Source organism: Monodelphis domestica, chromosome X (genome assembly GCF_027887165.1).
Source record: "Monodelphis domestica isolate mMonDom1 chromosome X, mMonDom1.pri, whole genome shotgun sequence".
Lineage (NCBI taxonomy): Eukaryota > Metazoa > Chordata > Mammalia > Didelphimorphia > Didelphidae > Monodelphis > Monodelphis domestica.
The window spans coordinates 48,182,807-48,326,473 of NC_077235.1; the positions used below are offsets into that span (position 1 = coordinate 48,182,807).

At 40.3% G+C, this 143,667-nt stretch overlaps 1 protein-coding gene and 1 pseudogene across 9 annotated transcripts; one reads left to right on the forward strand and one right to left on the reverse strand.

Annotated features, from left to right (window-relative positions):
- Nucleotides 1-6,550: 6,550 nt before the first annotated feature.
- Nucleotides 6,551-11,186, forward strand: LOC100024386 (zyxin-like; annotated as a pseudogene).
- A 22,797-nt stretch (nucleotides 11,187-33,983) lies between these two features.
- On the reverse strand, nucleotides 33,984-118,943 carry LOC103106770 (calphotin-like). Of its 9 annotated transcripts, none has more exons than XM_007507226.3 (5): nucleotides 118,505-118,943; nucleotides 53,062-53,183; nucleotides 44,060-44,219; nucleotides 43,302-43,382; nucleotides 33,984-35,121 (listed from the first exon to the last, which is right to left on the reverse strand). In XM_007507226.3, exon 5 carries the CDS (start codon nucleotides 34,996-34,998, stop codon nucleotides 34,273-34,275), a length of 726 nt encoding a protein of 241 aa, XP_007507288.1. In that variant the 5' UTR covers nucleotides 34,999-35,121; nucleotides 43,302-43,382; nucleotides 44,060-44,219; nucleotides 53,062-53,183; nucleotides 118,505-118,943; the 3' UTR covers nucleotides 33,984-34,272. The 9 variants fall into 9 exon arrangements, with proteins under 9 accessions (XP_007507288.1, XP_007507287.1, XP_056665683.1 ...); XM_007507225.3 differs by lacking the exon at nucleotides 118,505-118,943 and adding an exon at nucleotides 94,796-94,929; XM_056809705.1 differs by lacking the exon at nucleotides 118,505-118,943 and adding an exon at nucleotides 85,129-85,728 and having other exon boundaries at nucleotides 44,060-44,216.
- Between the last annotated feature and the right edge of the window lie 24,724 nt (nucleotides 118,944-143,667).

The window sequence follows — 143,667 nt, forward strand, 5'->3', positions numbered from 1 at the left end:
ATCTCCAAGGAGGGAGACTTCCACCACATCCCAAGGCAATCTATTCCACTTTTAAACATTTTCTTCACAGGAAGCCTAAATTTGCTGATAGATTATAAACTCAAGACCCTTCACCATCCTGATTGCCCTCTTCTGGACACTCCCAAGCTTATCAATGTTCATGGGAGTTTTCTCTGATGTAAGGTAAGTCTAGAAGAAGATGAACAGAAAAAATGTAGGAAAATAGAAATCAGGAATGAGTAATAAGAGAAGTCAGACTTGTAGAAACCCCAGAAGCCTACAGCCAATCCATGATGAATGCTTTCCCTCTGAATACATCCATATTTCAAAAACAAGCTCAGAGGGGGCAGCTGGGTATCTCAATGGATTGAGAGTCAGGCCTAGAGATGGGAGGTCCTAGGTTCAAATCCGACCTCTGACACTTCCCAGCTGTGTGACCGTGGGCAAGTCACTTGACCCCCATTGCCTAGCCCTTACCACTCTTCTGCCTTGGAGCCAATACACAGTATTGACTCCAGGACAGAAGGTAAGGGTTTAAAAAAAAAAAAGCTCAGAATAGAAACAGGATATAAACTAGGCCATTTTTTATAACTAAAGAGAACTTATGAATTAGGAAAGTCCCTCTATCAATGCGAGTTCACACCTTCTCTGCAACTTAAATCACTGGAAAGTTGTCCTGGAGCACTAAGGGGTTCAATGACTTACCCAGGGTCAGTCCCAGGCAATATGTGTCCGAACTAGGACTCTGAAGGCAAGATCTTCCTAACTTTAAGGCCAAGTACCTATCCATTATATCAATCCATCTCTGAGAGAAAAAGAAGAATAAAAACGGGGAAAATATAAGGCATGGAATTAAAATAACCCCATCCTGACCTTTTAGATGTGGCACTTGTGGTAACCTCCTCACATGTGGGAATCTCAGAATAGCTGTGCCACATTTAGGTATTCTATGGATCCACACAGGCTCAAAATGCTAGCTTATGAGCCCCCACTGATGGGTTTATTTTTTCTCATCAATTAGATAACACAATTGGTTCAAGTGAAAGGAATATAATTAAATAGAATAGTGAAATAAGATTGCAATAAAACATGCTTCCAATAGTATATATGCATACACTCGGTGCAAAGAATGATCATGCATAGGGATCACGTAAGAATGACCTACACATGGAAAATACTTATGGAGATGCACATCATACTGCAGACAGCTCAAGACTCTCGATGTTTTCTGGTGAAGTCATTGCACTGTTCTCCACGGGTCCAGAATCCTTGCTGGCCATGGTATCACTACTGGGCCTGCTCCTTACTGGGCAAAGCATCTTAGCAAATCCTGCCAATAAAAGCCAGACAAAGTGTTGCCAGGCTAAGGTTAGGTCTCTGCTTTTCATTTTCTTTGTATAGGCAGAGAGCAAGTATTTCTGTTAAAGATAACTATCTGGGGGCAGCTAAGTAGCACAGTAAATAGAGTGCCAGGAGTCAGGAGGACCTGGGTTCAAATCTGATCTGACACTTCCTAGCTATGTGATCCTGGACAAGTCACTTAACTCCATCTGCTTAGCCCTTGACCTTCTGTCTTAAGAGTTGTTACTAAGACAGGAAGTAAGGATTTTTTAAAAATGATAATTATCTGAATTACGGGTTCAGACACTCTGACACCTTCCACCAAGATTTTCTCTGGCTCATTTGCAGATGAATTTGAGTCAGAACTGAAGTAGGCTAAATAGAATTCCTATCTTTATTATGCATATGACAGCAGCAAAGCCTGAATACCCTGACCTGTGAAAACCTTAGTCTTCCTACATTCTCCCCCTAATAAAGAATTTTCAATTCCTACAAATTACCAGGGTACACATCTATTAGTCAATCAACCAGCACATACATCATCAACAAAAGTTGAAAAGATAACTGTATACAGCTAGCATCAGTGCCTATGGGCGAATAGAATGCATAGCATATAATCAATAGCATATCTTACAACAGTCACAGTATATATTAAACTAGGGACACAAATCTCAAATTGGAATAAGCAATGCAGTATGACATCACAGAGTTGCCTCTAACGACTATCTACATGGATCACATGCAGAAAATACAATATAACTCATAGTAATAATGACGTATAACATTTCACAAAAGTACACATAATAATCTTTAACATAGGGCAGAAAAAAGATGGAGGAGACAGTGCCAAATTACCCTCCAAAAACTAATGATAAAACCTAAAAACCCATTCTGGAACAGCATAAAGAAAAGGTGAACTAATTTCTCAACACAAAATAACTTAGAAGGCTGACACAAGGGATGGAGTGCATCAGGGTAGAGATGGAGCATAACGTGCCAGAGTAGGCCAGACTGAGGCCATAGGCTTTGGACAGGCTGAAGCAGCAGACAAGGTTTCTGGAGCTCTCAGCCACATATGGTAAGGCAGAGTTGGACAACTGCCATAAGATTACAGGGTTCCCTTTGCTAGCTCTGGGTACAAGAATTTTGTCCCATTGCCCATACACAGAACCAGGGGGGTAAAGAAGATCACCAGCATATCCCAGCACTTGAAGCCACAGAGGAGCAGGGGACCCTAGTCACAGTTTCAAGGGATAAAAGAATGTTTGGGGTTACTCAAAGATCAGAGCATGGGTCAGGAGAGTATTAAGCACATCTCTTCTTACCTCATACCACTTTGGAAGAAATAAAAGCAGACAGATGCCCAGAGCTAACTCTGAAGGCAGCTGCACAAAGAAACTGAACCTTGGGACATTGCTTCCTTCACCAGAGAGCCCAACTTTAACAGTTTTTTAAACTAAAAGAAAAGAAAAAGGCAGGAAAATAAGCAAACAAAAAAAAAAACTCAACATAGTGTTATTTTGGTGACTGAAAACACTCAAAATCAGAAGACAACAAAATCAATACTGCTACATCCAAATCCTCCAAGAAAAATATTAATTGCTCTCAATCCCCCCAAAAATGAATGAAGGAACACAAAAACAATAATAAGAGAGGCAGAAGAAAAATCAGGAAAAGAAATGAGTGATACAGGAAAATCATGAAAAAACAGTCAACAGCTTGGTAAAGGAGGCACAAGAAATACTGAAGAAATTCATTCCTTAAAAAAACAGAATAGGCCAATTGGTAAAAGAGACACAAAAATCCAAAGAGGAGAACTTCTAAAAAAGCAGAATTAGCCAAATGGAAAAGAACGTACAAAAGCTCACTCAAGAAAATCACACTTTGCCCTTTGATTCTGTAATACCACTACTAGGTCTGTATCCCAAAGAGATCATAAAAAAGGCAGAAAGGACCTACTTGTACAAAAATATTTAGATCAGCTCTTTATATAGTGGCAAAGAATTGGAAATTGAAGGGATGTTCATCAATTTGGAAATGGCTGAACAAATTGTGATACATGTTGGTGATGGAATATATTGTGCTATATGAAATGATTATAGTTCCAGGATATTTGATCTATCTTACCCTACAAAAAAGTAGGAGTAGAAAGGGATAAGAGAAGTGGGATGAGGCTAATGGAAAAGAAGGTAAATTGAAGGAGGTTGCTGGTCAGAAGCTAACCTGAGAGGTAAATAAGATGGAGATTTACACATAGTAATCATAATGGTACAAAAATTTTTTTACAAGTCTCTCTAATAAATGCCTCATTTCTCAAATTCATAGAGAAATAAGTTGAATATATAAAAATACAAATCATTCCAGGGCAGCTAGGTGGCTCAGTAGATTGAGAGTCAGGTCTAAAGACAGGAGGTCCTGGGTCCAAATCTGGCGTCAGACACTTCCTAGCTGTGTGACCCTGGGCAAGTCACTTGACCCCCATGGCCTAGCCCTTATCACTCTTCTACCTTGGAACCAATACACAGTATTGATTCCAAGATGGAAAGTAAGGGTTTAAAAAAATGGTCAAAGGATATGAACAGGCACATTGCAGACAAAATGATTAAAGCTCTCTATTATCATACAAAAATAATCAAACTCATTATTATTTAGATAAATACAAATTAAAACAACACTGAGGTACCACCAAACACCTATCAGACTATTATGATAGAAAAGAAAAATGACAAAACTTGGAGGAGATATGGGAAAGCTGTTGCATGAATGCATTGTTGGGAGAGTTGTGAACTGATTCATTTATTCAAGAGTGCAGTTTGAACCTATGCCCAAAGGACTATAAAACTACATATCAGGACATTAATTCATTGCTGGTGGAGTTGTGAACTGATCCAACCATTCTGGAGGGCAATTTGGAACTATGCCCAAAGGGCACTAAAAGACTGTTTGCCCTTTGATCCAGACATAGCACTGCTGGGTTTGTACCCCAAAGAGATAATAAGGAAAAAGACTTGTACAAGAATATTCATAGCTGTGCTCTTTGTGGTGGCCAAAAATTGGAAAATGAGGGGATGCCCTTCAATTGGGAAATGGCTGAACAAATTGTAGCATCTGTTGGTGATGGAATACTATTGTACTCTAAGGAATAATGAACTGGAGGGATTCCATGTGAACTGGAACAACCTCCAGGAATTGATGCAGTGAAAGGAGCAGAACCAGGAGAACATTCTATACAGAGACTGATACACTGTGGTACAATCAAATGTAATGGACTTCTCTACTAGCAGCAATGCAATGACCCAGGACAATTCTGAGAGACTTATGAGAAAGATGCTCTCCACACCCAGAGAAAGAACTGTGGGAGCAGAAACACATAAGAAAAGCAACTGCTTGATCACAAGGGTTGATGGGGATAAGATTGGGGATGTAGACTCTAAATAACCCTAGTGCAAATGTTAATGATATGTAAATAGGTCTTGATCAAGAACACATATAAAACCCAGTGGAGTTGCTCTTTGGCTATGGGAGGGGGAGGAAGGAGGGGAGGGAAAGAACATGAATCATGTAACTATGGAAAATTTTTCTTAACTAATAAATTAAATAAAATTTTAAAAATTTAAATTAAAAAAAAATAAGTTCTCCCATTTTGTCAAAGTCCTTTCTCAGTTAGCCCAGCCCTTGTCTGGATGTTTTCCTTTTGTGTCCATTGTAAAGCATCAGCCTCTCCCATATAATCCTGTCTAGAACTCCTCATTTCTTCATAGCTATTGTAAAGTCAATCAACCATACTCCCCCGGTCCCCAGTTCCCCAAGAGGTATATAAGTTCCCCAATTTTTATGGTTCCTTGGAGCCATCATCTTGCTCGGTGATTTCTCCCAGGGATGCTGTTTGCCAGAGTAGCTAGAGCCTTCCGCTATGTGTGGTTTTGGGCCTGTGACTCTGTGCGGAGGCTTAAATATTTTAATACTATCCCTCTCCTGATTAAAGACTTGGTTTTTCTGACTATTTAATAATTCTGTGTTTTTTCCAAGTTAACACCATCTACTTCCAGAGGAAAAGAACTGAGTCTGAATCCAGACCAAAGCAAACTTTTTTCACTTTCTTAATTTTTTTTTCTATTTTGGTTTCCCTTCCACAAAAGGATTAATAGGGAGAAAACGTTTTACATGATTGCATGTGTAAACTCTATATGAGACTGCTTACCACATCAGGGCGGTGGAGGGTTGAGTGGAGGGAGGGAGAGAATTCAAGACTCAATATTCTTTGAAAGATATTGGAGGGGGCAGCTGGGTAGCTCAGTGGATTGAGAGCCAGGCCTAGAGATGGGAGGTCCTGGGTTCAAATTTGGCCTCAGACACTTCCCAGCTGTGTGACCCTGGGCAAGTCCCTTAACCCACATGGTCTAACCCTTGCTACTCTTATGCCTTGGAACCAATACACAGTATTGATTCCAAGATGAAAGGTAAGGAGTTTTTTTTAAAAAAAGAAAGGTGTTGGAAACTGTTTTTACATGTAATTTGGGGGAAAATAAAATAAAATTTAAAAGTTAATCTTTAACACAGCAATGTTTAGCAAACACGCATCATGTGAGCCAGATATGATATAGTATATCTTCCAAATACACTCAAACTCCATATAACCTGACATAAAACACAAGAGGCCATTCCGCTGCGGGGGTAACCATTACTTCTACTTCTCCTAAAGGATCATATGCATTTGGTCACTGACCATAAAGGTCTGGCACTTCCCTTCCCAAGAATGTGGATGGTTCAGGCAGCCTATGAGTACCCCCAGACTGCCTAGCTTGAAGCTCCAGTCTGAGTCTGTAGCTGGCATGGGATAGCACTGTTGCCAGGTTCTAGATTCCCTCTGTTTGTTCCCTATACACCTCTCCAACTTGAAAAGAATACGAGAGGCTGCCTTTGGGTTTAGCCCTTCTTCTCTGTTTGAGAAAGGATCTCCTGTGGCTCTGCCAGATCCTTTGAGCTGGCAGTTCTCTGGGCCCAGGATTTGGTTTCTCATCTCCTTGGCTTGTCCCCTAAGCCTATCCTGCACTCCTTCTTCACCCAAACCTGCCAACTTCCTTCAAGATTCAGCTCAAGACTCTGGCTTTCTTTACGAAATCTCTTCCGATTCCTTCCCTACCTGAAATGCTTCCTAAGTCCTTGGTATTTCCCTTGTATTTCTTTTGACTTCATGTGCCATATACGTATGTACATGCAGACCGAGAATCCCCACCCTGACTGGATGGAAGCTCAGGATCCCGTCCACTTTTGGTTTTGCGCCCCCGATGCCTACCGAGCACAGTGCCTGGGATATAGTTGCCCTTTAATAAATACTTAGTGATGCACTGTGGCTTGGCGAGAAGTGCAGAATGCTTCTTAGGGGCAAAATCGGAGCACCTCGGTTTCTAACCCTAGCTCTACTGCTTAAATCAGCTACAAGACTTTAGGCAGATTATTCACTTTTCTTAGACTTCAGTTTGCTCATCTATAAAATGAAAGGGTTGGCTAGATGGTCCCTAAGGTGTCTTCGATTGTAAATTAATGATCTTATGATCCATTTGGCTGACTCTCCAGCATCCATTTTGTCCCGCTCGTTAGGAAGTCCAATCGAGTCTCTAATATGTAATACTTGGTTGTAAGCTGCCAAACTGCCTAGTCTTTCAGTGACTTGGCATAGAATGGCTCTCCATTGGTCTGGTATTTGCGGCAAAATTCCTTCCTAAATCTATCACTTAGTTAAAAATCTTGACTCTCATTTTGATCTTCACACTCGTTTCGATAGAGAAAGCTTTTCAGAGCGGACAGATGTGGCTGCTCCCTGAGAGATACACTGCTTGGGTGTCTCTATGACTTTTCCAACTTCTAAGACTGCAAATTCAATAGTCAAGAGTGGCTCGCTCCAAAACATCAGTAGGATGGACGTAAAATACTTGGCATCGTGCTAGTTGCATCGCACACTTGCATTACGAAGGTCCTATGGTATATTTTAATTCCCGACATTGGCTCCATAAGTAAAACGCCTTCCGGGCCTTGGACGGTCCCTCGTTTCATGGCTTGCGTTACTTCTTGTAGCCCTTCATCTTGCAGTCGCTTTTGCTGCCAGTCATCAAAGGATCACCACACCAAGGGGGACTGATTTAATACTACAAAGTCAACAAGCAATGATAGGATACCCCCTGGCGAGAGTCAAACTCTGATGAACTGGTCCAGCTCCCTGGGATCCCAGCTCGAAAACATATTGGCTGTGTCAACCTGAGCAAGTCATTTAGCACTCTAGGTAACTCTCTAAGACTATAAACTGTAGGAAAAGCACCAACCCACATTGGGAGAGCGTTTCCTTACCAGGGAGCTTTTTATATGTCAAATTACAGAGCCAGTCTCTGGATATCATATATGGGCTTTATCCTTTCTAGGGGTATAACCAGATCATCAGACTTGTACAGACAGAGCATCTTCCCACGGGCAACTGGGTGGCTTGGAAGATTGAGAGCCAGGCCTAGAGATGAGAAGTCCTGGGTTCAAATCTACCCTCAGACACTTCCTAACTGTGTGACCCTGGGCAAGTCCCTTAATCCCCATTGCCTAGCCCTTACCACTCTTCTGCCTTGGAATCAGTACATAGTATTCCAAGGAGGAAGGTAAGGGCTTAAAAAAAATTGTCTTCCCTGCCTGATAATACATATTGAACTCATAATTAGCTAATGATGCTGTAGTGAATAACATCCAACTTGATACTGGTCAAAATAAAGGTCAATTAATTTTTTTGTCTGTTCATACTTTAAATTTGGCTTCAAATACACTCTTTCAGCTTCTCAAAGAAAGTCTGCTTAAAAGCCAAGAAATCTAATTTGTATATAGCAGTGATGGCGAACCTTTTAGAGATGGAGTGCTGGGCCCCATCCCCATCCCACCCCTCCACACGGACTGTGACACCCTGCACCCCGAGAGACCAAGTGCTGTGCCCCCAACCTCCCCACCCCCTTCACCCCACAGACCCCTATCTAGGGAGGAATGTCCTCAGACTCATGGAGAGGGGGGAGGGGAACAGCTCTGTTCCAAGTCCCTCTGGCTTTCTAGTAATTAACTCTGGCAGGTAACTATCGGTGTGTCTACAGCGAGGGTTCTGCTAGTCCTTTTGTGCACACATGCCATAGGTTCATCATCACATAGAGGACAACAAGCTTTACTGGCATAATTAAGTCCTAAAGGAACTGTTCGGACACTTTTAAATAAATGCCTTTGCTAAGAGTTAATTGGGTCCACTTACTGATTCCTAATGGAAAGTATACTGGTGAGGGCTCTTGAGCTAAAGAATTAGGTAGGTAGCCCTGCAGGCTACCCCCTGAAACGTGAAATGTGAGAATAGTCATCCATCTGGGCACCAAACCTGCAAACGGTAGAGTGCTAAACTGGTGAGGTAGCTCAGAAGGGTTGCTCTATTAACAAAATAGAAAATGAGAGGATTAATAAAATAGGTAGACAATTTTTAAAACTAAAAATAATCAATAAGGAAATAAACAGAATAAATAGAAAATGTGAAATCTTGAAAACTAAATAAGATGGAGAATAAAAAAACAATAAAAATAATAAAACTGGTTCTTTAAAACTTTTAAGCTTTTATTAAATTTAGCCCCAAAACGAGAAAGACGAATTAAATTATCCAAGTGAAAAAATAAGCAAAGTAAATTCATAGCAAAGAGAGAAGGAAAAAATTTTTTTTCAGAGACTACAATGTATAATAATGCACTCACAAAACTAAGAATTGAAAGGAAATGCAGGCAAATCTGGCCTCAGACACTTCCTAGCTGTGTGATCCTAGGCACATCATTTAATTCCAACTGTCTAGCCTTTGCCACTCTTCTGTCTCAGAAAAGGAAGGAACGAAGGAAGGAAGGAAAGAAGGAAGGAAAGGGGGAGGGAGAGAGAGAAGGAAAGAAAGGAAGAAAGAAAGAAAGAAAGAAAGGAAGGAAGAAAGAAAGGAAGGAAGAAAGAAAGAAAGAAAGAAAGAAAGAAAGAAAGAAAGAAAGAAAGAAAGAAAGAAAGAAAGAAAGAAAGAAAGAAAGAAAGAAAGAAAGAAAGAAAAGAAAGAAAGAAAGAAAGAAAAGAAAGAGAGAAAGAAAGAAAGAGAGAAAGAAAGAAAGAAGAAGAAAGAAAGAAAGAGAGAAAGAAAGAAAGAGAGAAAGAAAGAAAGAGAGAAAGAAAGAAAGAAAGAAAGAAAGAGAGAAAGAAAGAAAGAGAGAAAGAAAGAAAGAAAGAAAGAAAGAAAGAAAGAAAGAAAGAAAGAAAGAAAGAAAGAAAGAAAGAAAGAAAGAAAGGAAGGAAGGAAGGAAGGAAGGAAGGAAGGAAGGAAGGAAGGAAGGAAGGAAGGAAGGAAGGAAGGAAGGAAGGAAGGAAGGAAGGAAGGAAGGAAGGAAGGAAGGAAGGAAGGAAGGAAGGAAGGAAGGAAGGAAGGAAGGAGTCAAAGAGGAAAGGTGAGCAGCATTGATCTGGAGATGGGCTCTCTGTCCTTCCTATTGGATGCCATGATCTGTAATGCTTCCTTCAAGCTCAGGGTTTCATCTGGATCTCTGCCTCCCCCAGCTGCACCCCCAAGTTCCCTCCCGAGCCAAGCACCCCACCTGTAGCTTCAAGTCAAGCACCTCTTCCTCCTTGCTTGACTCCTACTAGCCCTACTCAGTCCCATTCTGTATCTGTGGCTGACTTTGATCACACAGCCTTGAGGTCCTCCAGCTCTGGATTCAGCCCCAGCTGCAGCACCATCTGTGGTTCTACCCCCAGCTTCAAGGCAATCCCCTCCCTGAACCCCCAAGTTTAACACTGTGGCCTCCAAATTTACATCTGGAGCCCTCCAACACCTGGGGGTCTCCCTCATCAGAAAGGAGCTCTTTCACCTCCCACCAGGACAAGATCCCTTCAACAGCCTCCCAGCTTCACCTATGCTCAATGGAGGGAGAAGCCCCATGTTCAGATGAAGCAACATCTAGTGCCGCCTCCTGCTCAGGACCAGGTGCACCCTCCTGGGGCCCCGGGGCCTCTAACTCTCAGGAAGGTAGAAGACCTAGAAGAGTTGACACAGCAGCTAATAAAAGACATGGAGCAGTCGGCCAGTAACAAGCCTCCTACCTTCCCCCCAAAGAGTGGCATGGTTGATGCCACCAGGCCCTAGTATTTTCCCAGACTGCAGTCCAGGCACTTGGGCATCTGGGCCACATCACATGCCACCCTTGTGAGCAGCAGCTGCAAGGGCAATCTATAGCCTCAAGGGGGCATCTTGCTGTAAGAACACCCTAAAAAAGTATAGTACATGTGGAGAGTCCATCACTGAGAGGATGCTGAGAGCCACAGGCTGGGCCTTACGTACCCAGTGCTTCACCTGCGTGGTCTGTACCTGCTCCCTGGAAGATACCTCCTTCATTGTGGGCCAGCCAACCGGCCCTGCTATATCACTGGCTATAACTGGCAGTATGCCCCACTCTGCTAGCTGTTTGTACGGAACCCATCATGCCTGAAACTGGCCAAGATAAGACTGTGCAGAAGGTAGCTTTTGACAAAACTTCCCCATGAAATTTTACAAGTGTGAGGACTACAAGAAGCCCTTGTCCACGGAGGCCGATGAGAACGGTTGTCTTCCTCTGGATGGACACGTACTGTGTCACCTTTTGACACAACCCAGGTCCAGATTTGAAGGCGAACTCGCTTTCACGAATCTCAAAGACACAGGATCCATGCCAGGCCAGAAAAATACCTATTTTAAGATCAAGTCTTCCTTCACTCTCTTCCTCCTCATTCCCCACCCCAAGCCACAAGAAGTTACAGCTAGTCTTAATGCTAGTCCTTTCTAAGTTCTAGGGAGCAGGGAAATGATGAACAATCGAACCCGAGACCAATTCCTTAATTTTCAATATCCCTTTCCCCACCACCTGTCACATTCCCCAGGCTTCACGGTATCTTCCAGTCCTCTCCTTTCTATCTTTTCCTTTTGGGGAGCTTGACAGTATAGGCAGTATTATTGCTTTTGCTTCTACACTGAATCTATTTGCTGACTCCCACCAAGCAACCTTTGTACTCTGCTGACGGGCTTGAGGAGAGACTGAGCCCCGGCTCTATACCAAAAGCTGAGCTGGTAACAGATTCTTTGGACCACATAATGTGGGATTCTGGCCACAAAAAAGTATTCACTCCCACAATTAAAAAAAAGACTTGCTTTGCTATTTGTCTAAGAAAAGAGAAGTTTAATTAAAGAAGCAATTTGAATATAAGCAAAGTTCAATTTGGAAAAAAATGTTTTGTGGTATGTTACTTCTATTAATAATAAAATAGAATGTAATTGTTTGGGTAAATAAGAAGAAAGTTACCAAAAAGTATTTGAATAAGGTATGTGCTTGTAAATTCTTTATTACCACAAAGTAAACAATATTGGAATTAACTTGGGACATGTAGAAAAATACATTTATGCCAAATTACAAATGATAAATTCAGGAGAATGAAGATGGGTTTTATAGATAGTCCAGGATATGAAAAACAGAAAGATGAGAATGAGACAGCGAAAGACAGATCTTATTTTAACACGGAGAGGGGGAGGAGGAGGAAGAAGAAAGAGAAGGAGAAGGTGAAGGAGGAGACAAAGGAGAAGGAGGAGGATAAGGAGAAGAACAAGAAGAAGAAGAATGAGAAGAATGAAGGGGGCAGCTGGGTGGCTCAGTAGATTGAGAGCCAGGCCTAGAGATGGGAGGTCCTAGGTTCGAATCTGATCTCAGATACTTCCCAGCTGTGTGACCCTGGGCAAGTCACTTGTGACCCCCATTGCCTAGCTCTTACCACTCTTCTGTATTGATTCCAAGACTGAAAGTAAGGGTTAAAAAAAAGGAGGAGAAGAATGAGGAGAACAAGAAGAAGAAAAGGAGAATGAGAAGAACAAGAAGAAGGAGAAGCAGAAGTAGGTGGAGGATAAGGAGGAGGAGGAGGAGAAGAATAATGAGAAGAAGGAAGAGAATAATGAGGGGAAGGAGAATAATGAAAAGAAAGAGAAGAACAGATGAAGAGAAGAAGAAGGAAAAAAACTAGAAGAATGAGGAGGAGAAAGAGGAAAGGAACAGTGAAAAGAAGAACAAAAAGAACAATAAGACTGAGAAGAAGGAAAAGAAAAACACATGGAAGAATGAGAAGAATGAGGAGAAAAAGTGGAGGAGAAGAATGAGGAGGAGAAGAACAATAAGAATGAGAATGAAAAGAATGACATGGAGAAGAAAAGGAGAAGGAGGAGAAGAACAACAAAAAAGAAGAATGAGAAAAGGAGGAAAAGAACTAGGAGAAGAAGTAAAAGAATAAGAATGAGAAGCAGGAGATTGAGTAGAATGAGAACAAGAAGATGGAGAAGAAGGAGAAGGAAAAGGAGGAGAATGGGAAAGAAGAAAAAGAATGAGGAGGAGAAAATGAGAAGAAAAAGTAGAACAAGAAGAATGAGAAGGACAAGAATGAGGAGAAAGAGAAAAACAAGAATGAGAAGAAAAGAATGAGATGGAGAAGAACTAGAAGAAGGAGGAGGAGAAAACCAAGAAGAATGAAAAGAAAGAAAAGAAGGAGAATAATGAGGAGGAGGAGAGTGAGAAGGAGAACGAAGAAAAGGAGAAGAAAAAGGAGGAGAATAAGCAGGAGGAAAACGGGAAGAAGGGAGACTGAGAAAACGGAAAAGAAGAAGGAGAACAAGAAGAACAAGAGAGAAGAAGGCTGAGAAGAATAAGAAGAATGAGAAAAAGAACAAGCAGAAGAAGAAAGAGGAGCAGGAGGAGGAGAAGGAGGAGGAGGAATAAAAGAAGGAGAATAAGGAAAAAGAAAAGAAAGAGAAGGAGGAAAAGAACAAGAAGAATGACAAGGAGAAGAAGGAAAAGAAGAACGAGTAGAACAAAAATGAGTAGAACAATCATAATAAGAAAATAAGGAGAAGAATGAGAAAGAGAAGTATAAAAATAAGACAGAGAACCAGAAGAATGAAAAAAATGAGAACAAAAAGAATGAAATGGAGGAGGAGAAAGAAAAAAAGGAGAAGGAGGAGGAAAAAGAGAAGAAGGAAGATGAGGAGGATGAAGAGGAGCAGGAGGAGGTGGAGGAGGAGACAGAAGAGAAGGAGAAGAAGGAAGAGAATAATGAGAGGAAGGAGAAGAATGAAAAAAGGAGAAGGCTGGGTTTGTACCCCCAAAGAGATAATAAGGAAAAAGACTTGTTCAAGAATATTCATAGCTGCGCTTTGTGGTGGCCAAAAATTGGAAAATGAGGGGATGCCCTTCAATTGGGGAATGGCTGAACAAATTGTGGTATATGTTGGTGATGGAATAGTATTGTGCTCAAAGGAATAATAAAGTGGAGGAATTCCATGGAGACTGGAACAACCTCCAGGAAGTGATGCAGAGCGAAAGGAGCAGAACCAGGAAAACATTGTACACAGAGACTGATACACTGTGGTACAATTGAAGGTAATGGACTTCTCCATTGGTGTCAATGCAATGTCCCTGAACAATCTGCAGGGATCTAAAAAACACTATCCACAAGCAGAGGATAAACTGTGGGAGTAAAAACACTGATGAAAAGCAACTGCTTGACTGCAGGGGTGGAAGGATTATGACTGAGGAGAGACTCTAAATGAACACTCTAATGCAGATACCAACAACATGGAAATGGGTTCGAATCAAGAACACATGTGATACCCAGTGAAATCACGCATCGGCTATGGGAGAGGTGGTGGGAGGGGAGGAGGGAAGAAAAAATGATCTTTGTTTCCAATGAATAATGTTTGGAAATGACCAAATAAAATAATGTTAAAAAAGTTTTTTTTTAATTAAAATGTTTTTATATAATTGGGAATGTCTAATAAAATAAGTAAAAAAATTTAATTTATAAAAAAATTAACAAGGAAAATGAAAGATAAAAAATAAAGCAACTGAACTTTCAAAAAAAGAAAAAAGCAGAACGAGAAGAACGAGAAAAAGGAGAATGAGAACAGAAAAAGAAAAGAACGAGAAGGAAAAGAATGAGAAGAACAAGGAGAAAGAGGAAAGAAAGAATGAGAAGTAGAACAAGAAGAATGAGAAGAATGAAAAGAAGGAGATGGAACAAAATGAGAAGGAGGAGAAAAAGGAGGAGAAGAATGAGGAGTAGAAGGAGAAGAAGAAGGGAAAGAAAAAGGAGAAGGAGAAGAAGGTGTAGAATGAGAAGAAGGTGTCGAATGAAAAGGAGAAAAAGGAGAAGAACGAGAAGAAGGAGTAGAATGAGAAAGAGAAGAATGAGAACAAAAATGAGAAGAATGAGAAAAGTGAGTAGAATGAGAAGGAGAAAAAGAAAGGAAAGATGAATAAGAAGAAGGAGTAGAATGAGAAGGTGTACCATGAAAAGAAGGAGATGAAGGAGGAGAAAAAAGAGAAGGAGAAAAGAAGTAGAAGATTGAGAAGGAGGAGAAGGAGAAGAAGGAGAAGAAAGAAGGAGAAAAAGAAGGAGTAGAATAAAGAGAACAAGGAGAACAAGAAAAATGAGAAGAATGAGAAAAGTGAGTAGAATGAGAAGGAGAAAAAGAAAGGAAAGATGAATAAGAAGAAGGAGTAGAATGAGAAGGTGTAGCATGAAAAGAAGGAGATGAAGGAGGAGAACAAAAAGGAATGAGATAGAGAAGGAGGAGGAGTAGAACTAGGAGAATAAAAAAAAAGAACAACAAAAAGAAGGAGATGGAGGAGGAAAAGAATGAGGAGAAGGGAAGGAAGAAGAAGGAGAAGGAGAAGAAAGAAAAGAAGGAGATAGAGCAGAAGGAGAAGGAGGAGGAGGAGGAGAAAAATGAGAAAGCACAGGGAAAAGAATGAAAAGAAGAAGAATGAGAAGAAGGAGGCAAAGAATAAGAAGAATGAAAAGGAGAAGAAAGAGGAGTAAAATGAGAAGAATGAGAACAAGGAGAAGAATGATTAGAAAGAGGAGAAGTAGAAGAATGAGGAGGAAAAGAAGGAGAAGAAGGGAAAGAAGAAGGAGAAGGAGTAGAACAAGAAGTTGTAGAACAAAAAGAAGGAAATGGAGGAGAAGAAAGAGAAGGATAAAAAGGAGAGTAGAAGAATGAGGAGAAGAAAGAAGAAGAAAAAGGAGTAGAAAAATGAGAACAACAAAAAATGAGAACAAAAAGAATGAGATGGACAAGAAGGAGAAGTAGTAGAGGAGAAGAACTAGAATAATGAAAAAAGGAAAAGAATGAGGAGAATGAGGAGAATGAAAAGAAGGAGAAGGGAAAGGAGAAAAGGAGAAAAAGAATGACAAGGAGGAGAAAACAAGAAGAATGAGAAGAAGATGGAGAACAAGAAGAATGAGAAGAATGAGAAGAAAGAAAAAGAATGAGATAGAGGAGAAGAAAGAAGTGGATGGAGAATGAGAAAAACAAGAAGTAGAAGAAGAATGATAAGAAAAAGAAGAAAGAACAGGGAAAAGAATGAGAAGGAGGAGAAGGGAAAGAAGAAGGAGGAGGAGAAGGAGTAGAATGAGAAGTTGTACAATGAAAAGAAGGAAATTAAGGAGGAGAAGAGAAGGATAAAAAGGAGAAGGAGAACAAGAAAATGAGAACAAAAAGAATGAGATGGACAAGAAGGAGGAGGAGAAGTAGTAGAGGAGAAGAATGAGAAGAATAAAAAAAGAGAAGAATGAGGAGGAAAAGAATGAGGAGAAGGAGGAGAATAATGAGTAGAATGAGAAGAACAAAAAGGAGGAGAAAAGGAGGAAAATAAGAAGAAGGAGGAGAAAAACAAGAAGGGGGAGATGATTAAGATGGGGAACAAGAAGAACAAGAAGAACGAGAAGAATGAGAAGAAAGAAAAGAATGAGATAGAGGAGAAGAAAGAAGAAGTGGATGGAGAATGAGAAAAAGAAGAAGTAGAAGAATAATAATGATAAGAAAAAGAAGAAAGAAAAGGGGAAAGAATGAGAAGAAGAAGTGGGGGGGGGAAGCTGAGTAGTCCTAGGTTCAAATTTGACCTCAGCCACTTCCTAGATGTGTGACCCTGGGCAAGTCACTTGACCCAATTGCCTAGCCCTTACCACTCTTCTGCCTTGGAGCCAATACACAGCATTGACTCCAGGACAGAAGGTAAGGGTTTAAAAAAAAAGAATGAGAAGTAGAACGGAAAGAAGAAAGAGGAATAGAACGAGAAGAAGGTGTAGAACAAAAAGAAGGAGATGGAGGAGAAGGAGAAGAAAGAGGAGTAGAATAAGAAGAAAGAGAAGAATGAGAATAACAAGAAGGAAGAGAATGAAGAGAAGAATGAGTAGAAGAAGAAGGAGAAGAACAAAAAGAATGAGATGGAGAAAAAGAATGAAAAGAAAGGAAAAATCAAATAGAGAAGAACAAGAAGAAGAAGGAGAAGAACAAGAAGCAGAAGAATGATAAGAAAAAGGAGAAAGAACAGGGAAAAGGAGAAGGAGAAGAAGGGAAAGAAGAAAGGAGTAGAATGAGAAGGAGAAGAAAGGAGTAGAAGAGAAGAAATAGAAGAATGAGAACAACAAAGAGAAGAATGAGAAGAATGGGTAGAACGAGGAGGAGAAGAAAGAGGAGAGAAACAAGAAGAAAGGGGAGTAAAAGGAGAACGAGAAAAAGGAGAATGAGAAGAAGGGAAATAAGAATGAGGAGTAGAACAAGAAGGAGGTGTAGAATGAATGGAAGGAGAGGGAGAAGAAAGAGAAGAAACAGGAGAAAAGGAGGAGGAGAAGAATGAGAAGGAGAAGAAAAAGAAAAGAATGAGAAGAGAAAAAAGGAGTAAAATAATGAGAACAAGAAAAATGAAAAGAATGAGAAGAACAAAAAGAATGAGATAGAGAAGGAGGAGTAGGAGAACGAGAATGAAAAGGAGAATAACAAAAAGGAGGAGGAAAATAAAGAGGAAAAGGAAAGGAAGAAGAATGAGGAGAAGAATGAGTATAACAAGGAGAAGAACAAGAAGAAAAAGGAGGAAAAGAAGATGAAGAATGGGAAGAATGAGAAGGAGGTGAAGAAGGAGAATAAGGGAAAGAAGAATAAGAATGAGGAGTAGAATGAGAAGGTGTGGAATGAAAAGAAGAAGATGAAGGAGAAGAAAGAGAAGGAAAAGGAGAAGTAGAAGAATGAAAAAAAGAGAAGAAATAAAAGGAGGAGAAGAGAGAAAAGAATGAGGAGAAAAAGAATGAGGAGAAGGAGTAGAATGAGAGGAAGTTGTAGAATGAAAAGAAGGAGATGGAGGTAGAAGGAGAAGATGAGAAAAAATAGAAGGAGAAGGAGAAGGAGGTGAAGAATGAGAAGGAGTAGAATGAGAAGAAGGTGTGGAACGAAAAGAAGGAAATGAAGGAGAAGAAAGAGAAGAATGAGAAAAAGGAGAAGAAAAGAATGAGGAGAAAAGGAGTAGAAAAATGAGAACAAGAAAAATGAGAAGAACAAAAAGAATGAGATTAACAAGAAGGAGAAGTACTAGAGGAGAAGAACAAAAAGGAAGGAAAATAATGGGGAGGAAAAGAACGGGAAGAAGGAAAAGAAGAAGAATGAGAAGTTGAAAATGAGTAGAATGAGAAGAAGGGAAAGGAGAAGGAGAAAAGGAGAAATAGAATGAGAAAGAGTAGAAAAATAAGGAGGAGAAGAATGAGGAGAACAAGGAGAAGGGAAAGGAGAAGGGAAAAGAACGAGATCGAGAAGAAGGAGAAGAAGAAAGAAGAAGGAGAATAAAGAACAGGAAGAAGAATGATAAGAAAAAGGAACAGGGGGAAGAATGAGGAGGAGAAGGAGAAGGAAAAAAAGGAGGAGAATGAGAACAAGTTGTAAAAGAAAACGGAGATAGAGGAGAAGAAAGAGGAAGAGAATAAGAAGAAAGAGAAGAATGAGAACAACGAGGAGAATGAGAAGAATGAGTAGAACGAGGAGAAAGAGAAGGATAAGAATGAGAAGAAAAAGGAGGAAAAGAAGGGAAAGAAATTGAGAAGGAGTAGGACAAGAAGAAGGTGGAGAACGAAAAGGAGATGAAGGAGGAGAAGAAAGAGAAGAAGGAGAAAAGGAGAAGTAGAAGAAGGAGAAGGAGAAGAAAGAAAAGAACGAGAAGAAAGAGAAAAAGGAGTAAAATAATGAGGTGAACAAAAAATGATGAGAATGAGAAGACCAAAAAGAATGAGATAGAGAAGGAGAAGGAGTAGAAGGAGAACAACAAGGAGAACAACAAAAAGGAGGAGGAAAAGAATGAGAATGAAAAGAAGAAAAGAATGATATGAAGAAGAAGACGTAGAAGAAGACATAGAAGAACAAGAACAAGAGGAAAGAAGGAGGAGATGAACAAAAAGGAGGAGGAGAATGATAAGAAAAAGAAAGAACTGGGGAAAAAATGAGGAGATGGAGGAGAAGGAGAAGAAAGAAGGAGGAGTAGAATTAAAAGAAGGTGTAGAACAAAAAGAAGGAGATGAAGGAGAAGAAGGAGAAGAAGGAGAACAAGAAGAAGAATGAATAGAATGAGAAGGAGAAGAACACGAAGAAGGAGAAGAACAAGAAGAAAAAGGAGGAAAAAGAGGAGAAGAAAAATGGAAAGAATGAGGAGTAGGACAAGAAGATGTAGAAAGAATAGGAGATGAAGGAGAAAGAAGAGAAAAGGTGAAGGAGAAGAATAAGAAGGAGAAGAAAAAGAAAAGAATGAGAAGAACCAGACAAAGAAGGAGTAGAATAATGAGAAGGAAAAGAAGAAAAATGAAAAGAATCAGAAGAACAAAAAGTATGAGATGGAGAAGGAGAAGAAAAAAAACAAGGAGAATGAAAAGAAGAAAAACAAAAGAATGAGAAAAAGAAGGAAAAGAATGGGGAGAGAAAGAATAAGAAGGAGACGAATGAGTAGAACAAGGAGAAGGAGTAAAGGAGAAGAACGAGAAGAATGACAAAAAGAAAAAGAATGAGAAGAAAGAGGAAAAGAACAAGGAGAAGAAAAAGAAATGAGTGAGAAGTTGAAGAATGAGTAGAACGAGGAGAAGAACGAAAAGAAGGAGAAGAAGAAAAAGGAGAAGTAGGAGAACAAAAAGGAGATGGCAAAGAAGGAGTAGAGGAAAAGAACGAAAGAGAAGAATGACAAAAAGAAAGAGAAGAAGGAGGAGGAAAAGAATGAAGAGAAGAGAAAGAAGAATTAGAAGTTGAAGGATGAGTAGAATGAGGAGAACAAAAAGAAGGAAAAGGAGAAGAAAAGGAAAAAAGAATGAGAAAGGAGAAAAGCAAGAATGAGAAGGACAAGAATGAGGAGAAGAATAAGAAGAACGAGAACAATGAGAAGAAAAGAATGAGATAGAGAAGAAAAAGAAGAAGGAAAATGAGAACAGGAAGAATGATAAGAAAAAGGAGAAAAACAGGGAAAGAAGGAGAAGAAGGGGAAGAAGGAGTAGAATGAGAAGTTGTAGAACAAAAAGGAGATGGAGGAAAATGAGAAGGAGAAGAAAGAGGAGAAGGGGAAGAATGAGAACAACAAAAAGAAGGAGGAAAAAAGAAGAAGAAGAAGAAGAAAAAGGAGGAGGAGGAGGAGGAGGAGGAGGAGAAGGAGAAGGAGAAGGAGGAGGAGAAGGAGAAGGAGGAGGAGAAGGAGAAGGAGGAGGAGGAGGAGAAGAATGATAAGAAAAGGAGAAAGAACTGGGAAAAGAATGAGAAGAAGGAGGAGAAGAATGAGATGGAGGAGAAGAAGGAGGAGTAGAATGAAACGAAGTTGTAGAACGAAAAGAAGGAGATGAAGGAGAAGAACGAAAAGAAGGAGAACGAGAAGAAGAATGAATAGAACAAGAAAGAGAAGCAGAAGAATGAGGAGAACAAGAAGAAAAAGGAGGAAAAGAAGAAGAAAAATGGAAAGAATGAGGAGGAGTAGGACAAGAAGGTGTAGAATGAATAGGAGATGAAGGAGAAAGAGAAAAAAGAGAAAAGGAGAAGTAGAAGAATAAGAAGGAGAAGAAAAAGAACAGAATGAGAAGAACAAGACAAAGGAGTAGAATAATAAGAAGGAAAAGAAGAAAAATGAAAAGAATGAGAAGACCAAAAAGAATGAGATGGAGAAGAAGAACAATAAGAAAAAGGAGGAAAATAAGGAGAAGAAAAATGGAAAGAATGAGGAGGAGTAGAACAAGAAGATGTAGAAAGAATAGGAGATGAAGGAGAAAGAAGAGAAAAGGTGAAGGAGAAGAATAAGAAGGAGAAGAAAAAGAAAAGAATGAGAAGAACCAGACAAAGAAGGAGTAATATAATGAGAAGGAAAAGAAGAAAAATGAAAAGAATCAGAAGAACAAAAAGTATGAGATAGAGAAGGAGAAGAAAAAAACAAGGAGAATGAAAAGAAGAAAAACAAAAGAAGAATGAGAAAAAGAAGGAAAAGAATGGGGAGAGGGAGAAGAATAAGAAGGAGAAGAATGAGTAGAACAAGGAGAAGAAGGAGTAAAGGAGAATGAGAAGAATGACAAAAAGAAAGAGAAGGATGAGGCAAAAGGAAAAGAACAAGGAGAAGAAAAAGAAATGAATGAGAAGTTGAAGAATGAGGAGAATGAGGAGAAGAACGAAAAGAAGAAGGAAAAGGAGAAAAAACAGACGGAGGAGAGCAAAAAGGAGATGGCAAAGAAGGAGTAGAGAAAAAGAACGAAAAAGAGAAGAAGGACAAAAAGAAAGAAGGAGGAAAGGAATGAGGAGAAGAAAAAGAAGAATGAGAAGTTGAAGGATGAGTAGAAGAAAAAGGAGAAAAAGAATGAGAAAGAGGAGAAAAACAGGAATTAGAAGGACAAGAACGAGAAGAATAAGAAGAATGAGAAGAAAGAAAAGAATGAGATAGAGAAGAAGAAGAAAGGAGAAGAAAACAGGAAAAAGAATGATAAGAAAAAGGAGAAAGAACAGGGAAAAGAAGGGGAAGGAGTAGAATGAGAAGTTGTAGAATGTAAAGGAGATAGAGGAGAAGAAGGAGAAGGAGAAGAAAGAGGAGGGGAAGGAGGAGAAGAATGAGCACAAGAAGGAAAAGAATGAGAAGGAGAATGGGTAGAAGGGGAAAGAGAAGAACAAGAATGAGAAGGAAAAGGAGAATGATAAGAATAAGGAGAAGAAGGGAAAGAAGAAGGAGAAGGAGTAGAATGAGAAGTATAGAATGAAAAGGAGGAGATGAAGGAGAAGGAGAATAAAGAGAAGGATAAAAAGGAGAAGTAAAAGATTGAGAAGGAGAAGATAAAAAGAACGAGGAGAAAAAGGAGAAGAATAATGAGAACAAGAAAAATGAGAAGAATGAGAAGAACAAAAAGAATGAGATTGAGAAGGTGAAAGAGTAGAAGAACGAGAAGAATGAAAAAAGAAGGACAAAAAGGAGAAGAATGAGGAGGAAAAGGATGAGAAGAGGAAGCAAAAGAAGGAGAAGAATGAGTAGAAAGAGGAGAGGAACGAAAAGAACAAAAAGAACAAGAAGGAAAAGTAGATGAAGGAGAAGGATAAGGAGAAAAAGAGAAAAAGAATGAGAAGGAGGAGAAAGAGAACAAGAACAAGAAGAAAGAGAAGAACGATAAGAAAGAAAAGAATGGAATAGAGAAGGAGAAGGAGAAAGAAGAAGGCGAAGGAGAATGAGAAGAATGATAAGAAAAAGGAGAAAGAACAGGGAAAGGAGATGAAGGGAAATAAGGAGGAGAAAAAGGAGTAGAATAATGAGAAGAACAAAAAGAATTAGATGGAGGAAAAGAAAAAGTAGGAGAACGAAAAGGAGAACGACAAAAAGAAGAATGAAAAGAAGGAAAAGAATGAGAAGAGGAAGCAAAAGAAGGAGAAGAATGAGTAGAAAAAGAAGAACTAAAAGGAGGAGAAGGGAACAGTGAGGAATGCAAAGAAGTAGGAGAAAAGGAGAAAAATAATGAGGAGAAGGAGAAAAAAGAGGTGGAGAAGGACAAGAGAACAAGAACAAGAAGAATGAGAAGAAAGGAAAGAAGGAGATAAGAAGGAGAATGAGAAGAACAAGAAGAAGAATAAGAAAAAAGGAGTAAGAATAGGGAAAAATGAGAAGAGAGAGAAGAAGGGAAAGAAGGAGTAGAACAAGAAGAAGGTGTAGAATTAAAAGGAGATGAAGGAGAAAGAGAAGAAAGTGAAGGAGAAAGTGAAAAGGAGAAGTAGAAGATTGAGAAGGAAAAGAAGAAAGAAAAGAATGAGAAGAAATGGAAAAAGGAGAATAAGGAGAAGAAGAAGAAGTATGAGGAGGAGGGAAAGAATGAGAAGGAAAAGAAGAAAAATGAAAAGCAGAACAGGTAGAAAGAGGAGAACGAGAAGAAGGAGATGAAAAAGATGAGGAAGGAGAAAAGGAGGAAAAGAATGAGGAGAACAAGAAGGAAGAAAAGAACAAGAAGAGAGAGAAGGAGAAGAATGAGAAGGAGAACAAGAAGAACAAGAAGAATGAGAAGAAAAGAATGAGATAGAGAAGAACAAGAAGAAGAGAGGAGAACAAGAAGTAGGAGAATGATAAAAAAGGAGAGAGAAAGGAGAAAAGAACGAGAAGAAGGAAGAGAAGAATGAGACAGAGAAGAAAGAGAAGGGAAAGAATGAAGAGAAGGAGTAGAATGAAAAGAAGGTGTATTAGGAAGAGAAGGAAATGAAGGAGAACAAAAAGAAAAAGAAGAATGAGAAAAACAAGAACGAGAAGAAGAAAGAGTAGAAAGAGGAGTAGAAGGAGAACGAGAAGAAAAAAGGAAGAAAAGTAGGAGAAGAATAAGGAAGAGAAAATAAGAAATAGAAAAATGAGAAGAAAAAAGAAGAAAAATGAGAAAACAAGAAAAATGAGAATAATGAAGAAAAAGAATGTGATGGAGAATAAGAAGGAGAAGGAGGAGTAGAAAGAGAAGAACGAGGAGAATGAAGAGAACAATCAAAAGGAGAAGAATGAGAAGGAAAAAGAAGAATGAGAAGAACAAGTAGAATGAGAAGAAGAAAGAAAAGATAGAGGAGAAAGAAAAGAAAGAAAAAGGAGATAGAGGATAAGAAAAAGAAGAAAGGAGAACAAGAAGAAGGAGAAAAATAATAAGAAAATGAGAAAGAACAGGGAAAAGAAGGAGGAGAAGAATGAGAAGAACAAGAAGAGGAGTAGAATGAGAAGAATGAGAACAACAAGGAGAAGAATAAGAATAATGAGAGGAAGGAGAAGAAGAATGAGAAGAAAAAGGAGGAAAAGAAGAAGAATGAAAAGAATGAGGAGAAAGAGAAGAAAGGTAAGACGGAGAAGAAAGAAAAGGAGGAGAAAAGAAGTAGAAAATGAGAGGGAAAACAAGAAAAATTTGAAGAACGAGGACAAAAAGAATGAGATGGAGAAGGAGAAGAATGAAAAGAAGCAGAACAAGAAAGACAAAAGAAGGGGAATGAGAAGGAAAGAATGAGATAAAGAAGAATGAGAAGAAGAAAGAAAGAGAATGAGAAGTAGAAGTATGATAAGAAAAAGGAGAAAGAACAGATAAAAGAACGAGGAGAAGAACAAGTGAAAGAAGGAGGAGTAGAATGAGAAGAAGGTATAGAATGAAAAGGAGATAAAGGAGAAAAAAGAGAAGTAGGAGAAGGAGAAAAGGAGAAGTAAAAGACTGAGAAGGAAGAGAAGAAAAGAACAAGAATGAGAAGAATGAGAAAAAGGAATAGAATAATGAGAGGAACAAGAAAAATGAGAAGAAAAAGAATGAAATGGAGAAGGAAAAGAAGTAGAAGAATGAAAAGGAGAATGACAAGAAGGAAAAGGACGAGGAGAAGGAGAAGGAGAAGAATGAAAAGGAGAACAAAAAGGTGACGAAAGAGGAGAAAAAGAGAAAAGAATGAAGAGGAGAAAACGAGGAGAAGAACAAGAACGAGAAGAAAGAAAAGAATCAGATATTGAAGGAGAAGAAAAAAGGAGAATGAGAAGATCAAGAAGAAGTAGAAGAAGAATGAAAAGAAGGAGAAAGAACAGGGGAAAGGAGGAGAAGGAGAAGAAGAAGGGAAAGAAGGAGAAGGTGTAGAATGAGAAGGTGTAGAATGAAAAGGAGATGGGGAGAAGATGGAGAATAAAGAGGAGTAGAATGAGAAAAAAGAGAAGACTGAGAACAGCAAGAAGGAAATTAATGAGAAGAAAAATGACTAGAACAAGAAGGAGAAGAATGAGAATAACTAGAAGAAAAAGGAGGAAAAGGAGGAAAACAAGGGAAAGAAGAATGAGAAGTAGAACGAGAAGGTGTAGAATGAAAAGATGAAAGAGGAGAAGAAAGAGAAGGAGAAGGAGTAGAATGAGGGGAACAAAAAATGAGAAGAATGAGAACAAAAAGAATGAGACAGAGAAGAAGGAGAAGGAGGAATAGAATGAGAAAAACAAGAATGAAAAGGAGAACGACAAAAAGGAGAAGAATGAGCAGAAAGAAAAGGAGAAGAATGAAAAGGAGGAGAAAAGGAGAAAAAGAATGAGAAGGAAGAGAAAAATAAGAAGAGAAGAACAAGGAGGAGGAGAACAAGGCTGAGAAGGAGGAGAACAAGAATAAAGAGAAGAATCAGATAGAGAAGAAGAAAAAGATGAAGTAGAAGAATGTAAGAAAAAGGAGAAAGAACAGGGAAAAGAAGGAGATGGAAAGAAGACAGAGAAGTAGTAGAATGAGAAGGGAAAGACGAAAGAGGAGAAGTAGGATGAGAAGATATAGAATGAAAAGATGGAGAAGGAGAAGAACGAGAAGAAAGAGGAGTAGAGTGAGAAAAAAAGAGGAGAATGAGGTCATCAAGAATGAGAAGAATGAAAAGGAGAAGAAGGAGAAGGAGAAGAAAAAGGAGGAAAACGAGAAGGGAAAGAAGGATGAGAAGAAGTAGTAGAATGAGAAGAAGGTATAGAACAAAAGGAAGGAGATGAAGGAAAAGAAGAGAAGGAGAAAGAGAAAAAGAGAAATAGAAGATTGATTTAAAAGGAGACGAAAGAAAAGAAAGAGAAGAACGAGGTGAAAAAGAAGTAGATTAATGAGAAGGAGAACAAGAAAATGAGAAGAAGGAGAACAAAAAGAATGAGATGGAAAAGAACGAGTAGAAGAAGAATGAAAAGGAGAACAACAAAAAGAAGCAGAAAACGATGAGGAGAAGGAAAAGAAGAAGAAAGAGTAGAAAGAGAAGAATGAAAGGAAGGAGAAGGAAAAAGTGAGGAAGGAGAAGAGAAGGAGAAAAGGAGAAAAAGAAGGAGAAGGAGAAGAATGAGAAAAATGAAGAAGAGAAGAACAAGAAGAATGAGAAGAAAAGAATGAGAAAGAAGAAAGAGAAGAAGAAACAAGGAGGAGAATGAGAAGAACAAGAAGAAGGAGAAGGAGAATGATAAGAAAAAGGAGAAAGAAGAGGGAAAAGAACAAAAATAAGGAGGAGGAAAAGAATGAGAAGAGAAGAAGAAAAGAAAGAAGAATGAGGAAAAGGAGTAAAATGAGAAGAAGCTGTAGAAAGAAGAAGAAGAAGAAGAAGAAGAAGAAGAAGAAGAAGAAGAAGAAGAAGAAGAAGAAGAAGAAGAAGAAGAAGAAGAAGAAGAAGAAGAAGGAGAAGGAGAAGGAGAAGGGGAAAGAGAAGGAGGAGGAGGAGGAGGAGAAGAAGGAGGAGGAGGAGGAGGAAGAGGAGGAGGAGGAGAAAAAGTAAAGGAGGAAAAGAACAAGAAGATGAAGAAAGAGGAGGAAAAGGAGGAGGAGAAAGAGGAGGAAGAGAACTAGAAGAACGAGAACAAGAAGAAGGAGAAGAAGGAGATGGAAAAGAATGAGAAAAAGCAGAAGGAAGAGAAAAAGGAGGAGAATAACGAGAAGGAAGAAAAGAATGAGAAGAATGACACACAGAAGAAGGAAAAGAAAGAGTAGAACAAAAAGGAGTAAAATGATGAGAAGAAAAAGGAGAAGACAGAGAACCAGAAGAATGAAAAGAAATGAGGAGAAAAAAAGAATGATAGAGAACAAGAAGAAGGAGAAGGATGAGAAAAATGAGAAAGAAAAGGAGAAGAAAAAGGAGAAGTGGGAGAAGAATAAGGAGAAAGAGAAGAAGGGAGATGAGAAGGATGAGGAGGACGAGGAGGAGAGGGAGAAAGAAAAGAAGGAGAAGGAAGAGAATAAAGAGAGGGCGGAGAAAAATGAAAAGGAGTAGAAGAATGAGGAGAAAAGGATAAAAAGAAGAAACAAAAAGAAAAGAATGAGAAATAAACAAGAACAAGAATGAGGAGAAAGAGGAAAGGAAGATTGAGAACAAGAAGAATGAGAAGAATGAAATGGAGGAGAAAAAGGAGGAGGAGAAGAATCAAAAGAAGGAAGAAAAAACAAGGAGAATGAAAAGGAGTAGAAAACTGAGAACAAGAATGAGTAGAACGAAAAGAATGAGTTGAAGGAAAAGAAGGAAAAGAAGGAAGAAAAAACAAGGAGAATGAAAAGGAGTAGAAAACTGAGAACAAGAATGAGTAGAACGAAAAGAATGAGTTGAATGAAAAGAATGAGATGGAGGAGAAAAAGGAGAAAGAGATGTAGGAGGAGAAGGAGAAGAACAAGAAGAAAGAGAAGAACTAGAAGGAGGAGTAGAAGAAAGAGAACAAGAAAAATGAGAAGAAAAACAAAAATGAGATAGAGAAGAAGGAGAAAAAGGAGGAGAAAAAAGAGAAGAATGAGAACAACAAGAAAGAGAAGAACAAGTAGAACAAGAAGAAGGAGGAGGAGGAGAATGAGAGGAATGAGAGAGTAGAACGAAAAGGAGATGGAGGAGAATGAGAAGAAAAAGGAGAATTAGAAGAATGAGAAAGGAGGAGGAGAAAAAGAAGGAGTAGAATAATGAGGAGAACAAAAAGAATAAGAACAAAAATAGACATGGAGAAGAGGGAGAAGTAGAAGGAGTAGAAGGAGAACAAGAATGAAAAGAATCACAAAAAGGAAAATTAGAAGAAGTAGGAAAAGAACGAAGGAAAAGAATGAGAAGAATGAGTAGAATAAAAAGGAGAAAAATGACAAGGAGAAAAAGGAGGAGAAAATGAGAAAAAGAATGAGGAGAAAACAAGAACAAAGAGAAGAACGAGAAGGAGAAGGAGGAGAAGAATGAAAAGGAGAACAAGAAGAATGAGAAGAAAGAAAATGAGATGGAGAAGAACGAGAAGGTGAGGAAGATGAAAAAAGAAGTAGAATGAGAAGAACAAGAAGAAAAAGGAGAAGAGGGAAAAGAATGAGAAGGAGAAGGAGAAGAATGAAAAATAGTAGAATGAGAAGAACAAGTAGAAGGAGAAAAAGAAGAACAAGAAATAGAAGAAGAATGAGGAGAAGCAAGAGAAGAATGAGAAGAGAAGAACAAGTAGAACAAGAAAGAGAAAATCGAGAAAAAGGAAAAGGAGTAGAAAAAGAAGTAGAACGAGAAGGAGAAGAAAAGAAAAATGAGGAAAATAAGATGGAGAAAGAAGGAAAAGGAGAACAAAAAAGAGAATGAAAAGAATGAGATAGAGAAGAATGAGAAGAAAAGAAAAGGAAGGAGAATGACAAAAAATGAGAAGAATTAGAAGAGAAAAACGAGAAGAGAAGAAGAAGGAAAAGAACGAGATGGCGAAGGAGTAGAAGAATGAGGAGAACAAGAAGAACAAGAAGAATGAGAACAAGAAGAACAAGAAGAATGAGAAAGAAAAGAATGAGCTGAAGAAAAAAGGAGAAAAAGAAGAATGAGGAGAATGAGAAGAACGAGAAGTAGGAGAATGAGAAGAAATAGGAGAAGAACAAGGAGAAGAACGAAGAGGAGAAGTAAAAGGAGAAGGAGAGGAAGAAAAAGGTAAAGAAGGAGAAGATTGAGGAGAAGAGTAGAAGGAGAAAAAGGAGAAGAACGAGAGGAAGGAGGAAAAGAAGAATGATGAGGATAAGAATGAGAAGAAAAGGAAGAACAAACAGAAGAAAAACAAGAAGGAGAAGGAGAACAAGAACAAGAACAAGAAGGAGAACACGAAGGAAGAGAAAAACAGAAAAGGAGTAGAAAAACGAGAAAAAGGAGAAAAGAAAAAGAATTAGAGAAATGAGGAAAAGAATGAGAAGAAAAAGAAAAATGAGAACAAGAAGAATGAGTATGAGAAAGGAAAACAAGAAGTAAGAGAAAAAAGAAGGAAAAGAATGAGATGGAGAACAAGAAAGAGAAGAAAGAGGAGAAGAATGAGTAAAACGAGAAACAAAAAGGAGAAGAACGAGGAGGTCGAGGAGAAGAAGGATTAAAGGAGAAGAATGAGAAGAGAAGGAGTAGAAGAAGGAGAACAAGAAGAACAAGAAGAATGAGAAGAAAAGAGTGAGACGGAGAAGGAGAATGAGAAGAACAAGAAGAAATAGAAGTAGAAGAAAGAGGAGAAAGAAAGAGAAGGAGAAGAAAGAGAAAAAGGATAATAAGGAAAAGGGTAAAGAAGGAAAATGAGTAGAAGGAGGAGTAAAGGAAAGAGAGGAAGAATGAGAAGGAGGAAAAGTTGAAGAATGAGGAGGATAAGAATGAGAAGAAAGGGAAGAATGAGAAGAATGAAGAGGAGTAGAAGAATGAGAACAGAAAAATGAGAACAAGAAAAAGGAGAAGAGGAGGAGGAGGAGGAGGAGGAGGAGGAGGAGGAGGAGGAGGAGGAGGAGGAGGAGGAGGAGGAGGAGAAGGAGGAGGAGGAGGAGGAGGAGGAGGAGGAGGAGGAGGAGGAGGAGGAGGAGGAGGAGGAGGAGGAGAAGAAGAAGAAGAAGAAGAAGAAGAAGAAGAAGAAGAAGAAGAAGAAGAAGAAGAAGAAGAAGAAGAAGAAGAAGAAGAAGAAGAAGAAGAAGAAGAAGAAGAAGAAGAAGAAGAAGAAGAAGAAGAAGAAGAAGAAGAAGAAGAAGAAGAAGAAGAAGAAGAGGAGGAGGAGGAGGAAGAGGAGGAGGAGGAGGAGGAGGAGGAGGAGGAGGAGATCTCATGACAGGGATAAAATTACCATAAAGAGAAGTTTTCACAGCTTGCTAATACTTGTACCAAGTTGGTAGCATCACACTTTGAACACGTCTTGCACAAAACACACTTCTCAGAGATTTCTGGTGCCAACTTGGAACAGTGGAATCTGTGGTGTGCCACTCATATTCTCTCTTGACTTCTGTATGATTCTAAATCTTTTTTAAATTTTTTAAACCCTTACCTTCCATCTTTGAATCAATGCTGTTTATTGTTTCCAAGGCAGAAGAGTGGTAAGGACTAGGCAATGGGGGGTTAAGTGACTTGACCAGGGTCACCCAGCTGGGAAGTATCTGAGACCCAATTTGAACCCAGGACCTCCCATCTCTAGGTCTAGTTCTCAATCTACTGAGCCATCCAGCTGCCCTTGTACGAAGTCATCATATATTGCTTGCTTTCCTGACAACAGAATGCAATACCCGGGAAAGTACCAAGACTGTGCTTCACATCCCATCCAACTGTCTACCCAAGAAGTCTTGCCATCAGGCCTGAGGCTACCTTCCCTATGCCACGGGACACTAGACCTTCCAGGACTAGGCCTCCAAAGACCATAACTCCCCACCCCACTCTCAACACTCAAGAGAGATGATCAATTTGGCTTTAGAACTTTGTCCAGTGGCTGTGCTGTCATGAAGACTGAGTACAAACGTAGCCCAGCTCACCATGCCTAATCTAGCAGGCCCCAAGTGATACTTTATATCTTATTCAGCCATCCACCCCTGGAATCTTGCCATCTTCCCTGCCACCTTGGGTATGACACTCAGCCTCCCCTTCCTCTGGGAACAGTAATCTAACTCTGGGCACCGTAGAAGGTAGACCCACCCAGGTCCCACACACATAGTCTAGCAAAATACTGACGTTTCTATAGGATCAAATAATGATCAAACAGTCCAATGAGGAACATAATAAATGGTATCACCTGTTCCAAGACTGCATAAAATCAGCCAACAATCCATGGGACACAGGAAAGGATCTTGCCTTATGAACCTCCAGCTAAGTCCACATTGGTACCTCCCAGCACGGGGTACCTCACTGAACTGGATACTTTTGGCCTACACAGCTATGTGTCTGGAGGCAGCACAAGCAGGAGGACCTCAGAGTGGTCAGAAATCACCAGAATGGGGGCCTTGGGAAGTACCAGTGGACTGACAATAGCATAGGGCACAAAGGTCGTGCTCTAAGAACTCAAAGTGAGATAGGCCCAGGGTCTCTGAAATCCCTAACACGGTCTTCTAGAGCACCAAAGAGAACTCTGAAGAACCTCAAAGATCCAGAGGAGGGTTGAACCCTGGGAGGTACAAGTCAGCCCAAAAAATCAGTGTAGAACTAAGCAAAGCTGACTACCCTACTCAAAAGGGTAAGAGGAGGCAGAACTTGGCCCCAGTTGAAGGCCTAAAGCTGGTGAGGAATACAATCTAGAAACCATCGCATCTTGTATTGAGAATTATTGCAAGGACTCATGATGAAAAATGCTAACCACCTTCAGAAAAAGAACTGATGTGTGAGTGTAGAACAAAGCATACTGTTTTTCACTTAATTATTGGTGGTATAAAATTGGGATGAAATACTTCTTTAAGAAATGGCAAGGGGGCAGCTGGGTGGCCCAGTGGATTGAGAGCCAGGCCTAGAGATGGGAGGTCCTGGGTTCCAACCTGGCCTCAGACACTTCCCAGCTGTGTCACCCTGGGCAAGTCGCTTAACCCCCATTGCTTAGCCCTTACTACTCTTCTGCCTTGGAGTCAATATTGACTCCAAGACGGAAGGTGAGGGGTTAAAAAAAAGAAAGGGCAAGCAAGTTTTTAGAAAAATCGAGAAAGACTTACTGAACCAATGCAAAGTGAAGTGAGCAGAACCAAAAAACCATTGTACACCATAATAGCAATAATTTTTGATGAACAACTGCAAATGACCTAGTTGTTCTTAGCAATGCAATGATGCAAGACGTTCCCAGAGACTCGTGATGAAAAATGCCATCTGCCTCCAAGAAAGAACTGTTGTAATCTGAATGCAGATTGAAACATACCATATTTCACTTTCTACTTTTTTGTTATCTCTTCCACAAAATGACTAACATGGGAAAATGTTTTACATGATTACACGTGTAAAATTTATATCAGATTTCTTACTCTCTCAGGTAGGGGGAGGAAGGGAGGTGGGAAGGAGAAAGTGAATTTGGAACTCAAATCTTTAAAAAAAATGAATGTTATAAAATTGTTTTCATATGTAATTGGGGAAAATATTTTTTGAAAAGATAAAAGGGAGGAGGGAGTATAACTTAGAACTTCTAAGAATCAAAGAGAATAGATAAACATGGTAGGAGGGTGAAAGGAGAGAATAGATATCAGCTGAACCTCACTTATTTGAAATGGCAAAGGAGAGTTGAACACACACGCATACACAGGGAACTGAGCGTAAATAGACATCAAACTGATCAGAGACAGCCAGGGGAAAAGGAGAATTATGAGGGAAGATGATAAAGAAAAGAGTCACAAAATCAATTTCTTTATCCTGAAGGGAGGATTAAAAAGAGAGGCAGAAGAAAGCAAAACAAAGAATTTAAGGAAAGTGGGATATTGTTATTATACTGGAAAAAGTAACAAGAGACAAGTTCTGAGAATCCTGAGAAGTCTGAATCAATGCAGAATGAAGTGAACAAAACCAAGAGAACCAAGTCTATACAAAGACAGCAATGCTCTCAAGAAAAGCAGCTTTGGAAGGCTAAAGAATGCGGATCCATGCAATGGCCAGGACCACAACTCCAGAGGACCTGGGAGGAAGCAAGCTATCTTATCTACCTTAGGACAGAGAAAGGGGGTGGATACAAGGGGCATTAGGAAATAGACATTTCTGGACACAGCCACTGAATGGATTTGTTTTACATCAAGAAGGGAAGGGTGGTAACAATGATACAGAGAGAAACAAAGACAGGAGAGACAAGAGAGAAAAGAGGGAACAAAGTGGGCAAAGGAGACAGAGAAGGTGGGAGGGAAGGAGATCACTATTCTAATTTTTTTTTTCATGCACAGAGAACAAGAACACAAAGTACAGGCAAGCAGCAGGAAAGTTGTGGGGGGTTTTAAACCTCATTCCTACTGTCTTAGAATCAATGCTGTGATTTGGTTCCAAGGTAGAAGAGCAATAAAGGCTAAGGGGGGTTGTTACTTCTCCAGGGTCATTCACCTAGGAAGTGTCTGAGGCCAAATTTGAACCAGGACCTTCTGCTTCTAGGCCTGGCTCTCTATTTACTGAGTCACCTAGCAACTACATAGCCCCACTGACCCCCAACTATGTACTTTTAAAAAAACAAGTTGTCTAAATTAGAGAAACTCACAAATTCATATAGAATCCTCCTTTTGTATTCAGTTGTGTATATGAAGATTCTTTTTCTAGTGTTTAAGGACAGAATTTTAAATTTAAAACGGCACAAAAGTTGCCTGGGCCATAGTGTCACTCACCTCAAAACTACAGTGACACCTAGACTAATACTCCCTTGCTGGGTCAGTTCCCCCCCCCAACTGGTGGCATTCCTCTGGACTTTCCCAGCATGCCCCAGGAATCTCTTCCTCCTGGATAAGATCAGTGCTGGTACTCACCTGTCATCTGTCCCTGGGGTCCCTCTGACTGGAGGATTTGATTGGCACACAGAGCTCCTTCCAAACCCTTCATTTAAGGTGGGTACAGGAGCCAGACACATTTCTTTTCCCACCCAGCTACATTTCTCTGGATTCCTCCATCATGCTCCTACTGGGTGCCCTTCCCCTCCTCCTTTCCTTTTTGTGTGTTGTCTTTTCTCATTAAATTCATTGTAAATTAGGGTAACTTCTGTATGGTATCCCCAGCAATCTGATACAGTGCCTGGCACAGGGCATACTTAAATTATCTATTGACTATTTCCCTGTATATTATCTCTACATATTTAAGTGTAAGCTTCCTGAAGGCAAAGACTTGAGTACCTCCATTTTTTTTATCTCCTGCACACAGCCCCAGATCTGGTATGCAGTAGGTGCTTAATGCTTTGGGGTTCATTCCTTTCATGAGGCACATTCATTCAGTGTCCTCATCTCCTAGATCATGAGGTGTACCTTGAGCTATCAGTCCTCCCCACACTTTTGCCTGCACGTTCTAGAGAATTAACTCCTAATGTGTTCATTGTAGCTTAAATCAGTCACTTTTACCTGGTAGCACAGCAGATAAGCATACTTAAATCATGCCACTGTATTATAACTATTGGAAAGCAATTGCAGTGGTACAGCAATGGCAAACCTTTTAGATGCTCAGTGCCCAAACTGTAACCCTCACACTGCATGTGAGCCCCCTGCCTTACCCCAGACAGGGAAGGAAGTGCTCCCATGGGGCTGGTGGGCAGAAGGGCAGTTGATGTGAGAAATGTCTTCAGGTGCATGTGGAGAGGCGGAAGGGAGCAGCCCCCTCTGGCATGCATGCCATAGGTTTGCCAACATGGGCCTAGTGTATTAAAAAGACAAGGAACCAAACAATTCATAACAAATTATTAACCCTCAAATACTAAGATACCTCAAATGACAATACTGGGCAGAGACCTGTACCAGAGCATCTGGGAGGTCACCAGCTTCCATTCAGGTCTCTCCTCTTCCAAAAGAAGCTCCTGTGGATTTAAGATTCTTTATGGGAGTGCAGCCACTCAAAAATGGTACCCATCAAGCCTTCACTGATATTTTTATCTTAATTAATAATGAGACAAAACACACAGTGTGAAGAAAAGGCATTTAATGGAATAAAATTTATTAAATGTAGTAACATCAGAACATTTGCCCCCATAAACCTGAGGTACGCTCTCTTGGAAAGACATATATACTCAATGTGAAGTGAGTGTACCTAAAAAACAGGGGTCATCCAAAAATGGAACCTACATCGCTAGAATACACATGTGAAGAAACTCTCAAAAAAGAAAAAAATAAGAATAAATCATATACACAAAGGGGAACCTGTAATCGTGTTAAGGCAATATGCTTGCAGGTACTCTTTCTTACTTATAGGTCTTACTTGCGGGAGGCAACATATGAAACTGGGTTCCGAGAGACAAGCCCTTGTGGAGTAACACTAGGGCCAGGCACCACATGGAGTGGAACACAAATACCCAAAGCATCCTGTGAGGGCTCCTGGGTAGCAATAGCTGTGGAGGGCCTCTCTCCTAGAAGTGCTTGTGGAGCAGCTTCTGGGGGCACAGGCAGCACTAATGGAGGTGCAACTGCCTGAGCAGGCAGCACATAAGGTACTGCAATGGGAGCCGAAATAACCTGTGGGATGACACCCACCTGGGCAGGTAGAACATATGACTGGGCTCCCACATAGAAGTAATCATACAAGGGCACATAGGTAGCCACGTTGCCTATAGGAAGGGGCTCCTGTGCCGCAGCAATCACGGAGGGAAGCCCCCGGGGGCGGGCAGCAGCAGGAGCAGGGCCCCTGCGCCGCAGAGGAGCGGCCCCTTGGCTCAGGATCTCCAGGGTGGAAAGGGCAGTGGCACGAGGTGCACCTTGCCCAGCAACACGAGGATTGTGGCACATACAGGAAAAGCTTCTAGGCCGCAGAGCGCGCATTTGGAAGCGCTCAGTCAGAAGCCAACGGGGAGGGTGAATGGGGGTCACACAGCATACAGGGGGAGGTGCCAAGACAGGCAGCACAGGAGGTGCGGCAGCCACGGGGACCTGCACCACAGGGATATAAGGGGGAGGGAGAGAGCCGTCGGGCACTTGGAAAGCCATCGCTGCAGCACACAGGTGGGCAGCACCCCGCAAGGCTCAGTGTTCGCTGTCTGCTCCTCGCGGGTCTCCAAAGGCAAGATTACTTGGCTGAGCTCGGCGCGGCGCTGCTAGCACGGGGTTCTGCTGGGTACGAAGGAGGGCACAGAGTTTCTCTCTGCTCCCAGTTTACAGGCCTCAGCCGGCCCCGAAGCTGAGGATTTCCCTCACCCCCAGAAGGGGCTTCCCGCAAGGTCTTCCACACCCAGACACCAGACTAAGAAGACCGCCTTCAGGGCTTTCCCTCCATCAGGAAAGAAAGCTGTCACTTCCCGTCTTTGCCTGCAGGGGTCAACCTCTCTAAGAGCCCAGGCCAAGCGCAGGCATTGTGGCTGTCCGTCCCAAGCACCTGAGACAGCGTTGGGAGCTCCCTTTCCACTTTTCACCTCAGTTCTGGATTGGCATCGGAAAGCCCCATCCCCCACCCCACCCCGCCCCCCAAAGAGGCTTTGCCTGCAGGCCCAGCATGTCTTTGTGAGCAAGGCCAGGAGCCAGCCGAAGATCCAGCAGGCATTTCATCTGCTTCTTACTAGCAACAAGGCCTCTGGCTAGAGCCGCTACCTTATTAGATACATGAAATCCCCCTAACCTCGGGGAATCCCCGATCATTGTCCCGAGCACCCCCAAACAGCCCAAGGTCTGCTTTTCAACCACCCCCAGATCCAGCTCTCAGGAAGTGACTTTTACACTTCCTCCCCACCCCCCCACCGAGATCCACTGGTCGTCCAAGCAAAAGAAAGGAAGGGAAAAAAAGATTTGCTACTTTTTAAAATCCAGGTGGATAAGAAGGAAAAGATCACCCTTTCTTGCCATTCTTTGTTCCAAATGTCTGACTTTTTTTAAGGAATCCATGTTCAGAGGCACACAAAAGAGAAAGAAAAAGCCATCCCGCGTGTTCCCTTCATCAAGAGTGCAAGAGGCTCTGAATCCCCCAAATATACCATTAAACAAGGGGGAAAGGAAGGAAGAGTTAAGTTTCTAAGATGCCTTCTAGTTATGTCTTTCTATAAATCTAAATACCAGACAGCACAAACAGGCCTATACATATACACACTCAAAAGTAAATGTAGGGAGAGAGAGAGAGAAAACGAATTGGCCAAAGGCAAGACCTCTGTACTGCCTGACCAAAAACCACCCTGAGAAGAAAATCTTTCTGTCTCACCACCCATTACCTTAGCATTCAAGAGAAAGCCAAAAAGCTTGTGGAGAAAAGATGGAAGCAGCCCAACTTCTCTTTAATTATGGCCCCTCATTTCACAATTAATGAAACTGAGGCCTTAAGATAGAAAATAATCTACCTGTGTTCACACCACCAGTTAAACGACTGAACTGGTATAAGAATCCACATTTGGCCCAAGTCCTGGGCTCTCCCACTCTGTCCACCTAGGATGCTCCCCCTCAGAATTCTCAGTTTTCTTCAAGGTTCAATTTGAGTATCACCTCCTACATACACAAAGGGATTTTCTGCTCTTGCCTCACTTTGTCATTTGACATTTACTTCAATTGACCCCTATGCCCATTCCCCCAGAAGAGAAATGGGAAGTCATGGCTAAAATCAGAGTACATCAGAAAAGAATTAGCCACCTGTGGCTCCAGACATTGAGAGGCAGGTATAAGCTAATGTATATTACTCTGAAGATTGGATTTGGCCATCTCCTTTTATCGCTTCCTTAGTATATTCCCTCTATTGGAAAAATAAACTACCATAAATTCCATTTACTTTAGTAATTCATTTTGGGATTCAGAAATTAAATCCCTGGTGACCACCATATTAATATATTAAGTCCAACCAAATAAAAATTTAACATTACTAAAATTGAACTTTGCAGGAAACGGGGTATGAAAAGTACCACAGAAATCACCAGTTACAGGATGGATAATAGCTCGTGGGTCCCCCCCCAACCATGTACAATGTCAGATGATATAGAGTTTCCCAGCACTTTGTAGCAGGTACAAAACCTAAACAAGAGTTACACGGGATTAAGAGACAAGAATGGGTTGCAATTTTCACCACTAATAGAAGTGCTCACATTCCTGTGATCAGAGGATTTTGATGCCAGAGGCAGCAGTGATCTTCAAAAGCCATCCTCTCCTAACTCCATCATTCATGGACAAGAAGTGAATCAGGTGGCAGTGCCAGAATTCAAATACATAGGTTTTCTGACTCCCAAATGAGCACTCTTCCCATATTATAGAAGAAATAATCTATTTTTCTATCTAGTAAACACTGAAGATTATCATCCCTCCTCCCTCCTCAACAGACCTTTTGTTTTATTTTGATGAAAAACTTAACACTGACACTGAACAGCAGTACAGTCAAGTAAACCTGTTTAGTATTTTAGTGAATGTCAGTGCACAAAGTGGCATCACCACTCCCTCTTGAGATCCCAGCAGGATTCTTTTTCACATTTACAAACCAATCTTCTATTGCATTTACACTGTGCTCACAGGCCATTTTGAATTGCTTTAATTTATTTTATACTCTTCGTGTCTAGTCCTGTTTTGTTTACTTGATTCACAGTAGTTCATTCAAGTCTTATCATGTTCCTCTGATTTTCTAGTATTTTTTCTTATGTTGTAATAACACCATAAGATAACAATAAAATACGTTCCTTTATATACCATGCACAGTTTAACCATTCTCTAGTAAATAGATGCCTAGTCGGTTTCCAGTTTATTACCACAAAACAGTAAAGCTAAGAGTATTTATTTTGGCATGTAGGGGACCTTTCTTCCTCTCTTTAATTTCCTCAAGGGTACATGTTGAATAATGGGGTTGCAGGGTCAAAGGGTAGGAAACCATTTATAATTTTTTCTCGTAGAACTTTAAACTGTTTTCAGAAGGCCAGCCCAAATAAGTTTCAACCATGGTATAATATCCTGTACCACACAGCTATAAAGTGAGACCCTCTAACTTCAGAGTGATTCTAACATCTATCTTTTATCCTCTTTGCCAATTTGTTGCATGAGGTACACCCTCATGTTTCTGTTGGATTTGAATAGCATTTCTCTTAGTAGCAAGTTGGAACAATCTTCCTTATGGTCACTCAGATTTGCATTTCTTCTTCTAAAACCTATTCATATTCTTTCCCGATTTATCAATGAAGGAATGGTTCTCAGTCTTGCACAATTGGGTCAACTCCCTACACATCTTGGACATCGGACTTACCAAGCTATATTTGATACAAAGGGTCTTTTCCCCCACTCTAAGTTCTCTTCTTATTCTAACTGTATTGAGTTCATTCATGCTCAATAGTTTTTAATTCAAATAATCCATCTTCCCCAAGCCAAGGGTTCCTTGGTGATAAACCTGATGAAATTCCTTCCCTAATCCTTTCCCAGTTCCATTCTCAGTGTTTGTCCCTACCCCAAGATGAGGACACTTGTGAGCTATCATAGCTTGGAGATATTATTCTTGGTCTTATTGTGAGGGGCTTGACAGATTACACCAGTATATTTCCCTTGGTATCCCTAACTCCAGATCCCTTGAGTATCTCCATTTTAACCAGGTGGTATTACCTCAAAACAGACGAAATACAAGGCCCTATGGCTTTTAGCACTGACTAGTCAACTTTTTCTGCAAAACGTTTTAATCTCTGCAGAAGAATCTGCTAGCTGATAATCCCACTGCTGGGAATATACCCTAAAAGTAGATCCAAAAGGACAAAAGAACTATCTGGAGTTCTTCCTGGCAGCATTACTTGCCCTTATAAAAATGTAGGAAGTAATTCAGATGTTCAACAACAGGGGAAAGGTTAAATGAATTTGGGAACATTCACTTAATTGAATTAAAATTGAGCATAATAGTAAAAAAATTTGTATAGACTTTTATGAAATAATATGAAGTGAAAAAAGAAGACAAAGCCAGAGTACTCACTATGACCAAAGGATGAAAGGTGAATGAGAATTCATGGGGAAAGAACCCCTGGGAAATAACTAAAACATTATGACCCATTTCTGTGTTAAAATGACTGCCACAGGAAGTTTACTTTGATGTGCTATGATTCAATCTTAAATTCACAGCACTTTTATATTGTTTCATTTTTATATTCAACTTTGAAAATAAATGTTAAAAACAACCCACTAAAGGGAATTCACAATGATCCATCATCTGCATTATCAGTAGTTCGTAATACTTCTTTTCAAATGTTAATTGGCATCATCTATTCTACTAGACATTCTATTTTTGACATAAATAGGTTGGTCAGAGTTCAGAAGCATCTTGAAGGCTGCAGATTCAAAGGATTAGCTATGGAGTTCTTAACCTGCAGTCTATGAACTTTTTCAAAAAATATTTTTATCTCTTTATTTTAATATTATTGGTTTCCTTGGTAATTCTCTCAATTTGATTTCATGCATTTACAGCATGATTCTGAGAAGGGGCCTATCCATTGGCATCACCAGACCGATGGTTTCCAAAAGGTGATGTACCCCTTGTTCAGAGCTTCAGAGCTTCAGCTAAGCAAAAGCCCTTGTGGTATACAGGGTATAAAGAATAGAAAGAAGACAGGATTTCTGTGGAATATGGCATAGTCCAGTCTATTCATAAAAATCTCTTCTAGAACACTTGAAACAAATGGGCCCTATTGAGTGAGCAAATGGGTCATATTGAGCCTCTCCTTGAAAATCTTCAGTGATGTGGCATTCACCTGATGAAGCCTTATCCGAATTAGGTTTTTCAATTCACAAAATATATAAAAAGTTAGAAAGGAAAACAATTATATTGAAATCAAATCATAAAAATAAAATTTTTAGCACTTCACAGACCTAATGTTAAAGGACTCTTATAAGACAATAGGGACAGAACCATAATTTCACTGATCTAAGGAACTCCTTTTTGAAGAAAATTATTACCAATATAGGTCCATTGTTCCTGAGAGCAGCAAAGAGCAGGCCTTGAAGCCAAATGACTCAATCCATGTCCCTCAGGTTACACGTACCGGCTGTGCCATCCCAGGCAAGGCACCTAAACTAACCTCAGATCTGCTGGAATAATTCCACCAGGCACCAAACAGAAATTTCAAGACAAAGCAAATATCAAGATCATAAACCATCAAAATGGTCAATTTGAATGTGTGATATTCACATGCATATACGTAGTAAGTATATACATATGCATACGTGTGTGTAGATGTAGCTCTGTAAACGCACGTCTACCTGCTGGCATACATGTCTATACATACACTCAGCACAGTAAGGGGCGATGGTCTAAAATCTATTCTTCTGCAAATTGATTAAGTTCAAAAAGGCAAACTTAGCCCATCTATAGTGGTCATTTCCAAGATTCACGGCCAGAGTAATCGGAAGGTGGCAGCTTTGGCTCTGGAAACTCAACCTGGGCCACTGGACAGGCATTAGCCTTTTTAGGCCAGGACATCATTTTCATCTACCAGCAAGATTACCTGGAGGAAGACTGCTGTGGACTAATAATGTGGACTAATAACTTCACCAGGCTTACGAAGCCATAGAGGATTCATAGGACCTTTTTTACATACCCTAGCAATGACAGCTCAAATCAGTAACACTGGACATAACCCAAGGTCAAATGACAGGGGCTAAGACAACCGTGATCTTACTGGATTTCATGGGCATCGTACGCCCCCAAAACATGCCCCTGGACCCAGGTCACTGATTTTTCCCCTTCATGTTACGGAGTGTCAACTCTCTGCCCAGATAAACAAGAAAGTGTGTAGGAAGAAAAGTGAATATCCAGCCTACCTCACTGGACTGTTGTGAGAAAAGGGCTTTAGTATGCCTGAAAGGTGCCCCACAAGTAAGTTATTGATGGGGTCTTGTTTTTTTTTTAAAGCTTCAACAAGTAAAATCCCCTCTGAAAAGGACAAGATAATGTCCTTGGATGCAAGGCCTTCGGAGGGGAGATCATCCTGAAGCGTACTGTGAAAACTTTGGTTCTTCACCCTAAAACCCACTTATCTTGAAACCACGAAATGTACGATTCCAAGCCTACAGACAGTTCTTCTCTACAGGACCCCCTGCTCTTTATTAAGCCCCAAGGGATGGAAGAGGAAAGTGGGGAGACTGAGATCATGAGACCCTGACCCATAGCTCAATGGCACTAGGTGAGCCCGAACACCTTTATTTCCTTCACAAAAACATCAGGAGTATAGTGGTCCACATTTTTTCATTATTTCCTTTGATATTCTTGATCTTTTGTTCTTCCAAATGAACTTTGTTATAGTTTTTTCTAATTTAGTAAAAAATTCTTGGTAGTTTGATGGGTATGGCACTAAACAAGTAAATTAGTTTGGGTAGGATTGTCGTTTTTATTATGTTAGCTCTTCCTACCCATGTGAAGGAAGGTGGACTAGCAGTACTAGATCTTAAACTGTACTAAAAATCAGTGGATTGGCTAAGAGACAGAAGGATGGAGCAATGGAATAGACCAGGGGAAAATGACCTCAACGAGATAGTCTATGATAAATCCAAAGATCCCAGCTTTGGGGACAAAAATCCACTATTTGACAAAAACTGTTGGGAGAGATTAGGTTTATATCAGTATCTCACACCCTACACCAAGATAAACTCAGAATGGGTGAGACTTGAATATAAAAAGAAGGAAACTATAAGTAAATTAGGTGAACACAGAATACTATACTTGTCAAATCTTCAGGAAAGGAAAATTTCTAAACCAAGCAAGAGTTAGAAAAAATTACAAAATGTAAAAACAAATAATTTTGATTACATTAAATTAAAAAGATTTTGTACAAACAAAACCAATGCAACCAAAATTAGAATGGAAGCAATAAATTGGAGGGAAACAATCTTCAGAACAAAACCCTCTGACAAAGGTCTAATTACTCAAATTTATGAAGAGCTAAATCAATTGTACAAAAAAATCAAGCCATTCCCCAATTGATAAATGGGCAAGGGATATGAATAGGCAGTTTTCAGATAATGAAATCAAAACTATTATTAAACACATGAAAAAGTGTTCTGAATCTCTTATAGTCAGAGAAATGCAAATCAAAACAACTCTGAGGTATCATCACACACCTAGCAGATTAGCTAACATGACAGCAAAGGAAAGTAATAAATGTTAGAGGGGATGTGGCAAAATACAGACATTAACGCACTGCTGGTGGAGTTGTGAATTGATCCAACCATTCTGGAAAACAATTTGGAACTATGTCCAAAGGGCGTTAAAAGACTACCTGCCCTTTGATCCAGTCATACCACTGCTAGGTTTATACCCCAAAGAGATAATAAGCAAAAAGACTTGTACAAAAATATTTATAGCCAATGCTCTTTGTGTTGGCAAAAAAAAAAAGGAAAATGAAGGGATGTCTTTCCCTTGAGGAATGGCTGAACAAACTGTGGTACCTGTTGGTGATGAAATATTATTGTGCTAAAAGGAACAATTAATGAACTAGAGGAATTCCATGTGAACTAGAACAAAGTGCAGGAATGGATGCAGAGTGAAAGGAGCAGAACCAGGAGAACAATGAAAACAGAGACTGATACACTATGGTACAATTAAATATAATGGACTTCTCTACTAGCGGCAATGCAATGATCAAGGACAATTCTGAGGGACTTTTGAGAAAGAATGCTATCTACAGGAAGAACTGTGGAAACACAGAAGAAAAATAACTGCTCGGGATGGATGGGGATATAGACTAAATGATCACCCAGGTGAAAATATCAATGGTATGGAAATGGGACTTGATCAATGACACATGTAAAACCCAGAGGAATTGCCTTCTGCTACGGGAGGAAAGTTGGGGGAGAACAGGGAAAGAACATGAATCTTGTAACCATGAAAATAATATTCTAAATTAATTAATTAAATAATTTTTTAAAAAAGGAGTAGAGTGGCACAGACGCTTTATCTCCCCATCCCACCTTTACTGAATAAGAAAATGAAGAAGTTCAGAGAAAAGCAAGAAAGACAGAGAGAAGGAAAGAGCAGAGATTTGCTGGAATTCAGTGGTCTTGGCTATACCTGATGCTTATTTACTTGGGCTTGCTGGGCCTCCGTTTCATCCTCTGTCACACAAGGGGAAATGCTCTATCTGATCTCTAAGCACCTACTCATTTCTGAAGGTTGGGATTTATTACAGGGCAGGGTATTCCTTTACTATTATCCTGGGAAGTGCCCCTCTCGGGGTCACACAAGTACGAAGGGAGGGAGGCAGAAACAGAAGAGTCCCACACTGCCAAGCTATTCAGGGCCCTCTGGGCCTTCAGAGCAAGGCAAACTCTAAAGTCCACCCAACTGACCCCACAGAAAAGGTAGAAAGGCTTACAGTGCCGGTGAGACGCTGGGGGTTGTGGTGGTTGAGGTGGCGGCGGCTGCTGATGCTCCTTCTGAAGGGAACTGCCACCAGCTGTACAAGAGACAACAGGAGAACAGGGCGGTTGAGAAGAGGAATAAAGAACACAGAGGTAACCAGCAAACAGAATCATCTGTAGTTATGGAAAGCCGGAACCGGAAGTGACGGTGCAGGAACAGGAAGTGACCGTGCCGGAACAGGAAGTGATTATGTAAGTTGGGGAAACCAAAGCGCCCCCTATGGCTGTCCTGGCCCGAACCAGTTGCGCAGATCTCCCGCCAAGCTCCTTTGGACACCTGCTGTGCAAAAGCGCATTCTCCTTTCAGTTCTATTGCTCTTATCCCCTGCATTTCCTGCCTCCCTCCCACTTACGCCATATCCCCCACAAGTGCATGATCCCCCTTCTTTCCGCCATGAAAGTCTTCCTAAGCACTTGAACTCTCTCCTGCTGATGCTACTTCCCAGACTTTCCTCACCTTCCATTTTGTTCCTTTGCCCGTTGTAAGCACGCAGCTGCCCCTCTCCTCCCAGTACCCCCTTTTTAGCCTTCCCCTCCTTCACTAGGATTGTATCTCTAAGCACCTACTTCCTTGCTCTTCCCATTCCTTGCCTTCTTGAGCCTTCCATTGCTGGGAGAGGGGCAGAGACTAACTGTGAGGAAAAGGAGAAAGAAAGGAAAAAGAGGGGGGAGGCCCCCCACAGGCGACCATATCTCCCAAGGGGTTGCTCACCAGTCAGGTGGTCGGCTTCTCACCAGTCAGCTGGTCAACTTCGTGGGCTCCAGGTCCCCACCTCCTCCTGGAGGCTTGTGCTAACTGCTAACTGCTACCCTCTCGTGAGGCACTGTGCCCCTCCGGCACCACACCTCACGAGTTAACTGCAACGGATCTGCTGCAAAAATCAAATGGGTAGGCAGCCCACCGGCAGTAGTAAGGGCACCAAATGGCACTCTATACACCCACAGGACCCGTTTGGGCCTGGGTCTAGTTTTAGCCACCTGCCCACCGATCCCCACTCATCCCCACCTACCCACTCAGGACCATGCCATCGGAGCCACCCACCGAAGAGTTCTGCTCCCATTTGTAATCACCCAGGGTTCCCTCCCCCACCTCCCAGCTCATCTACCCACCAAGCCACCAGAGAGCTTCCCCTCACCCATCAACCCTTCCCTTCACTTTACCCACTACCCACCCCAGAACTTGACCCTCTACATGCTCCATCTGCCCACCCAGACCCATCTATCCCGAGACCCTGCAGCTCCTCTTTCCCCTACCAACTCCAGCGAGTCACAATGGCGAATGAAGAGCGGAAGTGAGAAGGAGGTTTTTAAAGGGTTGGGTATTGCCTCACCCCCACAGTGGGGGGGAGCACTTTGCACATGCTCAGAGCATTTGAGACCCCTCCCCTTCCGGTCCTGACTCACGTGACTTCTATCCACTAGGGGGTGGGGGTAGGGGTGAAGGTGGGGGATTGCTGCTTCATTGTACCACTTGTGCTCCTTCAAGGGAAAACCCCCTAGCTAGTAGTCTAGTCCAACCCCACCCTTTATGGACTGGGAAACTGAAGCCTAGCCGATGTCCCTGATTCATCTCGCTTTTCAGAAGCTGCCCTTTTATGATGTTGGTGGGGGTAGAAGGTGCGGATAAGGTGGATCTTAAAGAATTCACATCAGGGAAAGACTTGCAGAAGGAACTGGGAATGTTTAGTCTAGTGAATAGAAGCCTCAGAGGGGGCAAGGGAGCTATCTTCAAGTATCTGTTTATAAATATCTTGTATAGGCCCATCATCATTGAGCTGTGTACTTGCACCTCCCTCTCCAGTAAGTAAAGGCTTGGCTTACTTTCATACCCCTGGCATGTGGCACAGTGCTAGGCACTGAAAAAATATGTTGATGGAAAAGAGATTGTTATGCAGTCATTTTCAGCAGTGTCTAACTCTTCATGACCCCTTTTGGAGTTTTCTTGGCAAAGATCCTAGTGGTTTGTCCTTTCCTTCTCTAGCTCATTTCACAGAAGAGGAAACTAAGGCAAACAGAGTGAAGTGACTTGCCCAGGGTCACACAGCTAGGATGTGTCTGATGACAGATTTGAATTCAGGTCTTCCTGACTCCAAGCCCAGTGCCACCTAGCACCTGGAAAAAGAATTGAACTTGTTCCATTTTGGCCATAGAGGCAAGAACCAGGAAAAATGGGTGGATGTTTTAGAGAGGCAGGTTTCTATGCAAGATTCCTAATTTTTAAAGGCAAATCAAAGGGAAATCCTGCTCTAGATGGAAGTGGACTTCACTCTGGAGCCTTTCCAGCAGAGCAGGAGGACCAGCTTTAGATGTAGTGTAGTATAGAGTCTGGAAAATTGCCCATTGAGGTGCCGTCTCTGAAATACTGTGGTTCAGTGACTATGTTACTGGGCTTTTCTGGGGACAGATAGGGGTACGTATGGAATGCAGTGCTTTCCCTTCTAAGAAACTGTCTCACACATGCCCTGAACGTAAACAGTTCACTATAGTGTCCAAAGTGGATGGGAGCATCCCATTTGACCAAATGATAAGAGTGGAAAGTCAAGTCTGTTAACTTCCCACTCCCCCAACCTACCCCTCTCCACAAACAGAGGGAATAATAATAATAATAATAATAATAATAATAATAATAATAGCAGCTAACATGTATATAGCACTTACTATATACCAGTAAACAGAATCAAGGTATTTGTCTCTGCCCAGTGAACAACATTATTTTCGCTGACCCTCTAGATCAGCGATGATGAACCTATGGCACCAGTGCCAAAGATGGCATGCAGAGAGCTCTCTATGGGCATGTGGTCATCTCTCCCTCCACCACTCCCACCAGAGTTTGTTAATATAAAGACAGAGGGTCTGAGGTGGAACTGTTCCCCTCTCCCTCCCTACACTTGCTGAGGACAATCCTCATTTCACCCACCCCTCTACCTAGCAGCCCAATGGGAGCTCTTTCTCTCTCCTGAGTGGGGTAAGAGGTGAGGGCACACCCAGCACTCTGGAGGAGAGGGGCACAGCACATGGTCTGGGGGAGGGGGGGGGGAAATTGGCATGGCACTAGGTCTGGAGGGTGGGGCCCACCACTCCCTCTCTAAAAGGTTTATCACTGCTCCAGATAAAGGGTTTTTATATGAAACTCTTTTGAGACTTTTGGAAGGTTCAGCAAAATAAAATTAAAAAAAAATTTTAGAGAACTAACAGTATTTTTAAATTAATTTATTTAGTCAATTTAGAACCTTATTCCTTGGTTACAGGAATCATATTATTTCCCTCCCTCCCCTCCCCCCATCCTTCCTGTACCTGACATGCAATTTCACTGGGTATTACATGTGTCCTTGATCAAAACCTATTTCCATGTTGTTGGTGTTTGCATTAGGATGGCTAACAGTATTTTTTAAAACATGGTTTGTTACCTTTTGGTGGGACATTTTAGCACTAACAAGGGGATGAAAAAATAGGTGTAACTTCAGCATGAAAAAAGTCTCCCCATAAAAAAAATAGAGGAGCATCACAAATAATGACAAATTTTTCCAGTCAACAAAATATTTTAAGTCTATCCTCCCTTCAGGAAGTAGTCTCCCCATGCAGAAAATAATATTGTCAAAGATAGGTTCAGGTCACAAGTGGAAGGGATCACCATACCAGGAAGGTATCTCAGAAGATCACAGATCTTTTGTGTATTTGTATAAAATGGGGATGATGATGACACTTGTATGGCCTACCTTGATGGGTTTTTTGAGGCAAGTGCTTGGTAGATAGCAAAATACTTAAGAAATAGGATTGACTTTTTATCCATTCTTTTCATTCCCTAAATTGTTCAAATGGAGAAGTGTCCAGTATAGTCCCTTAATAATCATAATATGATATAATGAAAATGCTCCACTGAGAGCCTCAGTTTCTTTCTTTGTAAAATAAAAGGATTGGACTAGTTCACAGAAGCATTTTCCCCACTTAGGACAAAACCAGTTGGAGAGGGGGTCAGGGTGATGATGCACAAAGAGAAGGATGGAAGAGGGCCATAAAGTCTACATATGGGATGATCTGAAAAGGGTATTGTCACACCAAGAAAGAATATAGCCTCCATCTTTCTCCTGGCATAGGACATTCCTCTTCACCCCTTTCAGAAGCCTGAGACCAATGGACTGCTACGCTCAAGACATGGAGACAGAAGTCTTTGGTTCACAATAAGGAAAAAGGGTAATCCTTCTCCACCAAAAGCTGGCATCAAGACTGCCCTACTCTAGTTGTGACAGGTTTGGGTTTTCTAATGCCCCTTCTGGGCATGAAAGTCATTACTTCCTTGTTGGATAAATAGACTTCATGTGCTCAAATTTTCTTGGAAGTCTACCTAGGGCCCGTGCACTTGTTTGTTTGTTGTTTAAATATACTTTGATAACTGTATTTCAATGTAATTGGTGTCTTTTGTAATCCTATGAAGTTCATTTTATGCATTTCAATCCATGATTCTGAAAAAGGGTCCATTGGTTTCCCCAAACTGCCAAAGCAGCCCAGGCCATAAAATTAAAAAAAAAAAAAAGATTTAGAATCCCTGTTCTAGGCCTTTGGTATAGTGGAAAACCTACTGTATTTGGAGCAAAGGACCTGAATTCAAGTCCCACCTATGACTCAAGGTAAAATCCCTTCCCTAGAGAGGGGAAATGAGCAAAATGTAAAATGAGGCAGCTGCCTTGGATGGTCTCTGATGCCCCTTTCAACTCTAAATCCCTGATTCTAAGTAGTTTGATCTCCTGAGCAGGGAGGGAAAAAGGGGGACTGTTCAAATCTCTAGTGGATTAGGCAGGCTCCTTGGGTTTCTCACCCTGCTCTGGATACCACTCTATTGCCAAATAAAGCATTGCTGCTACACTCCAAGCTCCATCCAGTCTGGATACCAAATCAAAGAGTCATTAACCTCCCTTTTTCTTCCATTTTTGCCAAAAGCATCCATCAATAAATAATATAAATATACTTGTTCCTTCAAATTCAACTGTTGGCAACACTGAGCTGACTAAGTGCTCTACTTAAACATGAGCTGAAGGGAGCAGCACCCTGCCTTAAGAAAGTCATTACTGAGAGCACAACCACCCTCTGAGTCTGAAGTCCAGCTCCCACCCTGGATTTTCTATCAATCCTTCCCAATGACCTTCTCTTCCAGTCACTGCATGGATGAAAGGGAATATCACCTTTTGGATTCCTGTTTGGTGACTATTGGAGTTGTGAAAGGATTTCTTTCATTCCCTTTGTCTATTTTGATTTAATCAATCAAGTACTAAAAGTACCCTTACTTAACACTTAGTAAGTCACTAAGTAAAAGAGTTTACAAGTCATTTACTAGAAAAAAACAAGTTCACATCCCCAAAGGCCACAAGCACTACCCTCCCTTGGGTGCTAGGCAAATTGGGAGGCTATGATTGATTCTTCAGCAAGGCCTCTCTCTCTCTCTCTCTCTCTCTCTCTCTCTCTCTCTCTCTCTCTCTCTCTCTCTGTCTCTCTCTCTGTCTCTCTGTCTCTCTCACTTCCTCTCTCCCTCCTTCCTTCCCTCCTTCCCTCCCTCCCTCTCCTACTGGTTTGGTGGGACACTCTCTACAGAGTTCTGGTGAAGACTTTTGGCAGTCTTGGCCTCCTATGTGCTGAAGGTTTTCAGCATCTCCTGGTTCTTCAGATTTCGGCTTTCTGATTAGGACCTTGGATGCTGGTGAGATTTGCTTTTGGATTTGCATTTGTGGTCTGGAGGCACTAGGATTAATAGGACTTAGAGTATTTGTAGCTAGGTGGGTTTTTTCCTACCTTGTTCCTATATTTCCTGTTTTAATATCTCTACCTTGCTGTAAATAAAAGTTGCTAACAGAGGGCAGCTGGGTGGCACAGTGGATTGAGAGCCAGGCCTAGAGATGGGAGGTCCTAGGTTCAAATCTGGCCTCAGACATTTCCCAGCTGGGTGACCCTGGGCAAGTCACTTAACCCCCATTGCCTAGCCCTTACCACTCTTCTGCCTTGGAGCCAATACACAGTATTGACTCCAAGATGGAAGGTAAGGGTTTAAGAAAAATAAAAAAATAAAAAATAAAAAAGTTGCTAACAGTCATTTTGACTTAAGTTAATTATTTTTTATAAAAGGCAACCACAATATTTTTTTTAAATTCTTATATTTGTCAAACCCATTTTAATTATTACATTTGGCAGACCAAAAAGATTTGACAATTACCCTCAATCTTCAATTTTCTTCACTTTTTACTATACTCAAGTCAGGTCTTTAGTAACTAAATTCTGGAGTTCAGAGTTCTTACTCCACTCTACATTAGTAGAGCAGTTTAAAACTGATTAGCCACAAGCTATAGCTGTTGGTCTGTTTCCTACACGGTAAGTACTAAATTGCCTTTTTTCCCTTCTTTTTCCCCATTTTTTACTGAGAACAGCTGAACACTTGCTGCTGCCTGGTAAGCTGGGTGTTTTTATTAACAACTAGCCTCCTCAGAGCTTTCACCTGGGGGGGGGGGGGATGCTTTCCTCCTCCTGACTCCTTGCCTCTGGGGGAAACTACACTTCCCCCACAAGCTACTACCTTGTAGTCCAAAATTCTGAAGTATTGGAGGAAGTTAATAAGTTGAGCTCAGCCTTTTTATTATCAGAAGGTGTTAAATATTGGACTAAATTTACAAATTTAGCTTTATCTTGCTCCTAAGAATCTGCTCTTTCTTCAAGGCCTTTCCTAAACACTCACATGTCTCTAGCATTAGCTTAAGTGGAAGGTGGAATAAATAGGCAACTGAGTATGGTGCTGAAAAGCATGGACAACATTGTGAAAGAGAGGCTTCTTCCCCATCAAAAATGGCTCCAGTTCCCAGAGAACATTTCACAATGGCTTTATTTAGTACTATTCCTGGGTATACTTATACTAATAGGATACCTAGCAGTTTATCTATTCCTCCTCAAGAAAAACAAAACAAAACAAAATAAAACATATAGCTCAATTGATCTCAAGGCTCAGATAGAATATCTTGAGAAAAAAAAAAAACTAGAAAAAAATCCCTCACCATGTAAGCCTACTCAGTCTCTGCCTTTCCTGTCTTCTGGTCTGGTTCGCACTTTCAGTCCAGTTCAACCCATCCCTCCCCCTACTCAATTTATCCTCGGATCTCTTGCTCCACCCAAACCATCACTACCCAACATATCTCTAACCCTACCCAACCCATCTCTCCCCCTGCCCCATCACCTTACCTACTCCATTGTAACCCAAACAAGAAGCTAAGCCTCAGAAACCGAAAATAATTAAGTCCTATTCCCCTTAAGGGAAGTACCCACTTACAATAAAAGTGGAGATTTAGTGACCCTTAGGCACTGTACACCTTTCACTACACAAGATATTAAGAGATTCAAGAAAAATACCCCTCCCTTTGAAGATGATCCCATTGTGGATATAAAAAAAGCTAGAAAGTATTTACTGCATTTATGATCCCACGTGGATTGACCTAGAAAATTTGCTCCACACACTTTTAGCAGAAAGATAAAAAATAAAATTGTTTCTCTTATTTGTCAGGCCAAGGGAAGGAAAGCAATTCATTGGCCACAAGATGACTCCATGAAATTTGAATAAAGAGGAAGATTACTCAAAACTATGCCAGGCTAGAGAGGCAATGAGGAAATAAAAGCATTAACTGAAAAAGTTTAAAGAGGAATTGACATTCAGAGAGTGGTCATAGTTCCTTTGCAAGAATCCACAAATCAAACACTAATGTGTCAATTCTGTGGGAAAAGGGGTCACATAATCATGAACTGTAGGAAGTAGAATTAGGTATACAATAATATGAATTTTAGGAATAATAGTAACTTTAAAATTACAACAATAGAAACTTTAGCAATGATAAAAATTATAGAAATAATAATCCAAATGAGGCAAATGAAAAGTCACACCAAAATACTCAAAATGGGGCTCATCCACATATACTAAGAGTGGAAATCCACCTCAATGTGGGGGACCCCAGGGAAATGGCCAAGGATCTTTATGAAGGTGTGAAGAGGGTGAAAGGGCTCTGGAATCAGAGAGTGATACTTTTGATTTCCCAGACCCTAATGTCTTAACGCCAATTATCTCAACCCATTCCTACTCTCCCCCAGAGTAATGAATCTCATGTAACCCTGAAGGTTGGGAACACTTAGTATGATTGCCTCTTAGATATTGGAGCTTCCAGGTCAGTTTTGGTGCATAAACCTGATTCTGAATGCAATTCTATTGACTCTTTAAATGTACTAGGTGTATCAAGAGCACCTCTAAAGGTCTCAAACGTTTCCCTTTGAATCAGGCCTGTGAGACCCCTAACAGTAGAACATTCTTTCTTTTAAATGCGTGGTTTCACTCTTAATTTGTTATGGAGAGATCTTTTATGCAAACTTGGAGCCACAATAACATGTTCTCAAGATGGCTTTATAATGCTAGAATTGACTAAGGAATTCTTAAATTTGCTTCCTGTACTTCTTTTAGAGTCAGGACGTGAAGGAGCCTCTCACCTTTGAAATCCCAGCTGATATACCTGAGTCACTCTGGGACATATCTTCCAATGTATGCCTACTCAAATCAACTGCTCCTGTTGAAATTAAGACAAAAGGTGGCCCACCTCCTTCCATTCCTCACTATCCCCTATCAAAAGAGGTAATTGAGGAAATTACCCCAGTGATAGATGCATTAATTAAGGAAAAATAATTCCATGCAAACATCAATATAAAACACCTATTCTACCTGTAAGAAAGCCAAAATTAAGCACAGATGGGAAACCTGTATATTGATTTGTATAGGATTTAAGGGCTGTAAATAACCATGTCATAAAAAGGCATCTTGTGGTTCCCAAAACAGTCACAATTATCTCCTCTATTCCTCTATTCATGGCAGGTTTTCAGCATCTCCTCGCTCTTCAGATTTCAACTTTCTGATTTGGACCTTGGATTCTGGTGAGATTTGCTTTTGGATTCGCATTTGCAGTCCGGAGGCACTAGGATTAGGACTTGGGTTATTTGTAGCTAGGTGATTTTTTTTCTACCTCATTCCTATATTTCCCACTTTAATATCGCTACCTTACTGTTAATAAAAGCTAATAACAACAATTTTGACTTAAGAAGTTAACTATTTTTTTTATAAATGGCCACCACAACAATAATTTTTTAAATTATTATATTTGTCAAACCCATTTTATTTATTGCAGAGTGAGAGAGCAGGAACTGTCTTTCACCTTTCTTTATGACCTGAGTACTTAGCTTAATAAAATCTTAATAAGTGGTTATTGGCTGAAATAAGCTGGACGTGTTTCAGTATTCTTGGGACCATGGGGCAGGGGAAAGAGTATTGGATTGGAACCCAAGGCTCTGGGTTCAAATCCTAACTTGCTATTTACTAGCTGTGTGGCCTTGGGCAAGTCACTTAGAACCTCCCTTGTGCTCAGTTTCCTCATATATAAGATGAATTAGTATCAGCATTACACAAATTATCCTCAAAAATTGAGAAACAAAGCATTTTACTAAACTCCTTTTATGATAAAAATATAGTCCTATACTGTAAGATGAAAGTGGTATACTAAATGGATTCTGAGGTCCCTCCCAGTGCTAGATGGATATTTCATTTTTTTGTCTAGTTACTTCCATTTTAAAGTAACAAGAAACTATACTACAAGGAGACCTGAGAAAAGTGCAAAGGAGAGAGGTCCAAGACAGAAAACTAAGGGTTACACTTACATATCCACACAAAGTCTGAAGAGTATTCAGGTGCTTCTTCAACTGAATTGAAATGTAGATGAGGAGACAATTTTTTTTTTCCACAGCATGGAACTTCTAGAAAAACTGATCATGCATTAGAGCTGTGGAATATTAAACAACAAATTTAAAAGGCATAAATAGAAAATATTTATGAATATTATTACTATTTCCTAATTCTTTTACAAACTTTTATAAACAAAATAATGCAATAAAAATAGCAATACATTTAAGAAGCATAAACAAAAGACCTAAATGGAGATTTTAAGTTAAACCTAAATCAACATGAGTGTTTGAAAGAAAAAATCATGAAAAACAATAATTATACAAAAGAAAATGATAAATGAAATGACATACTAATATTTCTGACATGTAGCAAAAGCAGTCCTTAGGGGGTAAATCATATCTCTACAAACATAAATTAACAAAATAAAGAGAGCTGATCAACTGAATAAACACTTTTAGAAATTAGAAAACAAATATAAAATAAGCATAAGGAAAATTTTAAAAGTAGAGGAGAGGGGGCAGCTGGGTAGCTCAGTGGATTGAGAGCCAGGCCTAGAGATGGGAGGTCCTAGGTTCAAATCCGGCCTCAGCCACTTCCTAGCTGTGTGACCCTGGGCAAGTCACTTGACCCCCATTGCCTAGCCCTTACCACTCTTCTGCCTTGGAGCCAATACACAGTATTGACTCCAAGATGGAAGGTAAGGGTTTAAAAAAAAAAAAAGTAGAGGAGAAATGGAAGAACTGGAAACTAAAATACCTATAGAAATGATGAATAAAAACTAAAAGCAAATGTTTTAAAGACTCATAAAATTCATAAAGCATTAGCCAATTTGATTAAAAAGAAGATTAAAAACAAATCAATTAAACAGCAAATGAGCAAGGTAATACCACCAAACCAAAAGAAATGTACAGAATTATTAGAACCTCCTATGCTAAGAAAACGAAAGAGAGTAAAACCTTCAAAAATATAAAATGCCCAAACTAACAAAAAGCCAAATAGATACTTTAAATAATCTAATCTCAAGGGGAAAAAATATTTAGTTATAAAAGAAAATAGAAAAGAAAAAACTCCTTTTAATGGTTGATTCCTAGGAGAATTCTATCACACAAAATATTCTTAAAAATTGAGAAACAAAGGATTCTACCAAACTTTTTATGATGCAAATATAGTCCTACACCTAAACCAGGGAAGGGTCAAGTACCTATACACCAATATAATTAAAAAATATCATTTCAAAAAGTTTAAATAAAATGCCATAAACAGACTATAGCTATTCATGCAAGAAATCATTTATTATGATCAAGTTTTATTTAAAGCAGGGACAAAAGCTGGTTCAACATTAGGAAAATAATAGACATAATTAGTTACAAATAAAAACATCCCAAACCCACAATTATCTCCATTAGATAGGAGGAAAACCTAAAGTATAGACAGTGAAGGATTTTTTAAATATAAAAAGTATATCTCTAAAATAAAAAGCAAAATAAGATACACTAGAACCTTTCCCAGTAACTAAAAATGCAAATCAGTTTTAACCTCACACTTGCAAATTACTAAAGATGACAAAGATGGGAATAGTCAATGTTATAGGAGTTTTGGGAAGATAGACACACTAGTATATTGTTAGTGGAGCAGTGAATCAGTATAACCATTTTCGAAAGCAATTTTGAATTATGCAAATAATGTTATTAAAATGTCCATACCCTTTGATCAGATTTTACTACTAGGCTTATACCAAAAAGAGGCCATTGAAATAAAGAGAGTCCTGATATATACAGCAAAATATTTATATTTTTTGTATTAGCAAAGAAGGAGAAACAAAATAGATCCCGAGTGATTGGGGAATGCCCAGATGAATTGTGGTACATGAATGAAATGGAATATTGTTATGCTACAAGAAACTATATATATGATTAATACAAGAAAAGCATAGAAAATTTTATATGAACTGATACAGGGAGAAGCAGAACCAAGAAAATAGCATATAAAATTACTACAGCAATATAAATGGAAAGAACAGCCCCCTCCAAAGTCAAAAGTGAATGCTGCAAAATTAGGAAGAACAAATATGGATCAAATGAAGAGCTGCAACAAGACACTCCATCCTAACCCTTTGCAAAGGTAAGAGAACCACAAGTATGGGACATTGGACATATTTGTATATGTACTGATCAGTTATATAGATTTTCTGCTTTTATTTTTCTTTTTTGTCATGAAAAATGTTATTTATTCTAATATATATTATTTATTCTAAAGATGGCTCTCTGGGAAGGGAAGGAGGAGGAATACTGGGCAAAATTACAGAAATGTAAAAAAAATGATAACAATAAAATTTATTTTAAAAAGAAAATTGCTATTATTTTAGGATTTCCAAAGGTGAAGAGAAATACAGGGTAAACACAGTCAGCTCTAATGGACAACATCAGCAGGCAGTATGGAGTCAGGGAAAGAAAAAGCACTGAACTCTGTAAAAGTGCTGAATGTGGAGTCAATGGGCCTGAGCCTCAACCACAGCTTTGCCACTTAGTGCCTATTTGACCTCAACAGGTCCCTTGCCCTCCCTGGGCCTCCGTTTCCTCCTCTGTAATTTGAGGGAGTTGGAATGGCCAACCTCTAAGGTTCCTCCCAACTCCAGATGGAGAATCCATAGGTTAGCAGCAATTAAGTGTCCTTTCGTTTGATGCTTTATATCATTATTGGGGAGAAGAAGCCTGAAGAGAACAAGGGTCCAGGTAAGCCCTTAGTCCCAGCTCTGGGGTCCCCGTAGATGGGTCCCCACTGTCACATTCCCATCATGGATCTTAGGGTCCTACTTTCCCTAAAGGTGAGTTGTAAGAAGTAGGTAAGTCTGCCAAGAAGGCTGCATCCAGTCCTAAACAACAACTTATAGCCCAAGGCAAAGTTTTATGATGCAATATGGGACTTTAGGTTTGGAGAATGATACTTAAAGGATTATTAGCAATACTCGCAGGTCAAGAATTATAGAGTTCCTGGACCTGGACTTGATTACTAACTGGCTTGGGTGCCCTTGCTTCATGACTGGCTCATCTAGGTCAAGCAGAACTTGCAGGTTCTCTAAGGGAGATCAATTCTAAAATGACTGGGTGTTCATGGAGTGGGAAACAGCTAGGTAGCACAGTGGACAGAGTCCTAAGTCTGGAGTCAAGAAGACCCAAGTTCAAATTTGGCCTCAGATACTTCCTAGTTATGTGGCCCTGACTGGGCAAGTCACTTAAACCCATTTGCCTAGCCCTTGCTGCTTTTCTGTCTTAAAACTGAAGACAGAAGGTAAAGGTTAAAAAAAAATAATGGTTCAAGAGACTACAGGAAATTGGGGTGCAGTTGCTTGACATTCCTGCCTGCTAAAGGTGACTGACATGCTGGTGGGTAGGTATCTGAGAGCCAATTGGCCAGGGATTTCATAGTAGTATCAGGGAGAAATGAGTTCAGAAGCTATAATCCATCATTGCAAGTAAATTTTTCAACAATTCATTTTAAAAAATCCAAGTTTCCTATCCCAATCAGATGAAGTTCTGGGGAAAAGTGTAAAGCATTGCAGGGGTTGATGTTTGCTAAAAATGTTTCCACGTGTTGTGTGCTACTTGGAAAGGAGCCCCTGGAGCTCTCAAATGATGATGGGATCCAGAGAAGAGAAGGGGAAAAAAGCAATCCTTGGCTTGGGCCCTGCTTCCTTTCTCCGTGTGCTCTTTTCTAGTACAAAGGGCCGTCCAAATGCTGGGATCATAGCATACTAAAGCATGGAAGGAACCTTAAAAACCAGCTATATCCATAAGCTTCTCTTATGGATATAGAACACCAAGCCTAGTTGATGCTGCTTTACCTCAGTTTTAATGAGTGACATTTTTCTGCCCTTAACTACACGCATCCTGGGGGACTGCAGCTAAAACAATAAGTATACCTTCAGATAGGACCACATAGCTGAGAGGGTGGGCCTGGGCTGATAGGCATAGAAAAGGAGACCTGAATCACCCGATGAAGGCAGAGGGAGGAAAGACAAAGCCATTATTCGTTTTGCCTCTCCCCCTCTGGAGATGCTAGACCTTCCTCCAGTCTGAAACAGGAAAATTCCCAAGACTTAGAAAACTTGTCTTAAGCTATTCCAGCAGAGGGAGGAAGGCCAGAGAACCTGAGTCTTTTGAAATATAACTTGAGAACTGGAAGAAAGTCCTTGGAAGACTTGGAATCCAACTCATTATATACCACTAGGATATAACAAAGATGGGATCTAGACCCATGTTGTCTGATTCCAAATCTAGTGTTCTTAAAATCATGATGCCCCTCTAGGATTGTGATAAAAAGGATCTTAGCATTCATTCATTAGGGATCTCCCTGAATTTTGCTGATACCATTCTTACCAAATCAACTGCAACTTTCCCTGAAGGCCGGCCATATGGAGGACTATACCATCCACAGGGAATCACTCTGCAACTTCATCTCTGCATTGGTTCTGTTCTGTGGTAGTGGAAAACACATTTGGTAGGATTCATGTCTCTGTTTTAGGCCTCCAATGTTATTAGTGTTCAGAATGGTGGCAAGGTTATCTTTGCCTCTGTATTTTTTGAGGAATCTTGAATGATTTCAATATAAAGAAAGGAGGAAACTTGTTGGAATAATTAGTCTTTAAAGTGCTTTGGGGGGGGGGGGGAGCTAAAATAGCCACAGAATAGCAGGAACCGCCATACTCTCCTCACAACTAACTACTACAAAGTGTCTCAAAAGGACAAAAATCAAAATCAGATGAGTGAAGGGGCTCTGAAACAGAGCGCAGCCTTGAAGGTAGGCAGCATTTGGACATTTCCACACTATTACAGGATAAAATTACACCTACCAAAGCAAGAGCTGATCATCCCTCCCCCATGCCACTTACCACTCCAGAGTCAGAGTGAGGGCCAGGGCAATTTCTAAATTCTTGGGGGCTGGCTTAGGGCACCACAGATTTACCCCTAAGGGCAGTGCAAAGCCTTGGCAGCGAGACATGGGACCCTAGGCTGAAGAGAACAGAGCTTGGGCATAGAGACAGGGCAGAAGTGGGCTGGCCACAACAGGAAGAATGGAAAATAACCTCAGGGCAAAACACTTTAAAGCTGTCTACACAAAGAGTTGCCTGCCCTCCTCACTCAGACTTCTGGCTGGGAAGGGAAGATAATACAGAGACAGAGACAGCAATGGCCACCAACACACAGGAAACACAATCCACAAGTATCAAAAGAAATAAGATGCAGCAGAAAAAGCCTTTGACCTTGGATAATTTCAATGAAGAAAAAGTAAAATACAGAAGTGACTGCAGAGAGTGACAAACAAGAAAATACATCCAAACTTTCTCAAAAAAAAAAAAAATGGAAATTGGTCACAAGCTCTCAAGGAACTCAAAAATGAGTTCAAGAAAGATAGAAGAAAAATGGGAAAAGTGGGGAAAAAATATGAAAGTAATTAAAAAAGGAAATAACAGCTTAAAAGACAACATTCCCATGTGGAAAAAGAAACACACAAATCAAATGAAGTAATAAGCCAATTAGAGACTAGAATTGACCTGCTGGAAGCCATGAAAAGTAGAATAGACCAAACCAAAAAGGAAAATCAAAAGATCATAGCTGAAAAAAAAGTCTTTTAAAGACTAAAATTGGGCAAGTAGGAACTAATGATCTCACAAGAAAGCAAGAATTAATAAAGCAAAGTCAAAAGAAAGACAAAATAGAAGGAAACATGAAATCTCTCATTCAAAAGACAATTGACCTAGAAAACAGATCTAGGAGAGACAATTTGAGAATCATCAGCCTACCTGAAAACCTGGGGGAGGGGAGGGGTGAAGCCTTGACATCATATTATGAAAAGTTATCCAAGAAAACTGCCCTTATATTTTTAAATAAGAGGGCAAAATGGACGTCAAAAGAGTCCATAGATCACCCTCTACAATAAATCCTCAAAAGATAACCCTCAAGAATGTAATCCATAATTCAAGAGCTTTCAAGCCAAGGATAAAATATTGTAAGCAGCCAGAAAGAGACAATTCAGATATCAAGGAGCCCCAGTCAGGTTTATACCAGATCTAGCAGCCTCCACACTAAAGGACCACAAGGCATGGAATATGATATTCAGGAAGGCAAGAGAATTTGGTCTACAATCAAGAATCACCTACCCATCAAAACTGACTATACTCTTCCAGCAGAAAGTATGGTTACTTAACAAAATAAAAAATTTCCAAACATTCCTAAAGAAAAGACCAGAACTAAATGGAAAGTTTGATGTCCAAATAAAAAATTAAAGAACAACATGAAAAGGTAAACAAGAAAGAAGGTGAAAAATTCAAGGGCTTCAGTATGGTCAAACTTTTTATATTCCTATATGGAAAAATAATATTTGTAACTCTAAAAAATTGTTTTCATTATCATAGTAGATAGAAGAATTATTCATAGGCAGAGGTTGTAGTATTAAGTTGTTTTAAATGATATATAAAAAGGTGGAGAGAAGGAATAGAATAGAACCAAGATAAAATTGAAGGAAGAAAAATAGGATAAACTATACCACATAAAGAGGTCCATGGGGATGGGGATGGGGAAGAATACTATTATAATAAGGAGAGGAAGAGAGTGGAAATAGGTAATACTTAAACCTTACTCTCAGTGGAATCAGTTCTGAGAAGGAAGAGCAGCCAGATCTATTGGGGTATAGAATTCTATCTTACCCTACAGGGAAGTTAAGAGGGAAAAACCAATGTGGGAGAGTGGTGCAGGGAGTATTAAAAGCAAGGGAAAGGTGGGAGAAGAAGGCATTTAATAGACCTTAAAGAAAAATAAGAGGGGAGTAAGAAGGGACAGGGTGGAAAGGAAAGTAAAATAAAGGTGGGGAATAGGGGGACTGATTAAAAGCAAAACACTGGTGTACAAGGAAAGAGTGAAAGAAGAAAGGGCAGGACTAAAAGAGGAAATCAAAATAATGGGGAATATACAAGTGGTAATCATAACTCTGAGTGTGAATGGGATAAACTCACCCATAAAATGGAAGCAAATAATCTCTTTACTTCCTGTCCTGAACATGGTGGTGGGTAAGGCAGGTGTTTGAACTGGCTGATCAGACATGGGTACGTGTTTTTATTTTGTATCCTCTTTATTCTTTGATATCTAATGATCTTTAATTCCATAAAGAGGGAAGAGTCAAGATAGCGGCTTAGAGGCAGTGAAAGTTCATACCTCTGAAAACCCTTCCTTACCAATTACAAACTAAATGCTCCTAGGAGACTGAAAATCAAACCTAACAACAAGACAGAGCCAAGGAACCCTCCAGCTGGAATAAATTTAAAAGGTATGCCCCCAAAAGCCAGAATTCAAGAACACTCCAGTTTAAGGGGAAGGAAGAAGGAAAGTCCCAGGACCCTCCCCCACCTAGAGCTCGAAGCCTCCAGCAGCATCTGGAACCTCTGGGCGGGCAAAGGCACTGGTCTGGAGGGAGTACCTTGTGGGCAAAGCTGTGCCAGGATCAGAGTGTCAAACACAGGTGGTAGGGAAGTAGTTAGAGAGCATGCAGCCTAGTTGCAGCAGCAGAGACCCTCCATATTGCTCCCCCCTTCCAAGAGGTTTTGGCCTCAGGACACATCCAATCCAACCCAGCTGGACTTAATCCAATCAAAAGTCTTCAGAGGGCAGGGAAGCTCAAGCTCCAACACCCCTCCCCCACAGACTACTGGTCTTTAATCCAATCAAAGCCTCAAGAGGGCAGGGAAGCTCAAGCTCCAAAACCTCCCTTCTGGTAACAAATGGATTAGTGGTGAGGGAAACAGGGAATGACCTCCAGGAATTGATGCAGAGCAAAAGGAGGAGAACCAGAAGAACATTGTACACAGAAACTGATACACTGTGGTACAATCAACTGTAATGGACTTCTCCATTAGTGGCAATGCAGTGACCCAAACAACTTTGAGTGATCTATGAGAAAAAACACTATCCACATTCAGAGGAAAAACTGTGGGAGTGAAACACAGAAGAAAAACAACTGCTTGAATACATGGGTTGAGGGGATATGGCTGGGGATGTAGACTCTAAATGAACATCCTAATGCAAATGCCAACAACACGGAAATAGGTTTTGATCAAGGGCACATGTAATAACCAATGAAATTGTGCATCAGCTGTGGGAAGGGTGGGGGGAGGGGAGGGAAATACTATAATTCTTGTAACCAAGGAATAATGTGGAATAATGACTAAATAAATTAATTTAAATAAAATAAACCTCCATAAACTAGAATATTTTTATTAAGATATAATTTAAATTTTACAGTTAGAAACCCAGATGGGATAAGAAACTCTCTCGGGTTTTTTTAAGATAGCCTAGATAGTTTTTTTAAGTCACATTTCTCCTGCTAAGGCTTTTTGCCCACCCCACCCACCCTCGCAAAGTCCAACTCTCTTTGGAGCTGCTGCATTTTTCTTTTCCTACTTTTTGCCTGGTTGCTTGTGCTCCCTACTGGCCAGGCAATTTTTAGCTGGGAGACTCTTGGCGAAGAAGAGATAAACTGCTCTTCTCACCCAACTACTTGTTCCTCCTTTGTTCCTTATTCCTCACTGCTGAATCTGGCGTTGCTGATACTGCTTCCTCCAGTCCCTGATCCCAATCGCTCATCTGGCCCCGAGTCCCAGGCACCCAGTGGCTCTGCTCCTAAAATCAGCCTCTGACTGGACCCTGACCCCTACTGCTGTTGCTGATTTCTGCCACCAAGAAGCTAGGAGTCAAAGCAGATGGTAAAAAACTGGGGTGTTCTTTCCTTAGGCAAAATCAGCCTCCACGTGGTGGGGTACCTCAGGGGGAGGGGGGATGAGGAGAAGGAAGAGACTCTTCCAAACAGGAAGTTGATTACAAGCATGGCCTATTCTATGAAAGAGCAGTGCACTGCCTATTTCAAACAGGGTCTACCATTCATGAGTGCACTGATCCTTTTATTTATCTTACCTGAGATTCAGGGGAGAGATTCATCTCCCTGCAACTCTTTGCCATTTGGTCCTGCCCAGTTTGAGATTCCCAAAACCCATGTTCTCCCTCTCTATGGGAGATTCTACAGTACTGAAAAAAAGAATCTGAATGGATAGAGAAAGGAACTTTAAGAGACTGGAGGTGAAGATTTTAAGCCTTTTCAGAGTCCATTGTTTTTATTAAAATCTCTGTATTTTATTGTATTTTGCTAATTGTTTTGTTTAAGATTTAATTTTGATGTTTTAAGTTCATATATTAATGTATTCGATACTGTTCTGTTACACTGAATCATTTTCATCTACTGTGTTTTAACTATTAGATATATTCTGTTAACTTTCCCCTATGGCTACTGAACAAAATATTGTAAAATATTGTAAAAGCCCATAAATAGTATTTTTTTTTCATTTTTCATTTGCTAATTATCAAATAGATGATGGATGAACTCAACCTGGCTAACAACCTGTAGAAATTTAATAAGCTAAAAATTTAATGGTGATTCTAAGGGGTCTTCAGAAATAGATTTAATTAACTAGTGGTTTCTGAATGGGTGAGGTTTTTTAGAGTTATATTTTAAAGAATGCTGTATTAAAAGTAGAGAAACAAAGAAACGTTTCTACCAAGGTGTTTCTAAAATCAGGAAGCTGGAAAAAGAACTCCTAAAAAACCTCTTCAGGTTAATTTACTTCCACCAGAACAACCTAGATTCTTGGTGATGTTCTAGACCCAAATAAGTTTTACTTTATTTAAAAATATATTTGCCAAGGTTGAAAGATTTTTCTATGTCTGTAAAAATTGTGACAAATATCCATCAGTTCATAGGGTTTTTTGGGTAATATAGCAACTTATGTAAAATATGACAGTAGGTTTATTATTGTCATTAAATGAGCTATTATAAATTTGGGGACTTTGATACTTTTTGAATGTGCATTACATGCTTTACTACTGTTCTTTATTTAAAAAACTGTTACTTTGTGAAAATCATTTGCTTTTCACTCACAGTGGATCATGGTCAGATTTGAAAAAGGAAATGGATCTCTTTTTTGGTGAGAAACTTTCCTTAGCTGACGCAGTGTGTCAATGATTATAAGCTATATTTTTTTTTATTTTTTAAACTTTTTTATTATTTTTCCTTGCATGTGCAATATATTATTTCAGTTTTTTTTTAATTTTTTCTCTCCTTTTTGTATTTGAAGCACATCACCAGTATTGAGAAGATTTTCTTTAACTTTTTTGATTTCGCAGTAATATAAGTTTAAAATACATTTGCCCTAATGTCAATTCATATTCAAAAAGCTTTAGACTATAAAAATGATGCCATTGGTTGTTTAAAAAAATTATGGTCTGCCTTGGAGCCAATACACAGTATTGACTCCAAGACGGAAGGTAAAGGTTTTAAAATTAAAAAAAAAAATTATGGGACTTTGCTTAATAATTGTCTGATTCCAGGACAAGAGAAACAAAAGAGCACAATGCCAAAGAAATACAAAGCATAGTGCCAATTGAGTACAAGGTCAAAGAGACCAACCAATGCTGATGGGATTGATGAAAATTTTGAGACAAGACAAGAGGACATGTTTAGAGTTTGAGGTTGCAGCTGTTTAACATGTGTTAAAGGCAGGTCTTCCTTGTCCCACATTCTACCAAGTATCTCAAATTTGGCTCCTACTTGACTCCCATAATCTAGTCCCTTTTCTGTCTTTCATGGTGTGGCAAATTTCCTATAGGCTACTGACTTGGTAAATGCATAATTGCTTAAATCATTTTAATTGGGCCCTGATTCAAGGACCTGTTATATATTTCTTTTTCTTTAACTTAGAATTTTTACACATAAGACCTTGATAGTCTATATTTGACCCAGAAATTATCTTTTTTATTTGGATTTTAATATTTTGATTACTCTTGCCAATTGATTCATATACCTCATAACTCAGCCATGCATTCCTAAGTGATCACTGGGTTTTTCAACACCCTCTTGAGGGGGGAGTGTATTATTATTATTCTAAATTGCACATTTTAAATTCTTATTGAGAGTAATTTTAGGATCTGAAACACGCTACCTCTCTGAATCCAGAAAGTGACCTGTTTGGAGAAGGCACCATTAAGATGCCTGCACAGACCACACAGTGAACCAGAAGATCCAGAGTGAACTTTGGGATGTGGTGATTTGAACTGTGTGGGATTGAATGCATTTGTTTTGTATGTATACTCTTATGCCAAAGGAGACTGCCCCCTAACTGGCTTTTGGTCAGTGCACCTAGCAATCATTGGCTTTGTTTTTTCCTTTTATCCCAAAATTATTGTAATTTCAAAGTTGGTTATGTTTACAAGATCCATTGGAGAGACCAGTCTTCCACAGATCTCAGGGGGGGAATGTATAATTGAAAATCTGTTAACCTAAAAAAGAATTACATTTACAGGGGCCCACTGACTTCCTGTCGTTAAGTACTTCCTGTAGATAGGGGATATTAGGCAGGGACATGGAAGGTCATACCTCTTTACTTCCTGTCCTGAGGGTGGTGGTGATACGGCAAGTGTTTGAACTTGTTGATCAGCCATAAGCATGTGGTTTTTATTTTGTATCATCTTTATTCCATGATTTCTAATGATATTTAATAAAGCTCTGTAAACTTTTTGTTTTGTTTTTTATTTTTTATAATTTATATATCTGTATATATATATATATATAATTTATAATTTTTTATTTTATTTTTTTTGTTACAATACTCATTTTATTTCCCTCCCTCCACTCCACCCACCTTTCCTGCAGCCCAGGTGCAATTTCATTGGGTATTACTTGTGTCCTTGATCAGAAACTATTTCAATAGTTTTGTTTGCACTAGGATGTTCATTTAGAGTCTATATCCCCAATCATATCCCTTTGACCCATGTATTCAAGCGGTTGTTTTTCTTCTGTGTTTCTGGTTCTTAAAGACTGGATTTCATCCCTGGCTTTTTGGCCATCCTTCTCCTTCTGGTCTGATTTTGTTTGGAGGTCATCTTTCATCCTCTTTGCCTCATCTCTCATCCCCTTTGCCTCATCTTTCCTCTTCTTTGCCTCATTTTTCATCTCCTTTGACTCATTTTCAAGCTGGTTGATTTTGGCTTTCAAGACACTATTTTCTGTTTCCATATCATTTATCTTAGTTTTTAAGTTCTTTTCCCAATTGTCTTCAGCCTTTCTTAATTGTGTTTTGAATTGCATTTTGAGTTCTTCCAAAGCCTTTTTCCAATTCACTGGGATTTCTGATTTATCGTTGATATGCTGATCCCTCCCCCTCTGTTTCATTCGCTCTTTGCTCGTTGCCTGTACAGAAGCTATCTATTATAATTTCTTTCTCCTTTTTCTGTTGTTTGCTCATATTTATCCATTCTTTGCTCCCCGTATTTGTCTATGCTCTTGCTCCTCTCATTTTTTTGGTTTTGGGGTATTTTGTCAGTCTCCCCTCTTGGAGCTTTGACAGAAAGTCTCTCCCTGCAGTCTTTGGGGAAGGGGTGTTGTAGTTTGAGCTTCCCTGTCCTCTGGAGGCTTTTGATTGGATTAAAGTCCAGAAGTCTGGGGGGGAGGGGTGTTGGAGTTTGGGCTTCCCTGACCTCTGAAGACTTTTGATGAGATTAAGTCCAGCTGGGTTGGACTGGATGTGCCTTGAGGCCAAAACCTCCTGGAAGGCTGGAGAAATATGGAGGGTCTCTGCAGCTCTGTCTAGGCTGCCAGCTCTGTGCTCCCTCTCTAGATCCTTCTCCGCCACCTGTGTTTGATGCTCTGAGCCTGGCACAGCCCTGCCCACAAGGTACACCCTCCAGACCAGCACCTTTGCCCGTCCAGAGGTTCCAATTGCCACTGGAGGCTTAGTGCTCTAGGTGGGGAGAGGGAAGAGTCCTGCGACCTTCCTTTTGCCTTCCCCTTAAACCCGAGTGTTCTCTGATTCCGACTTTTGGGGGGGCGTACCTTTTGGATTGAGTCCAGCAGGAGGGTTCCTTAGCTCTTTCCTGTTGTTAGGTTTGATTTTCAGTCCCCTAGGAGCATTCAGTTTGTGATCATTAAGGAAGGGTTTTCCACCTCCGTAAACTTTTTAAAAAATGGAAGCAGATAGCATAGTAGATTAGAAACCAAATTCCTACCATATGTTATCTACAAGAAACACACATGAGGCAGGTAGACACACACAGCATAAAGGTAAAAGGCTAGAGCAAAATTTATTGGGCATCAACCAAGAAAAAGATGGTAGGAGTCTCAAGGATGATATCTGACAAAGCCAAAGTAAAAATAGATCTAATCAAAAGAGATAGGGAAGGTAATTACATCCTGATAAAAGGTAGTATAGACAATAAAGAAATAGTAGCACTAAACATGTATGCACCAAATGCTATATGATCCAGATTTTTAAAGAAACTGTTGGAGCTTAAGAAGGAGATTATAAAACTATACTAGTGGGATACCTGAACATTCCTCTATCAGATCTAGAGAAATCAAACCAAAAAATAAAGAAAAAGATAAGAGATGTGAATGAAATTTTTGAAAAATTAAAGTTAATAGATACATTGAGAAAAATATATAGGGACAAAAAGGAATACACCTTCTTTTCAGCAGCGCATGGTACATTCACAATGATTGACCATGTATTGGGGCATAAAAACATGGCAATCATGCAAAAAAGCAGAAATAATATGTGCAACTTTTTTCAGATCATAATGCAATAAAAATTATAATTAGTCAGGGTACATGGGGAGGCAAATAAAAAATTAATTGGAAATTAAATAATATGATTCTCCAAAATTGGTTTGTTAAAGAACAATCAAAGAAACAATGATTTCATTGAAGAGAATGACAATGAGGAAACAACATATCAAAAATCTATAGGATGCAGCCAAAGTAGTACTCAGTGGAAAATTTATATCCCTGAGTGCATCTATCAACAAATCAGAAAGAGAAGAGGACAATGAATTGGGCATGCAAAATAAAAAAAAAAACTAGAAAGAGAACAAATTAAAAATTCCCAGTTAAAAACTAAATTAGAAATCCTAAAAGTCAAAGGAGAAATTAATAAAATTGAAAGTAAAAGAAATATCAAATTAACAAATAAGACTAGGAGTTGGTACTTTGAAAAAACAAAATAAAGTACTGATTAATCTAATAAAAAAGGAAAGAAGAAAACCAAATTAACAGTATCAAAGATGAAAAGGGTGACCTCATCTCTAATGAAGAGCATAAAATTTACATTTAATATACAGTAACTCCAAGTATTATATTCTCTAAGATTTATTAATAATCACTTGAAGTAGAAGAAAAAAGAAATAGAAGTAAAACCTGAGTAAAATTCTCCTGCCTCTCATCTCACCCCAACTCTACAAACCACAATCAGGGGAAAAAAGAGCAAGGGGTGGAGCTAAGCAAAACTTATATGCTCTCTCCTTTAGCACATAACATGAGAAGGAACATGGAATGCTGGAAGAGAGAGTTCCTGGGGAGCAAATCCTAATAACACAAGAGGAAATTAAGGTAATTATTAAGAACTATTTTTCCCAATTAAATGGCAATAAATATAACAATCTAGGTGAAATGAGTAAATATTTACAAAAACACAAATTTCCTAGATTAACAAAAGAGGAAATTTAATACTTGAACAATCCCCTCTCAGAATAAGAAATTGAACAAGCCATCAAGGAATTCCCTAAGTAAAAATCCCCAGGTCTAGATGGATTCACAAGTGAATTCTATCAAACATGTAAAGAACAACTAATCCCACTATGATAGAAACTATTTGACAAAATTAGCAAAGAAGGAGTTCTACCAAATTCCTTTAATGACACAAATATGGTACTGATTCCAAAACCAGGTAGGTCACAAACAGAGAAAGAAAACTATAGACCAATCTCCCAAATGAATATAGATGCCAAAATCTTAAAGAGGATACCAGAAAAAAGACTCCAGCAACTCATCACTAGGGTTATTCACTATGACCAGGTAGGATTCATACCAGGAATGCAAGGATGGATCAATATTAGGAAAACCATCTGCAGAATTGACCACACGAACAACCAAACTGACAAAAATCACATGATTATCTCAATAGATGCAGAAAAAGCCTTTGATATAATATAACACCCATTCTAAAAGACTGTCTGCCCTTTGATCCAGCCATAGCACTGCTGGGTTTGTACCCCCAAAGAGATAATAAGGAAAAAGACAAGTACAAGAATATTCATAGCTGCGCTCTTTGTAGTGGCAAAAAAATTAGAAAATGAGGGGATGCCCTAGGCAATAGCTAAACAAATTGTGGTATCTGTTGGTGATGGAATACTATTGTGCTCAAAGGAATAATAAAGTGGAAGAATTCCATGAGGACTGGAACAACCTACAGGAATTGATGCAGAGTGAGAGGAGCAGAACCAGGAAAACATTGTACACAGAAACTGATACACTATGGTATAATCGAATGTAATGGACTTCACCATTAGTGGCAATGCAGTGATCCTGAACAACTTGGAGGGATCCATGAGAAAAACCACTATCCACATTCAGAGGAAAAACTGTGGGAGCAGAAACACAGAAGAAAAACAACTGCTTGAATACATGGGTCAAGGGGATATGATTAGGGATGTAGACTCTAAATGACTCTAAACTCCTAATGCAAACACCAACAACATGGAAATAAGTTTTGATCAAGGACACATGTAATACCCAGTGAAATTGTGCGTCAGCTATGGGCAGGGTGGGGGTAGGGGAGGGAGGGAAAAATATGATTCTTGTAACCAAGAAATAATGTTATAAATTGACTAAATAAATTTATTTACATTAAAAAAAATAAAGAAAATAGAAAAAAAAATTTTACATAAAGTGCTTTGGGAACCAGAAATACCATGTCCTGTTAGCTTTTTACAAGTACAATAACCTAATTTGTAACACAAAATTCTTCCAAACTTGAGAGATATATAAGTACTTTCCATTATTATTTGGTGGGGACTCTATCTGCAAACACTTTTATTGCTGCTATTATTCTCAATAAGGGCAGCAAGGTGGCTCAATGGAAAGAGTCCTAGGTTTGAAATCAGGAAGTTTCATCTCCCTGACTTCAAATCCAGCCTCAGACATTTACTGTGAGCCTGGGCAAGTCACTTTACCCTGTTGGCCTCAGTTTCCTCATCTGTAAAATGAACTGGAGAAGGAAATGGCAAACCATTCCAATATCCTTGTCAAGTAAACCTCAAATGGCATCACAAAGAGTAGGACACGACTGAAAATGACTGAACAACAACAATTGCTCTAAATACTCCAATAGACTTAGGATGTCATAGATGTGGACAAACCTTGCAAAGATGCCTGACTCTCATCCAGATCCTCTAATAAGAGTGCCACAAGGAGTTCACCCAATAGGGGCAGCTAGGTGGCACAATGAATAGAGCTTCGGACCTAGTGTTGTGATGACCTAGGTTCAAATCTAGCCTCAGACACTTCCTAATTGTGTGACTCTGGGCAAGTTACTTAGCCCCAGTTGCCTACCCTTTGCTGCTCTTCTGTCTTAGAATTGATACAGAAGAGAAGGGTTAAAAAGAATCCACCCAATGTACTAATTGCCTTCCTTCAGTTCTCTTGCCCCCCAGAAGATCCCAAAGGAGCATAGAGGCTGTCTATCTGTTGGTTTTCTCTTCATCTTTGTACATGACCAGCCAGCCTGTCTTCTCTTCTAGTCATACATTTCTTTGGTGACATTCTTTTGAGCAGAAGTGTCAAACATGCAGACCACTGCCACATGTGACCCACAACATTTCTGAGTATGCCTGAACCATATGCAAATATAATTGAGAAATATTTAATAAAATAAATAAAAATACAATAATATGACATTTTCAAACTAAGTCAATAGGCAATCCCACCAGGACCCTTCTACAAGTATGGATCAGTGGCCTCTGTATCTGTTGCAGTCGGACAGCACTGCTTGACATCACTTTTCCTGTGGAATCCTTGTCTGGAAGGTGATGTAGCCTGCTTGTCCCCCCACACTTCTCTTCCGCCATTTGGGGAATTCTACAATTGAATTCTATGGTAGTATTCCAGGTATCACTATGTTAAAATGTTTTTCTTCTTTTGTTCCAGGGAAAAGCCTAGGATAATTGAAAGAACTCTGCAATTTCCCAAAAGTAATCCATGCTCTTCTCCCATTCAACAATGAGTACAACTGGCTGTCCCTTTGCTCTGTAGGTATGCTAATGTGGGCATCCAAAAATTAGAAAAACTTAAAACAAAATTTCCTTAGAGGCATGATCGACATTAAATCATATCCTTTTGCTTTTAAAAAATTTTTGCTGCTTTCTTTGAAAACTGTTTAAAAAAAAATTCAAAACACATTTCCTAATTAATGCCCCTCACACTACTATCCCTTGTCACAAAGAAGTACAATTATGAAAAACAGCCAGCACACTGGCCACAGCGTGTGATAGAGCACCTGTGCCTTGCTTTGTGCTGAGAATTGCTAGACTCTCCACCAAGAGGACAGAGGAATGTTTTATCATCAGTCCTCTGAAGTTGCCTCAGTATTTTTCTAAAGCATTCCCTTAATGCATCTGATTTCCTGAGTCCTACAGCAAAGAAAGAATCTTAACTCCAGAGGAAACATTTAATAAGACTAGGTCTTGAATACACAGCATTTCCCAATTGACAAATGGTCAAAGGGTATGAAGAGACAAATTGCAGATGAAGAAATTAAAACTATCTATAGTGATATGAAAAAAATGCTCCAAATCACTATTGATTAGAGAAATGCAAATTAGAGCACATTTGAGAGTTTTACTTCACACCCATCAGACTAGCTAACATGCCAAAAAGGGGAAATGATCAATGTTGGAGGGGATGTGGGAAAATTGGACACTGCTAATGGAGCTTCGAACTGATCTAAACATTCTGGAGAGCAATTTGAAACCATGATCAAAGGGCCATCAAACTGTGACCCTTTGATTCAGCAATACTAAGTCTGTATCCCAAAGATTGAGGAGAGGGGAAAAGAGCCTTCCTGTGAAAAAAAAAAATTTCTAGCAGCACTTTTTGTGGGGACAAAGAACTAGAAATAGAAAGGATGTCCATCAATTGGAGAATGGTTGAACAAGTTATGGTAGATGAAGCACTATTGTTCCATGAGAAATGACAAATAAGCTGATCACCAAAAAAAAGCCTGGAAAGACTTCTGTGAAGTGATGCAAAACAAAGTGAGCAGAACAAGGAGAACATTATACATAGTAATAACAATAATGTACAATGGCCAACTGTGAATGACTTAACTATCATTAACAAGGCAAGGATCCAGGACACCTCCAGGAGACTGGTGACCAAAAAAATGAAATGGATGTCCACCACCATAGAAGGAACAGATGGTGTCCAAAAGCAAATTGAAACATATAATTCTTCATTTCTTCCATGAATCTCTCTCTAGCATAAGTAATATGTGTCTTCTTTCATAACATGATGAGCATGAAAATGTGTTTTAAAAAGTCTAAGTGTTACCCTTTAAGCACAGAAGAGAAGGGGAAAAAACGAATAAAATTGACTTTCCAATAGAACTGCCTCAACTGGAAACCAAGACTCAATCTATCAACATTTGTTAAGTCTCTCCTATGTGCTATGCACAGGGATACAAAGAATGAAATCAGCTCTGTTTACAAGGAGTTTCCATTCAAATGGGAGAGGGAGGGCAATAATAAATCCATATTAAAGCATACCCAACCATGAATAATCAATCAATAGATACAAAGACAAGGGAGTTTGATAGTGAAGGTTCTAGCTATTGAGGGGGACAGACTTCTTAAAGGAAGAGAGGAACTCAGTGAGTGGAAGAGAGGAACAGAGTGAGGAACAGCCAGAAAGCAGACTTTGCCTAGATGACATTCTGTAAGAAGAATAATGATGTCCAATGAGGCTGGAAAGATATGGAGTCAGTTAGTGAATAACATCAAAAGCTAAGACAGAGTTGATATTTTATCTTAGAGGAAATAGGAAGCCACTGGAGTTGTCTGAGGAAGGGACTCATATGATCAGATGTGAGCTTAAAGAAAATGACTAGGGAAGCCCTTCATAACCTGGCCCCTTCCTACTTTCCAGTCTTCTTACACTTTTCTTACTCCCAAATACTCTGGGATCAAGCGACATTGGCCTCCTGGCTATTCCTCACATAAGACCCTCCATGTCCTGACTGCATTTTCATTAGATGTCCCCAGGCATGGAACCCAGGTCATCACAACTCTAGGCCCATCAAGTGCTACATATGGAAGAAGCACTGGCTTAAAGCAGCGGGTCAAGCAGTGGAGAGACTGCTGGGCTTAGAGACAAGGATACCCGAGTTCAAATTCAATCTCTGACACTTATTAACTGTGTGACCCTGGTCAAATCACCTAACTCCTGTTTGCCTCAATTTCCTCAACTATAAAATGAGGCTAAAACAGCACCTACTTTAGCAAAGATTTTTATTCAAATGAGGATCAAATGAGATATTTATGAAAAGCTTAGCACAAGTGCCTGGCACATAGTAGGCTCTTAATAAATGCTCATTCCCTTCCTCTACTTTTCTATTTGTATCCCCAGAGATTAGCAGTTCTTTGCATACAGTAAGTACTTGATATATACTTCATTCATTCCTTCATTCATGCTAGCACCTTTCCTCTGTTGATTATTTTCAATTTATCCCATATATATCTTATTTGTACATAGTTGTTTTCATGTTGTCTCACCATTAGACTGGGAGTTCCTTGGGAGCAGGGACTGTCTTTTGCCTTCATTTGCATCCCCACAGCTAAATATGGTGCCTGGCAAATAGTAGGTGCTTAATAAATGTTTGTTGACATGACTTGGTTTGACAATGTGTCAGATGGAGTTGAAAGACTTGATGCAAGAAAACTAATTAAGAGGCTATTGTAGGACAACTGGATGGCTCTATGGACAGAGAGCCAGGCTTAGAGATGGGAGGTCCTGGGTTCAAATTTGGTCTCAGACACTTCCTAGCTGTGTGACCCTGGACATGTCACTTAACCCCAATTACCTAGCTCTTACTGTTCTCCTGTCTTAGAATTGATTCTAAGAGGAGTGGCTAGTTAGATGGCTCATTCACTATGACCAGGTGGGATTTATACCAGGAATGCAGGGCTAGTTTAATATTAGGAAAACTATCAGCATAATTGACCATATCAATAACCAAACTAATAGAAATCACATGATTATCTCAATAACTGTAGAAAAAAACTTTTACAAAATGCAATACCCATTCCTACTGAAAACACTAGAAAGCATAGGAATAAATGGGTCATTCCTTAAAACGATAAGTAGTATCTACCTAAACCTTCAGCACGTATCATCTACAATGGGGATAAGTTAGATACTTTCCCAATAAGATGAGAAGTGAAGAACAAGAACAATTTGGAACTATGCCCAAAGGGCTATAAAACTGTGCATACCTTTTATCTGGTAATACCACTACTGGACCTATATCCCAAAGAGATAATAAAAAAGGGGAAAGGACCTACTAGTACAAAAATATTTATAGCTGCTCTTTTTGTAATGGCAAAGAACTGGAAATTGAGGGGATGTCCATCAATTGGAGAATAGCTGAACAAATTGTGATACAAGTTGGTGATGGATTACTATTGGACTATAAGAAATGATAAGCAGGATGATTCAGAAAAAGCTGGAAAGATCTGTGGGAACTGATGCAGAGCAAAATAAGCAGAACCAGGAGAACATTGTACATAGTAACAGCAACATTGGACGATGATTATCTGTGAAAACTTGGCTACTTTCAGTAATGCAACGATCTGGAACAATCCTGAAAGGCTTATGATAGGGAATGCTATCCACCTCCAGAGAAAGAACTGTTAGAATTGTCCTTTACATCAATGTATTTGTGGTTTTATTTTGAGGTTTTGATTATGTATGAGTGTGCTCTCACAACAATGACCAATATGAAAGTGTTTTTTGCATGGCAAAAATAAAGTTGTTGTTTTTTTTTTAAACCCTTACCTTCCGTCTTGGAGTCAATACTGTGTATTGGCTCCAAGGCAGAAGAGTGGTAAGGGCTAGGCAATGGGGGTCAAGTGACTTGCCCAGGGTCACACAGCTGGGAAGTGTCTGAGGCCAGATTTGAACCTAGGACTTCCCATCTCTAGGCCTGGCTCTCAATCCACTGAGCCACCCTGCTGCCCCCCAAAATAAAGTTTTTTAAAAAGAGAATTTTAAAAAATAGAAGAGTCAAAACAGAAATCAATAACTCTTTGGACACTGAAAAAATATTAGAAAGAAATAAAGACTGAAAAAATAGGTGAAAACAGAAGCTATTTGTTACAAAAAGTTATTGACCTAGAAAGCAAGTTAAGGAGAAATAATTTAAGAATCACTGAACTCCCTGAAAACTGATTTTTTTCCAAAAGCCTATAGATACTATATTTTAAATCTTAAATGAAAATGGTCCAGATTATTAAGGGATCCAGACCGGCTCAATTCACTTCTAGTTCGACCACATTCCCTTGCCTTCATTCTAAACCTCCTCACCAGGAGCCTTTCCACCTTGGAGATGCTTCCAGCTTAAGAGAGATGGTGAATCCCTAAGTGAAACCTATATGACATGAGGGAGATCAACCATGATCATTTCACTTTTGCCTTGACTCTTTAGAACTTTACACCTAATATCCATCAGTATTTCCATCCTACAGATAATTCTAGAGAGGCCTGCTCTCATGCATTATGAGTTCTCAATCCAGACATCCAATTTCATGAGGAGCCCCAGCCAGATTCGCTTCACTATTGGCTTGCCTCTTTCTGGACTCCTCCATTTGTACATCACCATCAGCCTTGATATATTGGAAGATACTTACAGCCTGATGTCTGCTCCCAAGATTGGTGAGTCCCTACCCTGTACCACCATGTTCTGAAAGGCCCTGGGTATGCTCATATCACTCCCTATTTGATTCATTCTCTTGATTGGGCTGCCTGCTTACTAGCAGCCTTCCCATCCTAACGATAGCACCTTCCTCAGGATCAGTCAGTCTCTAGCCTGGAGTGCAATTTCATTTAGAAGTCCCAACCTTATTCACATCGCTTGGCTTGCCTCCCTCTCTGGATATCTACCTACTCACCATAGTCTTTCCATCCTGAAGGCCCATTCTCAAAACTGAGAAGAACATAGTGTGAGGATTAAATTAACTTTCCTCTGCCCATTTTTAGATTTAATCACCAGAAGCATATATATATACACCCCACTTATACTTGAGTGGGTGGGGGAGGTCTTTGACCCATGTGTGTGATAGTGGGTAACGAATCATAATTGACTGACTGCCCCCTGTAATTGTAATTGCTACACATAAAATGGAAGGAAGTCACAGGAAGTGATGAAAAGGAATGATCTTTAAAAATGCCAAGAACTTCCTGCGAAAGGCCTTTTTTTCGGTCTTTTGTCTTCAACTTGACTTTGGAGGAGCTCTGATTGAGGATCTCCAACTGCTTCTATTTTCCTTAAAACTACCACATGGGGTGAGTGAAAAAGGCCGACTCCTTTCCTGGATTTTCTATAGGGACTAGCCTCAGGAGAGACCTGCCCTATTGAGAGAGGTTTCCTGCATCCCCAGGTCCTTGGCTCAAGGCTGAGGCCCCTCCAGCTAAGGGCTAATTAGCCCTGCCTGAGTTGAGCTAGGGGCCAGAGCAAAATACTTACTTAGTGTGTAGGCTAGATATCTTACCCTATCCTCTCTTTGATTTTCTTACTTTCACTCTTTCTATATTTTATAAATAAATTGGTAAAATAAATCTCTTTGGAATTTGACTAAATTCCTGGCAACCCTAGTCCTAAATAATCCAGTCCAACCTTTTATATTAACCCCTCACATTTCTGATCCTTATAATAGTTCTGCCCACTGTTTCATGAGAGGCTCCAACTTTGTTCTCTTTACTCTTGCCTGAAGTCAATCTCTGGCCTTCATCTCCTCTACACTCTTCAACCACCTTCTAACACTGAACATACATCTGTTCTTAGGACCACTCTCAGGATTGCTGAGTCCCTAGTTTGAGCCACTACTACACAAAGAAGCCAGGCTGGCCACTCCTAGTTCAACTCCTCTCTAGTAGCCTTGATACCCTAGAGCTAGCTCTATGGACCATTCTCAGGAGTATTGACTCCCTTATCTGGCCTGCCAGTACATAAGGAGACTGAGCAACAGCCTTCCTACAATAAAGATATCTGTGCTCAATCAGATTCTCAGGACCCAAGATGAGGGAACCCTGGTATGCTCACTCTCTCCCAGCTGAAATCCTTCTCTAGGTTTTTCCACTAGTGTCTAGTCATCCCATAGTAATAACTCTGCCCTGAGGACCACTCTTAAAAATGGTGAGTCCCTTTGCCAAAAGGATAGCCCACTCCCTGGCATCTTCTCTTGAATTCAGGAATCCCTAACCCAAACTACCATTCTCTCTTCACTAGTTGCTTGACTCTCTCTCTGGACTTTTCTCAAATATCCACTCACAAGAAGCCTTTCTACCCTGAAGATACTTGTATCCTCAAGCCTAGTGACTCTCCAGGCTGAATAGTTATTTCAGAAAGAACTACCCTCAGCCTTATTTCACTTCCACCTTGATTTCAACCTCTCCCCTTTTCCAGTTCTCTTAAGCAGTCTTCTCATCCTGGAGATACTCCCAACTTTGGCTGTGATTTTAGGATAAGATAGTCCCTATCACCAGTTGCCAGTTTGTGACAGGCTCCAAACATGCTCCCTGGATGCAGTTTCTTCACCTTCTCTCCAGCCACTTTGCAGATACTTCAGCCCTGAGGTCAATTCCCTGGAATGGCAAGTCCAGATGGCCATTTTATGAAGAGTCCCAAGCATGCTCACTTCACTTTGGACTGGATTCATTCTCAGGAATTCTCCACCTGCTGATCAACAGCCTTCCCTCTTTGGAAATAACTCTAGCTGAGGTCAGCTGTCATGACTGGTCAGTTCCTAGACTGGATGGCCAGTACCCAAGGGAGGAGCCCAACAATGTATAACTTTGTTCCTGTATCAACTCACTAACTTGGTTTTTCCATCTGCTCAACAGCAGCCATCCCAGTCTGGAGATATTGGATGCCAAGCTCTATTCTCAGGATTCTTGAGTCCTAACCAGGGTAACAATGTCATAGGTGCTCCCGGTCCTGATCACTTGGTGCCTAAGTTGGCTCACTTTCTTGCCATCTCCTTGGTCATCAGTAGGTTTCCTAGACTGGAAGTATCTCCACATCTTAACCCTTCCAACTTTCCTCTTGCTTGGACACACTCTCAGAATTTCTCTAGTTCCACAGCAGCAGCCTTTCTGCCCTGTAGATAATATCCTGGTGATTGGTGAGTCCCTAGCTTGAACATCCTTTTCATGAGGGGCCCCCTCCATGCTCACTTTACTACTTTGTGGATTCACTTTCTGTCCTGTAGTTGTCCACCAGTAGGTTTCTCGCAATGGAAGACAACTCAATACTGAGGCATACTCCAGTGACTGGAGAGTTCTTGGCCAGTATCATCATTTCATGAAGGGCTTCAACAATGCTCACATCTTTCTTGGCTTCATTCACTCACCAGAAATCTTGATCTCCTAACCAAGAACCTTCCAGTCTTGGAGACACTTGCAACATCAGGCCTGCTGGCATGACTGGTGAGGCCCTAGCCTGGATTGCCAGGTCATGAAGGGTTCCAGGCAGGACTCATTTAACTTCTAGACTGACAAATTCTCTGGGTTTTCAACCTGCTCACCAGCAGCATTGCTACCTTGGGAGATATCTTTACCTTGAAGCCTGCTGTCAGGATTGGTAAATCCCAACCCTGGATCCCACTTCACAAAGACATCCATGAACTGCACTTCGCTCTTAGGTCAACTCTCTCCATAGCATCTACCTGGTTAATAGCAGGCCTTCCTTACTGGAGAAACCTCTATACCATGACTGAAGAGTTCCTGTACCATCATTTTATGAAAGGCCTCAGCAATAATCACTTTATTCCTTTGTTGATTTCTCCTCTGGAATCCTCCTCACCTGCTCACCAGTAGCCTTCTTTTACCTGAGAGACCCCCCCTCCCCCTGCCATGAGGCCTGCTCTTAGAATTGGTGAATCCCTAGACTGGACAGTTAGTTCTTGAAGCACCCCAAGCAAGCTCACCTTACTCTTGTCTTTCTCTCTCTCTGGAATTCTTCCCTCACTCAGCAACATCCTCGTCCCTTCTCCCCTCTCCTCCCACCCTCCTAGACATGATTCCACTCTGAAGCCTGACTTCAGGATTTGTGAGTCCATAGTCTGGACTATCAGGAGTGGTGAGGCCCTAACCTTGATTATTCATAAGGAGCCCCAGACAGCCTCATATCACTCTTGATTGATTATGTCTCTGGAGCCCTAACCCAGCTCACCAGCAATTTCCCCATCCTGGAGAGAGTACACACTAAGGTGGCCTTTCATGAACATTAAATCCTTGCCCTATGCCTCTGGAATTACATGAGAGGTCCACGCCATCTCGCTTGCCCCTTTACTGCATTCACTCTCAGGACTTCTCTAGCTGCTTGCCAGAAGCCTTGCTACCCTGGATATAACATCCTGATGAGGCCTGCTTCCCATTGCTCAACCCCATGGCCTATATGACAACTTCACAAAGGGCCCTAGCTAGAGGTTTATTCACTTTGCCTTTGATTATCATTGTCTGGACTTCTCCCCTTGGTTAGTAGCACCCTGTATACCTAGAGATGCCTCCACCATACTGCCATGACCAGTAAAGCCCTGACCTTGATTGCCAATTCATGAGGAGGACAGGGCAGGCTCATTTTCCTCTTGGATTGATGAATTCTCTGGGTTCCTCAACCCAGTCATCATCAGCTTTCCCACCCCAGAGGACCTCTCCAGCTGCTACCCAGCAGTCTTGCTACCCTAGAGAAATGTTGGTCTTGAGGCCTGCTCTCACGATTGGTGAATTCCTAGTTTGGGCTCCGGTTTCATGACAGGCCCCATCCATGCTCAATTGACTCCTGAGTCTACTCACTCTCTGCCTTCTACCTGTTCCCCACTTCCACCACTGCAGGCACTTTAGTACTGTGCCAGATTGGAGAGTTCCTAGCCTGGACCCCCATTTCATGAAGGGATCTAGCAATGCTCATTTTCTTGCTGGTTTGACATTCACTCTGAACTTTTCAGCTTCCTCACCATAAGCCTTCATATGGTGGAGACTTCTGGGCATGAGGCCTTCTATCAGGATTGATAAGGTGCTAGCCTGAACTGATAGTTCTTTGTTTTTAAAACCCTTACTTTTTGTCTAAGAATCAATAATGTAAATTGGTTCCAAGGCAGAAGAGCAGTAAGGACTAAGCAATGGGGATCAAGTGACTTGCCCAGGGTCACACAGCTAGGTTGTGTCTGAGGACACATTTGAACCCAGGACCTCCTGTCTCTAGGCCTGGCTCTCTATCTACTGAGCCACCCTGCTGGCCCCCCTGGACTGATAGTTCTTGAGGAGCCTCCAGCAGGTTCACTTCACTCCTTGATTGACTCTCTGGAGTCTTTAACTTAATCACTAGCAGCCTTCTCACCATGGACATAGCTCTACACTGAGGTCCCCTTTCAAGATTAATGAGTCCCTGGCCTGGGCCTCTGTTTTGTGAGGGACCCAAATGTATTCACTTAATTTCTGACTGCACTCACTCCCAAGACTTCTCCAACTGCTCCCTCAAAGCTTTCCTACTCTGGAGGAGCAGTTGATTGATGAATCCAGAATTGGATTCAATCTGGAACTCCCAGAATTGATGAATGCCTAGCTTTGACCCCTATTCTACACAGGGCTGATATTGAACTTCATTTCTTGGTAAAATCAATCTCTGGTCTCTATGTGGTCATCAGCAAATTCAGCAGTCGGGAAACATTATAGTACCAGGGCCTAATGAATTCCTAGTCTGTATCACCATTTTCAGAAGGATTCAATTGATAGTTACTTCACTCTTGGCTTGACATACTCCCTGAATTTCTCTTCTTTATCAAGCAGCCTTCTCCTACCACCCTAAATAGTTCTGCCAGGAGGTCTGCTATCAGGATTGCTAAATCCCTAGCCTGGATGCCAATTCATGAGGAAGGCTGGACATTTCACTGCTGTCTTGACTAACTCTGGAGTCCTTAGCCTCAGGAGCAACAGCCTTCTCACCCTCAAGGTGCTCCTCACTGATGTACCACCTCAACATTCCTGAATCCCTGCCAGGGACTTCCATGTCATGAAGGATCCTGTCACTCACTACACTCTTGGCTGGTCTTACTTTCTGAACTGTTCTGGTTGTCCCTGGCAACCTTCTTGCCCTGGTGATGTCATTCCCCTAAAGCCTGCCCTCAGTCTCAGTGACTCCCTATCTTGGAGCCTGATTTCATGAGGGGGCCGGGCCATGTTCACGTTACTCTCCCCTTTTCTCTCTTTCTGGAGTTCCTTCCTTGTTCATCAGCACCCTTGTCCACTTTAGACACCTTTATCCTGAGGCCTGTTCTCAGAATCGGTGACTCTCCATCCTCTGTCTCCATTTGCTCACCTCTCTGCTGACTTGACTCACTCTGTGGCCTCTCCCTGGTTTCTAGCAGGCTCCCCACACAGGATGGATATACCTCAGTTCAGAGGCTTGCTCTAAGACTGAAGAGTTTCCTTACTGCCATTTCATGAAGGATCCTACACATGCTTACTTCAGTCCAGACTGACTCATTCTTTGGATGTCTCCACTTGCCTTCCCCTCTCCTGGGATAATGCTACTCTGAGACCCACTCTTAGGAATGTTGAGCCCTTAGGCTGAAAAGCTATGTCTGGGGGACCCCAGACATGGTGACTTTACAGTTTTTTGACTCTCTCTTTGGCTTTCTGTACTTGCTCAACAGTGAACTTTAGGAGACAAGTAGGTGGCTCAGTGGACAGAGTGCTGGATTTGGAGTGAGGAAGATCTGAGATCAAATCCAGCCTTAGACACTTTCCAGCTATGGGACTCTGCATAAATCACTTAACCTCTGGTCACCCACAAAAGGATGCAACAGAGAATCTTTGTTAAGCAAACCACCAGTATCTTTGTTAAGAAAACCCCGTGGAGGGGGCAGCTGGGTAGCTCAGTGGATTGAGAGCCAGGCCTAGAGATGGGAGGTCCTAGGTTCAAATCTGGCCTCAGACACTTCCCAGCTGTGTGACCCTGGGCAAGTCACTTGACCCCCATTGCCTAGCCCTTACCACTCTTCTGCCTTGGAGCCAATACACAGTATTGACTCCAAGATGGAAGGTAAGGGTTTAAAAAAAAAAAAGAAAACCCCGTGGATAGCCGTGGTCCATGAGGTCACAAAGAGATAGAACTGAATGACTAAATGACAAAAAACAAGTAATACTTCCAAATCAAATGAATTATGTTTTGGGCAGCTAGGTGGCACAGTGAATAGAGCACTGGGCTTAGAATCAGGAAGGCTCATTTTCCTGGGTTTAAATTCAGTCTCAGACACTTCCTAGCTGTGTGACCCTGGGCAAGTCACTTGACCACCATTGCCTGGCCCTTACCACTCTTCTGCCTTAGAACCAATACACAATATTGAATCTAAGGCTGAAGGTGAGGGTTTAAAAAAAAAAGAAGAACAATGCTGACGTTTGTGACAGACTTCACTGCTCTCAGCAATGCAATGATCCAGGACAATTCTGAGGGCCTTCTGACAAAGAATGCTGTCCACCTCAAGAGAGAGAGCTGTCAGAATGCAGATCAAAGTATATGATTCTTCCCTTTAGTTTGTTTGGGGTTTTATTTAGGGATTTGGGTTTTGTATGAATATTCTTTGACAATAGTCACCAATATGGAACTATGTTTTCCATGATAATACCTGTATAACCCCAATCAAATTGCTTACTATGTCTGAGAGCAGGGAGGGAAGGAAAGGAGACTTATGAGGAAATTTGTTATTACATGTAATTGGGAAAATCAAATATTTCTTTAAAAAGAATGAAGCAGGTTTTTGGCTGGACCCCTCATTGAGTCAGAATTTGTCAGGTTTTTCCTTGTTTCTTGATCAAGACATTACTATCAACTGATCTGAGAATGCTGCTGGGTTCCTGAGAGGAAGATAAGTGGTTCAATATCCTCTAGACCCTTTAAAGCTGCTGGGTTCCTCCTTTGGCCCAACAGGGTTGAGGAAATGAGAAAGGGTTAGTAGGCCTAGATTGAGGCCTTTCCTTACCTCTCCAAGGAGTTGAGGAATCCCAGGAGGCTTAGTCAAACCCAGTCCTCAGGGGGTTGACTAAAGAGCCACATTTGCTCCAACCTCTTGAATGAATCCAATTCTGAGCAACTTACTCATCTGTAGACAATCCTTGGAATAGGACCAAGTTTTCTCAGTCTCTCCAAATCCTCTTCCTATGTAAAGATGCTTGAAAGCCAAGTACTTTTCACACTCAGTCTAAAGACTATGAATCAGATCAAATGATTGTGGTTTTATCATTGAGATGTTGGGTGCTGGGTGGGAGGATTACAAATAATTTCCCTCTTTCACTTATCAGTATTTATCCTCTGCATAACTTTATATTTGTACTGAATACTTCACAGAAAATATCGAGGCTTTTTGCCAAGGGCAACCTGCTCATCTACCAATCTATTGTGTCCAACTCCCCCCAACCCCATGAATCCATGTAATTGCTGGTGAAATAGGGTTACTTATCTTGGGGGTCCATAAACTGACAATTGTGTGAGCCGACACACATGCCCATGCATGTGTATATAACTATTTAAGCATTGTTAAGTTGCTTTTATAGTCCTAAATTTGGGTTTTAATTTGTAACATAAAAATATCATTCTGGGCAAGGTGTGGGCAAGGCCTCCTCAGTGTGCCAAAGGGGTCTGGGACACACACAATAGGTAAAGAAACGCTGGTCTAAAACACCTAACACTGGACCCCCGCCCCCCCCCCCCATCTTCCCAAGTCTCCCTCAGGACCCTTTTTCCAATCATTCTCCTTCACTTTCCCTCCAGTAGGATTTCCCCCTCATCTGTATGGGACCAAGACAAATTTATTTGCCACGAGCTGATTGGCATATACATAACAATATGTGGTTTGCAGCAATTTGAACTCTTACTGGAGAGAAAAATTAAGGACTGAACTTGAGATTTGTACTTCCGGGATAAAGTGAAAACCCTCCGCTACCGAAAACCAGAACTTTCTCTCTTCTATTAGACTGAGCAGGGACTGTATTTTGCACAGAATAGGCGTTAAATAAATGCTTTTTGACTAATTTCTGATGTCAGGGAACTACCTCGAGACACAAGAGGAAAGAAAATAACTAGCCCAAGCATACGTAGTATACAGCAGAGGCTAGATTGGAACCCAGATCCTTCGGGCTGCAGGTAGACCCTCCCCTCAACTCCTAAGGTAAGATCAGGGGCAAATAAGCCTCGAATCGGCATTTTAGACCTCATTGTGAGGGTTCGCCCTCTCTTCTCTCTCTCAGGTAGTCCCAATTTCCCCATTTTTCTGTCTTTTACCCAATGACGCAATGACGTCGATGACGCAAGTATATCTGTGTCGTCGCGCTCCGATGACACTTGACGCCGACAACGTAGGTGATGCAAAAAGTGCCCTTCTTCCGGGTTTCCGCACGTTTCAATGCTCAAAAAGGGGCATGGGGCGCTGTCTCCCTCTTGTGGAATCTTTTCATATTGCAGCTACCGGTTTTGTTTCGTTTTTTAAACCTTCATTTTCCGTCCTAGAATCAATACTGTGTATTGGTTCTAAAGCAGAAGAGCGGTAAGGGCTAGGCAATAGGGCTTAAGGGACTTGCCCAGGGTCACTTAGGAAGAGTCTGAGGTCATATTTGAACCCAGGACCTCCCATCCCTAAGTCTGACTCTTAATCCACTGAGCCACCGAATTTTTTTTTTTTCCGACTGGTGTTCTTCATGAAAATCCAACAGCGGCCTCTGGCGAATTTTTAGGAAATTGCAACTGAGTGAGTTCTTTTTTTAAATTCTTGATTTCTTTCTTTATCCATTTCAATGGATGCCTTCTTGGCTCTAGCGATAGATAGATCTAGTTATCATTTTACGACTTCAAGGCCTGTGATTTCACTTCGCCGTATCGGAAACTCAATCGGCAACTTACCGAACTTGGAAAATGTCAGGATCCAGACAGCTTAACTGGTCTACAGTGACACAACTCGTCTGTATGGAATGTAAAATTTAAGCCCAGGTCCTCCGGACTCCAAGGCTGGCCCGCCGCTACTGGTGGGTCACACTTGGGAGGAGGGGGGAGGCTTAAAATGAAACAAGCCTAGTCCTCCAGGAGTTTAGGAGGAGACATACAGAACTAAGAGAATGGGAACTAGGGAAGGAGCTTTAACAAAGACAGAAAGAGTCCCTATTGTCAAGGGACCTGGATGGAGTAAATTGGGCTGGATCAGCCAGGAATTAAGCAAGGGTATTAGCATAATGCATACCCTAGATTGAGAGACAGGCCTATAGACAGGCGGTCCTGGGTTCAAATTTGACCCCAGATACTTCCCAGCTGTGTGACCTTGGACAAGTCCCCCCCCATTGCCTAAAAAAATTAAAATAAAAAAATAAAAGACAATAATAAAAATGCTGCATACCATACCCTAGAGTGATCCAAGAAAGGGGAGCGGGAGGGTACTGCAGTGGGACCCAGGGGAAAGAGCATAAAGTCTCAGGCAGGCCACCGGCATTCCTGGCAAAACTGAGAAAGTTCTAAATCTCCTGCAAGCATGTATTTCTTTTTTCTATGAATCCATTTCTTTTAGAAATAATGAATGCTCATGAGCAGACAGCCAAACAACTCCTCCCTTCTAGGAACATTCATTAGGCCCTAGGACCCTAGATTTAGAGCTGCCAAGGATTATATTGATCTGCACAGAAGGGCAGATGGTGAACTGGGCCCCTGATAGGGGAGAGGGCAGCAGGGGTTTGGGGGTGTCCCAGCCACAGACATCAGTTATGATGGCTTTGACACAATCCTTCCTCCCCAGGCTAGAGCATAAGGGCCTGGGAACAGTGATTCTGCCTGTAAGAGAAGCCTGAAAGATTTCAGCCAAGCTTACCTGAATGGAGCGAGTAGCCCTCTCCTTGGAGCCAAATCCCACACACCCAGCTGCACGGAGTCCCCAGGGTTGCTTGGTTTTGTTTTGGTGCCCCTGCCTGCCACTGGACTAAATGCTAGAGATGCTGGGAAAGGCAAAGAGACATTCTTCTCAAGGACCTCACAGTGGAATGTGATGGGGATGACAAAGGCAACAACTATGGACAAACTAGATACAAACAGGCTCAATTGAAGCAAATTTGCTTGAAGCTGGTTGTTAAATTTTCAGGAATTTGGCAAGGTTATTATGAAATAGACAGTGTCCAGTTCAATACGCCCTAGCATCAGGAAAGTTATTAATTGGTGTCAATGTGAGCAGAGTGTCCTTGTCATACCTTATTGCATACTTGAAATGACTATGGGTCTAATGCTGAATATTTGACCTCAAATTTAATTGTTTCTTCTTAAAGCACAAATAAAGTGCTGGGAAGACAGCCTACAGTAACTGTGAAGTGCTTTAGAAAATGATCCTCAAATCATCATTTGACATTGTAAATCATCAATCGCAGCTATCACTTGATTCAATATCTGAAATAAAACAAGCTAACAATTTTAAAATATTTCTATATTTTAGAATCTGGGTGGCTCAGTAGATGGAGAGCCAGGCCTAGAGATGGGAGGCCCTGGGTTCAAATCTAGATTCAGACACTTCCTGTGTGACCCTGGGTAAGTCACCTAACCCTCATGGCCCAGCCCTTATCACTCTTCTGTATTAGAACCAATACATAGTATGGATTCTAACACTGAAAGAAAGTATTTAAAAAAACAAAGGCAAGGGGCAGCTGAGTGGCTCAGTGGATTGAGAATCAGACCTACTAGAGGCAGGAGGTCCTGGATTCAAATCTGGCCTCAGACACTTCCCAGCTGTGTGACCCTGGGCAACTCCCTTAACCCACATGTCCTAGCCCTGACCACTCTTCTGCCTTGGAACTGATACACAGTATTGATTCTAAGATGGAAGATGAGAATTTTTTTTTTTTAAACAAAAACAGGGGCCATCTGGGTGACTCAGTGGACTGAGAGCCAGGCCTAGAGATGGGAGGTCCTGGGTTCCAATTTGGCCTCAGACACTTCCCAGCTGTGTGACCCTGGGCAAGTCACTTGACCCCCATTGCCTATCCCTTACCACTCTTCTGCCTTGGAGCCAATACACAGTATTGATTCCAAAACAGAAGGTGAGGGTTTTATTAAGGAAAAAAAAAATATATATATATACATATATATATTTCTAGATAAAGTGTATGCCCTATAACTCCAATCAACAATAAAAAAAAATTTAAACTGAGCTAGAAACTATAGAACTTTAGAACCTGAAACTGAAATGATTAAAATGGTTCAAGCAGTGGGACCCGGGATAGATGGAATGTATGTACTTTCTGAGCTGATTGGCACCCATATCTTGCACTCGATGTGCATTTTTCTCATTCTTACTCTTATTCCAGTTGGGCAAAGAGATTAGCTAACATTAATTTCTTGCAACATTGACATTCTTGAAGAATTTTCATTACTTTCAACTACACTGCACTCATGATCAGCTACCATTAAGAAAGTGCACAAAGTAATTAACTCTACCATAAGAGCTCTGGAAAATGTAAAGCCTGGTAGTGGAAAGCATGAATCTCACATTGAAGATCTGATTGAGACAGATAAGTTTGGATGCTTTCTATTTTAGAAAAATGAGAAATGTAACATCTTTCCAGGAATACGGTACCAGAAAATATAATGCAACACGTGGATTTAAGTCTCACTGGACAAGAAACAATGATTAAAGCACTTATAAATGATTTTGATTTATTATAATCATCTACTTGGCTTTAGGAGGAATTAACTTCATGGTGGGTAGCTTATTAAAAATTGTATTATTTGAGGGCAGCTGGGTGGCTCAGTGGATGGAGAGCCAAGTCCAGAGACTGGAGGTCCTGGGTTCAAATGTGGCCTCAGACACTTCCCAGCTGTGTGACCCTGGGCAAGTCACTTGACCCCCATTGCCTAGCCCTTACTGCTCTTCTGCCTTGCAGCCAAGACACAGTAGTGATTCCAAGACAGAAGGGAAGGGTTTTCTAAAAGTTCTATTATTTAAGTGAAATTTTAAAACATAAAATTGAATGATTTGGGGTATTATGTAGATAATCATGTAGAATCAAACAATCCCTCCAGCCATACAAAAAGATACTGAACACTAATGCAAGTGATGGTTACTTCACTATTGACCTACTCCCTGAATTGGTTGTTATTTTTAATACCTTATTTCATGTCCTAATAACAACTCTAAAAGAGAAAGACAAGGGCTAGGAAAATAGGGTTAAGTGACTTGCCCAGGGTCACACAGCTAGGAAGTGAGGACAAATCTGAAACTAGGTCCTCCTCCCTACTCCAGGCCTATCCACCAAGGTACCTAGCTTCCCCCAGAGCTGGGATTTGAACACAGGTCCTTTAATCCCCAATCCAGTGCTCTTTTCACTACATCATGAGGCCACTGTGTAGCATCCCCTCATTTTCTAGATGTTAAAACTGAGGCTCAGAGGTTGTGACTTGCCTTAGTGCACTCAGCAAGGGGCAGAAGCAGAAACTAAAGTCAAATTTTCCTTAGCCACTCTAGGATTCCAGTCACTCCATCAAGGACCACTTCTCTGAGTCTTTTCAATGACCTTAATGAAAGGCTTTAGGGGAAAATCATGCAAAGTTACACTCTAAAGCTCTAAATCATTGAGTGGGGGGCAGTGATCAGACTGAGCCCTGGATCAGATCACTTTGGGAGCACTGAAAGCTTGGAGTACCCCTGCCTGAGCTGTCCTTGAGATCTTGCAATAACATACCCCTCAATACCCCCAGGAGCAGCCCAGAGCCTAACCTTAACACAAAATCTGAAGTCAGGTAGTGTGCTGGCAGATTAAGTAAACAAAAAAAGAATTCCAACATAAAAATCTATTACAGTGATAGGGATGCTCAAAATACAAGCTCAGAAAAAGAGAATGGCTCTAAAATAACTGAGTGACGTCAGCTGGGGGCAGCTGGGTAGCTCAGTGGATGGAGAGTCAGGTCTAGAGACAGAGTCCTGGGTTCAAATCTGGCCTCAGTCACTTCCCAGTTGAGTGACCCTGGGCAAGTCCCTTAACGCCCATTGCCTAGCCCTTACCACTCTTCTGCCTTGGAACCAAGGTTGTTTATTGTATGAATTTTCAGTCTTGAGCTATAGAAATATGATGATGATATAATGAATAATTAAGGTTTTCATATGTATATTCCATTATTAGCAGTGCATTATATGTAGTAAATGCTCAATAAATTTCCTTGATTTAAATGTGTATTGTAAATTTTAAAAATTAATATTCAATACTCCAAATATTATATTTAATAATATTTATTAATATTTAACTTGAAGCAAAAGGAAACTAAAACAGAGAAAGCTCACCCAGCCTCGCAAGTGGAAAAAAAAAGAGGGCAAGGAAGGCATTGCCCAAAACTTATATACAAACATAACAAATGCAAACATGAACAAATTGGAAAAGGATTCTTGGGACAAGAAAAGAATTTTGGGACATGGAGTCCAAATTTTTCTAATTATGCAGTATCCTTTTTTAAAAGTTTTTTTTTAATGGAATGGGAGAATTAGAGGAAAATTTTTTAAAAAGAAATGAGAGCTTTGAAAGAATTGGAAAAAGAATTAACAGCTTGGCATAAGAGGTACAAAAGCCAGCCCAAAGAACTAGTTTGCAGAAAATTCAAAGGGACCAAAATAGAAGCCAGTGATCCCATGAGACAAGAAATACTCAAATCAAAAGACTGGGGAAAGGGGGAAAAAAACACGAAAAATATAGCAAAAACAACTGACCTGTAAAACAGATTGAGAAGTGAAAAATCATGGATTACCTAAATGCCATCATATTTCAAGAAATCATAAAGGAAAACTGCCCAGAGCTCTTAGACCCAGAGGGTAGAATATAAATAGAAAGGAAGATACTAGTCATTTCCTGAAAGAAACCAGGGGGCAGCTGGGTGGCTCAGTGGATTGAGAGCCAGGCCTAGAGATGGGAGGTCCTGGGTTAAAATCTGGCCTCAGACACTTCCTAGCTGTGTGACTCTGGGCAAGTCACTTGACCCCCATTGCCTAGCCCTTACTGCTCTTCTGCCTTGGAGCCAAGACACAGTAGTGATTCCAAGACAGAAGGGAAGGGTTTAAAAAAAAAGAAACTCCAAAAAAGTCAAGGAAAAAATACTCTAAGCAGCTAGAAAGAAAGAATTCAGACACTGAGGAGCCACAATCAGGATCACAAATGATTTCACAAGTAGCACTCAAAAGGAATGGAGAGCTTGGAGTTACAGGTTTACAACTAAGAATAACTTACCCAGCAAAACAGTACAATTCTACAGGAGAAAAAAACTAGACTCTTCATGAAATAGAGGACTTCCAATCATTCCTGATGAAAAGATCAGTGCTGTATAGAAACTTAGAAGTTGAAACAGAGGAGTTAAGAGAAACTTTAAAAGTTAACCTGAATGAATAATCATATGATATCTATGCCCCTGTGATCCTTATCATTGACATGAAGAGTCTTGAGATGGAGTCTTCATTAGATAGAAGCACCTGAAAAGGATTTTAGTTCTGACTTGATTTTAAAAGAAAAAAGAAAACAGAGAGGAAGAGAAAAAGACTTGGGGAGAGAGGGATGAGGAAAGGAAGGTTGGGGAAAATCATCTTACATAATCAAACTGAGCTAGTAAAAGGTCATAAGAACAAGGAGAAGGAGGAGAAAGGAGTGGCTAGCCCTTTAACCTTGCTTTCATCTGCACTGGGGAAAAGAAGGAAAAATACACACAACTAGGGACAGAAATACATTTCATTCCACAGACAAATAGGACAGAAAGGGTAGAAGAGGGAAGGGAGATAAGGCAGGAATTAGCCATAAGCAAAAACAACTCTACAGATACACAAAAATATTTCAGTTCTTTTTAACATAGTAAAGAATGGAAATCTGGGGCAGGGGTTAGGGGGTGCTCATAAATTGGGGAATAGTTGAATAAGTATATAAAGTATATAAATGAGATAGAATAATATTATACAGCAGAAATAATGAAGGGGATGGTTTCAGAGAAACTTAGGAAATTCATTGAATGAATTAATGTAAAGTAAATAGAACCATGAGAACACTGAAAATACATTTTCATGGCTATGTGACCCTAGGCAAGTCACTTCACCCAGTTTACCTCAGTTTCCTCATCTCTCAATTGAGCTGGAGAAGGATATGGCAAACCACTCCAGTATCTTTGCCAAGAAAACCCCAAGTGAAGTCACAGATGTAGTATATGAATGAATAGCAAGAAGAAAAAGGGAAAGAAAAACTTAGAAACTCTAATCACCATGATGACCAACTATAGTTCCAGAGGACGTATGATGAAACATGCTACACACTTCCTAATAGAGAGGTGATAGACTTGAAGAGCAAAGCAAAATCTATATGTATATGTGCTTATATGTTCTTTTGGACATGGGCAATTAGAAATTTGTCTTGCTTGCTTCAATCTGTTTAATTACAAGGTTTTTCTTTTCCTTTCATTCTCTATTAGAAGAAGAAGAAGAAAGGGATTTGGAGGGAGTGATAAAAATTTTAATTTAAAAACTTCAAAATCTAGGAGGAAGGAGGGGGGAGGGAGGAAGGAAGGAAGGAAGGAAGGAAGGAAGGAAGGAAGGAAGGAAGGAAGGAAGGAAGGAAGGAAGGAAGGAAGGAAGGGGGGGAGGGAGGGAGGGAGGGAGGGAGGAAGAATTGTGCCTGGAAAGCCACTGAAAGAGAAATACATTGTGGAAGGCCTGTGATAGGAGAGAACTGGGCCTAGCATTTTCTGCAAATACTTGTACTATCCTCAATGTGTAATTTTCCTACTTATCAGCAGATGTCGCCATTGCTATATGTAAAAAAATACCGCCCGCTTCTTCCCACCACAGTGCCCTTTCTTTCTGCAGTTCTAATGATTGGCCTTTAGGTGGCAGCATTACCACAGGAAAGAATTCATTCCTGGGCCTGGGTTTTGCTCTGAATTTAAAAATTCCATTTTGCAGCTTTTTTTGTTGTTGTTCCCAGGAAAGCTGCTCCTCCAGGGTTTTGGAGGAACGAGGCGCCTCCTTTTGCAGCTCACCTGGGAATTCTCTACCTGATTGCATTGCCGCTCATTCCTTGCAGCAGCACAGTTTGGCCTGCACTGATCGGATCCAATGCATTTATTAAGCCCCTCCTACGTGTGAGGCGCTGTTCCAGGCCTGAAGTGAAGCAGGGCTTACTGGGGAGTTGGTGGCACACCTGTGACACGAGCTGGTGCCAGGCGTCCGTCCGCTGGGCCTGAGCCCCTTCTCCTCCCTGCGGCTGGATCCATTTTGTCCTCTCCAGAACAAGAGAATGGACTAAATGGATTGTGTGGGAGGAACACAGGCCAGGCCAGTCTTGCCTTAAAAGGTAGCGAAACTGTCTTGGAAAGCTAATAGCTTGGCAGACAAAGGCTTAAGCCTGCGACAAAAGGTAGGCAGCTCAATAGGTGTGACGCAGGCCTGCCGTAACCATGGCAAATGTGGAGGCTGGGAAGTGACAGCAGCATCCAAGCTCAATAGGCTCCGCTTGCTATTATTAAGGAAATAGCTTTTTGTTCACTGAGTGTCTCCTTTTGTTCCAGACCCTAGAAAGGCTGGAGTCGGGCCTAGCACACTACACCGCAGCCCTCAAATCCCAGGTGTGCCTTGGACTTCCCCAGCCTCAGTTTCCTCTTCTCCACCCTGAAAGGCTTGGACCAGTTCTACAAGTCTGGTTCTCTGAGCCTACGGAAACAGATAGATGCATTCGGGGAGATTGGAGAGCTGAGAGGATATGAACAGCTCTTGTGGAGGAGCTGGAAATAGAGATCCCCAGTTTATTTAGTCTGAGTGTAGAAACCCCAGGTTTTGACCTTGTCACAGGAGAGGTTTCCCCCTGAGGGAAGGTCCCTCTTCATCAGACAGTGAACTTCCTGGTAGTTTGGGTGGGAACAGCTAATCCCATCCAATATTGAACATCCCTTTTGTCCCAATGGTTTCTCCCCCTAGGCTAAGGTCCATGACCAAGGTGACCCAGCCCTAGGCTAAGTCTTTCTCTTTTGTGTCCATTGTGGGGCATCAGCCCCTCACTAGTATTCCTGTCTGGAACTCCTCATTTTCCTTTCTCACCATTGTAAAGTCAATCAACTGTCCCTCTAATCCTAAAGCCCCCAGGTCATCTAGAGTGGTACATAGGTTCCCCAAGTTCTTTTGTTCCTCGGAGCCCATCCTGAGTCGGTGGCACTCCCAGGGGCTGGTGACCAGGGCGTCTTGACTGTGCAGTCTTGGAAAGCAGCTCTGTTGTCGTAGTAGCAGCGCTAACCCCTTTTCCCTTGATTAAAGAGTGATTTTTGACTATTTAATAGTTCTGTTTTTTCTAGTTGACAATACATATACATATACATATATTTTTTTCCTTCTTAATGAAACCCTTACCTTTCGTCTTCAAGTCAATACTGTGTGTTGGTTCCAAGGCAGAAGAGAGGTAATGATTAGGCAATGGACACAGCTGGGAAGTATCTGAGGTCAAATTTGAACCCAGGACCTCCCATCTCAAGACCTGGTGCTCTATCCACCTAGCTGCCTCCAAACATTTAAGTTTCGTAGACAAACTTGCTACCCTTTAGGGAAAAGGGGGCCTAGAAACACACTTCTATCTTCTCCAGCCTCCAAAGATCCTTACTTGAATCACCCATCCCTATTAACTATTGCCTCATGTCTCTCCTCTGTTTGTGATCAAACTCCAGGAGAAGACCTTCTACAAAAGATGTCTCCACCTCTCCTCTCCCTCTTTTTAACTTTTTAACTCTTTACAGTTTGGCTTCTAAACTCATTATTCAACTGGATCAACTCTCTCAATTGTTACAAGTGATCTCTTAAATTGTCCAGTCATTAGGTGTGGCCTTTCTCTATCATCATCTGACATTACTAATCATTCTATTCTTCCCAGGTGTTTTTTTAACCCCTCGCCTTCCATCTTAGACTCAACACAGTGCATGGGTTCCAAGGCAGAAGAGCTAGGCAATGTGGATGAAATGACTTGGCCAGGGTCACACAGCTGGGAAGTGTCTGAGGTCACATTGGAACCCAGGACCTCTGGTCTCAAGGCTTGACTCTCAATCCACTGAGCCACCCAGCTGCCCCCTTCTCCCTAGTTTTTTGATGAAGTTACAATCTCCTGGTTCTCTCCCTCCCTGTCTGACTATTCTTTCTCAGTCTCCTTTGCCAGATCTTCATTTGAATCATGCCCTCTAACTGTCTGTGTCCTCTCCTCTGATCCTTCTATATTATTTCACTTAGTGATCTCATCAACTCCTTTGGACTCAACTAGCATCTCTAGGCAGATGGTTCTTAGATCTACTTAACCAGACCTCATTTCTGACTCCAAGGCTCATACCTGCAATTGCTCATTAGACATTATCTTCAACTCAACCTGTCCAAAACCTGAGTCTCTTTTCCCCCAAGTCAGCCCCTCTCCCTAAACTTCCTATCACCATTGAGGGCTCCTCCATCCTTACAGTCACCCAGCCTTACAAGCTACATGTCTCCTCCATAGCCAGACTATTGCCAAGTACAGTAAACTCAAACCTCTGGAGTTTCCTGAACACACCCTCTTCACTCCTCTGCCCAGGTAGAGACCTTCAGCACCTCCACCCAGACTACTGCACTACAATTGTCTCTTTGCTTCCAGTCTCTCCCTCTTCCAGTCCCAATTCACTCAGCTGCCAGACCCACCTCGCTAAAAGATAGTCCTGTGAAGCAGAGTGAGATAAACAGAAACAGGAGAACACTGTACATAGTAACAGCAACATTATGGAATGATCAACTGGGAGAGACTCAGCTACTCTCAGCAATATGATGATCCAGGATGATGCTGAGGGACTTAGAAGAAAGAACAATCTCCACCACCAGAGAAGGGACTGTTGGAGGTAGAATGCAGACAAAAGCAGATGCTTTATTGATCACTTCTTTCTTTGGGTTTTTGTTTTGGGGTTTGAGGTTTATAAGATTATTCACTTCAAAATTAGCAATATGGAAAGGTTTTATGTGATGATGATACACATATAACCCAGGTGGAATGGCCTGCCAGGACTGGAAGAGGGAAAGGAGGGAAGAGAGGGAGATAAATTCAGTCATATAACTTGGGAAAATTTGTGTGGAAGTTTGTTGTTGCATGTAATTGGTAATAAATAAATAAATGAATGCATAGACAGACACATAGAGAGAGAGAGAGAGAGAGAGAGAGAGAGAGAGAGAGAGAGAGAGAGAGAGAAAGAAAGAAAGAAAGAAAGAAAGAAAGAAAGAAAGATAGCTAAATGGATAGATAGCTACATGGATGGATAGACAGATGGACAGACAGACATATGGATAGACAGACAAGCAGACAGACAGATAGATAGATAGATAGATGGATAAAAGACAGTCCTGCCCATGTCACTCTGCAATATAAGAAGAGCCCAGTGGCTCCCTCTCAACTTCAGCATCAAATACAAAATCTTCTACTTGGCATTCGAAACCCTTCATTACCCAGCCCTCTCCTATCTTTCTAGTTTTCTTATATTTCATACCTCACCTGCATATATTCCATGATCCAGCTGGTGATTTTAGCCTCCTTGCTGTTTCTTGCAGAAGATGTTCCACTTCCCAACTGGGTACATTTTCACTGGCTGTCTTCCCCCAGGCCTGGAATCCTTTCCCTCTTTATCTCTGTCCAACTCCTATATTCCGTCACTTCCTCCAAGGCACAGCTGAAATCTCAGATTCCTCACAAAGCCTTTTGTACTTCCTCTGCTGATTAGCCCTAGTTTCTACTATGTATAATTTTTTGGTTGATAATGGAACTCTATATCATTTCTTCTTCCTTCCTGTTCCCCTATTAGATTATGAACTCTTGGAGAGCAGGAACAGGGTTTGGTTTTTCTTCTTTGTATCCCCAGTGCTTAGCCTAGTGCCTAGCACATAGTAGGTACTTAATAAATGCATGATTTATTGGTTGATTCTGGAATGGAATCAACTGTAGGGAAGGAAAATTGTATCTCTCCCCTTAACAAAATTCAATTTTAACCAATTACATGATCAATGAGCATTTATTACTCTTAACAACATGCCAGCACTAGAGGGAACAAAGAAAAAGCCCAAATAGCCAGTTTCTAAGGAATCTGAATTCTAATGGAGGAGGAAAAACGATATCTCCATAGAGATCCATGTCCATACAGATCTATTCATAGGCCCAAGAGGCTGTAGGTTTAGGAAAGATGTCTGAGAGAAGGAAGCATGTCTTGGAAGAGAGGAATCCTATAAAGTAGAAATCATGGAGCATAACAGACAGTATCAAGGCACAAAGATGAGGGCTGGACATGTCCTGTGTAAGGACCAGCAAGTAGGCTGGTATGAGTGACCATAGTGTATGGAAAGGGGCAGCTGGGTGGCTCAGTGGATTGAGAGCCAGGCCCAGAGATGAGAGGTCCTAGATTCCAATCTGGCCTAAGCCACTTCCCAGCTGTGTGACCCTGGGCAAGTCACTTGACCCCCATTACCTAGCCCTTACCACTCTTCTGCCTTGGGACCAATGCACAGTAATTATTCTAAGACAGAAAGTCAGAGTTTAAAAAGAAAATTAATTAAAATAAAATACTGAAAATCAGGAAGGGGCTGGGTTAAAAAGAGTTTTAAATTTACAAACAGAGGAGTTTCTATTTGATTCTCAGTGAAACAGGGAGCCACTATAGTCAACATAGTGGGAGGCTGACATGTTCAGTCTTACATTTTAAGAAAATTGCTTTGCCAGCAGAGTGAAAGGTGGAGACAAGACAACCAGTCAGGAGGCTCCCACAATAGTCCAAATAAGAGGTGATGAGTGGCTGAACCAGGGTAGTTGTCAAATGAGTTAAGACAAGGGGATGTCCAAACCCAGCTTACAAGATTTGTTGACTAATTGGACATGTGGGGAAAGAGAAGAGTGGAAGACAAGGCCGAGATTATGAGCCTGAGAAACTAGAAGAATGATGGCCCCTTTAGAGGAAGAGTTTGCAAAAGGGTGGAGATCAGACTAAATACACAACTCTGGAAATCACATTTCTACAGATGACAATTGAATCCCTGAGAGATGAGATCACCAATAATAGGTGTGACATAGAAGAAGGCCCAGCAAAGAACACAGAGAAGGAACTCAGATAGGTGGGAGAAACAAGAAAGCAGATTAACAGAAACTAAGAGGACAGAGAATATCCAGAAGCAGAAGGGGGTCAGGTGTCAAAGGCTCCAGTGAAGTGAAGAGGTGTAAGGCCAGAGAAAAGGACATTAGAGATGAACAGGAGGAACTCCATGGAGACTGGAACGACCTCCAGGAACTGATGCAGAGTGAAAGGAGCAGAGCCAGGAGAACACTGTACACAGAGATTGATACACTGTGGTACAATCGAACGTAATGGACTTCTCCATTAGTGACAATGCAGTGATCCTGAAGAACCCAGAGGGATCTATGAGAAAGAACATGATCCACATTCAGAGGAAGAACTGTGGGAGCAGAAACACAGAAGAAAAAATGTGATTGATCACATAGTTGGATGGGGATATGATTGGGGATTTTGACTTCGAATGATCACTCTATTGCAAATATTAATAATATGGAAGTAGGTTTTGACAATGATTCATGTACAACCCAGTGGAATTGTTCATCAGTTCAGGGAGGGGAGAGGGAGGAGGGGAAGGAAAGAACATGAATTCATGTAACCATGGAAAAAATTTCTTAATTAATTAATTTTTAAAAAAGAAAAGAAAAGGACATTAGAGATGCAAAGAGATCATTGAGGGGCAGCCAGATGGCTAGTGGATAGAGCACCAAGCCTGGAGGTGGGAGGGCCTAGGTTCAAATCTGGCCTCAGACACTTCCTAGCTGTGTGACCCTGGGCAAGTCACTTAACCCCATTTGCCTCACACTTGACTTTCTGCCTTAGAATTGATACTAAGACAGAAAGTAAAGGTTAAGAAAAATCATTGGTAACTTTAAAAAGCATTTTGCCAAGGGTTTTGATGAGAATAAGAGAAAAAAGAGTGTAGATAACTTTTTTTTTGAGGAGTTTAGCTGAAGAAAGGAGGAGAGACACAGGCAGGACAATGGCTAGTGGAGATGATGGGATATAGAGAGTTTTTTTAAATAAAAGACAGTTTACACATGAACATGCTCATAGGCAGCAGTGAGGAGGCCAATAGCTAGGGCGACAATGAGACCAAGAGAGTAAAGATGACATTGAGGGCAATCTTCCAAAGAAGACAGGGAGAGCAGTTAGGTAGTACAGTGGATAGAATGCCAGGCCTGGAATTGGGAAAACCTGGGCTCAAATCTAGCCTCAGATACTTCCTAGTGGTGTGACCCTGGGCTAGTCACTTAACCCTAAATGTCTGGCTCTTGCAGCTCTTCTGTCTTAGAATTGATACTAAGATAGAAGAGAAAGGTTTAAAAAAAGATAGAAGGTAATGGGATCAAGGATAATGTATATCATCAGAGACTGGAGTCAAGGAGGCTCTCATGAGGAATGGCATCAGAGGGAGGGAAGATGAAGAGGGAAGAGGGAACTCTTGGCAAAAAGCCTCAATACTTTCCCCAAAGTATTCAGTGTTCAACCAAGTCCTGAGCCTTGGAAGAATGGAGTGTTATGGGGAGCTTAATTAAGGAGAGAAGAGATTTGCAATAACCTCCATGGAGCCTGGGATACATACGGAATCTTTCAAGGGCCTGGAACAGGATTTCCTTATCCAGGGAGAGCCCAGTTGAGATTAGATAACAAAGATTGGTAGTGGATTCAGTCAAAAGATTTCATGATTTCCTGCAGCACAGAAGTAAAAGTGTAGGAGGTAGATGGTTGGATCTTGGCAAGGTGGGACTGACAATTAGAACAACCAGATAAGGGATTCAAGAGTAGAGGATAGGGTTCAGTTAGGTAGTTCAATGCATTGAGAATCAGGCCTAGAGACAGGAGGTCCTGGGTTCAAATCTGACCTCAGACACTGCCTAGCTGAGTGACCCTGGGCAAGTCCCTTAACCCCCATGGCCTAGCCCTTACCACTCTTCTGCCTTGGAGACAATACACAGTATTGATTCTAAGATGGAGGGTGAGGGTTTAAAAAAAAAAGTGTAGAGGCTATAGTAAAGTTGAACTAGTACACCAACAGGTCCAGATTGGGAGGGGAAGAGACTGGCTGGGTGGGGAGGTGGGGGTCAGTGCTCAGTGATCTCTCCTCTTTTGAGGTTCATTCAACCCATATCAAAATTCTGGTAGTTGTTGTCCATAGACCTTTAGGACACTCCCCTTTTTTTTCCTCAATGACTTCAGGGATTGGCTCATAGTATCCCCCCCCCCCAAAAAAATCTTGCCATCATACTAAGGACCTCCAACATATAATATTATGTCCTCAAACCATCCAACCTCCCAGTTCCTCAACCTACTCATTTCTCATGACCCCACCTCAGCTACAAAGATAATCTTTCCATCACCCACAAATACATGACTTCCATTTTTAAGAACTCAGAAATTCCCTTATCTGACTGCAATCTGTTGTCATTCCATCTCTCCCTTTTTCCTCTGCCCTGCAACCGTAAACCCTGTTCTTTGTCTCTATCTGGGATCTCTAATCAGTCCATCTCTCAGTACTAGCCTAGGCAATTACCCCTGTACCAGCTACCCTTGGCCCCCCTTCCTCATCTTGGTGAACCAGTTCAACTCTATATCATCTTCTCTCAAATCCCTTGTCCCCTTGTCATATCACTCAGTCTCAGATTATTCCCATCATCACTTGCTCCTACTCTTGTGCTACTAAATGAAGCTGGATAAAATCACAAAGTGGTGCTGACTGGGTCCCACTACAAGTTTATGTTATATAATCTAATTTGCCATTCTTGCAGTATAAAAATGCTAGTACAGTGACAGGGATACCCAAGAAACAAACTCAGAAGAAATCTACAAGCAGAGCCTCAGGGAAAAACACAGATTGGGCAGAAGTTCAATTAGAATTCCTGGAAGAGATGAAGCAAGAGTTTAAAAAAAATTTTAAATATTTTTATGAATTGAATGAGAATTCTTAAAGGGAAAAAAAAAACAGAAAAGAAATAAGAACTATAGAACAAAGAAATGGAAAGGCAATTAATAGTTAAGAGTAAGTGGTACAAACTCTTGTCCAAGCAACAAACTCCTTGAAAATTTGAATGACCCAAATAAAAGCCAATGACCCCTTAGAACAAGAAATATTAAAACAAAGTCAAAAGAATGAAAAATAGAAGAAAATATAAAGTATCTCATAGTAAAAACAACTGAAGTGGGAGAAAAATTAAGAATCATTGAGCCACCTGAAAGTCATGACCCATAGAAGAGTCTAGACATCAGATTTCAAGACTCATGTCAAATATATCCCCACTAAGAAGCACGTTGAGACTGACTACCTGTGCCCAGAGAAGCAACAAGCAGAGATATGAGGTTCAATTCCTGCATCATGAATATCAGCCTGGGGAGTGAATCTTACTCTGAAATCTATTTCTTTACTTTGGACTTGATTTTAGGGCTAGGTTCTATGCACTTTTTTTAAAACCCTAAACTTAGATCTTAGAATTGATATTAAGTATCAGTTCTGAGGCAGAAGAATGGTAATGGCTAGGCAATAAGGATTAAGCAATTTGTCCAGGGTCACACTGATAGGAAGTGTCTGAGGTCAGATTTGAACCCAGCACCTCCCATCTCTAGTCCTGGCTCTCAATCCACTGAGCCACTCAGCTGCCCCATCTGTGTACTTCTGGAAAGAAAGTCTTGCCTGGTCCAGGTGAACTATCTGAACACCATGACCAAGAAAAGAACCAAGACACCCTATTTCAAGAAAATGGCCCATGTCTCTTGAAACTGGAGGGTGGAGTAGAAATAGAAAAAATCCACTTATCAAATCCTGAAAGAAACTCCAAAATGAAAACTCTCAGGAACATTATGGGCCAAATCCAGAGCTTCCAAGTCAAAGAAAAAATACTGCAAGCAGACATAAAGAAAGAATTGAAGTACTGAGGAGCCACAGTCAGGATCACACACGATTCAGTAGGAGGAGAACTTGGAATACAATAATCCAGAAGGCAAAGGATAGGGAATTGCTGCTAAAAATAATTTGCCCAGCAAAACTGAATATAATACTATGGGAGAAAAACTGGATTTTTAATGAAATAGAGGACTTCCAAGTATTCCTAATGAAAAGACTAGTGCCATATAGAAATTTTGAAGCTTAAACACAGGAGTGAAGAGAAACATAAAAACATGAATAAATAAGGATAAACTACTTACATTGAAATATGAAAAGATATGTGTCCCCTCTGATGCCTATCATCATCAGCGTTCATAGAGGGAATCTAATTATACAAGGCTTGAGAGTGATTGTGTTATGTCTTGTGGATATTAATGGAACAGAAAGAGAGGGGAAGAGGAATACCCAGGGGAGTTGAGGGGAAGTGAAGGGAAAAGAAGGTTAGGACAAATTATCTCCTATAATCAGAGCGAACAAGTAAAAGTCTATAGAAACAAGGAGGTCTGGGGTAGATGGGAACAGCTGACATTTCAACCTCATGTTCATCTGAACTGGCTAAAAGGAAAAATACATCCACACACGGTTGAGTACAGAAATACATTTCACTCAAAAGGGAAATAGGAGGGAAAGGGGAGAAATGAGAAGGGGGAATCGGAGGGAAGGTATTCATACTAAACAAAACAAACTCTAAAGATTTTTTTTTAAGATAGCCCTTTTGAGGTGGCAAAGAATGGGAATCAGAGGGGATATTCACAAATTGTGGAATGTAATGGAATACTATTTTGTGGTAAGAAATGATGAAGGGGATAGTTTCAAAGAAACCTGGGAAAACTTGTATGATCTGATAATATAGTGAAGTGAACAGAACCAGAACAATTTCTACAATGACAACAATATGGTAGAAACAAACAATTTGGAAAGGACAAGGAATTCTTATCAGTGTAATAACCAACCCCTACTCTAGAGGATTAATGATGAAATAGGCTCCTCATCTCCTTAGATAGAAGTGATGGACTCGGGGCAGAAAATGAGAAAAATATTATTTTGGACATGGCCAGTGTGGAAATTTGTTTGCATTGACTATATGTTTGTAATGGATTTTTTTTTTCTTTTGCTCTCAACTGGGGAGGGTTAAAAAATTGACAGGGGGGAAGGGTTGGATGATAGAATGAGAAGGTGGATTTTTGCTGATGGAAAAAATAAAGCATAATTTAAAAAAAGAATAAAGGCTTCAATGAGGACATCATTTTCTGAGGGCCTTTTAGTGAGCATCATCAGTGGTGTTCTTCATCCATCATCAAGAAGTTTAAAGGGGCAGCTGGGTAGCTCAGTGGATTGAGAGCCAGGCCTAGAGATGGGAGGTCCTGGGTTCAAATTCAGCCTCAAATACTTCCTAGCTCTACCCTGGGCAAGTCACTTAACTCCCATTGCCTAGCCCTTACCACTCTTCTGCCTTAGAACCAATACCCAGTAATGATTCCAAGACGGAAGTTAAGGGTTTAAAAAGAAGTACCTTTTAAGTAGGCTCAGTCAAGATGTTTCAGCTGAGGGATAGCTAGCTGGCACAGTGGGTAGAGCACCAAACCAGGAATCCGGAAGACCTGAGTTCAAATGTGGCCTTGGATTTTTCCTAGCTGTGTGACCCTGGGCAAGTGACTTAACCCCAATTGTGCAGCCCCTACTGCTCTTCTGTCTTCTTGGAATCCATATTTGGTATTCCAAGACAGAAGGTAAGGTTTAAAAAAAAGATGCTTCTGCTGAAGTCATCCAGAAAGGGAAAACTGTATCCCCAGTGCCAGGCAGGGCATGTACCATTTCTTATTTGGGGGTCTCTTTCCCCAAGAAAAAAGAGTACATTTATCTGCACCTGGTCCTTAAATAGTTAACTATTCTTGCATTTGTTTGAGAATAGGTTTAATTTCTCTGATTGTTCCCCAGGCTCTTCATTGAGTTGTTGTTTTGTGAGAAGAGTTAGTTGGGTGAAGGAGGGCTATTTTACAGTCCTATGAATCATCAGTATACAGATGGTACATAATACCTTATAAGGTAGGCAAAACTTGAAACTGGTTGCCCTGAGCTCTACAATTTCTGATGACTCTATAAGCAGGACCTTGGGAATTTGAGTTGGAAGGGACCTAAAATAACATATAATTTAATCCCTTAGTTATATATATATATATATATATATATATATATATATGTAAACTGAGGTCCCAAAAGAGAACCTTTCATACTCTTACTCTTCTTTATCACTAGATCTACTGAAAAGGGAATAAGAGGATTAGGTTCAAATCCCAGCTCTGACATACAACATGGGTATGCCCTTGGACAAGTCACTTTCCACTCTTTGAGCTCAGTTTCCCCATCTGTAAAATGAGATGGTTAGACTAAAGATCTCTGAGGTCCCTTCCAGCTTTAAAGTGGTAACAATGATGTTGATTTTAGAAGAGCATATATGTTTATTTAGATATTTTTTAAATTTAAGATTGGTACTGAAAAAAATTAAAACAATTGACAGTTTACATAATAGAACCTAGGTGGTGCAGTGAATGGAGCACCAGGCCTGGAGTCAGGAAGATCAAAGTTCAAATCTAGCCTCAGACACTTACTAGCTGTGTGACCTTGGGCAAGTCACTTAACCGTGTTTGTCTCACTTTTCTCATCTGCAAAATGAGCTGAAGAAAGAAATGACAAAACTACTCCAGTATCTCTACCAAGAAAACCCCAAAAAGGGTCACAAAGAGTCAGACACGACTGAAAAAATGACTGAACGACAACAATAGGACTTGTTAGCACCAACAAATGCTAATTATAAAGATCCTGGCCCACATTTCTTCAATGCCGCCAGCTATATTGGGTAGTTGGAATTCACTTATATAAAAGGAAGTAATAGGAATCCAATAACCATTATGAAGATACTCCTCAAAATGCAACCATATATAGATAAGAACCTGCTTTGCATGTTGCCAAGGAAGAAGCCAATTAGCATAACTTATCCAAGAACCGGGTCCATAAGTTCTATAGCTATAGTAATGATGGAGATGGAGGAAATGACCTTTTCCTCCCTGGGCCTTAGTTTCCCCAAATGTAAAATAAGGGGAAGTGAGACTAAATGATCCCTATAGTCCCTTTGGTCTCTGAATCTATGAAGGAACTTGTCCAAGGTCATCCAACTAGCAGAAGCAGGCTCTAAATCCAGTTGCACCAATTGCAATCAGTACATGCGTACTAGGAGCAGAGTACTGTTGGTAGGTACTGGGGAGATATAAACCTTAGATAAGTCTTATCTGTCTTCTCCATCCCTGTTTCCCAGGGAGCTCACGATCTGGGGGGAGGGGAGTTAAGATAGAGACATAGAGAACTGCAGCACAATTTCATGGTCAATACATTAGAAGATATGCAAAACAACGCGCTATATGAGACTCTGGGGGATGGCAATTACAAATAGGGGTGAATCATAGGTGCCTGTATCTACAGTATTGTAATCCCTGCAGCTGGGACTGGTAGGGATAATAGTGGGGGAGCTGCTGTGACTATTATGGATCACGCAAACAACGGGGCTTGGTATTGAGAGATTGCTGGGAGCTTCATATTAACGATCCTGGAAATAAAATTCATCTCCCCCCGAATGGATGAAATACCACTAGGTGTAGTGAAAAGATTGCTAAAGCAACTGAAGCTCCAGCTTGGGCAAGATTATCTACAAGTGGGAGGTACACGGTTCAGCCTGTACCAGCGCCAGCTTCTACTGTTGAAGATGCTACTAGTAGGAGAAATGAAGGTAGAAGTCGGAAACTTATATTATTTATTTGAGCGAATGCTCTATCTGGGGCACCAATTATTAGAGGAACTAATCAGTTTCCAAAGCTCCCGATTCCAATGGGTATAACCATGAAGAAAAGTAGCACAAAAGCATGAGCAGTGACAATTTGTTGCCAATAAGAGTTCCCGGTTGACCAAGTTCTGCTCAGATTAGTAGGCTCAAAGCCATTCCTACTATTCCTTCCCAGGTCCCAAATAAAAGGTATCGATATCTTTGTGGTTAGTTGAGTATAATCGACAATTAATAAATATAGGTAAAATGGCTGAGGTAAGCTTTGAACTATAAATTCAAAGACAGAGACTAATAATCTTTTTGCCAAATAAATTGACCTCAGAGGCCATTTAATGCAAACCTCCTTCATTTTATAGAGGAAGAAACTGAGGCCCAGAGAGATGAAGACACATAGGTAGTAAATGGTAGACCTGAAATGAGATGGCATTGGAGTTGGGCTTTAAAGGGTGGGTAGGTGTCTACTTTGGGTTTGGATGCCATCAGGGTGAGTTTGGCTGTCTTCCAAGCTGACTCGGCCACACCTTAGTTTCCTACCTCCCCACTTGGGTGTTTACACACAAATACAGGGGAATGAACCAAAGAGATAGCCAGTTTCACAAGGAAACTCAGACAAATATCAATCCAAGAGACCAAATTCTCTGCTTACACAGGCTCGTAAGACTCTTAAATGACGAGCGAGGATATAGGCTTGGACACTCACTCACTCACTCACAGTGTAACTTGAGGTGACTAATTTGCTTTTCTGGGCCTCAGTTTGATCATCTGTGCAATGAGAGTGTTGGGCAGTCTGGTACAGTAGTGTGTTGGGCTTGGAATCTGAATGTGCTGCTTCTGACATTTACATGACGTGGGGCCATGCATGGGCAGCCCACCAAACCTCTTTGACTCTCAGTTTTTTCATTTACAAAATGGGGAAAACAATGTCTGCAGAGTTTTTGATGAGTCTATTAATAGATATAAAATGCTTTGTAAGCACTATATAAATGCTTGTTATTTATTCTTATTTTATTTTTTTTTACCAATTACATGTAATAACAAATTTCCACCTAAGTTTTCCAAATTTAAATGATCCAATTTGTCTCCCTCTCTCCTTCCCACTCCCCTCCCAGAGCTGACAAGTAATTCAATCTGGGTTATACATGTATTATCATACAAAATATATTTCCATATTGTTCATTTTATAAGTGAATAATCTTATAAAACCAAAATCCCAAATCATATACCCAAACATACAAGTGACAAATCATGTGTTTTCATCTGCATTCCTACTTCAACAGTTCTTTCTCTGGAGGTGGACAGCATTCATTTTTATAAGTCTTTCTTCACCTAAGTCTCTCAGAATTGTCCTGGATCCACTTCCTAGCTGTGTGACCCTGGGCAAGTCACTTCGTCCCCATTGCCTAGCCTTTACCACTCTTCTGCCTTGGAGCCAATACACAGTATTGACTCCAAGACAGAAGGTAAGGGTTTAAAAAAAAAAAAAAGAATTGTCCTGGATCATTGTATTGCTGTTAGTAGCTGAGTCTATCACAGTTGATCATTTCATAATATTGCAGTTACTTTGTATAATGTTCTCCTGGTTCTGCTTATCTCACTCTGCATCAGTTCATACAGGTCTTTCCAGTTCTTTCTGAAATCACCAGTTCATCATTCCTTCCAGCCCAATAGTATTCCATCACCATCACATACCATAATTTGTTCAACCGTTCCTCAATCAAAGGACATCTCAATTTCTAATTCTTTGCCACCACAAAAAGAGCAGCTATGAATATTTTTGTACAAGTAGGTCCTTTCCCATTAAAAAAAATATCTTTGGGATATAGACCTAGTAGTGCTAGGTCAAAGGATATATATACACAACCATATAGCCCTTTAGATATAATTCCAAATTGCCTTCCAGAATGGTTGGATCAGTTTACAACTCCACCAGCAAGCTCATCACATTATTATCATTATGGGTTCTAAGGTCTTTTTCATCTTGGATGTCCCATACTATAGTACTATGCTATCTACAGTTGATGTGTGTATAATTGAAAATCTGTTACCCTAAAAAAGAACTACATTTCCTGGGAGCCCACTGACTTCCTGCCATTACAAACTTCCTGTAGACAGAGGATATTAGTGAGTGGACAGTCCTCTTGGGCCTCTTTCTTGGGCTTGCAACCAACATGATGGCAGTGGTAAACTAAGCTTGAGGATTTTAAATGGGCTGATCAGTCATAGGCACATGGTCTTTATTTTGTATCCTCTCTATTCCTTGATTTCTAATGATCATTAATAAACCTCCTAAAATATAATATTTTTATTATTGACATTAATTTTAAATTTTACATGTGTAAGGAAGAGACATAGTTTTGGGCCATGAGCAAGGTCATTTTGATATTTCCCCTTCTGAGGTAAGTGGATTCCTGAAAATTTGCCCTGTAAAAATACTAATTATGCAGAAATGAAGATTCATGTTAGCTCGTCCATCCTGTCCATAGGTGCTAAATGTGGAGGCCGATGGGGAATCCAGCAGGAAATGGTTGGGTGAATGGATCCAAGAGCTGAGAAGACCAAATGGGAACAAAAAAAAGGATGGGGTTTAGGGTCTATATAATAAATCTCATTTTTCTAGTGTTTTAAAGCTTATAAAGGACTTTTTTGATAACAACTCTGAAGGGTAGCTAATGCTATAGATGAGGAAACTGAGGGGCAAAGAAACTAAAGAACTTTGTCCAAGGTTGCCCAGCCCAGGCTTTGGACGTCGGGTCTTAGAGAGAGGCTAAATATATTTTTATTTCTAAATAAAATTAACTTCTATTTTGATGTTCTGTGACATCAGTGCCAAGGCAGGAATGGGTCAGGGGAGGGAAAAATATGTTGTACAATATGCTCTGAGAGTCAGGGATGAGAGAATCTCAAGCCTTGCTGTAATCTACACAGAAGCCTCATGCGTAGATATTATCACTACTTTCTTTGACACCAGATATGCTGGGTATGACAAGAATCAAACAAAAATGCAAAAAATTGAATTGGTTCTGTTTGAACAGATAGGAGACCACTTGTTTTGATATAGGAGTCATTCCTAAATCTTCTGTCTGTGTGAAATTAGACTAACAACCAACTTGTTAGGGTAATCATTCATTAATCTTCACAGTGTCTTATCTAGGGTCCCAGGGCTGATAAATATCTGAGGTGGGATTCAAACCTATGTCCTCCTGACACCAAATCCTGTACTTGATCCAGGATGTCTTTATTTGTAAAATAGACGTAACAATAACATCTGCCTCCAGGGCTCTGGTGAAGAGAAAATGAAATAGTATTCATAAAGTGACTGGATTGGCAAATTTAATTTTTTAAATTTATTTTTAACAATTATGGGTAATAACAAATTTCCATGTAAGTTTTCTTAAGTTATATGCTCAAACTTATCTCCCTCCCTCCCTTCTCTTCCCTTTCCTAGTGCTGGCAGGAGATTTGATCTGGGGTATACATGCATTGTCATGATTTGCAAACTTTAAAACATAGTATAATGCTAGCTATGAAAATGCCAGCTCTGACCTCCCACTGCCTTTCATCATGGATGAGAAAGCATGGTATGATAGAAAGAGCTTTGAATTTGGAGCCAAAGGACCTGGATTCAAATTCAAGATCTACTTGCTGTATGTGTGACTATAGTTATCACTTAACCTCTCCCAGACACAGCATCATCTATAAAGTGATATCGAAAGTCACTTCCGTTCTAGATTCTATGCTATAATTCTATTGAATTCCTCTAAGCCTCAGTTCCTTTATCTATAAAAGAATAATAAAATGGAAAATAATAAATATTCCCCCTGACTGTATTTTTTAGCATTGATAACTTGTTTGAAATAGATCAGGCTGAGGTTGTTTTAATTGCACACCATATTCATTTCTTATTTTTATTCTTCAACATTCATACTAATTTTTTTCTTTGCTCCCTATGGTCTCCAGGAACAAATAAATGCCAAAGGGGACCTCCTCCTAATTGTTTTTTTGTCAATGTGCCTAGCAAACACTGGTTTTGCTTTCTCTCTCTTCTATTTCCCTCTTATCTCAAACTATTGTAGTTTCCTCTTAGAAGGTGCAATATTGAATGCACTTGCAGTTAGAAGATTTTTAGGGTTATAAGATGATTATGTCAAATGATCCATGAAGAGACTAGTCTTCCAAAGAATCACAGGGGAAAATATTGTGAAGATGTGATTAACTCTCTCCTGCCCACTTTTAGATTTAATCACCAGAATCATATACACCCCTACATTTTCTTAATTGAGGGGAGGTTCACAACTCACGTGTTAAACAGGGTGACAACTCCGAAACAACTGACTGTCCCCTGGGCAGTCCTAAGAAAATTCTAAAACCTGTGATTGCTTCACATAAAGTAGAAGGAAGGTATAGGAAGTGATGCGAAGAAGGGTCTTTAAAAGTAGTTGCAACTTCCTGTGATCAACTCTTTCTCCTTCGAACTTGGCCTTGGATGAGGTCTGGCTTGGGATCTCAGACTGCTTTTGGTAAGACTGCTCTTGGATCTTCTCTTTGGACTACCACATGGGTTGGTGAAAAGGGCTGACTCCTTTCCTGGCTCCTGAAGGGACTAGCTTCTGGAAAGGCCCCCCTGTCTTGGAGGAGGCCTTGTGGCTGGAACCCTTGCTTTATTCACCACTGGCCCCTCTGACCCATGATCCTCCAGTGGAGAGTTAACGAGCCCTGCCTGGTTCAAACCAGGGCAGAGTAATTAACTAGTGTGATAGAATAGATACCTTCTCTACCCTCTTTCTCATTTCTCTACTTTCACTCTTGCCTTCTATTTTATAAATAAATACTGCTAAAAAGTTATTTGACTTGAGATATATTGATTTTGGTGACCACATTTCTCTTATATTTAGTCCAACTGTGGGAAAGGGCTAAAAACCTAAGCAGAAACTAGGCTGTGGAAGGCCTTGAATGTCAGACCAAGGAGATTGATGGGAGGAGTTAATAAAGGCTTGGGAGTAGAGGATTGATATGATAAATGTATTGTTTTAGGAAGATTAAAAGAGCAATGGTCAGTAAAATGAACACAGATTAGAATGGATACTCTGGGTGGCCTAGAATGGGAAATGTTGAAAGGAAGTTGCAGAGCTTGAGATAAGGCTGTCTCTATCATAGACTTGCCTAAGGTTGGCCCCATGTACTGATTTCTAGTTATTATGAAACTTTGTAAAAGTGAGTATAAAAATCTATAATTGGAATTTGCCTAGTGGTTAAAAAGCAATTAAGGGGGCAGGTAGGTAACACAGTGGCTAGAGCCCCAGGCCTGGAGTCGAGAGGGCCTGGGTTCAAATGTGGCCTCTGACACTTTCTAGCTGTGTGACCCTGCACAAGTCACTTAACCCCAATTGACTGACCCTTGCCCTTCTGTCTTATGAGTTGTTACTCAGGCAGAAGAGAAAGGTTTAAAAAAAAAACCAAAGATTCCATTGAAGAAAAAGCTTTTAATAAAATATAATGCCCATTCCTTATTAAGCCATTAGAAAACATTGGAATAAAAGATTTCCTTAAAGTGATAAAGGGCATCAGCTATCAGCTAAACCTATCAGCTAGGGTAGCTTAGTAGATTGAGATCCAGGCCTAGAGATGAGAGGTCCTGGATTCAAATCTAGCCTCAGATGCTTCCTAGCTGTGGTGACCCTGGGCAAGTCACTTGATCCCCATTGCCTAGCCCTTATTGCTCTTCTCCCTTGGAGCCAATACATAGTATCCATTCTAAGGTGGAAGGTAAGGATTAAAAAAAAAAAAAACTCATCAGCTAGCATCATCTGTAATGGGAACAAACCAGAATCCTTCCCAATAAGATCAGAGGTTAAGAAAGGATGCCCATTATCACCACTACTATTTAATATTATACTAGAAATGCTAGTGATAATGATATGAGCAGAAAAAGAAATTGTAGGAATTAGCATAGGCAATGAGGAGACCAAACTATCATTCTTTGCCGATGATATGATGGTTTTGCACAGAAAGCCTGAGAGAATCAACCAAAAAACTAATAAAAACAATTAACAATTTTAGCAAACTTGCAAGATACAAAATAAACCCAAATAAATCATCAGCATTTCTAGTAATCACCGATAAAGTTCAACAGTAAGAGAAAGAAAAGGAAATTCCATTTCAAGTAACAGTAGACAATATAAAATACTTGCCTAAACAAATCCAGTAACTATATGAACACAATTACAAAATACTTCACACAAATAAAGTCAGAACTAAACAACTGGGAAAATATTCATTGCTCATGGATAGACTCAGCCAATGTAATAAAAATGACAAAGTTACCCAAATTAATTTACCTATTCAGTTCCATACCAATCAAACTTGCCAAAAATTATTTCTGAAACTAGAAAGAATAATAACAAAATCCTTCTGGAAGAACAAAAGGTCAAGAATATCAAAGGAATTGATAAAGAAAAATATGAAAGGAGGAATAACCATACCAGATTTCAAATTATACTATAAAGCAGTAATTATCATAACAGTTTGGTACTGGCTAAGAAATAGAATAGTGGATCAATGGATTAAATTAGGAAATCAGCACATGACAGTTAATGATCATAGTAGTGACCTAGTGTTCAATAAACCCAAAGATCCAAGCTATTGGGGAAGAACTCACTATTTGACAAAAACTTCTGGGAAATTTGGAAAACAATATGGCAGAAACTAGGCATAGATTAACACTCCCACCATACACTAAGATAAAGTAAAAAAGGATCCGTGATCCAGAAATAAAGAGTGATACCATAAATAAATTAGGGGAATACGGAAAAGTTTACCTGTCAGCCTTATGGATAAGGGAAGAATTTATAATCAAACAAGACAGAGAACATAATGAAAAACAAAATAGATGATTTTGATTATGTCATGTTTAAAATGTTTTGCACAAACAAAACCAATGCAACCAAGATTAGAAGGGAAATAACTAATTGGAAGGAAAAATGTATAGCAAGTGTCTCTGACAAAGACCTCATTTTTCAAATATATAGAGAACTGAGTCAACTTTGGAAGAATATAAAGCATTTCCCAATTGATATTTGGTCAAAGGAAATGAACAGGCAATTCTCAGATAGAGAAGTTAAAATTATCTATAGTCACATGAAAAAATACTCCAAGTCACTAATGATTAGAGAAATGCAAATTAAAACAACCCTGAGATTCCACCTCACACCTATCAGATTGGCTAATATGATCAAAAAGAAAAATGATAAATGTTGGTAGTTATATTTGAAAATTGGGACACTTCTTGTGGAACTGTGAAGTGATACAACCATTATGGAAAGCAATATGGAACCAGGCCCAAAGGGCCATAAAACTAGGGTTTGACCTAGCACTATCACTACTGAGTCTGTATCCTATACAGATAGGGAAAAATTCCCATTTGCACAAAATAATTTTAGCATCTTTCTTTATAGTGGCAAAGAACTGGAAATTGAGAGGGTTTCCATCAATTGGGGAATGGCTGAACAAGTTGTGGTATATGGTTGTAATTGATTACTATTATGCTATGAGAAATGACAAACAGGATGAATTCAGAAAAACCTAAAAAGACTATATGAACTGATGCAAAGTGAAGTGAGCAGAACCAGGAGAACATTGTACATAGTAATAGAAGTATTATATGATAATCATCTGTGAAGAACTAAACTATTATCAGAAAAAAAATGGTCTCAAGATAACCCAAGTGACTCATGAGAAAATACTATCCAAAGTCATAGAAGAAACTGTTGGAATTTGATTGTATATCAGAGCATGCCATCTTTCATTTTATTTCTTTCATGATTTTTTTATTGTATGTGTGAAATGTGTCTTCTGTCAGGGCATGAGGAATATGGAAATGTGTATTGCATGAAAGCACTGGGATAATCTATAACAGACCATTTACCACCTTGGGAAGTAGGGAAAAAAAGGAGGGAGAGAATCTGGATTGCAAAATGTCAGAAAACAATTGTAAAAAATTGTTTCTATACTTAATTGAAAAAAAAAGTTTAAAAAAAAAACCTTTTCCCCCTACATATACATTATTACTGGGGGGAAGGGGAGGGAGGACACATCTCTGTTGCTTTTCATATTCAGGAATTACAGGGCAAATTATTTGAACTTCACAACTCTGAGGTAGTAGTACAGGCAGGACTCCTCTCATTCCATGATCTACACCCAGGAGACAAGGTGTATAAAAAGAACTTCCAGTGAACTGGAGGGACTCGACCTGCTTAGGAGGGCCCTTCCAAATTTTGCTAACTCCTCCAACTGCTGTCAAAATTGAAGAGAAAGACTCTTGGATTCATAGCTCTTATGTAAAACTGGGACCTTATATTGACACTGGGTAACCCTATCTTGTACTAAACTCTATGCCAAACTTTTAGCAAGGGAAAAACCTATGTATATGCATTCTGAGAATCATGGCTATAGTAGAGATATAATCTATTTAAATTTGAAGAAATCATATCTGTATTCTTTAAAATATATGTTTACACATCAACAATATGGAAATATATTCTGATCAAGGACACATGTAAAACCCAGTGGAATTGTGGGTGGGCTATGGGCAAGGTGGGGAGAGGGAAGGGAGGGAAAGAAGATGATTCTTGTAACCAAGGAATAATGTTCTGAATTGACTAAATAAAATTAAAAAAAATATGTTGACGGGCACAATGAATGGTATGTGTTGACGTGCACAATGAATGGTATATTCCAGTAATTTGCACACAAGCCTATGTTCTTTTTTTCTGATAAACTAAGTGGCAAGAGCCACTAGCAAATAAAGCTTGGGCTTAACAGGCATTTAAAACACATGTTTAACTATTACATCACTTATTGGGGTTGGAGAAATTATCTTTTTGATATATTTTTTCCTCTCTTTTTGTTCATTTTAAATATGATTTCTTTAAATGAGTTTGTGGAATCATACCTGATACTCGGTATTGAAGAACATGTTTACAATGTCTAACAGCCCTGACAACACTGCATACCTCAAAGCTAAGACTATTGAAACCTGCCACTGGTGATTAAACCTTATGGGACTGTAACTGATGTTTGAATCTGATTCTAGGAAAACTACAAAGGGATGGCCAACAAGCCAATGATCAGTGCTGATAAGCAGATGATCACGGATGTCAACAACCCCCCTAGAGATGATATATGTCAGTGCCAAGATCAGGTGCACTGTCTCAGGGTAGGGTTGAAAGATCAACTGTTCAGCAAAGAATGAGGTTGAGCTCTTCTGACTTAGCCTGTAAGACATAAGAACACCCTCATTTGGCCCTGATGACTCTTGTATAGGGTAGTAATCAGACTAAGGGGTCACATTCCTCGTTGTCAGATTTCTGTCCCTCTCTTTAATTTGGCATAGCAAATTTCTTTAATCATGGCAGATGGTAGGTACCTGCAATACCATTGCACCTGACCTACATGCTGGTAGGATATAAGTTACCTCTATTAGACCTTGAATATGTATCAGGGACTTGTTATAATTTTTATTTAGATATATATAGATTTTTTTTTCCTCCTATCTTTGGGAAAGGTGATTCATACATCATTTGGGCAACACTGTGTATTGGTTCCAAGGGGGCAGAAGAGCAGTAAGTGATAAGCAATGGGGAGTTAAATGACTTGCCCAAAGTCACACAGCTAGGAAGTATTTGAGGTCAGATTTGAACCCAAGACCTCAAGTCTCAAGGTCTAATTCTCAATCCACTTAGCCACCTAGCTGCCTCCTGTGTTTATTTTACAAGTCAGATCAGTTCCTCTGAGATACTTTTTGCTTGTTTGAATGTTCATGTAGGATCTTCCTCTGCTCAGTCAACTCCCATTTACAATGCCTGGTTGAGTCCTCAAAAGGGAACTTCTACAATTTAATCAGTAGGTTTCTAGTGCTTATAGCTCTTCAGCCTCCAATTGTGTGTTCCTCATCAATAATTAGCTAGTAGACATCAATTAGCTTATGTAAAAGGAATTTACTAAGATGGTATTGTCAAAATACTTGACACAAAATATTCCCTCCCAAACTCTGGCAATGAACTCTCCTACCAATACAACCAATGTCCTTGGTAAGATCCAACTCTAACTTAAAGTACAATGGGAGTGAAGCACAAGTCAAAACCAAAAAGGATCTAGGGGGGGCAGCTAGGTGGCTCAGTGGATTGAGAGCCAGGATCAGAAATGAGAGGTCCTGGGTTCAAATTTAGCCTCAGACATTTCCTAGCTATGTGACCTTGGGCAAGTCACTTATCTCTTGTTGTCTAGCTCTTACCACTCTTCAGTCTTGGAACCAATGGAAATAAGGGTTTCAAAAAGAAAAAGAAAAGAAAAGAAAGGATATCTAAAGGCTGCATATTTGCCACAAATTAACATTTGCACAGTATTCTTTTAAAAATGATTTTGTTAAACATTTCCCAATTAAATTTTAATCTGGTTTGACCCACATTTGAGACTACAACAGGGCACGTGTTTGACATCTCTGACCTAGAGCATCAATTAAAAAATGTCTGCCTGCTAACAAAACCTAACAAGAAAAGATAGAAAGAGAAATTCTGCTTAAAATAATAATTATATATATATAAAATACTTAAGGGTTGATTTGTGAAAAATAAATGCAATAACTTTATAAATACAACTACAAAATATCCTTTATAGGAATAAACACAGACCTAAAAAAAGTAGAGAAACATTAGGTAGGTTGAGATAATATAATAGAAATGACAGTTGTACCTAATTTATATATTCAGTACTATACTAATCAAACTACCCAAAGATTACTTTATACAGCTAGAAAAAAATAATAACATAATATATTCAGAGGAACAAAAAAGGTCAAGAATATTAAGAGAAATCATGGGAAAAAGTTGAAAGAATAAGGCCTAGTAGTACCAGATCTCAAACCACAATATGAAGCATTAATCATTAAAGTGATTTGGTACTGGTTAAAACACTGAGAGGTCTATTGATTAGTGGAACAGATTAGGAATATAATACACTGAAACAAACACACCTAGTAACTGCCTAGTGTTCGATAAATCCGAAGACTCAAATAATAATTCTATAAAAACTATGGGAAAACTGGAAAGAAGTCTGGCAGAAACAAGGTTTAGATCAACACTTCATACCATATACCAAGATAAGCTCCAAATGTATATATGACTTGGATATAAAGGTCCCATTATAAACAAATTAGACAAGATCAAGAAAGCTCTTCCCTTTCTAATCTATGGATAAGAGAAAAGTTCATGACAAAACAAGGAATACTGTAGAATATGTAAGATAAAATGGATAATTTTCGTTACATAAAATTAAAATTTTTACATAAACAAAACCAATGTAACTAAAATTAGAAAGGAAGTAGTTAATTGGGGAAAATAATTTTTAGCAAATTTTTATAAGATTTTTATTTCCAAGATATATAGTAAATTCATAAAAATATATAAGAAGAGTCATTTCCATTCATCATCCAAACAGCCACTAAAATGATTTCCCTAGAACATAAATCTAATGATATCAGTATCATACTTAGTAAACTACTGTGGTTTCTGATAGCCTCCCCAGAGTAAATACAAAATTCTCTGTTTGGTATTCAGAGCCTTTCATAACCTAGTCCTCTCCTACCTTTCTAGTCTTTTTATACTTTACTCCCCAACATATATTCTTTTTTTTTTTCAAACCCTCACCTTTCATTTTAGACTCAATACTGTGTATTGGTTCCAAGACTGAAAGGGCTAGGTAATGGGGATTAAGTGACTTGTCCAGGGTCACACAGCTGGGGAGTGTCTGAGGCCAGATTTGATCTCAGGACCGCCCATCTCCGGGCCTGGCTCCCAATCCACTGAGCCATCTAGCTGCCCCCCCCCCCAACATGTTTTCTTAATCCAGTTGGCATTGGCCTCCTGGCTGTTCCAAAAACAAGATACTCTATCTCTGGGCTCCCGGCATTCTCTCTGGCTGTCCCTCATGCCTGAAACACTCTCCCTCTTCTGCTCAGACTACAGATCTCTCTAGCTTCTTGGATTTATAAGAGATGGTAAAGAGCATTAACTGGGTTTTTGGAAACCCCAAATTTGCCCCAGTCCCCTGAGAAATCATCCTGAGGGAAATCCCAGACTGACCAGTTTCAGACTGAACAATGGATCTTAGTGTCCATTGGTGGTCCCAGTTAGGTGGGGCTAGCAGACTTCATCAAATGTTAAGTACCTTTTTGTCTTAGAAGATTCTCCCTTTATAAAGTCCTCTCCCAGGCCCTTTCCCTTTTGTATCCACTGTAGAGCATCAGCCTCTCCCTGATAATCCTGTCCTGGACTTCTATTTCCTTGTAGTCAAGGTAAAGCCAATCAATCCTGCTTCCCTGTCCCCAGTTCCCCAAGAGGTATGCAAGTTGCTCAAGTTCCATAGTTCTTGGGAGAATCATCTTGCAGCTTCTCACAGAGATACCATTCCCAGAGTCCCAGAGCCCTTGGCTCTGTGTGGTTTTTAGGTGCTTGACTAAGTGTGTGGCCTGGCCACCAAATACCGAGCACTCTCTCTTTCCTGAATAGACTACTTTAGTGGTTGTGTGTTTTTTCCAGGTTGACAAGAGCAAAGTGAGCTCTCTGGCTTTTGGCCCCAATTAAAATCCTGCCTTTTACAAGAAGCCTTCCTCAACCTTTCTGAATTCCAATGCTTTCTCACCGTAATTATTTCCTATTTATCAGATCCTTTCTCTCCTATTTATTTCCTATTTATCAGATAAACAGCTTGCTTTCTATACATTTGTTTACATACTGTCTCCCTAACTAGATTGTAAGCTCCTTGAGAGCAGGGACAATCTTTTGCCTCTTTTGTATCCTTAGCACTTAGCACAAACTGGACATTTAATAACTTTATTGATTAATTGATTGATCGATTGATCCCCCAGTTGATAAATGGTCAGAGGACCTTTTATGACTACTCTCAAGAGAAGAAATCCCAGTTATTAATAAGCATATGGGGAACTGTTCTAAGTCATTAATATTTGGAGAAATGCATGTTAAAATGACTCAGGTTTTATTTCACACCCATCAGATTGGAAAGGTTGATGAAAAACGAAAATGACAAATGTTGCAAGGGCTTGTGGGAATGCAGACACATTAATTCACCCAAATCCATGAATTGGTCCAATCATTCTCTAATATCATCTGGAGCTATGCCCAAAAGTTCACTAAACTGTTACCCAGTGATGCCACTTCTAGGATTATACCCCAAAGCAATTTAAAAAAGAAGTAAAGGACCCAAGTGTGCAAAAATATTTATAGATGCTCTTTTTGTGGTGGTAAAGAAGTGGAAACAAAGAGTACAATATGGCCATCAATTGGGGAAAGGCTAAACAGATTACAGCATATGAATGTAAAGGAATAGTATTATGCCACAACAAATTATGAAGGAAGGGCCAGCTCAGTGGATAGAGAGCCAAGCCTAAAGAGGTCCTGGGATCTAATCTAGCCTTAGACGCTTCCCAGCTATGTGATCCTGAGCAAGTCACTTAGCCACAATCACCTAGCCCTAATCATTCTTCTGCCTAGAAACTAATATTTAGTATTGATTCTAAGATGGGGGGTGAGGTTTAAAAGAATTATAACAGATGATGTCAGAGACACTTAGGAAGATTTATGTGAAATGGTACAGAGCACAGTGAGCAGAACCAGGACAACAACTTATATAACAACAGTGATATTGTAAAGACAAACAATTTTGAAAAACTTAAAAACTCTGATCATCTTCAGAATAAGACATACATTTAGTGAATATGGGCTCTTCAGGAATTTGTTTTGTTTGACTGTGTATATCTGTTGAGTTTTTTCTTTTCCTTTTTCCTAGTGGGAGAGAAAAATAGATTTTTGCTACCTACAAAAAATGATTTTTAAAAAGAGGAGTCATTTATTCATTTAAGACTGGGGTTTCTACCCACACCCCAAGTAATGTAATGAATGAAAGAAGGCCTAGAGAGTTTAACTGAATCACGCAATCCAAAAGTGAATGAACAATTCCTTAATATTTGAGAGCCTTAAAATGCTATCATTGGAGAACTACAAATCCAGTTCCATAGAAGACCCCTTTTGACTGGCTGAAAGAATCAGAAACACTTCTGGGCCTATGTATAAACCGGTTCGGAGTCATGTGGCCCAATAGCAACCCAACACATGGATGGAGGAATTCTAATCAGAGCTGAGAGAATCAGTTAGGGATGTGGGCATGACAGGGCCCTCAGAACAATTCCTAGAACCTCCAGAAAGCAGTCAGCTGCACCCACTATACAGGCCTGACCTGTGAGTAGGAGTGCATAGATGGACTGATGATAAAGGACCTGCTCCATTGAAATAACATAGCAAGAACAGGGACCTGGAGCATACTCACCCTCAAAGACATGCTCCGAAGATGCAGAAGGATGTCAGTTAAAGTGGAAGTGAGGCATACTGGTAGGGAGCACACCTGGCCAAGGCACCTTACAACTTGAGGGTAGCAGGGCCTCAGTGTCCTTTTTCCTTGGCACAGTCTTCATGAAATTAATGGCGGCATTGGTGATTGACAAGTTACTCCACTGCTGGGCTAGGCTGGCTCCTCTCAAGGTGCACCATGGCTAGTTGATGGATGGGTGGTTTGCCTGCCTTTGCTCTTTCCAGGTTGGTCAAGGCTTCTGGGCTGCATTGATCAAGGTGTTGCCAGCCAGACCAGAGAAGGTCACAAAGCAGTTAAGCTGGCTCTTTCCTCCCCAGCAGAGCCTGGCTGCTCTAGGGCTGATTGTTTAGCCAATCCTTGAGCTAGGCTGGACCTGGAGGTTGGGCAGTTCAGGAATGGGCATTATCTCTTTCCTGGGAGGGACATTCATTGTCTACTCAGACCTTTTCATATGCAGTTGAGCTATTCCTAGGTGTGGAATGCTTGCATGGCTTCCTTTACATCTGAAAGAGTTTCCCCTTTCCATCTTTTGGGTTTTCCCATTTAAAAAATGCTGTATTGGACAAACATCCACTAGGATGCTCTTTAGATTTGTAGGAAATGGGGATCTCTACTATAGATAGCAAGCTTTTCTTTTTTAAGATAATTTTAATTTTAAGATAATATTTTAAAGATAATATTTAAGATAATAAATTCAATGTGTGATTTTAGTTATTAAATACATTTTGGATACTTTTTGTTTTCCCTTTCCCATCCCCTCCCAGAGAGTCATCCTACCTAACCAAGACTTGTTTTATAAAAGAAAGGGAGAGACTCTAAATGAACACTCTAATGCAAATACCAACAACATGGAAATGGGTTTGAATCATGTTTAACACATGTGATACCCAGAGGAATCACGCGTCGGCTATGGGGGGGGGGGGGGAGAAAATGATCTTTGTCTCCAATGAATAATGTTTTGAAATGACCAAATAAAATATTGTTAAAAAAAATAAAAGAAAGGAAAATGTATTTTAATCAGCAAAATCAATTACTATAGGAGAAAAAAAATCTAAGCATCTTTATAATGTTGTGTACTTGTGAACCCCATCTGAAAAGGAGTGGGGGAAGCAGGGAAGTATCTTCACATTTCGTAGCTTTTCTTTTGGGCCAGCCAGAACTTGTAACTGCAAAACTGTCCTGCTTGTCCATCATTCCTTCTGAGATTCCTTCAGTTCAATGACTTTTCCCTTCTTTCTTTCTCCCATTTTTGGCAACCCAATTCCAACTTGCTACCCACCAAATAGAGACGAGAGACAAATAAAACCTTTGCAAAATAAATTTGGCCCAAACCGAACTCATTATCTTTCTCCCTGAACTTCTTCCTAACTTCCCTACTCTGGTTGAGGGTACCATCATTGTCCCATTCCTCCAGGCCCATAACCTGGTATTCTCACCTCCTTGCTCTCCTCCGTTCCCATCTTTTCTCCATCCAATATATTGTTAAGTGCTATTATTTCTGCCTTCACATCTTCTATCCCTGCTACTCATCCTCTCCTTTGACACTACCAACACTGGTGCACCAACTTATCGCCCAATGCCTGGACGATTGCAATGGCCTGTGGCTTGACCTCTCTAACACAAGCCTCTCCCTGTTCCAGTTCTTCCTCTCTTCAGCCATCAAACTGATTTTCCTGAAGTACAGGTCTGACCAGGTCACCCCCTCCCCAGGAAACCCCAGGGGCTCTCTATCACCTCCAGGATCAGAATAAGATTCCTGGGCTACTCACTGTTTTATTCCTTTGCCTTGAATGAATGGCAGGTTTATCCCCAGCTCTGGCCTTCAGTGATGGCTCAGCTTCCTCCCAAGATAAGGAATTCACTTTTGAGTAACCTTAGCCTCTGCCCAAAGTAACCTCTGCACACCCCAGATCCCTCCCTTCCTTCTTGAGTGCTATGGCTGAGACAATGCCTGGCACTTTTTTCAGACTTGAGGAAGAATGGAATGGATGTTTTAGGCCCAGTTTCTGCTACCTAAGGTATCCCTGCCTTCCTAAACATGCCCCTCCACACACCTTTTTTCCTTTTATAAAGATATTTTATTTTACCAATGACATATGATAATTTTCTACTAAATTTTCTGAAGTTATATGCTCCAAATTGTCTCCCTCCTCCCTTTTTCTCCCCCCTCCCAGAGATGGTGAGCAATTTGATCTGGGTTATACATGAATTGTTATGCATAACATATTTCCATATTATTCATTTTCATAAGAGAATACTCATAAAACCAGAATCCCAAAATAAAAACCCAAGTAAACTATAGTGAAAAATCTTATGCTTTGATCTGCATTCCGACTCCATCAGTTCTTTCTCTGGAGGTGGAGAGCATTCTTTGTCATAAATCCCTCAGAATTGTCCTGGAAGGGGGCAGATGGGTGGCTCAGTGGAGCTCAGGAGAGCCAGGCCCAGAGACAGGAGGTCCTGGGTTCCAATATGACCTCAGATACTTCCCAGCTGTGTGACCCTGGGCAAGTCACTTAACCACCATTGTCTAGCCCTTACCACCCTTCTGCCTTAGAAGCAATACACAGTATTGATCCTAAGATGGAAGGTGAAGGTTTAAAAAAAAAAAAAAGAATTGTTCTGGAACATTGTATTACTGAGATTTAGATAAGTCTACCACAGTTGATCATTCTACCATATTGCTATTATTGTCTACAGTGTTCTCTAGGTTCTGCTTGTTTTGTTCTGCATCAGTTCATGTAGGCCTTTCCAGTTCTTTCTGAAATCATCTTATTCATCATTCCTTAGAGCACAATAGTATTCCATCACCAATACACCTCACAATTTGTTCAGCCATTCCCCAGTTGATGGATACCCCTTCACTTTCCAATTCTTTGTTACCACAAAAAGAGCTGTTATAAATATTTTTGTACAAATAAATCCTTCCCCCCATTTTTAAAAAAATCTCTTTGGGGTACAAATCTAGTAGTGGTATTACAGAATCAAAGGATAAGCACAGTTTTATAGCCCTTTGGGCATAGTTCCAAATTGCCCTCCAGAATGGTTAGAATAGTTCACAACTCCACCAGCAATGCATTAGTGTCTCATTTTTGCCACATCCCCTCCAGCATTCATTACTTTCCTTTGCTGTCATATTGGCCAATCTGCTAGGTGTGAGGTGGTACCTCAGAGTTTTGATTTGCATTTCTCTAATCAGGAGAGATTTAGAATGTTTTTATATGATTATATTATATTTTTATACAATTTTATATGATTATTGATAGCTTTGATTTCTTCATCTAAAAACTGCTCATTCATATCCTTTGAGCACTAATCAACTGGGGACTGACTTGTATACTTAGGAATTTGACCCAATTCTCTATAGATTTGAGAAATTAGACCTTTTTCAGAGAAATTTATTATACATTTTTCCCAGTTTGTTTTTCTCTTCAAATCTTGGTTTCATTGGTTTTGTTTGTATAAAACCTTTTAAATTTAATATAATCAAAATGATTCATTTTACATCCTGTAATGTTCTCTATCTTGTTTGGTTATAAATTCTTCCCTTCTCCATAGATCTGACAGTTAAACTATCCTACATTCCCCTAATTTATTTATATTATCACTTTTTATGTCTAAATCATATACTCCTTTTGATCTTATCTTGGTATAGGGTGTGAGATATTGGTCTAGATCTAGTTTCTGTCATACTTAAACATACCCATCTTGAGTATCTGGCTGTGCAGAATTAAGGTCCATTGTTCATTGTCACAGAATTCTGGGGAGCATGGACAAGAAGAGACAGCAACAGTAACAAAGTTCCTTTGTGAAGTCCTAGAAGACCATCCTGCAGGTAGGTTTAAGTGGGACCTGCTTGGAATGTGGAGAGGTTGGGAGGGGGCCTGAGATGACACTAAGGATTAGTGTTCTCTCCTGGTAATTCCTAAGGCTATTACACTGTCTGCCTTCTCACTTTCTTGTCCCCTGGAGGCACAACAATTACCCTAAGTGCAGGGAAGAATTCCTTTTGTTTGTTTGTTTTAGAGTTACTGGAGAGTGAAGGAAATGACCCAGCTAGTTGGTGACCAGATAGTGATCTAGATAGTTCCCAGAATCTGCTTCTGCTCCATGGCCCACTTTTCTCCCCCTGCCCCAGCCCCAATCACTGCTTTTATGTTTTCTTTCTTTCCTTTTTAAATCCCTCTTCCCAATTCCATTCTGTTGACACTGGAGTTTGTTTTGCTCATGATTATAATTTACTCACCTGTTTTACCTCCCTCTTTCCCTATCCATACCTATTTCCTTGCTGAGTTTAATGTAGTTCCACACTAAAACTGGTGTGTGTATGTGTGTGTTTTCAACCTTCTTTTGTTGAAAGTGAGGTTCAGAGGATGCCCATTTCAGCTACTCCATCTTGGTATATTCTCCATCTCATGCACTCATATTCTGTCTGTGAGGCAGTTCTCTCCCCAGTATATTTCCTCCTTCTCCTAGATTTTCAGAGCAGAGTACAGCAAACCCTAGGCCCTCAGCTTGTCTCACTTTACCTTCTCGGTCATCCTTTCAGACATTAAGGATCTGAGAGGACATCTGCTTCTTCTCCCCAAATGAGCATGTTAATATTTCAACATTACATACTCTCTTTCCAATTCACTGAATGATGGATGGATGGATGGATGGAATGAGAAGCTTCATTCAGCTGAATCACCCTGAGGTGTCCTTAGATGTATTCCCTAGTTGAATATCCTTCTCCTACTCTGGCTTAAATAGATCCTTTGTTAACTGTTGACTGATCTACAAGGGCGACCTTTTGTTCCATTATCAAACATAAGCCAGCACATACCACTGGCCTGAGTCAGCTCTAACCAAGACTATCTCCTTAAAGACCTTAGAGAGGAAACTTATCTTTAGGGGAGATCAGGCCCCCTCTCTTGGTTTAGGATGAGATCTTGTCTCACTCCCATGCAATGAATTCATTCACTCTCCCACATTTTCTGGTATATTATAATCTGTATAACTTATTCAATCTTTGTTGGGTATTGACTTGAGGGAAAAGACTTATTTACCATTTGCTATTTGTGAGGGTCTTCTCTGTAGCCAGCATTTGATGATAAGGGGCCAATCTGGTATGTTGAAGCTTGTGGGAGTGTCTTGAGCCAGACTTCTACCCCAAACTGGTAATACTTGAGGGCGGTGAATAGATGGAATTTTAGCCAGATTCTACTCATAGAGATAGGCGAGGGAAGGAGCAAGCACCTAACCCGGGTTCACAGTCTTCCTTACAGGGAGTTTGGCCTGATTCCAGAGATGACTATCTCTGCCACCTATGGGCCATATACCTGTACATTCAGTCAACTCATTTGTACAAACATATCTTACAGAAACAAAGCAACAACAAAATATGCGAAGAGCCAGAGACTTTTCTAGGTCATTACCTGTGCTCTGTCTGCCTTGTCTAAACATTAGTCATTTCTGCCCAAACTCTGCAGGAGACCTCAGTAGGAGTCCCAGAGAGTTCCAGATTATAATTCACAGTTTGGAGCGAGAGTAGGAAGTTGTCTTTCTTTTTAAATTTCTTTAAATGATGTAATACCTCAGCAAATTGGCTGGGTACAACGGGCATATCTGCCCATTTCCAGAGAAGGTTCTGGCCTTCTCTAGCAATTTGCCTTCAAGTGCCTCTCAATAAAGTCTACAAGGTACATCTCCTGATCCCCCAAATGCCACCTAAAAAGCCCCCAAGAAACTCCTTCAGTAAAGCTTTTTAGACTATCCCAAAATTAGAGTTTGGAAGGTCAGGGAGATGGGGCCTGGTTCAAACTCAGGTTTCAGTAGGCCGATGTAGAGTGGTAGCCAGTGCCTGGGAATGTGGCCTATGTTTCCACAGTGAATATGAACTACCTTCGGTAAATGTAAATAGCAAAAGAAGCTCCAATTATCCCATGGGAGAACGTGCATGTGACCCTGGGCCATCCCTGGCACCATGTCTTCTTTGTTCTATTTCTGTGCAATACCTGACTCAACCTAGGGTTGGTGTGGGCATCTACCATCTAACTTTGCCCAGGACACCTAGTCTCTTGTGAGTGAGCTCCCTCAATTCACCTTAATAAACCTAAACCAAGCTGGCAGGGGGGCCTCTTTCTGAATATCTCAGTATTCTCTCAGGGGGTATGCCACCATAAATTGACAGGATCAGGGCAGCATTGCCCCCTTACAGCCTACCAGCTGGTCATCCTAGAGGCCACTATCACTCCCAAATAAAGACATTTTTCTCTTGAGCAATTAAATCTTTTTTTTTTTTTAAGAAATTTTATTTAGTCAATTTAGAACATTATTCCTTGGTTACAAGAATCATATTCTTTCCCTCCCCTCCTCCCACCCTTCCCACAGCCAACGCACAATTCCACTGGGTTTTACATGTGTCCTTGATCAGAACCTATCTCCATGTTGTTGATGTTTGCACTAGGGTGATCCTTTAGAGTCTACATCCCCAACCATATCCCTTCGACCCATGTGATCAAGCAGTTGTTTTTCTTTGGTGTTTCTACTCCCACAGTGTTTCCTCTGACTGTGGATAGTGTTCTCTCTCGTACATCCCTCCAAGTTGTTCAGGATCACTGCATTGCCACTAATGGAGAAGTCCATGTACCACAGTGTATCAGTCTCTGTGTACAATGTTCTCCTGATTCTGTTGAGCAATTAAATCTTGAGGATGGTTTCAATACTGTTTAGAGGAAAAGTAGTGAACTTTCATGAGGGTGAGGGAATGGTTAAGATATTTTTCCTACCACTGGGATCTTGAAAAACAATTTTGACTAAAAGGCATATTGGAGGAGAGTGGAGAAGAGTAATAATAATAGTAATAATAATCATAATAATCAAGCATATTACTGAGATATAAGGTTAAAGGGTACAGAGGAAATAATATTGAAGATGGAATTGGAAGAGCTATGATTGAATAACTTTTTTTCTTTTTTAAACTTTTACCTTCCATCTTAGAATCAATACTGTGTATTGGTTCCAAGGCAGAAGAGCAGTAAGGGCTAGGCAATGGGGGTTAAGTGACTTGCCTAGGGTCACATAGCTGGGAAGTGTCTGAAGTCACATTTGAACCCAGGACCTCCCATCTCTAGGCCTGGCTCTTAATCCACTCAACTACCCAGCTGCCCCCTTGAATAACTTTTGATGTTGGACATGTCACTTCATTCCTTTAATCTAAGTTTCCTCATCAGTAAAGTGGGAATAATGATACTTGTAATAACGTGTTGGATTTGAAATTTAAAAAATCTGGTTTGAACCCCGAAACTGGGGATACACACTCCAAAGAATAGAAGATATGCGGTTATCTTCAAATACTTGAAGTCCTGATATATTGTTAGCAGGCTGCTAGCTAGAGTTCTTATAAAGGATATAATGGCAGTAATATTGAGGGGAACACACCAGAATAGAGGATCAAGCCAATACTTTTATAAAGACTCTACCCCATGACTTCTTAACGTTATCCCTAACATCCTGAGGGGAGATCTAGCCAACTTTGTCTTGGTGGTGCAACTTGCTTGTTAGTGTGGGAAGAATGAAGTCCAGAGTCTATAACTGCTATCCAAAAAGTATCAGGGGTATGATTTTAACCTATATCTTGACTCTAGGCCTAACACTCTAGGCACTATAGGTTGTCTCTCCCTCTGTTTCAGCCATCAGTTTATCTTGTAAAATGGTCCTGATTAATCCGGTTGTTGACACCCAACTAAAAATGTTTATCTAGAAGCCAGGAGTCATGGCTTGTCCTTTGGAAGTTCACTCAAGCATATCTGTTGTCTCTCTCAACTAATTCTTGAGCACTGAATTCTAGTGGTACTCCTTTTCCCTCTCTCATAAATCTTAGGTCGAGGCTAAGCAGTGCATGCTTAAATTCCAGGCTTGTATGCAAAAGAAAAAATGTCTCCTGTACTTTGTACATGTATATCACTTTGGACATTTACTAGATTTGTGATTTTGAGCAATTTGCCTCCTCTCTCAAAGCTTTGATTTCCTCATTTGTAAAATGGGAATAATATTTGCACTGCCCAAGTTCATAGGATTATAGTTTTATAGTTGGAAGGGACCTCACTGGCCACTTGGTCCAACAGTCCCATTGTAAAGACAAGGAAAATGAAGCCTAGAGAGATTAAGTTACTTGCCTAAGATCACACAGCAGTAAGAAGACAGTTCTCTGAGTCTAAATGCAATGCTTGTACCACTACGGTAGGCTGCCTCTTCCTGTGAGTAAAGTGCTTTGTAGCCCTTAAAGTACTACTAAAATATGCACTGTTGTCTATTATCCACAACAAAATAATTCCAACCCCATGGGGATATGTCCTTTCCTTTCCTGTCCCTCACACAATGTAGGGGTTACTTAAGGAGTATGCAGGTCAGCTCCTCTGATCTGCCCATCCTCTTCCCCAATCAATAGCTGCTAAAAAAAGATTCTGTAGAGGGAGGGAGCTGAGCATGTGGGAGGTTAATAAGTGGGTGCTTGAGAGTGAGGTAGCAGAGGGAAAGTATGAAAGGAGAAAACAGAAGGGAGAGTAGGGAAATAAGGGCAGGGGACCAAAAATAAGTGCCTGGAAGCAATAAAGGGGTAATATTTGTGAGGTCAGAGGAAGTGAGTGATTTCAATAAGCCCCTACTATGTGCCTGCCAGGAACTGTTCACTGTGTACTGTGCTGGGACTATAAAGACAAAAAGAAACAAAAGTTCCTATCCTCAGAGAGCTTACATTCTATAGAGAGGAAACAATGCATACACAGAGAAATCAATATTAAAAATATGCAAAATAAATTCAAAGTAATTGGGAGGGGGTTAGGGGAGAAGAGCACTGAGTGGGTAGACTGGTAAAGGTCTTGTGTTGGAAGTTGAACTGAGCCTTACCAAGAGGACTACCAATTCCAAGAGGAAGAGCACTCCATGCATGAGGGACAGCTTGTACAAAAGCAGGGAAGGGTCAGTTATTTGATTTAAAGGAACAGTCAGTTTATTCTGAGGGTTTCCTGAAAAACTATTTAACATAGCTATGGAGGGTACTAAAAAAGGATTTCGCTAGAACTCAAGAGCTACAAGGGATTTTAGAGATCACCTTGTCCCCCCTTTCACCAATATATGTATTTATTTGTCTTTTTACACACACACACACACACACACATTTGCCTTTTGCTTTTTGCAGAACATTTGCAAAGCATATCCTTTCCTTTCCTTCCCTTACCCAGTGAGTCTTCTCTTGTAACAGATTTTTAAAAAGCAGGAAAGCAAGTGAACAGAGCCAACCAACCCAGCGTGATGGTACATGCAGTGAAGAGAGAGGGGTTCATTTTCTCACCCTTTTTTCAGGTCCAAGAATGATCAATGAACCTGTGACTACTTCACAAACTAAAATAGCTGTATAATTGTAAGTTATTAATATTCTATAAAGCCTGATGCTCCAGTTTGGCTAAGAACTGTGTTCCCATCTGGCAAGTATTACTGGGTTATCTTGAAATTCTGGATAATCCTTGTTCTATTGATTTAGCCAAAATTATGGCCTGGAATATTGAGCCAAACTTGGGGCAAGGCCACTATGAATTTTTTGTGCACTAAATACAGGAACAATTCATAGACGTAAGGACTATTTGTACCTACCAATTTGCTATACTGAAAAAATCCAAATGTAAAGGGATAGTTCTCAATAAATTAGATCTTTCCATTTTGAATTTTTTAAAATTTATTTAGAATATTTTTCCATGCTTATAAAAATCATGTTCTTTCCTTCCCCTCTTTCCTCCCCACTCCCAAAGCTGACAAGCAATTCCACTGGGTTGTGCATATGTTATTGTTCAAAACCTATTTCCATATTATTCATATTTGTAATAGTGTTCTTCTAAAGCCAAAACTCCAGTCATATATCCATCAAATCACATAATCAATCATATGTTTTTCTTTTGTATTTCTACTTCCACAGTTCTTCCTCTGGATGTGGATAGTGTTCTTTTTTATAAGTCCCTCAGGATAGTCCTGAGTCATTGCATTGCTCTAGTAGAGAAGTCCATTACATTTGATTGTACCACAATGTGTCAGTCTCTGTGTACAACATTCTCCTAGTTCTGCTCCTCTCACTCTGTATCAATTCCTGGAGGTCTTTCCAGTTCCCATGGAAATCCTCCAATTCATCATTCCTTACAGCACAATAGTATTCCATCACCATCAGATACCACAATTTGTTCAATCATTCTCCAATTGATGGATACCCCCCATTTTCCAATTTTTTTTTTGCCACTATAAAAAGCATGGCAATATATACTTTTGTACAAGTATTTTTCCTTATTATTTCTTTAGGATACAAACCCAGTGGTGGTATGGCTGGATCAAAGGGCATGCATTCTTTTAAGGCCCTTTGGGAATAATTCCAAATTGCCCTCCAGAATAGTTGGATCAGTTCACAACTTCACCAGCAGTTTATTAAAATCCCAATTTTGACACATCCCCTTCAACATTTATTATTTTCCTTTGCTGTCATATTGGCCAATCTGCTAGGTGTGAGGTGGTACCTCAGAGTTGTTTTGATTTGCATTTCTCTAATTAGGAGAGCTTTAGAACACTCTTTCATGTGCTTATTGATAGTTTTGATTTCTTTATCTGAAAACTCCTATTCAATCAATTGGAGAATGGCTTGATTTTTTTGTACAATTAATTTAGCTCCTTATAAATTTGAGAAATCAAACCTTTGTTAGAGGTTTTTGTTATAAATATTTTTCCCAATTTGTTGCTTTCCCTTCTAATTTTGGTTGCATTGGTTTTGTTTGTATGAAAACTTTTTAATTTAATGTAATCAAAATTATTCATTTTATATTTTATAATATTCTCTGTCTCTTGCTTGGTCTTAAATTCTTTCCTTTCCTCTAGATCTGACAGGTACACTATTCTATGTTCACCTAATTTACTTATAATTTCCCTCTTTATATTTAAGTCATTTACCCATTCTGAATTTATCTTGGTATAGGGTATGAAATGTTCATCTAAACCTAATCTTTGCCATACTGTTTTCCAATTTTCCCAGCAGTCTTTCTCAAATAATGGGTTCTTTTCCTAAAAGCTGGGATTGGGGGCAGCTGGGTAGCTCAGTGGATTGAGAGTCAGGCCTAGAGATGGGAAATTCTGGGTTCAAATCTGGTCTCAGACACTTCCCAGCTGTGTGACCCTGGGCAAGTCACTTGACCCCCATTGCCTAGCCCTTACCACTCTTCTGCCTTGGAGCCAATATATTGACTCCAAGACGGAAGGTAAGGGTTTAAAAATAAAATAAAATAAAATAAAATCTGGGATCTTTGGGTTTATCTGTCTTGCTGAGGTCATTTACCCCAAGTCTATCCCAATGAACTACACTTCTATCTCTTAGGCAGCACCATATTGTTTTGATGACCACTGCCTTATAGTACAGTTTAAGATCTGGTACTGCTAGGCCTTCATCTTTCACATTTTTTTATTATTTCCCTTTATATTCTTGATCTTTTGTTCTTCCAAATGAACTTTGTTATAATTTTTTCTAATTCTATAAAAAAAGTTTCTTGGTGTTTGATAGGTATGGCACTGAATAAGTAAATTAATTTGGGTTGGATTGTCATTTTTATTATGTTAGCTCATCCTACCCATGAGCAATCAATGTTTTTCCAATTGTTTAGATCTAGTTTTAATTGTGTGGAGAGTGTTTTGTAGTTGTGTTCATATAGTTCCTGTGTTTGTTTCGGCAGATAGATTCCTAAGTATTTTATATTGTCCAGGGTGATTTTAAATGGAATTTCTCTTTCTAACTCTTGCTGCTGAGATGTGTTGGAAATATATAGAAATGCCAATGATTTATATGGGTTTATCTTGTACCCTGTAACTTTGCTAAAGTTCTTGATTATTTCCACTAGCTTTTTAGTTGATTCTCTAGGATTTTCTACGATGGTCTCTAGTAGACCATCATATCATCTGCAAAGAGTGATAGCTTGGTCTCCTCGTTGCCTATTTTAATACCTTCAATTTCTTTTTCTTCTCTAATCGCTACAGCTAGTGTTTCTAGTACGATGTTAAATAATAGCTGTGATAATAGGCATCCTTGTTTCACTCCTGATCTTATTGGGAAGGCTTCTAGTTTATCCCCATTGCAGATGATGTTTGCTGATGGTTTTAGATATATACTGTTTATTATTTTTAGGAAAGGTCCTTCTATTGCTATACTTTCTAGTGTTTTCAATAGGAATGGGTTTTGTATTTTATCAAAGGCCTTTTCTGCATCTATTGAGATAATCATGTGATTTTTGTTGGCTTGCTTGTTGATATGGTCAACTATGTGAATGATTTTCCTAATATTGAACCATCCTTGCATTCCTGGTATGAATCCTACCTGATCACAGTCAATAACCCTCCTGATCACTTGCTGTAGTCTTTTTGCTAGTATCCTATTTAAGATTTTTGCATCTATGTTCATTAAGAAGATTGGTCTGTAGTTTTCTTTCTCGGTTTTGAGCTGCCTGGCTTTGGGATCAGTACCATATTTGTGTCATGAAAGGAATTTGGTAGACCTCCTTCCTTGCTTATTTTGTCAAATAGTTTGTATAGTATTGGGGTTAGTTGTTCTTTGAATGGTGATTTTTTTCTTAGGGAGTTCCTTGATTCTCCATTTGAAATTAAAGATTCAAATCCCACCTCTGTTATGTGTTAACCTGTGTGACCTTAGACAAACTGAGAAGAATTAAATAACAACTAACATTTATATAGTATTTTGAGGTTTTCAAGGTACTTTATCTCTTTTGGAGATAGCAACAACCCAATATCAAACAATATAAATACTCTTTTATTATCTACATTTCATATATGAAAAAACAGTCTCAGGGAGGTTGTCATTTGCCCACGGTTACATTCCAGTCTGGCAGGCACTGTGCTACAATTTTATAATTGATATCCTATTGGATCCTGATGACAGCCCCACGTAGATGTTTTTATTATCCCCATGTTTCTGTGGAAAAGACTGAGGAAGATAGTGACTTATCTAGGGTTACATAGTCAGTAAATTTCTGAGGCTGGATTTGAACTCAAGACTTCTTAACTCCAGGCCCAGGATTTGGAGGTGAGAATTCTAGTCATCTTGCATACTGTTTGCACATTCTAATCAGATAGTTCACAAATTTCTGAGGACACTTATTAGTGTCTTTGTTTTATTCCCCTACTGGACAGCAGGAAGGATCTGGGTTCTAGCCAAATTTGGGGTCTTCTCTGGTGCCAAGCTCAGTGTTCTGTATGTTGTAGATGCTTAAGAGATGTTTATTAATGAATAATATGTCTAGTAAATGAATGAATGAATGAATTGTGAAAACTACTTTGAAGCTTTTCTGTTTTTCTGCCTGGAAAAAATGAGTGTCAGCTTAACAATGAAATATGGAGAAGAATCTTAGTGTACCATTAGTGGGTGGTGATTTTCTTTGCTCCCTCTTCCCTTAGGAGTTGAATCTCACTCAGGCCTCCACCGTCTCCATCCTGTCTCCCTTCCTTTCTCACAGCAGGAGCTGCAGATTGAATTAGCTGTACCCTATTACAACAATTAGCTTGCTTTTAGTCTAGGAACAAAATAATGGCCCTCAGGTCTCCACAGTCCTTTGTTTGCTGCTCTGTGGAGTTTATAGGAAACAGAAAGGTATTAATATATAACGGAGTTGGGGGTGGGGGGTGGGTTGGTGAGCGTGCATAACAGACATGTCTGACGCAATCTCAACATGAGGGCGACTCTGAATCTGTGTCCCAAAAGGCATGCCTGACACCACACATCATGGCAGGGCCCAGCTCCCCAAATCGGAGCATGTGCAGTTAGCAACTGGTTCTGGTCTGCTAACCATGTGGCGAAAGGGTCGACTGATGACTGATTGCAGAATTGGAACTGGGGTACCTTCAAACGGCATCAAGTGGTTTGGGGGGGGGTTGATTTTATAGAATTATTCTCTTACAAAAATGAACAATATGGACATATGTTGTGCATGATAATACATGGATGACCCAAATGGAATTACTTGCCAGCTCCGGGAAGGGGGAGGGAAGGAGGGAGAGAGTCAATTTGGAGCATATGAACTGGGAAAATGTATGTGGAAATTTGTTATTACATGCAATTGGTGAGAGAAGATAACTTTATAAGAGAAAAAAAGGCATCAAGTAACCATTGAAAGGGAGTTGGAGCTCCTCCTTCCAGTGAGAAGGAAAAGACTCAGTTATCATCAGTGTGGGGAGAGTGGTCAGGCCTTTATCTCTCCACCAAGGTCAAGGGACCTTCCAGTGTACAGTTCCATTGTTGCTTGTTGGGTCTATCCCTTCCTGCTTTCAGATGAAGGAGATAGGAGGTATCTATGGGTTTATGAGTATCCAAAAAGTCAACAGAGAGAGGATCAGAGGTCCAGGAGGTGGAGCTCATGCAGAGAGTCCCTAGAAGCTAGCTGGTGAAGAGAAAAGACCTGGCTGGCCGTCTAGTAGTTGCAGATCTGTGGCCTCAGAGCCACAAGATTCATTGCCTTAGGCACCTTCAGCAGTCAGTCTGGAGGGATACCACTTGGAGTTTGACACCACTCTCCCCAGAGATCGAAATGGTTTGGGGGTTCAAGGAAAGAGAAATTTCTTTTTTACCCCCGCCATCTTTGAAGTAAATATCCCTTTGTAATAGCTAATTGGTTTGAATTGGTTAAATGGAACTGGGATGCTAATCACTGACAACCAACAATGAGGGGGGATACACCAGAATGGGGGCTTGAGTCAATAGAAGGAGAGAAAGACCTGTCCAACTCCTCAAGGAGGAACCCTCCAAACCCTGGGGTGGAAATGGAGTTGGCTCTACTCTGGGAGAGTCAAATACAGTCATAGTATCTCAGAGCTCCCAGTTAGACAAATTCTGAACATTTCTTTGGATAGATATTAGATTCTCTGCCCTAATTTAAAATATGCATATTCTCTTTTAACCCCATTTTCTTTATAATCAGAACATAAAGAGACATTTAGGTAATGGAATTGAGCAGAGTATATTACGGTACCTGTTCCTGGGGAGAAGAAATTGGTAAAATAATCGATTCGGGGGCATTTCTATCCACATCTCTCTTGGGTCTGCCTTGACTCAGCTCTCCCTTTGGTTTCTTCTTTTGCCTATTGCCCAGCCCAGCTCCTAATAGCTAATTCTTTCTTCCTTGGTTCATTGGGTTCCATGGAGTACTGGAGACTCCATCTCCCTCATTTTCTTCTCAGTTTGCTCTCTAGAAGACTGTTTTATCTCTTTTTAAAACTCCAGGGTGTGACTCAAGTTCTCTTTCTGACTCAGAAGTTAAGCTAATCGAAAGTATTCTCTAGGGAAATGCTTGTCCTTCCAAACTACAAATCTCAAAATTCTAGTCAGTTCTCCAACCCCTATTACAGAGATGGGGAACCTTTTAGAGATAGAGTGCTAGGGCCCCATTCCCACCCCAGGCCAAGTGCTGTGCCCCAACCTCCAAGATACCATGTGCTGTGCCCCACCACCACCACTTATCCTAGACAGGGGAGGTAGGAAGTGCTCTCATTGGGCTACTGAGCAGAGGGGCAGGTGAAGTGATAAATGTCCTCAGTGCAGGTGAAGAGGAGGAGGGGAGTGGCCAGATGGCTCTGCTCCCCTCCAGCTCTACTGACTGTGAGCCTTCCTCCTTAACTCCTGTGAGCTCCCTTGGGCTGCTGGGCAGAGGGGTAGAGGATGTGAAAAAATGTCCTCAGGCACATTGGAGAGGGGAAAGGGACCAGCTCTACCAGAATCCCTCTGCATTTCTAGTAATGAACTCTGGGTGGGGAGAGGGTGTCTGAGTGCCCTCAGAGAGCACTCTGTGTGCCATCTTTGGCACCCATGTCATAGGTTTGCCATCATTGCTTCATTATATTATAATACCTTTTATAAGAACCTAATTTAGCTTTTGTGCCATATTTTTTTGTTTTCTAAACTTTCCATATTTTTTGTTTTCTAAAGTCTCAAAGGACTTTTTGGATACAAGTTGAAAGTACAACTATCTGCTGAAAATACATTGTGACTTGGTAAAATTGTCACCATGATACATTGTATTACTTCATTTCATTTAAAATGTAGGAGTTAGGGAAGCTAGATAGCTCAGTGGATTGAGAGTCAGGCCCAGAGATGGGAAATCCTGGGTTCAAATCAGGCCTAAGATGCTTCCTGGCTGTGTGACCCTGGGCAAGTCACTTAGCCCCCATTGCCTGGTCCTTACTATTCTTTTGCCTTGGAACCAATACACTGTATTGATTCCAAGACAGAAGGTAAAGGTTTAAAAAAAAAAGGTAGGATTAGATCATCTTCTAAAAAACTCACTGGCCTTCCCTCTCCTCTCCAATCTCTAGATCCTTCATACCATACCTGACTAGGCTTCCTTCTATATGAATCTGGATATGTCATGCCTTTACTCAGATGTGTTCACTGTTGCCCACTGGGTAAAGTTAAGACTCTTTTGCCTGGCATTCAAGGCCACTCACAATCTAGGGTCCTTCTATCTTTATGGCCTGATCTGATATTACTTGCCCTCTCCCTGTGTGGGAGAATTCTATGTTCTTGGCAAATAGTTATTCTTCACACTCCAAACATGCACTTCATCCTTCTACTCCTATGCCTTTTCTATATGGTTCTCTGTGCCTAGCATAAGTCCTTTGTCTTTGTCCTTGCCAGTCAAATCCTACACCAGCTTTCAAACTCCACCTAAATATTTCTGGAGCCAATCCAAATGGCTCCAACTGAGGACTGTTGCTGGACTATACTGCCTTTGAGCAGAACGTGTCTCCAAGGAATCTTTTGGAAAAGCTCTTAATCCAAGGGCCATGGATAGGTAGGTTCGCCAAGTCCCTATTCTCTAAGTCTGTTAGATTTAAATGAATAACTCCTGGTTCTTATTTTCTATAGAGTTTATTAATAATCACTTGAAATAGAGAAAACCTACATAGAGATTTAAGCCTAATCTAACCTAACCCTGACCACATGGATCTCCTCACGGCTGTCTCTCTCAGCCATGGTGCTCCACTGCCGCCTCCAAGGGAATAGAGTGGCTGGGTGCAGTCCACAACACACCTTTTGTCTCTGTGCTGAACATCATGCAATGCAGGCATGCAAGGAGGAGGAGGGAGGAAGGACTGAATTGGGTCTGAGGAACTGGAAGTCCAAGACTCTGTTGGACTATTTACACAAGTCTTAGGTCTCAGGATGGACACTATTCCTTTGTGACAGCAAGGTAGCATAGTGGATAGACTGCTGGAGTTGAAGACAGGAAGAACTGAGTTCAAATACCTCCTCAGACGTTTATCAGCTGTGTAAATGGCAATAGTAATAGTACCCGCCTCACAAGGTTATTGTGATGATCCAGTGAAATACCACATGGAAAGTATTTCAGTGGGCCACGTAAATACTAGCCACCTTCCTACAACAGCACGATTGTAGGTGCAGGAGAAGATTTAAAATGTCCACAAGACTCAGCCACAGAATCAAAGGATTTCTGATTGGGGGGGATCTCAGAGGCCATCTAGTCTCACTTCCACCCCCAAAGAAATCCCCATTGCAATATCCTTCACAAGCGATCCATTCGATTGTGAGCTCCTAAAGGGCAGGGATTGAAGCAGTGCTTGCCAATTGCAAAATAAGGAGCAGACCTTCCTCAGATTTGGCACTGGACCCTAAATACAGGAGGAGACAGATTTCGAATGCATTAAGATCAGTTCATCAAAAGAAAATAAATAATAGGGTAAAAACCAGGATACAAAATTAGGGAATCTGGTTTCTAATTAGAGGAAATAGCAGAGACTTGGGAGGGGGAGAGCGAATAAGTGCAACTCCCCGAAATCAGAAAAAGAGGTGTCCTGCTCCCCCAAGAATGCTGTATTCAATCAAAGGAACATGGAAACAATAACTGTTTGACTAGAACAAGGCCAATTTTCAGATAAGACATATGGGTCGCTTAAGATGTAGAACTGTGAGAAAACTCCTTGTATCAGTCTTTGGTTCTGACCAGTTTTCTGGTCAGCATAACCTAGGTCCTTAGTGAAGAATCTCTAAAGCAGTAGGGAGAGATGATCCAGCTTCCCTGCCGTGTAGGGCTAGTTTCAAACAATTCAATGAAGCTTTCTCCCAGTTCCCATTCCACAATTGAATAAAGTTTTCTCACAAGACAGAAATTGGACTAGACCCATAATTGAATAGAAAGGGAACTGAGCTAGCCCTAGAACTGAGTCATGAGATGGAGTCCATGTGGTCCACTCAATTCTCATGCATAGTAAATAAACGTTTATTGACTGACTGCTTATTCTATGGGTAAAGCACTACCACTTCCATTCTTCTTTTTAGGGCTTCCAATTGTTAGGAAGATTTTCTAGATCTCAAACCTAAATCTTCCATCAGTTGCTCTAGGTTCTGCCCTTTGGGAGGGAGCAGAATAAATTTAATACCTCTTCTAGGTGACAGACCTTCATACCACTTCCCTTCCATGGACCTCAGTTTTTTCCTCTATAAAATGAGAGGGATGGATTAAATGACTTCTATGATCCCTTTCGGCTCTAGAGCTTTGGTCCTTTGTTTGACCTTGGGCAAGACTCTTAATGTCTTGGAGTCCTAGTTTCCTTCTCTATAAAATGAAGAGGTTGGATGAGATGGCTTCTATGGTCCTTTCTAGCTCTAAATCTCTGTTTATGTAATCAATTGATTTCAGGGCTGAAGATGACACATGTTTGATACTATCTTATAGATACACTGATTGGGACCCCCTCCTTTGCTCACTGACCTAAACTAAATCTATGGGTTCCTGAGCCCCATGCTTACCAAGGCCAAAAATAGCCTGGCTACTTGCCAACTGTTGAAGCTGCAAGTTTGGATATTTTTAGATACTGCAGGCTTGGAAACAGGGCCCAGGCCGGAATTTGAGTCAGCATTACAGGCAGGGTTCTCACCTCTACAAAGCTGCTGATCTTCTGGAGGGGGGGGGCACTGTACTGGCTCAAATCCCTAGCAGGTGGCCAATAATGATATGGGAGTAGACCCACAGGGTCATAGAAAGTGGGTGAGGCAGGGTTGGAAGATCACCAGGAAGGCCTGGTAGCCAATGACCAATTACAGTTGCATAGCTACCATACTACTTTGGTGGTTGGAGGGGACAAGAGGAAAGAGGGCAGGGGTGAGAGGAGCTCTATTGGACTTGAAATAGCCAAATAGAGTTATCCTGCTACCTCTTTTGAGTCTCTGTCCCTGAAAAGACAATCTCTTGATTCTGGTATTAGGCATTTGAAATATCTTTCTCAACTCAATAGGACTGAGCTGTATATTATAAAAATCAGTGGGAAGCAAAGACTAGGGATTAAGAGCCAAAATATCTCTAGTTACTTATTTCTCCTATTCACGCATTCATTAAAAATAATGATGTGCCGACTTCCGGTTAAGATGGCGGCTTAGAGAAAGCTGAAGTTCAGATCTCCAGAAAACCCTTCCCGACCGATCTCAAACTAGAAGCTCCTAAGGCGCCGAAATTCAAAACGATCAACAGCACAGACCCTGGGAACCCTCCTCCTGGACCTGGACCCGGTTCAAAAGGTACGGCTCCCCTTAAAAGCCAGAACCCGAGATCCCTCGGACCTCAGGGGTAGGAGCGCAGAGTCCAAGGCTCCCGGAAGCGGCAGCCGCGCCGGGCTCAGAGAGCAGGGTCTGAGGAACAACAACCCTCAGGGTCTTCTACCCAAGTCCCAGTCCGGGTGAAAGTTACTGCCTGGGGCCTCCGCTGCAAAGAGCTGGTCGGTCCGGGTGAAAGTTACTGCCTGGGGCCTCCGCTGCAGAGAGCTGGTCAAAACAACAGCAACCCTCAGGGCGGGCAAGACAGCCTCACGGGCTGGATCCTGCTATCCAAGTCTCAGTGAAAGTCTGTGCTCTCGGAGCTTGGGGAAGCGGCAGCCCATCCCCCCACAGGCCAACGAAACAGCCTCACGGCCAGGGATTCTGAAGGCAACTTCCGGAAATCGAGCCAGGGGGAGAGTGTGGCCTCGTGGTCCGACCCTTCCATTCCAGTTCCAGTGAGGCATATTCAGTTTAACCCAGGGAAAGTCATAGAACCATCTGCCCAGGACTAAAGCCTCTGATCACCAGACAAAGACAAGAAAAGCCAATCCTCCACGTTCAGAGATGACAAACTCCACAGAAGCACAGAAGCCCCAAAATACCAAGAAAAATAAGAAGAAAGGGGCGACTCTGGACACATTCTATGGAGCCAAAATACAAAATACAGAGCAGATAGAAGAAGATATACAAGAAAATTCTCCAAAATCTTCCAAAGGAAATAGAAACTCTCCACAAACCCATGAAGAATTTGAATCAGAAAGGACCAAAAAGATGGAAGCCCTCTGGGAGGAAAAGTGGGAAATGATGCAAAAGAAATTCACGCATCTACAAAACCAGTTTGACCAAACTGTAAAAGAAAACCAGGCTTTAAAGCAAGAACTAATAAAGCAAAGCCAAAACACCAAGAAATTAGAAGAGAACATAAAATATCTCACCGACAAGGTGATAGATCTGGAAAACAGGGGGAGAAGAGAAAATTTAAGAATAATTGGACTCCCAGAAAAGCCAGAAATAAACACCAAACTGGACATGGTGATACAAGATATAATCAAAGAAAATTGCCCAGAGATTCTAGAACAAGGGGGCAATACATCCACTGACAGAGCTCACAGAACACCTTCTACACTAAACCCCCAAAAGACAACTCCCAGGAATGTAATTGCCAAATTCCAAAGCTATCAAACAAAAGAAAAAATCCTACAGGAAGCCAGAAAAAGACAATTTAGATATAAAGGAATGCCAATCAGGGTCACACAAGACCTTGCAAGTTCTACGCTGAATGATCGTAAGGCATGGAACATGATCTTCAGAAAGGCAAGAGAGCTGGGTCTCCAACCAAGAATCAGCTACCCAGCAAAACTGACTATATACTTCCAAGGGAAAGTATGGGCATTCAACAAAATAGAAGACTTCCAACTTTTTGCAAAGAAAAGACCAGAGCTCTGTGGAAAGTTTGATACCGAAAATCAAAGAGCAAGGAATACCTGAAAAGGTAAATATTAAGGAAAGGGGAAAAATGTTATCTTCTTTTACTCAAACTCTCTTCTATAAGGACTACATTTATATCAACCTATGTATACTAATATGTGGGGAAAATGTAATGTATAAATAGGGGGTAAAGAAAGACCAAATAGAATAATGGTTCTCACACAAAGATTCACAGGGGAAGGGGAGGGGAAGAAAACTCCTATAAGAAGGAGAGGAAGAGAGGGGGGGGGGTTTACTTAAACCTCAATCTCAGGGAAATCAACTCTGAGAGGGAAAAACATCCAGATCCATTGGGATCTTGAATTCTATCTTACCCAACAAGGGTAAGGAGAAGGGAAAACCAAGGGGGGGAGGGGGAGAGGGAGAACAAAAAGGGAGGGAAAGAGAGGGGGGAGGGGGAGGGAACAAAAAGGGAGGGACTAAAAAGGGAAACATCAAGGGAGGGGACAAGGGGGACTGATTCAAAGTAAATCACTGGACTAAAAGGTAGAGCCGAAGAAGAAAAGGTTAGAATTAGGGAAGGCAATCAAAATGCCAGGGAGTCCACAAATGACAATCATAACTTTGAACGTGAATGGGATGAACTCACCCATAAAACGTAGACGAATAGCAGAATGGATTAGAATCCAAAACCCTACCATATGTTGTCTTCAAGAAACACACATGAGGCGGGTTGACACCCACAAGGTCAGAATTAAAGGATGGAGTAAGACCTTCTGGGCCTCAACTGATAGAAAGAAGGCAGGAGTGGTAATCATGATATCTGATAAAGCCAATGCAAAAATAGACCTGATCAAAAGGGATAGGGAAGGTAATTATATTTTGTTAAAAGGGACTCTAGACAATGAGGAAATATCATTAATCAACATGTATGCACCAAATAATATAGCACCCAAATTTCTAATGGAGAAACTAGGAGAATTGAAGGAAGAAATAGACAATAAAACCATACTAGTGGGAGACTTAAACCAACCATTATCAAATTTAGATAAATCGAATCAAAAAATAAATAAGAAAGAGGTAAAAGAAGTGAATGAAATCTTAGAAAAATTAGAATTAATAGACATATGGAGAAAAATAAATAGGGATAAAAAGGAATACACCTTCTTCTCAGCACCACATGGCACATTCACAAAAATTGACCATACATTAGGTCACAGAAACATAGCACACAAATGCAAAAAAGCAGAAATAATGAATGCAGCCTTCTCAGATCACAAGGCAATAAAAATAATGATTAGTAATGGTACATGGAAAACCAAATCTAAAACCAATTGGAAATTAAACAATATGATACTCCAAAACCGTTTAGCTAAAGAAGAAATCATAGAAACAATTAATAATTTCATCAAGGAAAATGACAATGGCGAAACATCCTTTCAAACCTTTTGGGATGCAGCCAAAGCGGTAATCAGAGGCAAATTCATATCCCTGAAAGCTCATATTAACAAACAAGGGAGAGCAGAGATCAATCAATTGGAAATGCAATTGAAAAAACTCGAAAGCGATCAAATTAAAAACCCCCAGCAGAAAACCAAATTAGAAATCCTAAAAATTAAGGGAGAAATTAATAAAATCGAAAGTGATAGAACTATTGATTTAATAAATAAGACAAGAAGCTGGTACTTTGAAAAAACAAACAAAATAGACAAAGTACTGGTCAATCTAATTAAAAAAAGGAAGGAAGAAAAGCAAATTCACAGCATTAAAGATGAAAAGGGGGACAGCACCTCCAATGAGGAGGAAATTAAGGCAATCATTAGAAATTACTTTGCCCAATTATATGGCAATAAATACACCAATTTAGGAGAAATGGATGAATATATACAAAAATACAAACTGCCTAGACTAACAGAAGAGGAAATAGAATTCTTAAATAATCCCATATCAGAAATTGAAATCCATCAAGCCATCAAAGAACTTCCTAAGAAAAAATCCCCAGGGCCTGATGGATTCACCTGTGAATTCTATCAAACATTCAGAGAACAGTTAACCCCAATACTATACAAACTATTTGACATAATAAGCAAAGAGGGAGTTCTACCAAACTCCTTTTACGACACAAACATGGTACTGATTCCAAAACCAGGCAGGTCAAAAACAGAGAAAGAAAACTATAGACCAATCTCCCTAATGAATATAGATGCAAAAATTTTAAATAGGATACTAGCAAAAAGACTCCAGCAAGTGATCAGAAGGATCATTCACCATGATCAAGTAGGATTCATACCAGGGATGCAGGGCTGGTTCAACATTAGGAAAACCATCCACATAATTGACCACATCAACAAGCAAACTAGCAAGAACCACATGATTATCTCAATAGATGCAGAAAAAGCCTTTGATAAAATACAACACCCATTCCTATTAAAAACACTAGAAAGCATAGGAATAGAAGGGTCATTCCTAAAAATAATAAACAGTATATATCTAAAACCAACAGCTAATATCATCTGCAATGGGGATAAACTAGATGCATTCCCAATAAGATCAGGAGTGAAACAAGGATGCCCATTATCACCTCTACTATTTGACATTGTACTAGAAACACTAGCAGTAGCAATTAGAGAAGATAAAGGAATTGAAGGTATCAGAATAGGCAAGGAGGAGACCAAGTTATCACTCTTTGCGGATGACATGATGGTCTACTTAAAGAATCCTAGAGATTCAACCAAAAAGCTAATTGAAATAATCAACAACTTTAGCAAAGTTGCAGGATACAAAATAAACCCACATAAATCATCAGCTTTTCTATATATCTCCAACACAGCTCAGCAGCAAGAACTAGAAAGAGAAATCCCATTCAAAATCACCTTAGACAAAATAAAATACCTAGGAATCTATCTCCCAAGACAAACACAGGAACTATATGAACACAACTACAAAACACTCGCCACACAACTAAAACTAGACTTGAACAATTGGAAAAACATTAACTGCTCATGGATAGGACGAGCCAATATAATAAAAATGACCATCCTACCCAAACTTATTTATCTATTTAGTGCCATACCCATTGAACTACCAAAATACTTCTTCACTGATTTAGAAAAAAACATAACAAAGTTCATTTGGAAGAACAAAAGATCAAGGATATCCAGGGAAATAATGAAAAAAAACACATATGATGGGGGCCTTGCAGTCCCAGACCTCAAACTATATTACAAAGCAGCAGTCATCAAAACAATTTGGTACTGGCTAAGAAACAGAAAGGAAGATCAGTGGAATAGACTGGGGGAAAACGACCTCAGCAAGACAGTATACGATAAACCCAAAGATCCCAGCTTTTGGGACAAAAATCCACTATTCGATAAAAACTGCTGGGAAAATTGGAAGACAGTGTGGGAGAGACTAGGAATAGATCAACACCTCACACCCTACACCAAGATAAATTCAAAATGGGTGAGTGACTTAAACATAAAGAAGGAAACCATAAGTAAATTGGGTAAACACAGAATAGTATACATGTCAGACCTTTGGGAGGGGAAAGGCTTTAAAACCAAGCAAGATATAGAAAGAATCACAAAATGTAAAATAAATAATTTTGACTACATCAAACTAAAAAGCTTTTGTACAAACAAAACCAATATAACTAAAATCAGAAGGGAAACAACAAATTGGGAAAAAATCTTCATAGAAACCTCTGACAAAGGTTTAATTACTCATATTTATAATGAGCTAAATCAATTGTACAAAAAATCAAGCCATTCTCCAATTGATAAATGGGCAAGGGAAATGGATAGGCAGTTCTCAGATAAAGAAATCAAAACTATTAACAAGCACATGAAGAAGTGTTCTACATCTCTTATAATCAGAGAGATGCAAATCAAAACAACTCTGAGGTATCACCTCACACCTAGCAGATTGGCTAACATAACAGCAAAGGAAAGTAATGAATGCTGGAGGGGATGTGGCAAAGTAGGGACATTAATTCATTGCTGGTGGAGTTGTGAACTGATCCAACCATTCTGGAGGGCAATTTGGAACTATGCCCAAAGGGCGACAAAAGAATATCTAC

Bases quoted from the DNA above. Each gene is read 5' to 3' on its own strand.
- LOC103106770 (XM_016426687.2), bottom strand. From the start codon at position 34,998: ATGGCTTTCCAAGTGCCCGACGGCTCTCTCCCTCCCCCTTATATCCCT.